This window comes from Eschscholzia californica, unplaced genomic scaffold (assembly GCF_041429995.1).
Source record: "Eschscholzia californica isolate CP2 unplaced genomic scaffold, dmEscCali1.0.p SCAF_2, whole genome shotgun sequence".
Classification (NCBI taxonomy): domain Eukaryota; kingdom Viridiplantae; phylum Streptophyta; class Magnoliopsida; order Ranunculales; family Papaveraceae; genus Eschscholzia; species Eschscholzia californica.
In genome coordinates, this window is record NW_028238309.1 from 17,875,083 (window position 1) to 18,019,261 (window position 144,179).

Genomic DNA, 144,179 nt, shown 5'->3' on the forward strand with positions numbered 1-144,179 from the left:
GTTCATGTGTAGCTTCAGCTCTTTTGCACCTCTCTTGAAGCTCTGAACGGTTTCGAGATAGAAAACTCACTCTCTCGGAAAGGACTTGGATACAACCCCGGAATTCAGCACTAGTTTCATCTTCATTCTCATTAGTAGAGCTGTAATAAGACATTGTAACCTCCTATTAGAAACTCATGACTTCACAGGGAAGAAAACTGAAGGGCATTACTAGAAACCCATGTATTAAAGTCAGATAAGTTGTTATATCTTGGTGAAGCAAATTATTGACTCGAGAGTTGGTTAAAGCTAAGAATATAACAAAAAATCAATGTCGAAAGACATAGATATCTAAGATATCTTAAGTAAATATTCGCAATCAACCTGATTGCTTCAATCAATCAACTTACTTGGCCAAAGAGAATGATAGAGCATGCAAGGAGTCGACAAAACCAGCCATTCCACCCGAGGCATTAACACAGCTCTTAAGTCTCTCAAAAAGGCCTCGCATTTTCATAGCAGAGGCATGGAGTGTGCTATAAGCAGATGCTCTCCTATCAGCAGCAGAGAGATGAGTATGAGCTTCCTCTCTTGCATCGTGTAAGCAATTCTCCAAGTGGGCACAATTCATCTGTTTGTTAGATACAAAAACCCAGATTAAGCACCAAGGGAAATCCACAGTTGGACATAAAATTAACAGTGACAGACCCAGAGTACTGTTACAATAGGATAGTCCTCCAATATGGCATAAAACTTCTCAGTGAATACAATCAATGAATACAATAGAACAACCACTTCATTGTTTGCAGAAACAAGCATTCACATTAAAATAGGACTGTCCTTCAATTAGTAGCAGCAATGACGTTATGTTAACAAATAATACCTAAAAATAAAAAAAATAGATTGCGCTGATGGTGATAAACTACACAGCCGTATCACTAATGACATGCTGGGTATCCTGTGTGATTGGTGCAGGTTTCTTAACCTAAAATTACCCATTTTTGAAGGTAATTAAGAGATTCTAATGGGAGTTCCTTTCTGGCACGAACTAACAGTCAAAGGTTCTTAGAAGTCCACAAAGAAGTTACAGGAAATATGTTAAAATGGTCAAGCAAGAATTCATCCCATGCAAATAAATATAATGGTAAAGTTCAAGTACACACTTTTTCTAAAAGAGGGTGTGGATGATGTGAACCAGCCGAGCCAAGAGCAAACCACAGACTCAGCTCAGCGGTATTAGGATCCAAGCTGCATACTATTTACCTTATCTACATTAATTTCACTTTGTTTTGACTATAACTTTTATTATTTTGCTTATATAAAATATTGCTCAAGTTCCTCGGTAAAACTTATGTAGTTTTCTTTTGCATTAGGTTTATTGGTTAGACTAAGATTTAATTTAGGAAACTTAGTGGGAGACTGTCTTATCTCCCCAACATCTATACAAGTATATGCCAGCCAAGTACCCTACGCAGTTCATTATGTTTTGTTTCATTTTTATTGAAGTAATTCGTAATGAATAAAATATAGCTTAGAGAAGAAACTACGTGTTTGGCGGATACTTCTAGGTTGAAGTTTCTTTTATTTATCGAAGTGTAAACTTAAGTGGAGCCTTCTGCCAACATGTTTACATCAGTTAATCTACATTATACTCATCCTGACACAAATAATTCGACCACCTATTGCCTATATACAGCTGTATATTCCTAGGAAAACGCAAGAATGTTCAAAAGAGTTCGTAATACATTAAGAACTACCTGTGACTCATCGCGGAGCTTTTTGCTGATCTCCAACTCTCTCTTGAGATTGGCAACCTCCTCTAGCAGAGCGTTGAGCTCATTTCCCGTTTTAGTGTACTGGTTTGACTTGTCTGCAAGTGCACTTTGCAGTTCCAACGCAAAAGCTTCGTCCACTTCATTTGCTGAAACTGGTTTAGCCACCGTCTCAGAGGGTAACATATTGTAAGGCTCTGTCATGCTCGCAGCAGTAGAGCCACTCTCTAGTTCAAAAGCCAACTGCTCCGAAACCTTATTCGCAGATTTATCACCTGATTGCAGTTCATCTCGATGAGTCTCTGCCATTGATGAATCTAAATTAGGATTTAAAAAGCCCACAGAATCTGTCATATTCTCATCTACAGCTTCCCGGGTTTTGAAGGATTGTTCATGGGCACCCAAAGACACAGATACACAAGAGATCTCATCCATGGGCTCATTTGATATGTAAGGCATGATGGTCTCTCTATTCCCTGATATTTCAGATCTGCAGTCCTCGGGCTTCATAGTTGAAAGTGCAGAATCAGAAACAACCTTGTTATCTGTAAGCTGATAATATTGATCAGACAATCTTTGTTCCAGCTCTTGGATGCGTTTCTTGTAAGACATGCTCTCCATCTGCTTCACTTTTAGCATTGACTGAAGATGTTTGCCGTATTCATCCTTTAGACGCAATGCTTCGGCAGTTTTTTCAGCTGCACTTTTAAGTTTGTTCTCCATCTTACTGTCATCCAGTGACTCATACTCCATTTCAGGGTTAAATGAACAAATTTGAGCTATTGCAGAAGCAAGATCAGCTTTTAACTTTGCATTCTCAACTTCCATCTTGCTAGTTCCACCGATCACCGACTCACAGCCATCAAGGAACTCCTCAGTATCACATTTATCATCAATAAGGAATGCATTCTCTTCTGCTTTAGCTAACACGGAATCATCTGTAGACATGGAAAGCGAAATCTTCTGAGTTCCATGTTTCTCAGATTTAAACACCATGCTCACCAGATACTCAGGGGCATAACGGTCAAGTTCCGTTATATCAATGTCAAGCAACTTAGAATCGAAAGGAGCTATATTAACATCACATTGACTTGGAGTATCAAACAACCCCATGGAATCTAGTATGTCCCTCGGTATATAAACACTCTGTGCTTTTAAGAACTCCTCCCGTCTCCTGACCTCGATTTCCCTCTTTGTGGCGAGTTTTTCGGCCAACTGTCCAGCCATACCCATGTAGAGCTTCATTGAAGCTTTCCTTCTCACCACTTCAGCCAGGCAGGCCCTATATGCAGGCCCAATTCCGCGTATCAATTTTATATCAGCAAACAGATCATCCTGATGTGCCATCGCCTCCTTAAAAGCTGGAAATTGTAGCCGCAGATCTCTAATGGTGAACTGAACATATGCCACCTTTTGCATGCAGTTATGCACAAACAGGTTCATTTCATCTTTCCTAACCCTGCAGAAGTCTAGTACCTTGGAAATTGAACGATCACAAGCCTGCATCTTAGGTAGGTGACTTTTGTCATGGACGTCATACATAGGTCCCAACGCGGACACAGCATCATGAGGACGAAGCGACGCCGAGAGTTGAGAGCTCAGACAGTCATCGATGAGCTTCTTCACAGTGTCAACATCTTTTCTGCAATGAAATAATTTCAGAAGTTATATGATGGAGAACGTTATGGTTTCACTACATAGGTTTGAAATGGAATCACCATAAACTTATCAAAGAAATAAAGATATTGGCATATTGCCACATTAGAATTAATATACGGAAAGGAAAGGACACAGTTTTAGTAAGGGCTCGTCACAAAAAACACATGACTACTTAGGGTTGGCCATACATTAAAACCAAAGCTTGAACTCCAAAAGACCATGTCTGAATACCGATTCACATTTTAAATAAGTTTTAAGACTTGAAATGGCACAAAAAACATAGAATCAAATCATTCAGGTGGGGTATGCTAACATGAAAGAAAGCTATCCGACAATGCTAGTTCTGACGATACAACAGAGGAAGCACTTATCGAGGAAGCAATGAATATATGGATGATGTCACAACGACATTACATTGGATAATAAGTATGGGCAAATATCACCTCTCTCATCAGCACTGATGATGGCTAAAATTACATAGTGACTATGCCTGCTATTAACATTTACCCATGACTCTTTGAAAGTACTTGAACTTTGGTAAGAATTTGTTCCGAGTTTTTTGTTTGACATTGTTAGAAGTATGTCAAACTGTCAACTTCAAAATCTGTAGTGGTTGCATTTGTACTGTATTCCAAGTGGATCTACCTCATTCTTTTCAGTAATTCTTTAAACAGCAGCAATAGAAACTCAAAACATTTTGAATCACTTAATACATATATTATCTTTGTATTAGTTTTCAACTACTTATGGAGTCTAAGTTGAGGCATCAACTACCAAATTCATGTAACATAGCTTATAATTGGAGATATAACTCTAGCAGAGAAAATTAATCAGCAAACAAGCAAGCAAACTAAATAGTAGAGTAGATTAGAAAAACTGAAAGACTTGAACAACGCAAGCAGAGTAGAACTAAAACGAAGCAAAACCAACCTTAGAGACTGCATTATACTATGTTGCTCATTGGCATGCTTATGGGAATCTCTAATCATCAATTCTACATCTCGAATAGCAGATAAAGCACTGGAAGAGAATAAATCTTCAACCCTCCTTTTCAGTTCATTAAACATCTGCTTTAGTTGTGCAACCTTTACCTCAAATTGCCTATGAGAGCTATTACAATTCTCAACCCACTTCCACAAATTTTCCACTTTCACAAAATTTAGCAAACATTTTCGTGTTTCCGTCCTTAGAGATGGGTGAAGCTTACATGACCTTAATTTCTCAATATCTTTTCCAAAATTAATCAGAAGATCAGAATGATATCGATGTTGCTGAGAAAAACATTTCATGAAATCTGTATACATTTGTTGTATCATTCTATAATAATGATCCATGCTACCTCTTGCAGTTTCCAATGCCCTTTCTTGAACCTTTTGTTCTCTCAAAAGACGTTCGCAATTCTCAATTTTGGCTTTAGAAAGGTTATAAATTGCATGACCATGCTGAAAATGGTATCTAAATTGCCTCTCATATGAAGGTAATGCTTTCAGTGCAGGATCAGAAGCATCATCCAAAGGATGCGAGTTTCTCGAAGATGAAGGTGATGGAGGGTAAGGGGTTTCTGGGAGATTTACTTGTTCTAGTGGCGGTGGAGTGGAATCACTAAGTAACCTCGCTCGATTATAAAGGAAAACCTCACGATCATCCGAAGGGAGTTTGTAAGTTGATAAAGGTCTTTGAGATTCAAGTTTCATATCTAGACAAAGAAGTAGTTGATCATTTATATTAATCCCTGAAACTGACTCCATGAATCTCTGAACAAATTCAACTAGGGTTGATTCATCACAATCAAGCTCAATTGAGTGACCATTTTCAGCAATATGAACCAGCAACTTCCTTCTAGGTACTACACCCTCAGTAATGTTAGAACTCATTTTCTCCTCCAACCCAAATCAAACAAACAGCTAAAGAGAAACCCTAGTTACTCCAATATCTAAAGCCCAGAAATAAACCCCTAATTAAAACAAAAGTCAGTTCTAACAATTCATAATCTCCCCCAAATTACCACCCTTACAACTACCAAATTTGGCAACCCAAATCATGAAAAACACTTAATTTCCTGAAATCAAGATAAAAACATCACCAAACCCCTAATCAACTGTAATTGATTCAACAAAATAAAATTGGGTACTTTTTTTTTTCTTATTACTCTACCAAGATAAGAAAAAAAAAGTCAATATTTCATTAATCTGAATAAGAGAAAATTGAAAGAATGAAGGAAATTTCCTGACCAGATTCACCGACTATGATCAAATATTATAAAGGAGATATCTTCAACGACCCCTTAGGGTTGATAACAAAGATAACCTAAGAAGGATAACAGATTTCGTGTTTGATTGAAACAAATCCTAACTTAAAAGATTAGGGTTATATTTTGTGTTTATCTTGGTAATTCTGAAACAAGAGAGTCCTTTCAGCACAAGTAACCCAAGACTCAAATCCAGTTGGTATCTTCTCAGCACAAGATATCCATTTCTCTCTCTCATAAATGACTAAGCCTTTACAAGTTAATTAATATAGGGAGATATGATTATTGTATGTGGTGATGAGATTTGGTAGATGTACTCCCTCACTTCTCTCTACTGGGCCGTTTTTAAAAACGCCCCCAAAACTTTGCTAAAGGTGCCTCATGTCTCCCTACACCTAGGGCCGGGAAAACGGTCCGGAAATCCGAAATCCGGCCCAAACCGCTCGATCCGAGGTGATCCGAAGACCGAACAAGATCCGCCGCGGGTGTACCCGGCCCAAAATTTCGGGCGGGCACTGGCGGTATTCGGGTAGTGAGGCTTACCCGAGTATCGGCCCATTAAGACCGCCCGAAATTCAATCCCGACCCGCCCGACCAAATCATATCTGAAATCCGCCCGACCGAATCATACCCGCCCGTTACCCACGACCCGCGACCTAATCCTGATCCAATTACTTTATGATCCAACGGCTGAGCATCAACGGCTGAGCATCAACAGCCGTTGGATCATAATATCTGGCCTATAAATAGACCTCAAACACCAGTTACCACCAGAAAACCCTAGAAACTTCTCATCTCCTCTCCTCCTTTCCCTCACGCAGCACGGCCAGGCCTAACCCTAATTTAACTAAACCTAAAAAACTAAAACCTAAATCTTTTCCTTTCCTCATCTCCTCTCCTAAACCGAAATCTAGATCTAGATCCCTTAAAAACATAAATCTAGATCCCTAAAAAAGTAAAACCTAAACCTAAAAACTTCTCATCTCCTCTCCTTCACGGCCACTGTAATTTGTAAACATAAATCTAGATCTTTTTAAAAGACTAAAACCTAAATCTGGACTTTGGATTATTTTGACGCAGACCGGACGGCTCCTTCTCGCAGTGTTATTATAAAATGGTTAGTAAGCCAAACCAAATCTCTTTTTCTTAGATTTATTTATAGATGTGATTCTGTGAATATGAGATGGTTTTTTTAAAACAGATGTGATGTTAGTTAGTTTTAAAAGTTTAAAAAAAAAAAAAATAAGATGGAAATAAATGATCATCCAAACAGATGTGATGTTCCTTATTTTATCGAACTTTTTTTTTTTTAATATGAGATGGAAATAGATCAGAGAGACATGAATCATTCATGTGATAATAATTTTTTATTTTTTTTTTACATATGATCATCGAAACAGATGTGATGTTATTTATTTATAAATTTTTTTTTTTGAATATGAGATGGAATGGAAATAGATCCGAGAGATGTGAATCATTCATGTGATAATAATTTTTTTTTTTACATATGATCATCGAAAGAGATGTGATGTTATTTATTTATAAATTTTTTTTTTTTTTTGAATATGAGATGGAATGGAAATAGATCAGAGAGATCTTAATCATTCATGTGATAATAATTTTTTTTTTTTACATATGATCATCGAAAGAGATGTGAGTTATTTATTTATAAATTTTTTTTTTTTTAATATGAGATGGAAATAGATCAGAGAGATCTGAATCATGTGATAATTTTTTTTTTTTTTTTACATATGATCATCGAAACAGATGTGATTTATTCATTTATAATTTTTTTTTTTTAAAATCTCGGTTTATAGATCTGAGGTTTAAATCAAATGATGATTCAAATTTTTTTTATTACATATGATCTGTGAAACAGAGATGGGATGATACTAAAATATTTTGTTTTTTTTAACACATATGATCTGTGAAACAATGATGTTATAGATCAGGAAAGTCATGATACTAAAATATTTTTTTCATTTTTATTACAAATGATCTGTTTACTCAGAGATGTAATGGTACTAAAATATTTCTTTTTCTTTGTTGGTTCATCGATCGAGAACTCGCCGGACTCATCACTCAGGGTCTCTCTGTCCCCAACCCTCATGGTTAAAGAGATGTACGATGATGATACTGTTCATATGGTTCAAGAGATGGATGATGTTGATATAGTGTATAGTTGGATGATGATGAAAGTTGTAGATTCATCTGTGAAACATATCCATAAGGTTCTGTTTGATCAACCAGATCTTACCTGATGGATCTGCTTGATCAAATAGATATAGGTGTATTTCAAAGATGAATCATGGATTCATTGTTATGTAAATGTGTTTTATTTTTTAGATGGACATTATAAATTATGGACTTTATTTAGACACGGACTTTGGTTTAAATATTATTTATGGACATTCTTTAGACATGATGACTTTATTTAGACATGCACTCTTTGTTTGAAACATAGGTTGATATAACTGACATTCCTGCTGAACAAAATGTTTCTGCTCCGGTGGAAGTGCCGAGTTCTAAGGAGCCTTCTAAAGACAAAAAATCTCCGGTTTGGATAAATTATACATTTGTGTATGTTCCTGATCCTCAAAATCCGAACCTTAAGATTGAAATGGCTAAATGCATATTTTGTGGTGTTATGAAAGTTAATAAAACATCAAATGGCACCACTCATTTTAAGAGGCATACAGAAGTATGTGCAAAGAGGTTAAAGATTGATCTCTCACAATCTAAGTTGACTCAAAACAAAAGACTTGGGAATTTGTCTTCATTTCAGTTCAGTCAAGCAAGAGCAAGAAAGAACACTATTAAACTTTTAATCCTTCGTGAATTGCCTTTGCAATTTGTAGAGGATCCGTTCTTTGAAAATTACATAACAGAATCCTTCCACCCTTGTTTTAAATCGTTTTCACGAGGAACAGCAAGAAATGATGTTTTAAAATGTTTTAAGGAGGAGAAAGATGCTTTAAGAGATTCTCTTTTGAGTGCTCCTGGTGGGATTTCTCTCACTTCTGACATTTGGTCTTCGAATCAAAAATTGAGCTACTTGTCTATTACTGCCCATTTTAATGATAAGAATTGGTGTTTGCAAAAGAGGATTATCTCTTACATTCTCTTAGACAAGTCTCACACTGGTGATCATATTGCAAGTGTCTTGCATGATAAACTTACGAATGATTGGATGATATCTGGAAAAATATTCTCTCTTTCGATGGATAACGCTAGTGCGAATACTGTTTCTGTATCTCGATTGATTCAATTGATGCCTCATTTGCCCTTGAAAGGCGAATTATATCATGTTAGGTGTTGTTGTCATATCTTAAACCTTGTGGTTCAAGATGGTTTGAAAATACCTCAGTTTAAGGAAATGCTTACAAGGTTAAAGGGAAACTTGGAATATGTTATTTCTTCTGAGACTCGAAATGCCCAATTTCGAGCCCATTGCGAGTCGAAAGGGTTTGCTTCTAGGAAATTGCAGTTAGATGTGAAACATAGATGGAATTCGACATATCTTATGTTGAAAAATGCATTGCCATATCAAACTGTGATAAATTCTTTTTTGTCTGATCGATCGCCTCCTTATGTTGTCTCTGATTTTGATTGGTTGCAAGCCGACATGTTATGCAAATTTTTAAAGCCATTCTATGAAGCAACTACTTTCTTTTCCGGGGTTGAATATGTCACTTCGAATTCAGTTCTTGAACATTTGGTTGCTATTGGGATGGTTTTTCATGATAACCGGAGCAATCCACTATTTTCAGAAATTATTTTGTCAATGGAATCGAAATTTATTAAGTATTGGGGAGAGACTCCGGTTTTATTTGGTCTTGCATGTATTCTTGATCCTCGAATAAAGATGGAAGTTGATATAGTTTTTACTCAGCTTGGGAATTTTTTTCAAAGTTCGGCCTTTGCTATTAAATGTTCTTCATCTCAGTCCGCCAACATGGTTAGTAAACTTCGCGAATTGTTCGCTGAGTATTCAATTACTTTTAATATTTCACAGCCGCAAAATTCTTTTACTGTTGGTTCCTCTGAGCCTCCCTATCTTCGAATCGGGGCGCTTTTTGGAAAAATATAAAGCGGGCTCGAAAAGATCCTTTGGCTACTGCTTCTGAAGAGATTTCTCGATATGATTCCGAGCCCGATCCTTTGGTAGATGATCTTGAAAAGTTTGACGTCTTGGGTTGGTGGAGTGAAAATGAAAAATGATACCCGATTTTATCTCGAATTGCCCGTGATGTTCTTGCTGTCCCGGTTTCTACTGTTGCTTCCGAGTCTGCCTTCTCTTTGGGAAAACGAATTTTGGGTGATTATAGAAGTAGTTTAACTCCGGCAATGTTGGAGTGTCTTGTTTGTTTGAAAGATTGGTGGAAACACCAACTTAATGTTAGTATGATGCAATTTGACCCTTTGAACGACGGATTTCTAGAGTCGGCCACCGACAAACCATCGGCTTAAGTTCAATTTGTGTAATTTTTTGTGAAAAAATCTCAACTTTTGATGTAACTTTTTGTGTAGAGATTATATTAATATAATGGATGAAATTTAGTTTAATTTATTGATATTTTTTAATTATGTATTTTTAATATATAAATTTAGTTTAATTTATTAAATTTAGTTTAATTTAATTTAATTTATTGGTAGAAAACCGAAACCCGACCCGCCCGAGTCCGGTAGTGCCCGAACGGGCACTCGGGCATAATCGGGCCGCGGGCTCGACATATGCTCTTGTTTACCCGCCCGATATCCCGATCGGGTAGCTTACTCTCCCGCCCGTGCCCGAAAATGGTGAGCCCGAACCCGCCCGATTCCCACCCCTACGTACACCCCTCTTTTTGTGTGCTTTCATTTATATAATTAGTCGTACTTTAGTTAGCTTATAAGAAATTAAAAATTTAAGTTTTTAATTGCATGATATTTAAAGTGAAGCGGATTACGCAGTTTGATATTTAATGTTTAACTATGTAGAAATTGGGCATTAGTTTCTACTAATATTTAGTTATCAAGAGACAGATAATAGTTGAAGTAGTTGTTAATGTCAAACTTCGTCTTATTGGAATCAGTCAACATAGTGAGACTGTTGTGCCGAATCTCTATCACCCTCTCACAAGTTGGGAGGTGAAATTTGCAAGGAATTCAGAAACTTATTGGATGCTCAAGACAGTCAGATTGCCCTTTCAATTGAATTATTAAGTATTGAGTGAAACTTGGAGACTTACTCGTTTGATTGAGAGAGTTGATTTGCTCGTTAATTTCGTTCATTGTGATTGTTCGAGGCAAGTTGATTACCTTTGATAGGCTACTTTGATCCACTATAGGGAGGCGGTGATGATGGGGAGGGTGAGATCCACAGTGTTGGATTGAAACTGTTATCACTTAGTCTGAAGATATTAAGATTTTTCTTTCGGAATGTCCCGTATCTTGGATATTTAGAAGTTATTTTGTTGAAGGATACTTGATAGATTATGTTTCCGAATATGTAAATTCTTAGGAGTTCCTCCTTGAAAGACTCTTGAAGCCCAAGTTTATTAAATACTTAAGATCCTCACTGACTGTGATATTTGATAGAATTTCGAGATTAAGTCTGTAAATCATTAGCCACGCTTCTACCCCCCCCCCCCCCCACACCACATATTTCAGGATTGAGGTATTGACCCCACTTACGCCGGACCTTCTACTCTTCTCTTAAATCTCAGGGCAGACCTGATTGTATTTGAGTCAAGGCATGGCTCAGGGTGCCTAAGACCTTCTTCGAGTTCGACTTCCCTGTTGACTTGATACAAGTTGACCCGTTGGATTTTGGTCTTTCCTTGACTTATTGCCCTCAACCAACTGATCCAATCTTTGGATCATCAGTATTGATATTAGATTCAAGTATGAATATTATTGGTGAACTCCATCCTAAATTTCAGTTTTTGTTAATTGATAAATTATTGTCTCAAAATTCAATATCATCTTTCCTAGTTTATTTTGTTAGTTTGAAATTTCCATTTAATTTTGATCTAATATTCTTGGGACCAACCTCGTAATATGTTTCAAATCACAATTTTTTATTTTATTTTTGCGAGTCTTTATTTGGTTCAGTAAACAAGTTATTTAGGTACACTAGATTTCCCATGAAAGATATTGTTCTATTGCTTCACAGATAAAGCTCACAGAACAATATATGAAGCCTGTGTCACTCTTGTTGCAAATGAATCCACTAAAAGAGAGATAATAATGTTTTATTGTTCTGGTTTAGGTCTATATTAATATGGCATCATGTTAATTGTGGTGTTTCTATGTGGCCATAGTATGTGATAAGCCTAAACACCACAACCCATTAGACAAATCCATAACGCAGAGGAAAAAGAACGATGACAACAAAAAATTCTTCGAGAAGGCCCACATGTCCAACATCTGAAAAGGAGAGTGGATCACAAAGTAGTCAGGATGCACCCTAGTGTTGAAAGTATCCAAGGTGTGGGAAGTACTCGAGACCCTAGTGTGGCAAGTAGTTAAAACAAAGGTATTGGTGTAAGTTTTTTTTTTTTTTTTTCAGTTCTAACTGTAAACGTATTATTTATAAACCAAAGGTTTACAGCAAGGGAAACACAACTACAACATAGGAGTACAACAAGCAGAAATACAACTTTAAAATCACACTCCAATAAGTGATCTTCGAGGCTGCTTCACAAGTCGTATAGATCTTCTCGGATCTAAAAAGCCTCCTAACAGCGTGCACATATCCTCAACAACGAACGAGAATGTGACCTTACTGGTGTAAGTTCGATGAGGGTACTGATGAAGAAAGTACTTAATGTTAATAAACTGGACAAATTTTAGTTAAAAGGTGCCTGAAGTGGTAGGAGGGGTAAAAGGGTTGCCTAGCAATAAGAGCAACAACCCGATGTGCAACAATAACGAGACTTGATCGGACATCAAGAACTTGATCAACAAAAATAATAAAAAAAGGTTTTCTGACTTTACCCCATCAACAACTGGTGATTAAGTTTAATCCCTCAATAATTGATAATTGAATTTACCCCCTTAGACTTACTATTTTAGACAAGACATTAGGGTCATGTTTGGCGTAAAAGAATAAGAATCATAAGTTGAACAATCTACGGACATATTAAGTTTTTACGAATCATGGACATGATTACATCTAACACTAAAGTAAGACATTACAATTACTAAAATTTCATTACTCGATCATTATTCTTGGTAGTCCTATTCTTTTTCCACACGCTAAATCATTATTCTTAGTGATCCTATATAAGACAACAAATGTACTATAGATACATACGATGTATTGGAATAGGCATAACCAGTGCTTCAGTGCGGACACTTCCGTTGAGCACTTAAGTGTTACAAAGTAGTGGACTTCTCGTTAGCAAAACAAATGACCTTTGCAAATATAGATCTTCTGTTATTACAATTATTAGATCTCCTTTAATAAACACAAATCAAACCAAAATTCTGAGAATGTAAAATTCCAAAATAAAATAATACAATCTAAACATATTAAATTTGTTATAAGTGGTTGCGAAAATTACAGATTTCAGAAAAGTAAATAAATAAAAACTACACGATTTTAACAAAATCATTGTAAGTTACTCTTAACCAGCTTCTTTGAATTCCTTTACACAAACTTCTTTTAACATCTGTAAAATTTTATGCACAAATAAATTATAATATAATTTAAAGAATAAAGTTGATAAAAAAAAGCAAAAATGAGATACTCGATTAACTTCAATTGTCAGACTCAAATATCTACACCTATAGAGAGTACATCTAAGTTGTATTAATTGTTGTAGAAGCGAATGGTGGCTATTCAAACAATTCATACCAATCTCGATTATGAAGAACCAAATAAGTTCGGGCTGTTAAATAAACAAAAAATATCTAAGCTATATTTATTGAGATATGTGGTTCCATCGTGCTTATCAGTTAAAGCGGAAGTAAAAAAATCGACTATAAGAATCAACCAGATCTTATGCATGTTGAACCAAACGCTTGCCCTTATGATGAAATTAAAAAGCTTCCCAATAAGGTTCTCTTGTGGTGTGGTTCTAGAAGCTCTAACCTTCTTAGGCACTTGAACAAGGGTTTTATGCCAACAATATGTTCCCTTCCTGCACCAGGATACATGTTTGGGAGGGCTATAGTATGCTCTGATACTTCAGCAGAGGCTGCCAAATACGGGTTCACGACAGTTGATAGACGAGTAGGTGTAGGCCGAAAGGGTATAGATAGCCTTTTGTTTTCCCTTTCAACATTGTGGTATCAGAGCTCGGGTTCTTGTCGGTTTGGTTAGTGGAAGAAGACACCAAAATAATGGCGGCAAAGTACGGATATAGAAAAATTCAATGGAAATAATTTCTCATTGTGAAAAATGAAGATGAAGACAATTTTGAGAAAAGATAATTGTCTGACGGCAATTGAAGATAGGCGGGTTGATATGCTTGATGACGCTAAGTGGAACGAGATAGATGGCAATGTTATTGCAAATCTACACCTAGCACTAGCCGATAGAGTATTATCAAGTGTAGCTGAGAAGACTCCACACTCTTAAAATGATGGAGTCGACAACAATAACAAACCACATCAACACCCTTAATATTCTATTCTCTCAACTTACATCAATGGGGCATAACATGGACACGGTTGAACGTGGGGAAATTCTACTTCAAAGTCTACCAGATTCATATGATCCACTCATCATCAATATTACCACCAATATTAGAAGTTTTGTCCTTTGATGAAATTGCTGCTGCAGTTCTTAAAGAAGAAAATCGGCGCAAAAATAAAGAAGATAGACAAGAAAGCTCATAACATGCTGAAGCTTTGACGATGATGAGAGGGCGATCAATGGAACGTGGCTCAAGTGGGAGTCAAAAGCAGAGTAGATCAAAATCAAGGATCAAGAAGAATGTGAAGTGTCACTATTGTGAAAAGAAAGGGCATTACAAAAGGGAGTGTTGGAATTTCAAGAAGAAAGAAGGAAAATGTCCTGAGTTGTCAAATGCTCAAGGTTGTGTAGCAGGTTTCTCGGATGAAGGCAAAATTTTATACAGCGAAGCAACAACAATTCATGAAGGCAGAAGAAATTTTGCTAGAGTTTGGCTAATGGACTCAGGAGCCACATGGCACATGACCCCTAAGAGGAAATGGTTCATCAATACGAACCCACCTCTGGAGGATCTGTGTACATGGGAGATGATCATGTTGTGGAGATTGCTGGCATTGGAGCATCAAGTTGAAGATGTTCGATGGTACCGTTCCCACTATCCAGGAGGTACGACATGTTAAAGGTTTAAAGAAAAATCTATAGTCTTTAGGACAATTAGATAGTCTCTGGTGTAAAACCCATATTGAAGGTGGGAATATGAAGGTGGTCAAAGGTGCGCTTGTGATCATGAAAGCGGAAGGTAGCTGTTATAAAAGGAGAGAAATGGTGATGTTCAAAATCATCCCATTCTCATCCCATCCATTCCATCTTCATAAACAAGCCAATGAGAGAAAGTGTGTTAGTATTAGAAAGAGAGTGTAGTTTCTTTAAGTACTTGTCTTTCCTTTTGTAAGAGGGAGTTGATAGTATATCTCCAAGAATAAGAGAGAGGTTGTTCATAATTGTTATCTCCTTATTTAGAGAGAAGAAGGTGTAATTAATTCATCTCTAAGTGTAAATCTATCTACAAAGTTGCTCATCTCGTGTTGTTCGATATTCGGCTTTAGTTGCAATTAAGTGTCCATGACTCACAACCTTTCTAACAATGCAAAAGTAAGCTCTTTCATAATCTGTTGAAGTCTTTTTTGCCAGTACCATTTCCAAGCTCTCCCAATACACTGACTCATTTTCACTTAATTCTGCCAAAAAATCAAACAAAGAAAACTCATGAGATATCTAAAGTGACAAATGTGAAATATTAGGCTCAAATTGGAAAAAAATCAAAGAAATAAAAAAAATCGTTAAGGTGCAAAGAAAAAGAAAAGAATCTTATGGGGAGATGAAGAAACTTGGGAGAAAATATAATGTTAGGCTACTGTCCATGTTTCTTGCATTATGAAACCGAGGTATAAATATGACTATAAAAACATATAAAGATCAAACAATACATTATGTGTTTCACATTAACAATGAAGATATAACAAGATATAATGGTTCATAAAATAAACATTTGTAACAAAATTTTGTTTTGATATTAAGAGAATTTTGATATTTTGCAACGACAATGTTTACAAAATTTAATAAAAACATCATCATCATAAAGCCACTAATGAAACTAAAACCATCTTTCCTGCAGAATCAGATAGTAGAAAATAGCATATGAATAAATGTATTGGGTTTCACAAAAAAAATGATGTAATTTCTAATAAGATATTGACGAAAAAGAAAGATTGGGATAATTTAACAGTTAGCAGTATAGATCATTTTAGAAATTTTTGCAGATCTCAAAAATATGGATCATGTTCGCTATGCCTTTTCAGTTCCACCGTATCAAGATGAAAAGATTAATTAAATACTTTTATTTACTAAATTGATGCCGAAGTAAACGATTTATGAGGAGATAAATTTAATTAGAGAGGGATATGAGATGAATTTTATCCTAATAAACACGTAGGACATTTATTTTGTCATATTCAGCTTGTATTATTTTGTCCAAGTCAACAAAACAAGTTCTGCTTTGTAATCAGGCCCGACCTAGGTCCAAAGCCACCAAAGCAGTGGCTTTGGGCCTCATCTTTCTGTCAAAACTATAAGGGCCCCAAATCTGTTTGTGCCTTTAATAAAAGAATCACACATACTATAACAATTGAGGAAATTGGCTCAATTGGTGAACTGCCTTTACACAACTCAACAGGTCATGAGATCAAACTCACCTTCTTTTTCTTTTTTTATTACATAATATTCATAAGCTTTTAGTCCATTTTAGTTTTATTCAAAACTCTGTTGATCTGCTTTTTTTTTTGTTGAAAAGATACTTTATACTAAGAAATTAAAGCGTTATTACAATACATATTAACTACTAGATAAGGTACATTATTCCATGTCTTCGTTCTATTCATCTTCCTCGCCCATTTCGCTAATTTATCTGCTGAAGAGTTGAATTTTCTGCTAATGTGATTGAATTGAACCTTTTCCAGTCTATTTTTGACTTCATGGATTCTTTGAATGTGGATTCTTGACTGCTATTGAACTCCATGTCTATTGTTTAGTATGTTTTGATGATGTTGATATTGTCGCTTTCGATAATGATTCTGCGATAGTTATGTGATTCGGCCCATAACAGACCGTTGAGGATTGCTAATGCTTCGCTTTCCTCGTTGTTTCTACATCTTGTTGTAGTAGTATGAGCTTCTATGAATTTGGATTCGGTATCATGTATATTTAAGCTGATTCCTGTAATATTTTGAACATTGGTAAATGACACGTCTAAGTTTATTTTCAGGAATAAAGGTTCCGGGGGTTGTCATTTTTCTTGTAAACTTAAAGGTTTGTTTAATTGGATGATTTGCTTCTTCGGGAAAGTTTGAATCATGTTTATTACCATAGCTAGAGTATTAATTTTGTGCTGGAAGCAGTGATCACATCGAGTTTTCCATATTATCCAAAGTATTATAGCGTAATGAATATTATTTGCCGTATTACTGTGATGGGGTTTTTGATCCCAAGAGAAGATCCATTCTGCAACCGAGGTGATTTTTTCAGATATAATGTTAAAGTAGAACCAGATGATTTTTCGCTAAAGGACAGTGCAGCAGCGCGTGGTCAATGGATTCTATTTCATTGCAGTTGAGACAGTTCAGATTGTTATCAATGTATTTACCAATTCTTTCTCTCACAGGGAGAGCTTTGACACAGATTTTCCAAATAAAGAGTTGAATTCTGGGCACAAACGGAATAGGCCAAATGAAGTTCCAGTTGGGGGAGAGAGGGTGAGGGGTATTCATACTCATGCAAAGGTGATGTTACATAGATTTGACTGTGAAGTTGCCCGAATCTGTGAGGGTCCATTTCCTTTGGTCTTCTCCTTCACCATTAATGGGAATCGCCTTGATCAAGTTTCTGATATTAACATTGAAATTATGGTGAGGGCTTCATCATTCCAGTTATTGTTCTCGATAAGCTGTGAAACTGTAGTGAGATTAGAGTTGTGGTTGTTGCTAGGGGGATTGGGAAGCGTGGGAATCCAGTTGTCATTCCAGATGTTGATTTTTTCTCCGTCATGACCTCCCAAGTAGTGAGATTGTCGATTTGGTTGATGTGTTTACTAATTGTCTTCCATTGCCATGAATGGTGAGCCTTGGCCGAGACAGGATAATCTGACTTCAGAAAATACTCGGCTTTTAAAAATTGCACCCAGATGGCATTAGGTTCAGTCTTTAGCCGCCAGGCTAGTTTACTAAGCATTGCTTTATTATCTAGCTCCGGAAGATGAATACCTAGACCACCCATTTCAATGCATATGAAGGACCAAGATTTAGTGCAGACACCTTTGGACTTACCCCACCAGAACGACTTTTGAACAGTCGAAATGCTTTTGCTTGTGCCTTTAGGAATGGAAAAACATTGCATTTGGTATCGAGGTACGACAACAGCTATTGCCGAAATGACAATCGTGCGCCCAGCTTGAGATATGAAAGAGTGATTCCACTTCTCCAGTTTGTTTTTGATCTGTTGGAGAATATCGTTGAAGACCTTCTTCTGTGCCCCAATGAAAAGTTGGGCTCCAAGGTATTTCTCCGATGTGGCCGCGTATTTGACTTTGAGAGTTCGCATGATCATTCGCTTGAATTACAGATGAGAGTTCTTGGAATGGAAGATGTTGGACTTGTTGTAGTTGATCATCCGTCCTGAAGCATTCCAAAAGGTTTTAAGAATAGATTTGAGAATGTGGATATTATCGATGGATTTAAGCCCAAAGATGATGCAGTCATCCGCGAAGAGGAGGTGAGAAATCACAAGGTTAGGATTGTTCGTGGGGAAACCCTTGAATTTACCCGTGTCGCGATGCTCTGCAATAAGACGACTAAGACCTTCCATGGCTATTGTGAAAAGGAACAGGGAGAGCGGATCCCCTTGCCTAATGCCTCTGGAAGGATAGAAAGTGGGGTCGGGACGACCATTGACAAGGAATGACATGGAGGAGGTAGAGATACAGTTGGTAATCATGTTGATCCAGTGCTCCGAGTAACCTAATTTAGCCATAATATCAGTAAGGAAATTCCACTCGATCATGTCAAACGCTTTGGACATATCTAGCTTAAGGCCGAAGTATCCAGTGGCGCCTTTCATCTTTTTGAAAGAGTGAATGATTTCCTGGCCGATGATAATGTTATCTGAGATCTGTCTCCCAGGGATGTAGGCAGCTTGGAAGGAGGTGATGATATGATTTAACGTGTATTTGAATCTGCCCTCCAAAATCTTGGTGATAATCTTGTAGGTAGTGTTAAGAAGGCTGATAGGCCTATAATCTGCCGGGGTTTGAGGAGAGGTAGTTTTAGGTATAAGGCAGATATGAGTATGATTGGCCTCCGGGGGCAGCTCAGCCGAACTAAAAAAAATTCTGAACAAGCCTATAAATGTTCGGACTCACCGTATCCTAATTGGATTGGAAGAAGAAGGGGGGTATCCATCCGGGCCAGGGGCAACATCTTTCTTGAGACCTTTGATAGCCCTATTTATCTCCTCCTGATTAGGGATGGAGGTGAGCTCTTGGTTCTGCGAAGGGGTAAAGGTGTTATGAAAGAGGTTGAGGATATTAGGATCAGATCTAGTGTTAGCCGAGGAACTGATATTGAGAGATGAGAAGTGAAAGTGGATTGAATGTTACTAAGCCCCTCTTGCCAGTCTACATTATTGTCTTTGATCGCCATGATCTTGTTGGTGCGGTTGCGTTGAATGGCTTGAGAATGGAAGTACTTGGTATTTTTGTCGCCTACTGAGAGAAAGTTATTTCTTGATTTCTCTTTCCATTAGCTTTCCTGATGTCTGTACCAATCTTCCAACTGATTGTTCAGACTAATGATATCGTCTCTATTTTTGCTCTTCTATAATTATTCTGCAATTCTATTGATGTTCTTCTCGATGTTGCCAAAGACGCTTTTGTTCCATTTGGTGAGGTGTTGTCTTAGCTTTTTAAGATCTGTCTGGATGTTGCAATTACTAGTCCACTTATCCGCTATGAAGTCGTGGCAATCGGGGTGCGACATCCAAGTACGAAGGAATTTAAAAGGTTTAGGTTTAGTGTGATTATTGTCATTATCCGAAAGCAGGATGGGAAGGTGATCCGAACCCACCGAGTCAAGGTGAGTGATGCAAGAGAATTGGTGATTATTTAAGCAGGAGAGATTGGCTAGGGCTCTATCCAGTCTCTCTTGAATAAGATTATTCCCGAATTGCCTATTGCTCTAAGTGTATGGGTTACCTTGATAACCCATATCCAAAAGCTCGAGATGACTAATGTAGGAAAGAATCTTAGGGATGTGAGAGTTAGTGGCGCTTGATCTTCCTTCTTTGTCCTGCATGTCTAAAATGCTATTAAGGTCACCTATAACTATCCACGGGGTATTTGTGTCCACCTTAAGAGAGTCTAAGATTTTCCAAGCTTTAAGCTTGTTCTTGTGATAAGGGCAACCGTAAAACCCAGTAACTATATTTTGGGTCTTGGTCTGAGAGTTGTGAATATCGACATGGATAATATTTGTGTCAGAATATAAAACTCTAGTGTTAAGGTTATGCTTCCAATACATGACAAGACTACCCGATTTATTGGTTGGTTCCACAAAGTGACTATCATATTGCTTGTTAATTTTGATATGTTTGTTAATGTTAGTCGATTTGTTCTTCGTTTCGGCTAAAAAGATAATGTCCGGGTTATTCTTGGTAATAAGTTTCATAAGATGCTTCTTAGTAATATAAGAGGAAATACCTCTCACGTTCCAACTAAGAATAGAGGGGCCAAGGCTGGGATTACTATTCATAGTGACCTGATCCGAGTATATGGGCACCCACAAGAACAGTCAGAGAAGGAAAGGAAGTGCCCCTATAGAAAGACCAGGCCAAGCTCGGAACTCAGAATCAAAGCAAAAGACTAAACTAAGGACCCGACTGCTGGTAGAGGACGACCCCAAGGGAGGTAGGCTATAACAGGGCTCTAAGACTAGGTTGAACAGGAGAAAAGAGACTAAGAAAATAATAACAGAAGAAAAAGAGAATAAGCAGAAAACACTATAGAAACACTACTAAAGGCAGTAAAAGGAAGAACCAGGAACACATAATGAAACTAAGACAAAATGAAAAGCCTCCAACTAAAACCATCAAGCAACTATCTTATATTAGTTGAAGATAGAAGCATTACAATATAACATTAACTACTAGAAACACTCCTGCGAAAACAGTATATCCAATAAGAAACCACTTAACAATCTATCAGGACACAGGATAAGACGAAACCAAAAAAAGACTTAACTGGATTAAAACTGTAAGGACTGAACTAAAACACAGTAAGAACTAAAGCTATTCATTATTCCCCTCATCTCTGATTTCCAATAATTGGCCTGGGGATTCCAACAGAGAATCAGCAAATATGTGCCTACGACGTTCTTCCAGACTATCAACTGATTCTGGAGGAGGAGTATACCAACTGGAGGGGATGGGAGAGGTGTGATTAATCGACCCTGACGAGTTACCAGAATACCAGCCTCTAGGACTACCCACATGAGAAGAGCTTCTTCCCTGATCTTGATCTTTGGATTTCCTAAAAAAGGCTTGTCTACGAAGATCCTTCTCAATCTTGACCTCAATCAACGCATCTAGGTCCTTTCGCTTTCCTTTCTAATGGAACAGTTGATGAGGAGGGATATGAGAGACCTGAGCAACAGTAGGATTGACCACAGACAGAGCCCAATTCTCAAGAGGATCAAGAGCATTGACATTTATATTCATAAGAGAGATCCCCAGATGAGACTGAGGCTTAATTCATGGAGTAGCCAGATGTTCAACGACTCTACACTTGTGACAAATAGCCTTAGAGAACTTGAAATAGCTAAAATTAACAGGCTTACCACAATTAGTGAATATGGAGTTGAGGGTGGCTAACAAAGGGGTTCACACGTCGTACATGAACTGAATTCTAATACTGGAGTTAGTGACCATGCTGAAATTCTTAGGTTGAATTTAAATGATATAACCCATGCCAGAAAAAATGATATCAAGATCATGCTTGTTTTGTATCGATGAAGGAAGCCCAGTGAAGCTACACCACATAGATTCTTGCATGAGTTCTGGAACCTCCCAATTCATAGGAAAATCAACCTCTTGCATGACGACTAGAAACCCACGAATTATCCAGAAACGACCTTGGTTGATCTCATTCATCACTATCAGGTTTCTAGGTTTGATCAAGAAATGGTTAGGACCAGTAGAAGAAGGGGTGATCTTAAAGAATCTCGACTGAGCAGAAAAGTGTTTGCGAATGAAGCCTATACCGTAGTCATATTGACAACAAAGACGAGCTAGGAAACCAGAGGCTATCTCTTGAAGTTCTCTATTTTCAGATGGCTTAGGGTAGTTGATAGTAAGGTTACCATAATCAGACAGACTGAGGTGAATGGCCATATGGCTAGAGAGCTCGTCAATATTAGCAGAGGGGTTAGTCGATTAGGTGAAAGACAAAAGGTAAAAAAGAGGAGATTGTTCGTCTTAACCAGAGAACCCTCAACTTATAGAGAAGAACAGACCAAAGGAGGGGAAGGAGGTGAAAGTAAATACTTATCTCAGACTCCTCCATTAAATGATAGTACTGACTAGTATACCACGTGGCTAAGAATAGGGAGTAGAACACGCTAAGAATCTAGAGAGAAGTCTCTAACCCTCCACCAATTGTAAAGATAAAGAGAACGAAGCTCTAAGAAAAGGCCGAACGTCTTAAAACCCTTGTAATCCGGCGCATGCGATAAGGTTCTTAATGAATATCCTTCTTGGTTATTGCTTTAGCTATTACACATGTTAATTATCAAATAATATCTCGACAGATGTAAAGAGAGAAGAAGGATTAAAGAGACTTATCTGATTAGTATTGATTGTCTTCTCGTGTGCTTCTTCCCGATGTAATCCACGTCTTCTGCTTTTCCGTCCGTTTCCCTAAGAGAATAATCAGTGTATAGATGAGGATCTGCTTATCTGCCTAATTAAATCTCTTTTATGGTTGCTTTTTCCTAGAAGTGAAAGATTTAGTAGTTGTTGGTTGAGACTTATGGTTGCATGCGTGCTATAATGATGGATTATGATCTCTGTTATGCCACTGGTTGACTCTGGTTAGGGTTTTGTAAGGGAAAAAGGAGGGTGGAGACGATCGCCTTGATGACGTCAAGCTAGCCTCTCTTTCCCTCCTAAAAAAACCCCTATGGGATCGAGACCTGTTTTCTCAATTTCACTTAATTATTAGTACCAACTCTGTTGATCTGCTAATAACATAAAAACGAAGTGCTTTAACAAAAAAAATTAGTTATTGATCATATTTGTTATATGAAATTATTTGCGTCCAAATTGATATGACCATTACTTCTTTCTATGTGATACTTAAACGACCGTGACATTGAAAAACATGATATTCAATATTAGGTTGTCACCGTTTCGCCATCTTTTAAAGTGTCATTTTATAAGCTATATGATTTTGTTCACTTATACCATGTAACTAAATCAACTAAAAAAAATTAAATCAACTAAAAATTATTTGTTTGCACCTAATTTCTCTAGTATAACTGTATTTCCAATAAAAATGTTGTTTATAATAGACCTAGGACCTAAGGTAGGGATATCAGATGACATTTTTTTAGAATTAATAAAAAGGCTTCCAACCCGAAGTATCCTAATCTGACAGAAATTTATCGGTCTATGAACTCGAAGTTAGTCTGAGAACCAATCCAAATAAGCCATAAATAGAGGAAAATAGGCTACCCGAAGTCTGAGACGGGTTCAACCGTCTGCCTAGAAATATTAGATAGACTTACCCCAATATAATGTCGCCCTCTAATAAGTTTCGTTGATTAAAGAGAATATAGAAGGTCTCAAATATATAACCGTTGGGTACTTATAATATAAAAAACTCATGCGTGTGGTTGGCATGAGACCCACTTTACTGATGTTTGACCGAAAAACCGAGACTGAGAGTCAACTACAAAAATATTTCATTTGGGGTGTAGTCCTAAAATTGCTAAACAACTAGGAGTCAATGTCTAATTAAACCGAAACATTATGTGAAGGGTATTTTTGTCATAAGTCATACATGTGGTTGGCACGTGAATCACTTAACTGGTATTTAACGGAAAAATCGAGAACAGAGGTCAACGCCATACACATTTTTATTTTAGGAGTGTAGTCCTAATATCGCTAAATAACTGGGGGGTTTATGTCTAAATAACCCAACCCACAACCTCCAATTTTACAAGGGATGTAAAAGGACAATACACATCCATGTGGAGGACCATAAAATTTAGAATGAGATAATTTTAAAGGAAGATGGATCAAATATAAGAGATCGATATGTTGGGAAACAAACCAATATTTCGGGGTACAAAGTTTTGGGTGGAAATCAAAAAAATTTGTAACTTTTTCGATTTTCTAAACATCACCCACCCTTGAATGATTTTTCATTTTCTTCTTACTCCATTTTCCCTTCCCATCACCACCATCAACTTTGGCGACGTTTCCACCCCTAACTGCGGCCTTCATCATCGTTCCCCTTCTCATTTCTCTCTCCTCTCTTCTCGCTCTCCTCTCTTCTCGCTCTCCTCTCTCTATCTCTCCTTCTTCTCTCATCTATGTTCCGGCGAAGGGGACGGCCCGTTCGTTAGAACCCTCATCTGAAAAACCAAACAAGGTTGGCTGGTTCAAGATGTGAAGAGAAAGAACTCCGACGAGTATTGCTGGTCGGCGATTCAAGGCGGACGACATCAAGAGAATGGTGTGTTTGGGGATGGGGGAAAATCATGTTTTCCTACCCTATGAAATTTTGTATCCGGAAATCTTTTTGGTTTGGGATACATGGATCATACAAAATCCTCCACTAAATGATCACCTTCTTGTCCGTCCAAAAAAATTGTGTCAGTTACTCAGTTCAGTATCACATCTCTTTTTATATAAAATTTAGGCTAAAGTGGGATAAATAGGACCACTCTTCGCAACTTGCTAGACAAAAAAAGGCTTTTTGTCGGAGTTCAATTTCACCCTTGTATGCTGGTGAAGAGCCAACAGATTCCCTTACATATCAATCAATGAGGTACCACTAGCATGAAAAGCTATAATGACACTCAAAATATTCATTCCAAGCTTTGTTTGAGCAATTAGGGTATTGTTTGTTCCAAAAATTTAAGAACATAGATTAACTATCCAATCATGCTACTCATCTCAAAATTACTTCCTCATGATAATAGTAATTTGGGAAATTTATTAGTAATTGTCTTTTTCTTGAGACATGTAATTTGTTGAAAAATCTTTTTCTAGACATGAAATGTAAACGTCATACAACTTAATATGACGTGGATATATCACGAATAAATACATTAATTGAATAAGCCATATAGCTACCATTCTTAAAAATAGATTCTACGTTGTAAATCAAATTTTTGCCCTCCGAAATTTTCGGAGTTAATGCAGAACCAACTGACCAAAGAGATGCTAGCTTATTAATAATTATATGTGTACTATTATCCCTTGCTTATATAAAGGGGCATTCATTGCATGAGTTTTATGTTATAAATGGTTTCCTCAAAGGTGACGTAGACAAATAAGTCTATATTTGATGTTATAAATCTATGACGTGTATGAAAAAAATAGATGTACAATGAAATTCCAACATATATATCCTAATACCGAAGAAACTATCAAGCTTATCTTACCATTCTGATGATAAATAAAATGGTCATTAGTTGACTATCGTCAATAAGTCAAGAAAAGACCAAAAGTCCAACGAGTCGGGTCAACCTGAGCCCAAAGATGTCTGCCATCTAAGCCCAGAATCGGGAGGTCGGCAAGAACATTTACGGAGCTCCAAGTCTGCCCTAAGATTCGCGAGAAGTACAGGGGGTCTATGTAAGTAAGATCGTTGCGTTAAGCCTGAACATGGGAAGGTAGAAGTGCGCCACACGCTTATTGACTCAATCCGGAATCTTATCAAAGATCTCAGTCGGCCAAGATCTCAGTCGGCCAAGATCTCAAAAATTTAAGAAATTTGGGAGTTCAAGAGTCTTGAAAGAAGGAAACATCTCTTAAAGATCTATCAAGGCAGGATATCTAGCAAGAATATATAACATAAGAGATAAACTCCAAAAGGAAACCCTAAATCTCCTAACTACCGAAGAGTAGTCTAAATCCCGTGCAGTGGATCTCAACCGCCTCAATCTCACCGTCTATCACAGTCGATCCAAAACAGCCTACATAAGGCCATAAAATCACCTCGAAGAAGGTATGTTGAATACATTCTAGTATTCTACAAGGATCAATTAATCTCAATACTTTAACTGCAAAGGGCAATCTGACTACTAGAGCAGGAGCGGAAATCAAAGAAGGTGAATCATGCATCCAGATGAGATCCAACATCAAGTCTCTTTTCTCTGATTGATTCCAACGTTGACAAATTTTGACATCAGCATATTCTACGCTCCTCAGAAGGAAATCCACAAAGGGCATACCAGAAGAAACAACATGAATAGAGATATGGTGAATAATGACCAATATCACCTCTTCACCATTCTGGTGGAGACATCATTCCAATGCTTCAGAAGGAAGTGGGAGTTGGTCTATTGGTTCAAGATTTTAATAGTCAATATACCAAAACTAAACAAAAAAGGTTAAAGCTCGTACTAGTGAAGAGGGAGAAGTAAAGGCAATTGAGTTAGCTCTAATTTGGGCAAACAAAAGAACATGACTCATCTGAAGGAAGAAATATCAACCCCTCCCATATTAACGGTCTACCGATAAAAAAAAGAACCAATCAGTTGACAATCCTAGACGGATTTCCATTAAACCATAAAGAACAAATGGAACTTCTGCTTAGATACTTTTAACCACATTCCGCGTAAGAGTAATTGAATAGCTGATAAACTTATACTAGTGGCCCGAAAAAATCATCAAGAAAAAATTAGGGTCGCAATTCCTACTTTTCTTGCCTTTTTTCACTCAAACTTTAATCTTACGTAATGGTAATGTATTCCAATTTCAAAATATATATATGACTCAAACGGGGTTATCATATGCAGATCATGTTTGCAAAGTAAACAAGGCTCTATATGGTTTAAAGCAAACCCCTCGAGCTTGGCATCATCTGTCCAGTTCATACTTCGTTCAGATGGGATTTCGACAAGCTACCTCAAATCCTTTTACATTTTATAATAGAACTTCAGATGGTATAACAATTCCCTTACTATATGTTGATGATATCATTGTAATAGGGTCTCTAGCCAATGGCTTACAGTTTTTAATTGAAAATCACAACCGAAAGTTTGAAATGACAGATGTGTGTCACAATTCCTACTTGGAATAGAGGCATCTCATAATGCTTCATCTCTTACGCTCACCCCATACAAGTATACACTAGATTTACTGAAAAGGTTTAGCATTTTGGAGTCTAAATCAATGTCTGCAACGGTAATCGCCGCTACAAAATTATTAAAAGTTGATGGTGAAACCTTATGAGAACCCCAAACTTTATATTGTCTCGTTGGAGCATTGCTGATGCAAAATGGATCCTCCATTATGAGTTACCAATGGTTTGTGTTATTGGCCACTACTCTTCCATTACTCTCTCTTACTTAGGTTGTGTTTGTTTCTTTAATTTTCAGATCTGAAATCTGAGTTGGGACCAATTCAGGTTCAAGATATTTTATTTTTTATTTAAGAAAATCTGAAATGTTGATTGAATTGAGTCATTGTTTGAATTGACTGAAAAGTAGCACAAAATTTCCAGATTTTAAAACAAGTCTGAAAAGATAGGTCCATTGCTGATAATGTCTTAAATGACATTTATACCCCCATAGATTAGAAATATTCCCAGTCAAATATTTTATATAGCACCAACACCACCAGCCCCCTCCCACACCACCACGACAGGTACATATTCCCACGACCACTAGTACAAAGCCCGCAACTACGGGTACAAATCCCCACCACCGCATGAACCGCCATCACCAATAGAAACTGACCATCATCACCACCACACGAAATACTACCACTAAAGCACAAACCACCAAATTTGGCGAGGGTGATCGTATTTGAACCCTTGGAAGATCTTAATTTTTCCAAGATCAGTCAGAGAGAGAAAGATGGAGAGGAACCTTAGCCGGATTTGGCGGTGGTTTAACTTCGTTGATCTATTAGAGATAGTGAGGAAATGAGAGAGACGAAATCTAACTTTACCAGTCTTCTAGAGAGAGAGAGATGGACTGAGAGAGAGAGAGACAGAATCCTTGCTAGATTTGTCAAGGTTTCACTTCGTCAATCTGTTGGAGATAGAAAAAGGGATTGAGAGAGAGACTGATAGATGGATTGAGAGATAAAAAGGGGGGATTGAGAGAGGAGTCTAAACCTCGCCAGATCTCCATTGCTGGACCTCTATTGTCATACCTCCATGGTCGAATTTTGTTCTGTTAGAGAGAGGGAGATTGTTAGAGAGAGAGAGACGACAAAAAGATGAGAAGGAGAGAATTAAGAGTTTGGGTTTTAGGTTTTCTTTTGATTTTAGAGAAGTGTGGAGTGAGAAATTAGGGTTCATGTTTTTTTTTGACTAAAATATCAAATAGGGGTATATATGTCAAAATTATAATTCAGACCCATTAATTCAAATTTAGAAAACAAACATCTAACTTCTAAAATAATTTAGTCATTTCACATTCAGCCAATTCAGTTCATCCAATTCAGTTCATCCAATTCATGTTCAGCCAGTTTAGATTCAGACACTAAAAAGAAACATAACATTGGATGCTGACTAAGCTAGTGTAATAGAGAAGGGAAGACATCAAAAAATGTAATGTGGTTTCAAGTAAGATTGAAGATGAAGGCACCAGAAATAACTAACTCTTCTGTTGTGAAGATAATGGTCTGAATAGGTTGATTTGGATTATGGGCACTCTCGACGGTCATATACTTCACACGTGTCTATTTAAGTTACTTAGTCCATTGTGAGATTAGTTTGTTTAGTAGTTAGGTAATTGTAACTACTCTTTCTCTCACTAGTTAGTTTGTATTATTGTTCTATATAAGAGAGCAAATTTAATTGAATTTCATTAAGAAGTAAAGTAATATACTTTTACTAACATGGTATCAAAGGCCTAATTTTTTTTCGTTAGAATCAAAATTTAGGAAACCCAGAACTCGGACTAAAATCAAGAAAGGAAAAGAGTTAAATCTTTTGTCATCAAAGTTTCAGAGAATCAATCTCTACACGAAAGGAAAAGAGTTGAATCTTCTGTCATCAAAGAAACAGAGAAGTAATCTCTTCACAAAATGGTGAATCCAGGAGCCATTTTTATGCTCAAACACAAAATACGAACCCTAAATCAGATCCGATTTCTCGTAATTCTAATATTACAAGTCTTATTTTGGCTATATTTGGTTCGAACTTTCTAGAGTGGAAAGATCAAACTGAAAAATGCCTTAATAGGTAATGACCAGTGTGTTACATAAAATGGCACCTCTGAAGAACCCCCCACAACTTACTGTAATTGAAGGAAGAGATGTGGTTAATCCAGCTTATCTTCAATGAAGAAAAAATGATAGTTTTGTAAAAGCATGTATAAAGGCAACAATAATCCATTTGATAGCTTCAGATATACTGGGATTGAAAACAACCAGAGATATCTGGAATTATCTTGAACTAATCTATCTTCAAGAATTTGAAGCCAAGAAATCTTCATTAAGGAATAAGTTTTAAAACATCAAGAAAGGGGTTGTCGCAATTTCAAAAATATTTGAGCAAGATAAAGAACCTAGCTGACTCTCTTGTGGTAGCCAATGATAGAGTTGGTGTTTCTGAATTGTCAAGAATAGCTCTTCAAGGTCTTGGTACGGAGTACTTACAATTTGTTGTAGCTATACAAAATAGAGAAGGAATCATAACTTTTGCAGAACTTAGAAGTAGGCTAACTCGTCCTGAGCATTGGCTAAAGGATCAGGAAACTAATGATGAAAATGTGTCCTATGTATGAAGAAGTTTCAAAATAAGGGTGTCGCAAGATCACCGTTTCAGAATCAGAGATCACCAAGTTAAAATCGGTATCTTGATTTCGGATAAAAAAATGCAAACAAGACAAAATCTTTCTCATAGAAATAACCTCTTTGATTACACCACAGTACCTTGTGCGATTTTTACAAATGGGGTCACACTGCAAGACAATGTCGAATGAGGTTTAAAGACTTCTCAAAACCTTCACCTTCTTCAAACAAGTCTTCTCACAGAAACTTTGCAAACTTGCATTTACAAGTGATTCAAGAAGAAAAAAAATAAGAAGATGTTGATTTTGTTGAACTACAAGAAGTGGCAGAGGAACAAGCATACTATGGTGTTATAGTGTCAAAACCCACCTATGAAAGCAATTTTCTTCAAGAGGCACAATTAACCCGTCATACTGAAAAAGACAAGAAATGGTCTGCTGACGCAAGGGCTACAAGTTACATGACTCACACTAAAGATAACGGACATGATAATACTCCCTGTAAAGGTGAAAATGGAGTTATGATAAGAAATAAAAAGTGTTTGGACATTGATAATACATGTAATGCTACTATTATAGCAGGTGCACACTCCTTTCAACTCAAAAAGGTGTTACATGTAACGAATATTCAAAAGAATTTATTGTCCATTTCCAAGTTTACTAAGGAGAATTTTTAAAGTAGTGACTGATCAAGAGGTTCTTTCTTCACCTTCTCAGTCATTTTCATCTCCACCCTTTTTACCTTCTGATCAGTGCTCTTAATCTGGTGAAGAGGTTCCTTGTTCCTCGTCTCCTCACCCATCAGGAACAAATGTCCATGCTATGCTCACAAGGTCGAAAAATGGCATCACTGTACCAAAAATATCCCTGATCATGTGGCTCTCTTCACAAACCCACATGCTTTGCACTCATCTTTTCTTCTTGGTCAACATACAATATTTGAGCCTAAATCCTATAAAGAAGCTGCCAAATATGACCATTGGTGTCAAGCTAATATTTGAGCCTAAATCCTATAAAGAAGCTGCCAAATATGACCATTGGTGTCAAGCTATGCTGGCTTAATACCAAGCTCCCATTCAAAATAATACTTGGGCCTTAACACGAAAGTTGCCCTCCATAAATTTACTTTGAAGTAAATGGGTGTTTAAGCTAAAATACAGGTCTGATGGCTCTTTGGTGTCAATAGGAAGGTATAGATAGACTATTAAGAGAGTTTCAGTCCTGTGGTTAAGATTCAAACAGTGAGAGTGGTTCTCTCCTTAGCCGTTACAAATAAGTGGCTTATACATCAATTAGTTGTGTCAAATGTCTACCACTGGTCATGTGTTTTTCCAAATCCCATTGCACAGGTTTCCAAAACGCCACCCACCCTTGTACACTCATCCTTTGAAGCTGAATTTAGGGATGTGGCCTACTGAGTGTTAAAAATTAGGAAAATTATATGGCTCAAAAACTTACTTTTGAGTTAATAATTTTACTTTAACTTCTTTTATTGAATAATATAAACACCACATTCCTAGTTGTCGATAAATGTCTTTGTTCTCGGATAATGCATGTTGCGACAGATTTTCACTTTGTCGGAGAGAAAGTTATCTCGGGCAACCTCCAAATTCCTTACTTACCTAGCGACTCCCAACTTGTCAATATATTCACTAAGGGGCTCTCTTGGTTCAACGAAACATGGTTCAAGCTCTCACTTATTAACTGTCTCACTTATTAACGGTCTCACTTATTAATGATTGTTCGGCTTCGGATCGGGGTGTTAATACAAAATGTATATTTGTATCTAGTTATTCTTTACAAAGACGTTATTTTAGTGTAAGCACATTTGCTTTTTTTACATATATAACTCTATCCGGTACATTTAGGGTATCTTCAATTAGTGACATTTTACCGGTCTCAATATTTTCTAACATATGTCTTAATGCCAAGCCCTAACAATCCGATGCAAATTCGTCGCAACTCCATTGTAACGTCACTGTAAGTCTTTGCAAACGCCACAAGGAGTTGGAGTTGCAAAAGAATTGATAGATATTTTTTACTAAAAAAGTGTAGGTTTAGGGTGTTTTGACAAAATTTCATGATATGTGCTTAACAAAACCAACTTGCATGACCCATCTTATTCAGGCGTGCTCATAAAGAACAAAATAATTAATATCATAGTTAATCTTAACTAATCAAATCACATTCTCCACTACTAACAATCACATTAATTAATAAGTGAGATTAGTTAGGCAGTAAACCCACCAGTACATGATGATAAGAAGGCAGAAAGAAGGTAGGCTTGAATCTGGATGATGACATGGACACCACTATACATTGAATCAACTCATCCTGGTACCAACCGGAGTTGACCGATTCACCAACTCGTTCTGACGTGTCACATAGTGATTCATTCACATCTTCAGGTCAGAGAACTAGGGCGCCAAATTGAAATAGTAGTTAGGCAGAAAGGAAAAAAGAGTTCACATTAAAGGAAGTCATATATAGTTAACTGTACTCCTTTCATATCCATTTATCTTCTTCTATCTCCTATTTCATTTTTTTTAATTGATTTTTTAGCTCTTCTTCAAAATTTTAGTTAGAAGAAAGACTAGATTCTTGTCCAATTCTATAACCAAGATCATAATTAAAAATGGGTTTCTGTAAATTCATGATTTTTAATTCTTTAAGTTTGGTAATTTTGTCTCTAATTGTTAGTGCAAAGGATGAAGTTCGACTTTCCAATGATCGATTTTCGCTTCTCAAGTTCATGTCAGAAATTGTTTTAGACCCTTCGAATGTTCTTGAAAGCTGGAATGCTTCAAAACAAGTATGTGAGTGGACAGGAGTCGGGTGCAACGAGAGGTTAAACCGGGTTGTTCAGCTTGATCTTAGTGGGAAATTACTTCGAGGAACGATTTCTGCAGTCATCTCGAATCTTACGTTCTTGTCGGTGTTAGATTTATCGGGTAATTACTTTAGTGGTCGAATACCACCTGAGTTGGGAAGACTAGTTTGGCTTAAACAACTTAGTTTGTCTTCTAATCTTCTTGAAGGTGAAATTCCAGCTGAATTAGGTTACCTTACTAAGTTGGTTTATCTTGATTTAGGAACCAACAATCTTAAAGGGCAGATTCCGGTCTCACTTTTATGCAATGGGTCATCGATCATAGAGTATATTGATCTTTCAAATAATTCTCTTAATGGTGAGATCCCTTTGTTAAATCATTGTGAGTTAAGTGAGCTAAAGTTCCTATTACTTTGGTCTAACAAGTTGGTTGGCAATATTCCTTCATCTCTTTCGAAGTCATCGAAGCTACAATGGGTTGATATGGAATCAAATTCTCTTACCGGGGAGTTACCGACCGATATTGTACATAAAATGACAGAACTACAGTTCCTTTACTTATCCTATAATGGTTTCGTTAGTCACGATCATAACACGAATCTCGAACCTTTCTTTGCTTCTCTTGGTAATTGTCCTAATCTACAAGAACTTGAATTAGCGGGAAACCATCTCGGTGGAGAAATACCTTCAAATATTGGAAATCTTTCTAGTAATCTTTTACAGCTTCATTTGGGAGAGAATCATATTTTTGGTTCAATTCCTCCTACCATTTCAAATCTTTTTAACCTAACTCTCTTAAACTTATCTAGTAACTTTTTGAATGGTTTGATACCGATTGAATTATGTCGAATGAAGAAGCTAGAGAGGGTCTTTCTGTCAAATAACTCCTTCACTGGTGAGATTCCTTCAGCTTTTGGTAATATTCCTCACTTGGGTCTTCTTGATTTGTCCGTAAACAAGTTATCTGGTTCGATTCCTGGAACTCTGTCCAATCTTACTCAATTAAGAAGGCTTTTGCTTTACCAAAACCAGTTATCAGGAACTATACCTTCAAGTTTAGGCAAATGTACAAACTTAGAAATCTTAGATCTTTCTCGTAATCGAATTTCGGGTTCAATTCCTAATGAAGTTGCTGGTTTGAGAAGCTTGAAATTGTACTTGAACTTGTCTAGCAATTTCTTACAAGGGTCTATACCTTTAGAACTAAGTAAGATGGACATGGTTTTAGCTATAGATATTTCTTCGAACAAACTAACGGGCGAAATACCAGCGCAACTTGGAAGCTGCATTGCCCTAGAATATCTTAACTTGTCGTCAAATCTTCTACGAAGTCCTCTTCCTATTCAAATAGGAACCTTGCCTTATCTTCAAGTGCTTGATGTGTCTTCGAACCATCTCTTCGGGGAACTATCTCAGTTTTTAGAGGAGTCCTCAACTATTAAAAGTTTGAACTTATCTTTCAACAACTTTTCCGGAATCATTCCACAAGACGGTATGTCGTTAACAATAGAATCTCTTCAAGGAAATCCTAATCTATGTGGGTTCATATCTGGTATACCAAATTGTCATAAAAAACGTGATAAGAAATCGGTTATTCTTCCCGTTATCCTCACTTTATCTTCTATTCCTATACTATGTCTCTTAGTGTTGATCCTATCCAGAATCAAAATAAGGCCATTGTTCTTCAATGAGGGTGTTTCGAACGAAGATGAACAAGAAAATAACCAGCTCAACTACCCGAAAATATCGTACCGTCAACTTTTTGAAGCCACAAATGGGTTTAATGCATTAAACCTAATTGGCTCGGGTAGATTTGGACGTGTTTACGAAGGAGTTCTTGGAGATAATACAACAATTGCTGTCAAAGTATTGGATTCCAAGATTAGTTTAGAGAATTCAAGGGGTTTCAAAAGAGAATGTCAAGTACTAAAGAGGACTAGACATAGAAATTTGATAAAAATCATAACCACTTGCAGTAAACCAGATTTTAAAGCACTGGTATTTCCATTGATGACTAAAGGAAGCTTAGAAAATCATCTATATCCTGGAAACGGCAACGGTTTGAGTGATTGTTGCAATTTGAGTTTAGCTCAATTGGTAAGCATTTGCAGTGATGTAGCTGAGGGAATAGCTTACTTACATCACCATTCACCAGTTAAAGTTGTACACTGTGATCTTAAGCCTAGTAATATACTACTTGATGACGATATGACGGCTTTGGTGACGGATTTTGGCATTTCAAGGCTGATTAGGGACGGTGGTAATGATGGTAGCTATGAAAATGATGCAGCTTTTGATACGTCGATGACTACGTCTTACGAATCTACGACAGGATTGTTATGTGGGTCAGTGGGATATATCGCACCCGGTATGTATATTGATCTCTCTTACCTTCATTCTTATTTACTTATAGTTACTTACACTTTAGCCTTTCCATTAAGATTTAACAACAGTTATTGAACAGAGAAAGGAGTTGTTGATTGCATTCTTTTCTTGACCTCAATATGACATAATCAAAGAGTTATACATAATTTAGGTTAGATGAATATGGGCCACCAGGGTTACCAATACTATAAGGCAAAAAGTAAAATGCAAAAAAGTATGGTTATAATAATCTATTAGCCATTGCTAACCCGAATTGTTCAGGAGACCCAAAGCGGAGTAAAAAAAGTAGACCTTTTGTGTATTCCGTTAAAAAGAAAATCAATTTTTTTACGTAACTACGACAATGTTACTAGAAATATTATAAAACAAGTTCGTAAAACAGTTAATAACAAAAGTATTCGTTCAAAGCGGTTAGCTTTATACTTTGAAAAAGTTAAATGTGCAAGCAAATTAATGTCAAAACATATGCAATAAAACATACATATATTCGAAAGGAATGTGTAACGAATATTGGAGTCATCTGAAAATAGCAAAACACCAATGTGATAATGTAATAATGTAAAAAATATGAAATAGAAAAATCCAATTTAACGACAAAATGATTATATTATTAATTTATTGCAAAAAGAATTAATTGGGAAGATAGAAAAAAACATAATAAGTAAAAAAAAATCTAAACTGATTAACGAACAGAAAATTAACAAATCAATAGAGAAAAAGATGACAGGAGGGATTGAAAGAGATAACTGGAGGAGATAGAGAAAAAACAGAGAGTGAGAGAAAGAGACAGATTGAGAAGTAAGACAATACGCAATGAGAAATTGAGAAAACAAATAATAAGCGTACGACATAGAATAGCGTGGCTTGGTGTTTTAGGTTGTGTTTGTTTTTTACTTTTTTCAGACACAATTCAAATTTCATATGTTTATTTTTAAATTTAAGGAAATCTGAAAATGTAGCTGAATTGGGTTGTGATCTGAATGGGCTGAAAAATAACCCACATATTTCAGACTTCAAACACAAAACTGAAAAAAATAACTCAAATTCTGAAATAGGTCAAATGACGGTTATAACCCTGTTATTTAGAAAAAAAATTCACGTCCTAAAAACCCTAGAGAGACAAAAAGAATTAGGTCTTTCATTTTTAAGTTTTTTCTGATTATTATTAATCAAGGTATAATTGCCAAAAATTAATTTCAGACCTAATAATCCAGACTAAAAAACAAACATGTTAACTTGAAAAACTATTCAACCACTTCTATTCAGTCAATTCAGATTCAGACACTAACAAAACAAACACGATCTTAGTTCAATATATTGGTAGTCCTGGGGCCTGGGCTTACTTTTAACCCAAATAAAAGTGATAAAATACCTAAAGAAAAATAGTTAAAAAATTGTTTAAAAATTTAAATAATTTTTTTTCTCTGTTATTTTTCTTCATGTAATAAAAGGCAAGGGTTGGGACCACATGGGATAAAATTAATAATATCTTTTGGTCAAGTGGGTGCGACCCTGACTAGCTTAACACTTATAGAGTACTCCATTAATCCTATAGACTACAGTTGATTTTTTATTATCATTTTCCAAATTAAGACAGGTATGGCAATAAAGGTAGCCAGCAACCCCGCCCACAAATAATGGCATTTCTAAAACATTTATGTGGCCTTTCACATGCATATTGAGATCATGCATTATTAAATGAAAGAGGGAGAAGACAACCCTAGGTACTAAATATCAATGGAGTTGAGGCCCATTTCATCTCACATCATAGGTATACACAAGACTAAACACTAAGTTATCACAATGTACAAATACAAAAGAAATAAAAAATCAATCATTGAAGATAAATCCAAACCGTTGAATTTGTCTGTCATTCTATCACCGTTGTTTGGAGTTTTAACTTTCTAGATGGAGAAAAAACTATCTTCATTCAATAAATCAATGTCTCCGAAAAATGAAACTTCGATTATTTCATTTTAAAGACCATCTTGATATATTTTTCCACGACGAAGGCTAAAACAAGTCTTATATTTGTGATGCAGAATATGGGTTGGGGAAAAACGTAGCAACTGAAGGAGATGTATATAGTTTTGGAGTCTTAATTCTCGAGATCCTCACTGGGAAACGACCTACAGACGTGTTATTTCACCATGGTTCGACTTTGCATGAATGGGTAAAGAGCCATTATCCATACAAGCTTGAAATAGTAGTTAAACCGTCTTTGCTTAGACCTAATTCTTCGTTGTGCACGTCGGCAACAATTAAAGTACGGGAAAATGTTATATTTGAGATGATTGAGTTAGCCATAATGTGCACACAATATTCTCCTTCACTCAGGCCAAATATGATAAATGTTGCCCAAGAGATAAACTGGTTGAAAGAAAACTTAGCAGATCTTTCTATTACGGAAGCAGAAGAAGAACAAAAGTATATAATGGAGATGATGAATAATGAAGAAAATGTAGTTTGATTTTTTTTCGTTTTGTAAGTATAATGTTATCAAAATTGTAGTTTTTGAATGGATCGAAGAGAAAAGTCATGCAAGGGCCTTAAATAAAAGGCGGTTGTTAAATTGTTACATAAACAAATTCAGCCAAATTCTAATCTCATTAATCATTTTCCATGAAATATCTCCCTAAAGATGATTTGTTCACGGAGCTCTCTATATAGATAACTTCATCAGAAAGACTTTAAACTTAAAACTTGCTTTCAAGATACCTAGCCAATACAATCTTCATGGATATTCTAGTTGAAATCAATCCTTAGCTTTTAATAATGGGTCCACGGGTTTTAGACCCAAAATAAAATTCAAAAAAGGATTAAGGTCCAGTCTTCTCAGAAAAAAAAGATTTAGTCCTTTTCCTTTTCAGAAGAAGCATTGTTGACATAAAGTGTTATGTATGACACATAAAAAAATGAAATAAAGTATGAAACTTTAACAATAAATAACACGTTACTTATGAAACAAAACAAGAATCAATAAACAGAAGAACACTGTAGCTTTGACATCTAGACATACTTTAACTATACTAAATGTGTTTTGTTGTAGAAATATACGTATTTGATACTAAGTAACATTTATATTGTGAAACAAATAGTAAGTTTGAAATCAATCGAAAAAATCGGGTTATTTCCCTAATAACCCCCAACTTTGTGACCGGTTTCCTGCCTAGCCCCCCACTTTATCAAAAATACCCAGATGGCCCCCTTTTTTAGATTCCGTTATAACACCGTTACCTAGTCATCATTTCTCTCTCATCCATCTCATTACCTCTCTCTGCCACCTCACCTTATTGCCACCTCATCATCTTCACCGACGACCTTCATTAAAAAAAAAAGATTTCTTCTCTCCTCTCTTTCTCAAAAAAAAAAAAAAATTTCTCTCTCTAGATCTGGTTCATATGAACCAGATCTAGAAGGTCAGCAACAGGACATGGTGATGATGACAAAGGGGGTTATGTTTCCCTTGGTTGTCTTCTTGTCTTGACAACTTTTCTGGAAAGGGGTACCTAGTAATTTCTCAGTTTTTCCTTCTGGTTGCATCATGGGCTTATTCCTTTGCTCTTTTAGTGCTTCTTATCGTCAACTTCTTTTCGTCTCACCTTGAGCAATTTCTTCTGTAAAAAGTTTAGCTGAGTAATTGAATAAAATCACCTGTTAGAGCTCTCCCCTTACTGTTTATTGTTTTCCTGATATTGACCGCCCTCTTATGAAAGAGCGATGATTTATCTTCAATACTGACTGTTCGGTTCTTTTTTCCCTGACTGATCCGTCTGTTCGTTTCATCTTCCCTTGACCTAGGCCTATAAATATGACTCGAATGGGTAGACAATTCCATCCATTTCCTTCATGGCCAGTTTGTTCATCGAGAGGCTTCTTCCCCGAGATAACCTTGGGATTAGTCTGACGCTTCTGGCTGAAGGTTTTTACGTTCGCCATTATCACATAAATGTTGAAGGTGAAGGTCCGATCAGGGTCTTTCGGTTTATCGGCTTGTCCGTTTTTGAGAATTTAGAAGCGATTCTGTTTGGTGAACCCTTCTGTCCCTTGCAACTCTCCCAGAGAGGGGTATAAGATGACGGCCGGCTAGTGACTTTTGAAATAACGGGATATTTAGTTCGTTTGTAAGACGGTAGTCTCGTGGCAGTGATTATACGAGAACTAATTCCTTCTGATGTAATCTCTCTGTCTGCCTCCTCTCTTGTTTCTTCTTCTTCGTCTAACCTGTCAATAGTTGATGACGGGCGTTTCTTGATGATCTTCTTTTTTGACTCAGTTTTTATCTGCAAATACTTAAATGTGGAATGGTTATTTACCTAAAACCCTAATCTTACTAATGCATTCCTAAACTTACTACGCATGCTCTAAATGATCGCTTCTGCAAAATTTAAAGAAAGTTAGGCTTAATCTATCATACCCTAATCTTACTATTTCCTTCAGCAAAATAGAACCCAAATTAGCACAACTCCGTAAATCATAACTATTTCCAGCCCTACTTTCGCCCATGATCATGGTTATTTCTCTCAGGGCTTTCTTTTATTAGTCTGATTTTGAACCGTTTAGCTAGAATTTCTCCTTGGACCCCTGGTCGTTGCTTTCGCTACCAGGGCTGGATTCGTTGGCTTGAGCACAACTAGTTTAGCTAGGACTTCTCCTTAGACCCATGGTCGTTGCTTTCGCTACCACGGCTGGTTTCGTTGGCTTGAGCACAACTAGTTTAGCTAGGACTTCTCCTTAGACCCCTGATCGTTGCTTTCGCTACCAGGGCTGGTTTCGTTGGCTTGAGCACAACTAGTTTAGCTAGGACTTCTCCTTAGACCCTGTAGACGGTGAGAAGTCTACGGGTCGGAAGTCAGAAGGTCGGAAGAGTGAACGTCTTCTGGAATTCCAAACGTCGAATTCTTGATTGATGGGCTCCAACAACGTCTAAAAGAAACCTGCAAAAGAAAGTGAACAAACACGAACAAAGCTGTGAAGACTTGGGGGACACCGGGATGGTGCCTGCCAAGGGCCCTCCGACGGTCAAGTCAGCAAAGTATTACAATGAATAATAAATGAAAAGCCGAGTGTATAGCCGTTGATGTATAATCGGAGAGTGGCTAGGCTCATAGAATGACCGGAGTTCGAATCTATGGGAGTGAAATTATCAGAAGTATGAGAGTAGATGTTACCAGTAGCGTCGAGCAAGAAGAAGGTTGTGATCTCCTCGAAGACGTCTGGAAGCGTCGAGCAGGAAGCGTCGAGTCGGAAGCGTCGAACAGGAAGCGTCGAGCAGGAAGCGTCGAGCAGGAAGCGTCGAACAGGAAGCGTCGAGCAAGGATAAGCTTTAACACCCTTGAGGCGTCTAGTAGTGTCGACGACCAGAACCAGGTGAACTTGTATGCAAAATGTCTCAAGGACAGTCGAAGAATCGAGAGCGAGTGGAGAAGAAGAAGTAGTATGAGTTGGTTTGCTCTGCTTTCGATGCCCTGAGAAATGAAAGTGCTCCTCTTTATATAGGCTTAAGGAGTGATCCGTTGGGGGGAGTAAAGGCTTGACCGTTACAGAGTAAATGCATGGCAAGATACCTGGGATGTGGTGACGTGTGCACGAGTTGTACATGCACAACAGTTGTGCATGTTCTCTGGTAATGACTCTCAGTGTGCATGTACATGGTCTCATATTTATGTGAGACGTTACCATGTTATGCCTTTCATCAATGGGGGGATATTCGTTGCTGGAGTTACGTTGACCAAGTCTGAGATCTTTGTCATTATGGATATATTTGACATGTAGAGGATCTCTTCATTAAGTAATCTCTTACACGTGGTGCGTGGAGATATAGACGTGTCGAGCGCCAGACGTGTGGAGATTCGGGCGTGTGGAGCATGTGGAAACTCTTTGCACGTGATTGGGCTTTGACACTAGTTTTAGGGTCTAGTCGACGAGGGCCCATTAAGAGACTTCTGGGCTGGGCCCAAACAAGGACAAGCGAGCCGAGTTGGGCTTGACGTCTTCATGGACATTTTATCGTCGAGGGCCCAGGTGTAGTTTTTGGTCAACACAGTTTGTCCCCCACTCTTTAAGTAAATGGTCTATTTCCTTGGAGAGTAGATGGGGAAGAGGGAATGAGAGCGGTCTCGTTGGTCAGATAATTTTTGTGTTAGGTGTGTAAACCAAGATAACAATGTTGCAGCCCTGTTTGGGAGGAGAAGTCCGGGAGACCTACCCCGTCGTCGGGCAGGTTCCGAGATGTCCCTCGCGTTGTCGGACAACGTTGAAGGTTCGTTTGAATCGAGGCGACTCGAGGGTCGTCCCCACGCTGCCTGGGCAGCGTGGAGACCCTTTTTACGCTACCTGGGCAGCGTGGAGACCCCTTTCACGCTGCCTGGGCAGTGCGGGGATTCATTCCACGAAGCCTTTCCTGCGCCGTCCGATGGCGTGGGGGTTTGACACCCTGTGTCTTGTGGACAGGTAATGCGTGGAGAGTCCGCTCTTGTCGAGCTCCGACGCCGGAAGCTCTTTTTCGGGGTGACCGAATTTGGTGACTTGGCAGAGTTGTGCCATGTGGACGCCCAGGTGGCGTTTATGTCATGGATCATCAGGATCTTGCCATGTGGCGATGTGACCTGTGAGTCAACGTGGCCCTTTGATCAGGGGTTGGGAGCCCTATAAAAGGGGTCCTTAGGCCTTTGAAGTTCATTCCTGTGAGATTTTAGAGCTCTGGATTTCTAGAAGCGGTTTTCACCTGTTCTTCGCGTTCTTCGTGATCTTCATACCAATTCTCAACAAGTAAGTCATTTTTCCATTTTTTGAAATTTCGATCCTTCGATCAGTTTTCGACGTATGGAACTTGCTATTTTACGTTTGTCACCGATCAGCATGTTCTTCCATATTAGTGCTTGTACGTAACTTCCCGTATGCATGTGAACTTGTAGTAGACGTATGCACCCACTCGTAGTTGTTGTAGAGATACACGGGAACCGGTAGCCGTTGTGGAGAACGTGTAAACTAGGAGTAGTTGTAGATGTGCACGCAAACTGGTAGCAGTTGTAGTACAAGTAAACTTGTAATTCGTATTGGCGCACGAGTGAACCGGTGAAGCATGTAGGAGTACACGTAAATTAGTAGCACGTGTGGGTGTACATGTAAAGCTTGTAGTACGCGTAGTTGTACACGTAAACTTGTGAGGTGGAGGTGTGTACACGTACTCATGAGGAGGATGCGTGTATAATCTCTGACGTGTATCTGTGCACAAGAGAAAAAAAAAATTGTTCAATCCTGTAAGTAGTACAGAAAATACCTCAATTTAACGTGACTCGTCTATACGCGTTCTTGATTCGTAAGTGTCTTTATTTTGTACATGCCTCCATTTTGCACGCGATTTTCAGTTAGCCTGTTTTGTACTCGTGTGAGGCATTCCTGAGAATGTTTTCCCTTTGATACGTAGGATGGCCAGGACTTTCCCATACAACCGTGAACAAAGTAGCGCTGAGCTTTCTCCGCATTTAGGTGGAGAGCCTCATGTTGACTCGTCTTCTGATGACGAGATCGATGTGGAACAACAACTCTCGGTGCTGACTGAGGAGTGCGTAGAAAACCTCAGGATGAGGTATCAAATTCCAGCAACTCTAAAGATGAGAGCGCCTGGACCCGATGAAACTGTAGTCGAGTCGCGTCGACCTGGATATTATGCCCTTTATGAGAACTTTCTGGAAGCGGGCATACGATTCCCCATTTCTTGTCTGGTGAGGGATGTGTTGGTCAGGTTTGGGATAGCCCCTACTCAACTCATGCCGAACGCGTGGAGGTTGTTGATGGCTTTGGAGAAGCTTGGGGAAAATCTGAACGAGCTTTTAACCGCGCAAGATGTAACCGCCCAGTATTTCATGAAAACAAATGATCATGGATCAAGGCAGTACCAACTCAAAGTCCGTCCAAGGATGCAACAAATTATAGTTTGCCACGTTCTGAAAAGAAGTGGCAGCGTCGGTTCTTCTTTGTTAAGAGGGACGACGGCGTGTTTGCCCCACGCGAGTATGGGAATGTCTCGTTCAAATGGAGAGATGCTCGTGAGTGTTGTCCATATTGTCGATTTCGCTTTCACATTCTTCGTTTTCGTGTGTTTGGTTTTCACATATTTTGTTTTCACACGTTTTGTTTCACATGTTTTGTTTCACATGTTTTGTTCTGTCCACATTGTCGATTTCGCTTTCACATGCTTTGTTTTCGCATGTTTGGTTTTCACATGTTTTGTTTTCACATGTTTTGTTTCACATGTTTTACTCTGACATTGCTCTGTGTAATGTAGAATTGGCAGACGGGAACTTGCACGGACTTTCTCGTGAAGATCAGATAGCCAAGTTCCGGAATTTTTGGACGGAGCCCGTATTGAGGAGGAGTTGGAGAAGGTTGGTTTTCGGAGAGACTGAGTCTGTAGCTCTTAGACGCGCATCAGCTTTCTTCAGCCGTTTGACTTTTACCTGTTTCCTTCGCGCGCGTAGATGTTTTCTTCAGCTGTTTCCTTTGTTTTTTACAGGTGGAAATATGGCTCCAAGAAAGAGTTTAAAGGTACCATCAGCTAAGGAGGTGGCCTCGAAGAAGAAAATTCCAACGAAGAAGTCGAGGGTCGAATCGTCTCCCGAGCGTGTGCTCGTTCATCCCCCTACTTCTGGTGTTGGGCCCTCTTCCTCGAGAGTTAATACGCATGAGGCAGACTCTGAAGCGATGCATGTGGATTTTTCCTCCTCGATGTCGGTGTTCGAAGATCCATCCCCCCTTCGACGTGTTTCGAGCTCCTTAACTTCTGAGAGTGATAAAGCCTATCTTAAGAAGATAGGTGTTCAGAAAGCGTTGGAGCAGACGGCGCTTAGTGGCTACCAGGTTTGTAGTTCAAAAAGCGTTGGAGCAGACGTCTGCTACATCATCGGCTTCGCTACTTGTATGTGTTAACATCCGTATTCTTTGTTGTAGGCGATGATGAGTGCGAACTACGCCCAGGAACATATTAGTTCTTTGAACGCGCAGATCGAAGCGGAGAGTAGTCGCCACGCAGAGTCGGTGAGAGCCATGCAAGGGGCGCTATGAGGAGTTAGAGGCCAAGTACTCCAAGCTGAAAATCTCGCATAAGAAGTGTGCGGGAGTCCTTAAAGAGATTAGTTACAATACCCTGGCAGTAGCTCGAGGGGAGGTGATGAAGGAGTATGTCGCGAAGGAGCACACGGAGTGGGACTTGGAGGGGGAGATTGCGCGTCATGAGGCCCTGAAGGATATTGATTACTTCATAGATTCTTGCTCTGACTAGAGATGTCTTTTGAGTCGTGGACTCTATTTCTTTCTTTGCTCGTTTGTTTTTGTTTCAGTACTAGTTGATGGATTTCGTGAATGGGTGAGTTTTTGCCCCATTCTTGATTTTAAGTATTTTGACTTGAACTTGGTGAGACGTTGATTCTCACTTGCTATATTCTGAATGAAGTATTTCGTTTACGCTTATATTGTGTACACAAGTTGTGAATGTGTTCTTTGTATGAGCAATCGGGTTGCCTTTTATAAGTCGTGTTGACTTATGTTTTGTAGACTATATTGAACTTGTGTACGTATAAAGACGAGTAGAAGTAAGAAACTTAGACTTTGGAATCCACACATAAATGAAATAATACCTCGAGAAATCCTTTATTGAGACAAGTAGTACGAGTACAAGACAATCAGGTTGTCACCTGTAAGCCTTTTTACAAGAAGAGAGGCAATCGGGTTGCTGAGTACATGTAAAACAGATGAGCAATCGGGTTGCTGAGTACATGTAAAACAGATGAGCAATCGGGTTGCTAAGTATATGTATAGAAAATGAGCAATCGGGTTGCCACTTTGTCGATGCTTGCGAATGTAGACAGACAAACAGATTGTCTTGTAGTTGAGTTTGTTGTACATTCACACCTGGTTTATGTTATCTTTTCATGCGTTTTTATTGCTTCTTCATCTGTTGCTTCTTCATATGTCTTTACGTGCATTTCGTTGTTTCTTTGTTCATGCTTGCTTTTTCCCACATCTGTTTGTCCTGTGAAAATACATCATGAGTGTGTTCCCCCCAGCCTAAGTGTAGTACTGAACTTTGTGCTGGACTTAGGCTGTGTTATCCTTCGGCAAGAGGTGTCCTTGATTTCCTATGGGGGAAGAAACAAGTGGTCAATGGCATAGCCATTGACCCTCCGACGCTCAAGTTAGTCAAGTACTAAAAGAGAAGCGAAAGATGAAATATTTGGGTTTAGAGTGCGGAAACTACTTCCCATTTCCTATCGACATGTTCTTGGGAGCGTGAAACGTGTACTGGTGTGAAGATGTTTCTACCTGCACAATTTCCGTTGAGGGGCTATAATTGGTGGAAATCCCACCAACTCTCCGATGCCTAAGTCAGTACATGTACAAGCAGGAGAGAAAACAAAGAAGTAACAATAGAGTTTAGAAATGATACAGTTTGAGATGCACGACATTCCAACTGTTGTTTATGTCACGTCCATCTTGTGCTTGAATTTTATACGCGCCTTGTCCTACCACTTTTATGATCTGATACGGGCCTTCCCAAGTGGGTGCAAGTTTTCCAGCACCGCTTTCTTTGGTGTTCTGGAACACTTTTCGAAGTACCCAATCTCCTACCTTAAACATTCGAGTTCGTATGTTTTTGTTGTAATGACGTGCCACTTTCTGCTGGTAAGCTGCATTTCTAATGGCTGCCATATCACGAATTTCATCGAGCATGTCAAGATTATGGTTGAGTTGTTGCCAATTGCTTTCTTCTTCCGTCCATTGGTAAACGAGTACACGGAAGACCTGCTTTTGCTGGTATGACGGTTTCTGAGCCGTAAGCGGGAGAGAAAGGAGTTTCTCCTGTTGGAGTTCGCATAGTTGTTCTGTATGCCCATAGGACTCCAGGTAGTTCATCTGCCCAGGCCCCTTTGGCCTTCTTCAGTCTTTTCTTTATTGTATTCATGATTGTTTTGTTTGAAGATTCGGTTTGTCCATTAGCTTGGGGGTATCTCGAAGTTGAGAAGTTTAGTTTGATCCCCCATTCTTTGCAAAAATCTTGAAAATCGAAACTAATGAATTGCGAACCGTTGTCGGTCACAATTTCTTTTGCAACGCCAAACCTGCAAATGACATTCTTCCAAATAAAACTTTTTACCTCTATCTCGAACTTGGTGGAATGCTTCTGCTTCAATCCATTTGGTGAAGTAGTCCGTCACAGCTAACATGTACACCCGTTGTCCAGGTGCTGTAGGAAGTTTTCCTACTATGTACATCCCCCATTTCATGAATGGCCAAGGAGATAGTATTGAGTTGAGACGTTCTGGGGGGAGATGAGATGTGGGTGCGAAGCGCTGACAACTATCACACTTCTTTACGAAGTCAATGCAATCTGACCTCATAGTTGGCCAATAGTACCCGGCAGTGAGTACTCTAGTTGTTAGACTGCGTCCTCCGGAATGATTCCCACATTCTCCTGCATGTAATTCAGTGAGGACGTACCTGGCTTCCTGTGGGGTGATACACTTGAGATAAGGTTCTGAGTATGACCTCTTGAGTAGTTGTCCATCTAGAATGGTGTATCGGGTAGCTTTAGCACGAATCTTTCTCGCTTCTCCTTTGTCTTCTGGTAATTCATCATTTTCCAAGTATCGAATCAAGGGATTCATCCAGCTATCGATTTGATCCGTAGCGGCTACCTCTGAAGTAGGATTTTTCCATACTGCTGGCCACTTGAGCAAAACTAGAGGAATATTTTGAGTTACCTTTGTTTGAATTGAAGAATCGAGGTTAGCGAGCGCATCAGCGTGTCCATTCTCTAGACGAGGTATCTGTGTTATGTTCATTTCTTTGAAGGACGTTTGTAACTCTTTTACGCGAGCAAGGTATGCAGTCATCTTGACGTCACGTGCTTGATAAGTTCCCTGTAACTGGTTGACAATGAGTTGGGAGTCTGACTTAACGTCTAATCTCTGGATTCCCATTTCTTTTGCAAGTGTAAGCCCAGCTATAAGTGCCTCGTATTCAGCTTCATTGTTCGTTGCTTTGAATGCACAACGGATAGCTCGTTGTATTAGATCTCCTTCGGGAGAAGTCAGAGCTATCCCCAACCCTACACCGTTTATGTTGCTTGAACCATCTACTGATAGGTTCCACTTCTGTTAGCTTTTGTCGATTAAGCACAACAACTCTTTCTCTGCCTGTATTAGTATGTTAGGTGAAAAATCAACAAGGAAATCAGCTAATACCTGTGATTTGATGGCTGTCCTTGGTTGGCTCCACTGCCCACTTGGTGAGACGTCCAGAAAGTTCAGGTTTGTGGAGAACACTATTGAGTGACACTGAAAATAAGGTTTGAGTTTACGAGCAGCAGTAACCAGTGCAAAGGGCAAGCTTTTCTAACCGGCTGTATCGGGTCTCTGCGTCTAGAAGTGATTTGCTCACGTAGTAGACTGGAAGTTGTTTTTTATCTTCTTCTCGTACCAGCACAGCGCTTACTGCTGTCTCCGCAACTGCCAAATAAATGTAAAGTTTCTCACCTTCTTTGGGTTTTGAGAGTAGAGGTGGTGAGGTCAGGTACGCTTTGAGTTGTTGAAGTGCATCTTCGCATGCTGGCGTCCACTCAAAGTTTTTTGACTTGCGTAGGGTGGCGAAGAAAAGGTAGCACTTTTAAGAAGATTTCGATATTAAGCGACTGAGTGCGGCGACTCTCCCTGCTAACTTCTGCACGTCTTTTATGCAAGTGGGAGATGGAATGTTCATGACTGCTTGTATCTGTTCTGGGTTGGCTTCGATTCCTCTTTGTGTCACCATGTAACCTAAGAATTTTCCTGAGGAAACACCAAATGAACATTTAGCAGGGTTTAGTTTCATGTTATACCTTTTGAGGACGTCGAAGGCTTGGCGAAGGTGATCGAGATGTTGTTCCGCTTCCAATGACTTAACCAACATGTTGTCTATATACACTTCCATCGTATCCCCTATCATTTCAGCGAACATTCGGTTGACGAGCCTCTGGTAAGTGGCTCCTGCGTTCTTTAAGCCGAAGGGCATTACTTTGTAGCAAAAGATGCCTCTTTCTGTCACAAAGGCAGTTTTCTCTTGATCATCAGGATGCATCAAGATCTGATTGTACCCGGAGAAGGCATCCATGAAACTGAGGAGTTCGTGTCCAGATGTAGCGTCGACTAGCATGTCAATATGTGGTAATGGAAAGGAGTCTTTTGGGCACGCCTTGTTGAGGTTGGTAAAATCGATACACACTCTCCACTTGCCATTCTTCTTTTTTACCACTACTACATTAGCAAGCCAGTCGGGATAGTGGACCTCACGAACTGAGCCGATGTCGATCAACTTTTGAACTTCTTCGTTGATTACTTTGTTCCTTTCTGGAGCAAACTTTCTCCTCTTTTGCTTGACCGAAGGGAAGCTCGGATCAACCTGTAATTTATGAACGATAACTTGCGGATCAATACCTGACATGTCGGCGTGTGACCATGCGAAGCAGTCATGGTGAAGCGTGAGGAATTTTACTAGCTTTTCTCTGAGCGTAAGATTCAGTCTTGAACCGATCTGTATTTTATGATCTGTTAGCTCTGAGTGAATCTGTACTTCATCCAACTCCTCCATAGTTGGCTTGTCTGGGTCACTATGGAGTAGTTGTTCTGTCTGTAATTGTTATAAGGGAGCTTTGGGCGTCTTCAAGGTGTTTTTGTAGCAGTTTCGAGACGTGCTCTGTTCGCCTTTGACTTCACGTACCCCCCACGGAGTAGGGAACCTTATAACTTGGTGGAAGGTTGATGGGACCGCCCTCATGTTGTGGATCCAAGGACGTCCAAGTATGATGTTGTAGGCAGAGGGACTGTCGAGTACTACGAAGGTTGTACTCATGTTGATTCCACCTGCAAAAACAGGTAAAGAAATTTCGCCGAGCGTGTACTTTTGCTCGCCACTGAAACCGATGACAATGGTGGGTCGGCGACATATACTCGTTTCTTCCAGTCCCATTCCTCGCAATGCATGTAAAAACAACACGTTAGTAGATGAACCATTATCAACAAGTATTCTTTTAACAAAGACGTTCGAGATAGTGAGTGAGATAACGAGAGCGTCACGATGAGGGTTGACGAGCCCTGATGCTTCATTGTCAGGGAAGCAAAGAACTTGATCAGTGAAGGCACATGAAGAGGCTTTAGGTGAGTGAGCAGCTGGGTTGGCAGCGATACGAGCACTTCTTTTGGCGGCTGAATGACTGACTCCGCTTACTTCTGATCCTCCTGTGATAACCAAACATGTTTTTGTTGGAGTTGGTTCCTCTGGTTCCTTTGGATGAACATCTCTTTGGGCTATAGTTTTTCCCTTTATCTGTCAATAGGTCAGTGAGGTGACCTCTCTTCAAGAGTTCAGCTACTTCTAGTCGAAGGGCTATGCAATCAGCGGTCATGTGCCCGTGGTCCGCGTGGAACTCACACCACTTGGTATTGTCTCTCTTATCACTAGATGTTTTTGTCTTGGCGGGCCATCTTACTACATTACCCATTCCTTTCATTATAGCGATTACTTCGACAGGTTCAATGTTGAGATTGTATTCTGGAATTTTGGAGCGAACATGCACTTGATTTTTATCACTTGGACATCCAGAGGGGGTGCTGAATGGTTTCCTGTTCTCCCGGGACAAGGGTCCTCTGGATGTTGGATATGGTTCTGCATGTCGACGATCGGTCCTTTTGTCGGACTGTCTAGAGCGTCGATCACTGTTTCTTCCTTCATACGAGTATGACCTGTTTCGGTGGGCTTCGTCTTCCTCCCAACGAATTTCTACCCACGCCCTTGCTAATACGTCTTCCATTGTAGTGCAGTTGAACTTTGTGAGTTCTTTGTAAAGCTCTCCATCTGGTAGAAGACCTTTTCTGAAGGCGTCTACAGCAGTTTCCTGGTTACAATAAGGGATGGATACTTTCTCCCTGTTAAATCTTCCCACGTAGTCACGTAGTGGTTCTCCTCTTCTTTGGTGGACTCGGTACAAGTCACCAGAAAGTTTTTCCAACTTTTTGCTGCTGGCGAATTGTTCGACAAAGGTGTCCGTCAACTGGGCAAATGATGCAATCGAGTTATTTGGGAGGTTTGTGTACCACTGCAATGCTGGTCCGATGAGACTAGACCCAAAACTTTTGCACACGCAGGCTTCACGCAGGTCTCTTGGAATAGCTGCTGTGAACATCCTCTGTTTGTAAGAGGCAATGTGGTCATCTGGGTCAGATGTACCATCATACATCTTCATGTTCGGGAAAGAAAACTTCTTTGGCATCTCCATCAACGCGATAGCGTCGACAAAGGGCGAGTCAGCGTAGTTGTGAGGAAGGCTCTTTTTTAAAGGAGTGGGCATTCCTGGAATACGTGTAATCAATGCTTCCATCTCTGCCAATTTCTTTGCCATTGTCTAATCTAGAGGAGTACCTGTAAACGTAAACGGAAGCGAATCAGAAGATACATTAACTTGAGTTGATCCATTTGTCATAGGATACATAGTAGGTAAAGTATATGAGAGAGAAGAGTAAAACAGTGTAGTAGTTGGAAGAGTTTGATGCGTGTGCGGGGAGACACGTAATGGTGTGATAGGAGTAGTGGTAGGGATTGGAGTTGACCCTCCAACCGTTACAGGAATTTCTTGACTCGAGGGGCCTGTTCCTTCTGTACTTGTAGGAACTGGTCTGACATTTCTCGAGGTATGAATTCTGGAACCTCCTGGAGTCGTCATAGAAAGTTCAGTAATTTTTTCCAGGAGTAACTGGTTCTCTGCTCTAACCAACAGGTTCTCTTCTTCCAACGCTTTGAAGCGTTTAGAGTTTTCTCGTACTTGAGCGGTAAGTGCAGCAAGTTTAGCAGAAACGTCAAGAGGAGCAGATGTCATGTTCTCTTCCATTTGGCTGATTGTCTTCGTTGTTAGTTGTTGAGGCCCCATGGTGGGTGCCAAACTGTAGACGGTGAGAAGTCTACGGGTCGGAAGTCAGAAGGTCGGAAGCGTGAACGTCTTCTGGAATTCCAAACGTCGAATTCTTGATTGATGGGCACCAACAACGTCTAGAAGAAACCTGCAAAAGAAAGTGAACAAACACGAACAAACCCGTGAAGACTTGGGGGACACCGGGATGGTGCCTGCCAAGGGCCCTCCGACGGTCAAGTCAGCAAAGTATTACAATGAATAATAAATGAAAAGCCGAGGGTATAACCGTTGATGTACAATCGGAGAGTGGCTAGGCTCATAGAATGACCGGAGTTCGAATCTACGGGAGTGAAATGATCAGAAGTATGAGAGTAGATGTTACCAGTAGCGTCGAGCAAGAAGAAGGTTGTGATCTCCTCGAAGACGTCTGGAAGCGTCGAGCAGGAAGCGTCGAGCAGGAAGCGTCGAACAGGAAGCGTCGAGCAAGGATAAGCTTTAACACCCTTGAGGCGTCTAGTAGTGTCGACGACCAGAACCAGGTGAACCTGTATACAAAATGTCTCAAGGACAATCGAAGAACAGAGAGCGAGTGGAGAAGAAGAAGTAGTATGAGTTGCTTTGCTCTGCTTTCGATGCCCTAAGAAATGAAAGTGTTCCTCTTTATATAGGCTTGAGGAGTGATCCGTTGGGGGGAGTAAAGGCTTGACCGTTACAGAGTAAATGCATGGCAAGATACCTGGGATGTGGTGACGTGTGCACGAGTTGTACATGCACAACGGTTGTGCATGTTCTCTGGTAATGACTCTCAGTGTGCATGTACATGGTCTCATATTTATGTGAGACGTTACCATGTTATGCCTTTCATCAATGGGGGGATATTCGTTGCTGGAGTTACGGTGACCAAGTCTGAGATCTTTGTCATTATAGATATATTTGACATGTAGAGGGTCTCTTCATTAAGTAATCTCTTACACGTGGTGCGTGGAGATATAGACGTGTCGAGCGCCAGACGTGTGGAGATTCGGGCGTGTGGAGTTTTGTGCATGTGGAAACTCTTTGCACGTGATTGGGCTTTGACACGAGTTTTAGGGTCTAGTCGACCAGGGCCCATTAAGAGACTTCTGGGCTGGGCCCAAACAAGGACAAGCGAGCCGAGTTGGGCTTGACGTCTCAATGGACATTTTATCGTCGAGGGCCCAGGTGTAGTTTTTGGTCAACACAGACCCCTGGTCATTGCTTTCGCTACCAGGGCTGGTTTCGTTGGCTTGAGCACAACTAGTTTAGCTAGGACTTCTCCTTAGACCCCTGGTCGTTGCTTGCGCTACCAGGGCTGGTTTCGTTGGCTTGAGCACAATTAGTTTTCGCCGAGACTCCTCCTGTACCTCTGGTCGTAGCTTGGGCTACCAGAGCTGTTTTGTCTGCTTTTGCCTGACAAGCTGCACAAGGACTTCTCCTTTTCCCCCCGATCACCTTCGCCAGGGCTGTAGTTTAACTAGAACTTCTCTTTGGGATCCTCAGCGGGGACCACGTTTTACTCGAGTAAAGATTTTAAGTTTAACTAGGACTTCTCCTTGCGATGCCTCGGGTCGCAGCCGTGGCTACCTCATTTTCCGGCTTGAGCCGATCAGTTTGATTAGGACTTCTCCTTGAGACCTTAGTGAAGGGTCAGTTTTACTCGAGTAAAGTTTCAGTTTAACTAGGACTGCTCCTTAGGGCCCTCAGTCGTTGCCATAGCTATCGAGGCTGTCCTGTCCCTGGTCGTGGCTTTCGCTTGCAGGACTGTTTTTAAATTAGGGCCCTTGGTCGCTGTTTTCGCTACTAAGGCTACCTTTTGGGTCCCCTGGTCGTAGCTTTCGCTATCAGGGATACCTTCTCAATTAGAGCGAGTTTAACTAGGACTCCTCTTTTTATAGCGTCTTTTGCTAAAATATTTTATATTATTAGATAAAATATGTAGCTAATAGCACTACTTCTTTTGCCTAATGGCTTTATTTAAAAGAGGAAATAGATTAGGGGTAGTGATGACCTGATTTTCTCAGCTCTGCATGTCCGTTGTGGGGTCACCGTAAAACACTTTGTCTCCTCCAACGGTGATCGGGTTGATCGCTTCTTCCTCGCAGCCCTGGGCAGAAACGAGGTAGCATTCCTTGGCTACCTTTTGGTCTCCTCTGACCGTCCCTATGAGATTCTTTCCCGGAATTAGGAATTTCATCATGAGGTGGTTCATGGAAACTATTGCTCCTGACTCCCTCAGGAAGTTCCTGCCTAGTATGATATTATAGGCGTACATCTTGTCGACAATGGCGAAGTTTAGTATTATTGCTTTCTTTGATTCTCCTTCGCCGATCAGTACGGGTAGGGTTGCTATTCCGTCTGTTTCGACCTGGTTGTCGTCGAACCCTGTCAAGCAAGACTTATAAGATTTGGGGTAGTGCTGACTTACCCCGAGTTTTTGGAAGCATGTCCGACTCATGACTTCCGTCGAGCTTCCTGTATCGACCAGGATGCGTCCTACCCTCCAATAGGCCACCACAGCTGTTATTACCAACGGATCCGCGTGTGCAGTTATTACCCCAACTAGATCATCAGTAAAAATGATGGGTGGTGTTTCTATGGTAGGTTTGATTAGCAGGACTGACGGGTTCTTTGCCTTGTTGGCATATCTACGTTGTTCTCCCTTGGTTGCTCCGCCGAGGGTTGGTCCTCCTGCTACAGTATTGATATTTCCCATCACTCCGGCGGGATCCTCAAAGCCCTTGCTTGCTTTTTTGAAAGTCGGGCCCTGCTCGTTAGTTTCTGGTTCCGATCCGATTCCTGCACTGTTTATTAGCCTCTTGTTCCGGTGTTCGTAGGGTCGCTGTTCTTTTGCGGATGTATTTGTCCAGCTTACCCTTTCTCACCATTTCTTCGATAAGATTTTTGAGGTGCCGACAGTTGTCGGTCTTGTGGCCGTAGCCTCTGTGGAAGGCGCACCACGCAGTCATGTCTCTGAGCCCGAACTCCTCTATGTCATCATTGGGTTTGGGTAACTCAGCCTTTCCTTTCGCTATCAATACCTGCAAGATTTCCTCCCTCCCATTCATCAGTGGGGTGTAGGTGGCGAAATCAGGTCTGCGCCTCCTGCCTCGCTCTCGATCCCTGGGCGGCCTGGCTTCGTCCCATTCCTTCTTTCGGGGAAGTTCACTCTCGTATGGGATGTTGGCCGCTTCATTCATTCGTAGATAATTTTCCTCTCTTCTAATAAACTTTTGCAGCCTCTCTATCAGTTCTGCGAGAGTGTCTGGTTTCCTCCCCGAGATATCTCTAATTATGTCGTCCTGTCTGAGGCCTCTCTTTAAGGCGACAAAGGCGACATTTGGTTGTAGGTCGGGGACCTGTACCATAAGGTTGCGAAATCTCTGCCGGTAGCTTGCCAGAGCCTCGCTTTTTCTTTGTACCACATTGAACAGCTCTTCGGTTCCTCTTTTGATGGTGGTGCTTCCCCGGAAGGCTTCGCAGAAGGCCTGGGCGAGCTGATCAAAGGACTTGATCGATCCCGGGGCTAGCGCTTGGTATCATGCCTGAGCTGGTCCTTTCAGGATAGTGAGGAAGACCACGCACCATATGTTTCGGTTAGTCGTGCAAAAGCTCATCATCGCGTAGTTGTTGATGAATACCCCTGGATCTTCTAGACCGTGATAATGATCCAGCGTGGGACATTTGAAGTTTTTCAGTTTTTCGGACTCCACTATTTCCCGGCAGAGGGGTGGATGTCGAATCACCGTCCTCCCCCAGAGCTTATCCTTGTCTCTTTCTTTTGTCAATTCCGCTACCTGATGTAAGAGTACGTCGCAAATAGTAGGGTCGTCCATGCATGCTTCGCCTACCCCGCCTTCTTAGGGGCGTAAGGTCAGTTCGGGTCCAGCACGCCTTGTTCATCCAAGATGCCTTCCAGGTGCATCTGGTCGCCTGACTATAGAGTTAGGGTTCCGGAAGTGTAGGCGTCAACGGGCGAGAAGAGCTTTCTCACGTACGATCTGATAACTTCTTTCCTTTCCTCGGGTGCGGCAAAATTCCTGGCTGTCTCGGCTTTGCAGAGCCTTTCCTCCAATCGTTTTGCCTCCTGATCCCTTCGGACGTATTCAGCCTTGAGATGTTCTAGTTCGGCCATAAGCTCGACCGAGTCGGGAAGCCTGTGGGGTGTCCCACGTGGAGTGTGTTCTTCCTACGACATGTCTGCTTAGGGAACTTAGGGGAAATAGTTAGTTCTAAAAAAGGTATTGAATGAGGTTCGGGTTACCGAATCTGATGATTTGCTGGAGAGATACCCTCCTTCTAGCGCCAAATGCTGATGTCGAAAATTGGCCTCCCGTTAAATCAGCATGAAAAAGGGAGTTGATGCATGACAGCCCCTGTTATGATGGTATATTCTATTACGAGAGGAGAGATTCCTCTGTTCAGCGTTGGTTCCCTGCTCTGCTTCTCTGTTCCAGCTCCTCGCTCCTTTCTCCTGTTCGCCTGTTCCCGAAGGGAGGAAAAACCTGCAAAGGGTTCGAAAACCGCTCCGACGCTCAAGACAGTCAGGGTGCTCTTTGCAGTAAAAAAAAAGAATATTGATCGATCCTTTTGGGGGGCGAGTTATGGGAACTCTGAGTATTGGGTGATCTTTTCGGGGTGAAGAGATCGTGTCCTGAGAAGGACGATGTGGGGGGCCTTTTATAGGCGAAGTTAGGCCGACTGTAATTAGTGGCGGTGGCGAGGCGGTTGCCGTCAAACCGTAAGTGAAGTTTTTTTCTTTAGCGTATCTAGGGTTTCTCTTTGAGTCTATCCCGGATCTTTGATAAGCGAAAGTTCCTAAGTTCAAGGATACTTTGTATGTATCTTGCCGGAGTGATAGACTCTAAAGGAGAAGTTTCCTCCTTTAGATACGTGGAGTTCAATCGGGCTTAAACACTTCAAGATATGTGGCCGACTGAGAACTTTCTAAAAAGTTCGGGATTAAGTCTTTAGGTCGCACAACGCTGATATCTCCGCAGTTCTGGGCGTAAGATATGGGCCGAATCTGTGGAGACCCTTTTTTTCCTTTTGAGACCCCAGGGCTGATCTATCCATGTCAAGGGCGTTTTGTGCAGAGCTGGTTTCTTCCAGCCGACCTCCCAGTTAGGGGAAGATGTGGTGGACCGTTAGGTATTTAGCTGTCCTGCTGTCTTAAGCCGAGTCGATCCAAGAGACTTCAGGTCTGATCTTGACTCTTCAGACGTTAGTCAACGTCTGGACATTTTGTGCATCATCAACTTGGACTCATGAATCCGCAGATTCATAATTCCGTCATCCAAACACACCATGAGATTGTTTGAGAAATGAGATCTATAAACAGGGTAAGAAATTGAGAAGATGAGGAGGTGTGTAGATACTTTCCCACCCTTGGGATTTTTTGTGTATTTTCAAATCATGCTAGTAGAGAGAGAGAGAGAGAGAGAGAGGAGAAAATGAGAAAAAAAAATGGTGCTGATGGTGGACGGTTGTCGAAAGTGGTGGTGGTGGTGGATGTGTGATGAAGATGAAGATTAGGGACCAAAATACAATCACGTTTATTTTTTGATTGAAAATAAAAATTCTCCCTAAGTCAATCTTGATCGACCAAGTCTCTAATATCCTGAGAACTAGGTTGTATGAAGTCTGGTTATTTGATTCCAGTCAAACCCTAACTCAACATTGAGAAAGAAAATTAAAAGGGCATACCAGTATCTTACTTTAGGGTTTTGGCAGTTGTATATTTCTCACATTGTTATCTTCTTACTTATTGTTCTACAGAGAAATAATTCGAACAAAATAACATATTTATAGACCCACCATAACCTATCTCCCCAAATAAATACCAAGGACATATCAAAATCTCCTTAAATAAAAAAATGTGTACTCGAAGAATTATATGTAAACACTTGGCTTATTTTAGTGACAATTGGTCATGCATATTTCTTTGCTAGTATAACAACCAGTTTTTTTAGTGGTGCAACACCAGCACTGGGATTCCCCTGGACAACAATTACAAACAATGCATAGTGGCTGCATATTTTTATCATCTCCACTTTTTATATGTGATACTTGGGAAGCATCAACTACTTTCACATTCTCTTTGTTATATTTGCTGTCGGTAGAAACTATTTTACCTGATTCAGTAAAAAAGAATAAAGAATTAGTATCAGCTAATCAGCTAATATTTTCACGTCGACTCTCAATAAAGATCGCTAAATACATCGGTACTCCGAAAACAACAGAAAATGAATTTTTGTAATTCATATGTTTTAGTTTTGGATTTTTCTCTCGACCATTAAAACCAATTGCCTCAACAATAAAAAATTTCATAAATAAACTATTTTATTTGTAATAAAATTTTTAGGGGAATCTAAACTATGACTAATTGACCATCTCAAAATTTGACAAAGACTAGTTGTTAGTTTGTGGGACTCTGTAGACGTTTAAAGCGAGGATGATCCCTAATCCAAATGGATTTATGGATTATAAAATCATTTTAAGAACAATACAACAAAGCCGTATACCACTAAAAATCATTTGAAGAACAAATACAATTTCAACAAAAAAGAAATACAATTTCAACAAAAAAGAAATACAATTTAGCCTTATACCACTAAACTTTTTATTTTGTAAGTATGAAACATTTTTCACAAACAAGCTTAAAATTACTTACATTCATGAAGAGAGGGCAGATTTACCATGACAAGTAAAATTAGAAGAGCCAAACTAGAGACCACACATTTTGTTGTTGCCATCATCAAAAGAGAATTTAGTTGGAGGGAGAATCGCCTATCAAGTGATGATAATTGCTGATGTGCATGAGGTATTTATGACTCCTTTCGGCCATGGATATTTTCAGTAAATTAGAAAATCTGGAAAGATTTACTAAATCCATATATTGATGAGCATTACTAATTGATTAAAAAAAGTGACGGATTTTCATTACTTGTACAAAAGGAAACAAAAAGTATACTTAGCCCGCCTCCAGAGACTTCCATTTGAATCGCATGTGAGAAACCTTTGTTTCTCTCTTCACGTGACTAAACATGTGAGATGAGAGAGACTCTTGTTTCTCTCACATGCGGTTCAAGTGAAAGTCCCTAGAGATGGGTTGTGTAGACTTGTTGAAAAGGAAATCTTGGAGAAGACAAATTATCAAAATAACTTAAGATTACTTAGATTGAATAAAAGGGATGTAAATAGTTTACAATACTTAGATTAAAGATATGGTAGATTACAATACTTTTCTTAAGATTTGGACAAAATATTCTACACTTTGAGAATGTCCAAAGTTTTTCTTTTTTCTTGAAATTACGAGTTAAATCACGTCGCTCTTCTGGTTTAGGAATTTGTCCTAAATAAATAAGAAAGCCGTAAGTTACCCAAGTAATTATTAAAGATCTCATTATCATTTAATAATTACTTTTACGGTCTCTACCTATAAATATTAGGGTTATTTCTCAAATGGCCCCCAACTTTGTGACCAGCTTCCTGCCTGGCCCCCTAGATTAGCAAAAATACCCATATGGCTCCCTTTTCCGTTATCTTTAACTGTCCGTTACTCTCACTCCTCCACCTCATCTCCTCTCTCTGCCAAGTCACCTAAAATGCCACATCATCATCTTCTCTGACAGGGGTCGCCGGCCGGCCAAATTTCCGGCCGACGACCTTCAAACATAAAAAAAAAATTCTCTCTCCTCTCTCTCTCTAATTTTTTTTCTTTCCCCTCTCTCTCTAGATCTAGAGAGAGAGGAAGGATCCGTTCAAGGTCTGAACAGACCTTGAATGGATCTGTTCATGGTCGTTTAGACCTTGAACGAACTTGTTCAAGGTCTGGACAGACCTTGAACGGATCCTTCCTCTCCCTCTCTAGATCTAGAGAGAGGGGAAAGAAAAAAAAAAAAATTTAGAGAGAGAGAGAGAGAGGAGAGAGAATTTTTTTTTTATGTTTGAAGGTCGCCGACCGGAAATTTGGCCGGTCGGCGACCCCTGCCGAGAAAGATGATGATGTGGCGTTTTAGGTGACTTGGCATAGAGAGGAGATGAGGTGGAGGAGTGAGAGTAACGGACAGTTAAAGATAACGGAAAAAGGGGACCATATGGGTATTTTTGCTAATCTAGGGGGTCAGGCAGGAAGCTGGTCACAAAGTTGGGGGCCATTTTGGAAATAACCCTAAATATTAATACTAATATGCTCCCAAACATAAATTGATATTTTTTAAGGGGGATGGGTTGTAGGTCCAAAATCGCAGGGTCAATGGGTTTAGAGTCCAAAAATATTATTAAATAGAAAATAACTCCATTAGGAGTAATTTACATGTCTAACCTATCTTTCTCTACTACTACCTAACCTATCACAGGTTAAATATTACCGATATTAGAAGACACAAATAGTCTTTTCAGTTTCAAGAAAATAATTCCTCAATAAGAAGTTTTTATATCTACAAAAATTTGTCTTTTCAGTTTAAATGAATGTTTCCCTAATCTTTTGACCAAAAGAAAATCGATCATAACTCTTTCTTCTTTAGTTCACCGAAAGAAAACCAAGAGAAAATACATCTAAGATTTTTAGTCTTCACACGGAGAAAACCTAGAAAAACATGATGCTCAATGGATTAAATTTCTTCTTTTACCATATACTCATTTTTTTTCAACGATAGATTGTCGCATCGTGCATGGTTTTGTTGTTCTTATTCTTAAAGCTAGGGCATCAATCTTTTTCTTAAAAAAGATCCTTCAGATCTTGTCTCACTGTTTCCCTCCTATAATCTTGTTTTCTCCAAAATAATTGCATGAATAGTAATTATATGTTTTGCAAACTTTTTGTACATTCTTATAGCATTTTATTGATTCTGACAGCATATTTATGTATGGGCCAAAATACGTCACCAGGGACACCCCCAGAATTCCATGATTGATGGGCCTACGCGGTGACCAAGTCCATGAATTAGTGACCAATGGGTCCGACCCATTTATCTTGCAGTAACGTCAAAATACGGAAATACGTCCAGCTCTGGATAAAGAGGTCCATCCTCACCAGCAGGCATAAGTACGGGAGTGCACCCAGCTCTGGATAAAGAGGTCCGTCCTCACTCCATCAGCAGACCAAAATACGGATATATATCCAGTTCTGGATAAAAGAGGTCCGTCCTCTCCTCCTCAGCCGACCTCTCTTCGTATACCCATTAGGGAGGTGTTACCATCATTAAGATGACAATATTCCCAATATATCCGTTGGATGGGAGTTACGATATCGCCATTCATGGTAATAATTCTGTGCGTTACCATATACAAGGCAACAACTCATCACCAGGTGACGATTCACCAAAACAGACAGTTGACCACAAAACTCTATATATAGATCAACTGGTAGTCGACAAGGGATCCAATCCAACTACGGATAACAACATCCGACTTCCAAATTAACTCGTAATCAACTAACCACTTATTTTCTCTCTCATATCGATCATCCAAACCACTGGCACTCAACCATCATCTACTCAAGGAAGACGAACGATCATTCCCCCTCCCAACCATCATCTTCCATGGAAGACGAGTGACCATTCTCTCTCCAAATGATCACCTTCTTAAGGAAGACGAGTTATCCTTCTCTGCCCAAACGACCTGACAACCAAGGAAGGACGACCAGACGACCGTTCATTTCTCTCTCCACTCGACGACCAGAGAACTAAGGCAGGCATACACTTGGTTGTATCGCCTTTTCTCCCAACGACCGACTCGCTCAAGCAACATACTTAATTCCATAGCTCAAACTCTAGTTTATAATTCCTATTTATTATTTGCCAAGTTTACTAACTTGTTTACTAACTTGACCGTCGGAGTCCCCTTAGGCCGGCACCATCCCGGTGTCCCCTAAGATCTTACTGTCACGTATGTTATTGTCTCTTTTATCACAAGTTAAGCCCAAAAACGTCGTCAGTGCCCGTAAAGTTATTAACAAGTGGAGGTTCGACTTCCGGTCAACGACCCGGTCCAGCTGACTTCGTGACCCACGATTTCTTACCCTCACAATTTACGTTTTATAATTTTCTAACTTACCTAGAAAATCATGTACGTTTTGTAATTTTAAATAAACGAGTTTGTTTTTCAGTCCGCAACGCCCTCAAATTTCTTGTAGTACTTCTTTGATTTTGCATAAGTTCTGGAAATTTTTACCAACATTTTCTAAACTTGGACAAAAAATAACATATTTTACAAACATAACAGCGTTACTCTCAAAATGACTATATTGGCAGTAGAACAGTACATATTTTTCGTAAAGTTTTACATTTCGATTCTTTTTTACGTTTTCATATTTTATCATTCCATGAATCAAACACTTGTTTAAACACTAATATATTTTACAAATTCACAGACGAGATTGTGGTTGTATATATGTGATTTTGCACGTGGATGAACTTTTGGTCGAATATAACTATAAGCATTTTTCGTACAGGATGTTAGCGAAAGATTTATCAATACAACCGCAAAAGAAGAGGATTGAATTAACTTGGTGGTTACTGGATGAATTGAAGGATAAATGGCAAAAAAAATCTTTGAGTTATTAGTTCTTGTACTGGATAATGTTGTAATAGATTTCTCTTAATTTTAATTAAGGTTATTTCCCTAATAGCCCCCAACTTTGTGACCGGTTTCCTGCGTAGCCCCTTACTTTGTCAAAACTACCTAGATGACCCCCCTTTTCAGATTCCGTTATAACACCATTAACTAGTCATCACCTCTCTCTCATCCAACTCATCGCCTCTCTCTGCCACCTCATCATCTTCCCCGGCGACCTTCAAACATTAAAAAAAAATTTATTATAAAACTCTACTCTCTCTCTCTAAAAAAAAAAATTAAACCCTCCCCTCTCTAGATCCGGTGAACCAATAAAATGCTAAAAAAAATATTGAAAGGACACCCATCTCCATTGTAGCCAACAGTCACCCAGTATCGATAATTCTTTATAAATCTTTAGCTTTTTTTCTTACTGATAGAGTAATGACCGTGAGCATCTCGGAAGACTTGAATCGCACCATCACACTATTGACCGACGTGGACGAACATCGGACCCCATGCATCTGTATTAGTTATTTTCCATTTAATTTAACAATCATTAGAATTTGCATTACTGAAATCCAGTCAATGATTGAATAACTGTTCATAAAAATGTAAAAACATTGTGTAATAAGAATAAAGAAAATTCCAGAAAAATGTTTCAAATGTTTTCTCATAATTTAAGTAATACAGGATAATCAAGAAAATGCTATAGAAATGTTAAAATTTTGGGTAACATAATGTAAGTCAGTCAGAAAATATATGATATATTATTATGTTGTTGTTACGTCGATTCATCACCTAAGTTGTTTTAAAACCTAAGAAGTATTTTTGAGTGGAAGCATATAATTGTGTTTTTAAAATCAATAAAATGCTAGATTTTTTTTTTTAAATTTTGTTATATCTAAGAATGTTGTTACAATCAATAAGATGCTAGATAAATAATCAAACTTTAATTCACATACTTTAACTAATTCAGAATATATGTTACGCATATTATGCTAATAGAATCAATAAAACGTTATAAAAATACTGAAAAGGCCAGCAAAATACATATCTGTTTATATTATGTTTTTTTTATGAAAAGAAGACTGCAATGATCGTAAATTCAACCTTTTTTCTTACGGAAAAAAGTGATAAAATGTGTTACATTTAAGTATGTTGTTTAAATAAATGTTATCAGAAGATTCAAAGTATAATCAATATATATAATTTTGATAATGATTTTCAAGACAAAATATTTTGTAGAGATAAAATTATTGTAAGAACAAAAAGAGATAGAGCGAGAGAGAGAGAGAGAGAGAGAGAGAGAGAGGAAAATCTCATTTTTATGACAAGGAAGACCTATTTGGTATGTTGGTCTTGGCAACTATAAACTTTGGGAATATATATTGAGAATAAAATTTGACTATAAATTTTTTCTCTTAAAATTTATTGAAAGAATATATTTATTAACTCAACCACAAGATTTGATTTACTATAGGTTAAAATATATTTAAAAAGGTTAAAATATATTAAAAAATGACAATAATGGGAGAAAATAAATGGCTTGAAGCGTGGGGCCCACAAAAAATAACACTTGTGGACTTATTTTCCAGTTCATTTTTATTTTGGTCTTATAGTGTTTATTGATTTAGGAGTGCGATATATGGCTAATTACTCCCCTTATTTTTGGACTTTAGACTCAAAGATTCATTTTTGTATTGTGTATTATTTATAAATTGATTAGACCACTTTAATGACCCTTAATTGTAATAACTTATGTTAAATAATCAATACATATTAGTCCACATTAATCATTAGTATTAAAAGTACCGATAATCTCCCACTTGGACTTTACGTGTTTCCTGAATTATATAATACGGGAACCTAAGTGTGTAAAAAAAATGCGATTTCACGATTTCAAATATCACATATAATCCGGTTCATTAATCACAATAATAAAAGATCAAAACGGCTTTGTCGTATTTATTAACGGTTAAACCTTCAAGTCTCGTGATACTGATGTAATCAACAATATGGATCAAGTGTGGATGTGTAGCGTGGAAATTTCATGTCATCGAATCTAAACACGCTTATCTCTAACTAATCCAGTGACTCCACAAAGTTCAACTTTCTCGTAATGGTGTCTTTCATAGAAAGTTGATATGCTTATGTTCAGAGGATTAAAAAAATAAATATACAAGTGAAACTATGAAAGAACAATCATGTCCAGAGAGCAAAAGCAAAAGGATCCAACAAAATAAGACAACAACACTTTCACTAATCACTCGGGTCATAGAATCCCCATATAAACCACATACTCAAGGAACTTTATGCAGTAAACCTTTAGTGAGCGGGCCCACCACATCGGAATATGTGTCGATTTGCTCAATTGACACTAGAAGACTCTGAACTTTATCCTTTACCACAAGGTACTTGATGACAAAGCAGTTCGACCTCGAAAATAAACATGTATAGATCATGAGTATAGTGATTGAAAACTACAAACTTTGATGTAGACTTTCCAATAAAATTGTTCATCAATCCATGTGAAACAACCTTAGAGATTCACAAAATACTGAAAATAGATCTTCGTATGAAGGAATATCAAATCATAAGAATTTTTCTTTATTCAGTCCGTCTTCTTTGATGAACTTTCCAATATATGGATAAAATCCGAAAAACAACAATATTACGAAAACAATAAAAACCTATTGTTACGTCTCCACATCAAAGTGAAATATAGTACCAATTGGGCTAAGTTTTGACTTCCACAGTTTCTCACCTTCCATTGATTCAACTTCCCGAACAACTTTCTTTAGCTCAATTTTGGAACAACTTGTTCAGAAACAAATCCCTCATCGTGTAAACTGATATCAGGAGACTTATCCGTGAACAGAATAACGTCATATTTTGCTTCATAAAAAATATTATTTGAATTATCTATGCTCAGAATTCGTGGTTATTCAACATTGTCTAGAGAAGCTCCTTTTACTTTTTCGTATTAAAGCGAGGTTTTTCTTCCCTCGGAAATTCAGAATTTCTGTAGTCCTCCTCTCAAGCTTCAACTTTTAAGTTCAAGTTGTATACGTATAAAATAGTCCATATTGTAACTAACCCCACCTTTTCTCTCAAACTATATCTCAAGCTAAATTTTAATCCGTTCAGAAATCGATATATTAGAACATTATCAGGTTCTGTAATGTTTCCCATATTGTTTCTTTGAGTGATTGAGTCAACTTTAAGAACTCCTCGTAATATTCACCCACTGAACGCAAGCCTTGTCTACAGTTCTGGTATATCCTGAACAAGTGTTGTTGATCTTCAGGAGCTAAGAACCTCTCCCTCGGGTTCTCTTTCATAGACGACCAACTCTAGATTGATACCTTTCATTTTCTCATCCTTAGACGTTTTAATCTATTCTACCAATCCATGGCATACCCCTTAAGTCTACAAGCAATGATTTCAACTATCTACCAATTTAGAATAATAGCCGACCTATTGACTTGTCGTTCTATCTTATCTAGCCAATCAAATAACTCTTCTCGATGCCTTCATTTTGTACTCATCATAATCTCTATGCGGGTGCACTTGAATCGAAAATTGTTATCATTGTAATATTTCTGCATGTTGATTGATAATAAAATTGGTAATGTAAAAAATAATTATTTTTTTAAACCAACTATAGATGCATGTTTGGCAAATCCATTGATGTGTTGTAAAGTGATATTCGCATAGATGATATCGAAACAGGCAAATCCGCGGTCTTCAATTAATTCTTCCATTACTCTCCTCATTAATCCCTTCATTATATGTTATTATAGGTTAAACTCAAAGCATCTTCATTTTCTTAGTTCATCCTTATTCAATCTGCATTGGTAAGTTGATTTGCCTTTGATATACTCCTCGAAAGTGATATTGGTTTTCTAATGTTTTTATTACAATTGAATGAGGAGAGAAAAGTATAGAAAAATGAGGGTTCCTTCTTTAGAATTTATATTTAGTCTTATTTTATTAAATGGAACAGTAAAATGAGTTTCACATGTGAATACAGGTTGCTTGATATATTCACTCGAAGCATCCAACAAGTTATGTACCAAAAAAAATGGTATGCTTGTACTCTTGATTCAATTATATGAATTCCTACTTTTTTGGAATAAACATAGGTATTATTGAATTTTTCAATACATTATATCCCTACCCTTGAAGTTAAATTTGTCGCAATTCAGTATGGAACTAGAGCAATTTCGGGTTTCCTTAGTGAAGACCATGTCAAAATTTAATGGCATATTTGAACTTTGTTTTTTTGTTGAAAACCATACTGTTGGCAACCTAAAGCCAAAAAGCTGCAAATATAACATGGTAAAGAAGTGACTTGTTAAGAACCCTATTTTTTTCATTTGGGTTCAACCAGAAAGAAGAAGAAAAAGGGATGGGTGAAATTGGTATGGGAGGAACGGATCCTTAACATCACAAAGGTCAACACACTTATGTTCCTGTAACTTAGAAAGGCTATTGGTAGGTGGGCAGTGGTGTATCCACTACTTACCTTCAAGAGGAGCTAAAAAATTCCTACGTCCACCCTGAAATTAGAACTATACAAACATAAGCAAATAATAAACTAGTAGTTTCAGGATATTTGTAGGACATCATCAATGAAATCAATAAGGCAATTGGCAATGTCGCGGTCATTAACAAAGAATGCGAAACTGTAGTTTCACGTCACAATGAAATGATTTTGGAATTTTTAATAGGTTAGGAAGTGAGACAATATACTAGCTATCTTTCTTTTGGTTGGAAAAGCTTGTGTATGTGCTGGATTTTAACTAAACTAGGGTATATCCCGTGCCCTAGGGCACGGTCACTTAGAGCAACTCCAATGTGTGGGGGGTTGGGATTCCCAAATTCAAAAAATATAAATTGTTTTAAATTTGTTTTTCCAATCATTTCTCGTGTCCGCACACATACATTACACACGTACATAATTTAGATTTGGGAGCTCCTGTTAGGAGTCCGACATTGGAATTGAAAAAAGCGCGGGGCCCCTAAAAATCAAGGGCTCCCAAAATTGGGTGCCCGAGCCCCACATTGGACTTGCCCTTATATCAATCAAATGTTACAAAATTTATTTTATATTTTACTCAGAGAGGGAGATTTTTGTTAGTTACTATTTGTTGGTATTATTTTTTTGTTCTTTTCTCTTAAATTAGTTATTGTTTTATTGAGAGAGAGAGAGAGATTTTAATTTCTTTCTTTAACCCTTGAAATTTATTTTGTTTCTTTTTTTTCTTAAATTAGTTATTTTATTTCTAAGAAGGAAAGAATTATTGTTTTTTTAAATAGGTAACTTTATTTCTACGAAGGATTATATTATAAATTTTCAGAAGGGCTTCTAGACAATATGCATAATTAAATAAGGATGTTTGTCCCAGTCATCGTTTCCCTTCTGTTTTATATAATAGATGGTCTGTGAGCGTTCCTAATAGCATTGATTTATTTGTTTTTTTCCAATTGATGCTCAACCAAAGAAAATATGCTCCAAATTGACCTATGTACCATTGATGAAACACATGGTTTCAAGGGAAGGGTGAACCCTTTATTTTGTTATTAAAAGTTTGACATTAGAATGGTGAGGATGAGTTGTTCTTGTGACTTGTGAGGATAACCACACATGGATAAAGTAAAGTCTCCTGACCAAGAATAAAATGTTTAGGGCATTTTCAATCATTGCTAAACCTAATTTGTTTTTATAAAAATCCTTCGACAGATATCTTTACACGATTTTGGGCTCAAACTCACATGAATCAGATATATTTTAACAACAAACCAATGCTTAAGTAGTTTCATTTCAAATATCATAATTTATCGGTATACAATGAAGTGCAGGATTCTGCGAGACGTCTTCATAGGTTCATACCACACGGTATTTGACTGTAATAATAAAGGATTGGATTCGCAGAAGCAGTACAAATGATTCCGCAGAAGCAGTACAAATGATTCCGCAGAACTTGTCCCTTCCCATCTTTCTTAACTTGGCCTAAAATGGTTAATGCAATTATTTCAATCTGGTTACGCTTTTAAACCGGTTGGCCTTTTAAGTATAGTAGTCGTTATTGTTGAAAATGGTGATGAGGAGTAAAGTTATTTAGTTTGAAGCTTGAGGTGGCCTTAACAAGCTCTTGGTGTCAACTATTATGTGAGGTGTCAAACAACATGAAACACCTATTGTAAATGAGACATCTCACCTTGGTGATAAGTCTCCTACCATTTGAAGTGGCCATCTATCAAGAAGACACCATGAGCTTGTGAGACACCTCATTTGTTGAGGTGTCCACACCATGTTTCTCCCCCAATACTATAAAAGGAGATGAAGAACTTCAATTCAAAATCATCCCATTCTCATCCCATCCATTCCATCTTCATAAACAAGCCAAGAAGAGAAAGTGAGTTAGTATTAGATTGAGTATAGTTTCTCCTGGATACTTGTCTTTCCTTTTGTAAGAGAGAGTTGATAGCATTTCTCCTATAATAAGAGAGAGGTTGTTCATAATTGTTATCTCCTTATTTAGAGAGAAATTTTAATTAATTCATCTCTAAGTGTAAATCTATCTACAAAGTTGCTCATCTTCGTGGTGTTTGACATTCGACTTTAGTTGCAAATCGAGTGTCTAAGACTCACAACCTTTCTAACAGTGGTATAGAGCCAGGTTCTTGTCGTTCAGTTAGTGGAAGAAGACACTGAAATAATGGCGGAAAAGTACGATATAGAAAAGTTCGATGGGAATAATTTCTCATTGTGAAAAATGAAGATGAAGGCAATTTTGAGAAAAGATAATTGTCTGGCGGCAATTGAAGATAAGCTGGCTGATATGCTTGATGAGGCTAAGTCGAACGAGATAGATGGAAATGTTATTGCAAATCTACACCTAGCACTAACCGATGGAGAATTATCAAGTGTAGCTGAGAAGACGTCAGCAAAAGAAATATGGGATACTTTAACAAAGTTGTACGAGACCAAATCACTACACAACAAAATCTTCTTGAAGAGGAGACTCTACACTCTTAGACTGATGGAGTCGACAATGGTAACAAACCACATCAACACCCTCAATCCTCTATTATCTCAACTTACATCAATGGGGCATAACATAGACAAAGTTAAACGTGGGAAAATTCTACTTCAAAGTCTACTTATTCATATGATCAACTCATCATCAATATTACCACCAATATAGAAGTTATTTCCTTTGATGATATTGTTGTTGCGGTTCTGGAAGAAGAAAATAGATGCAAGAACAAAGAAGATAGACAAGAAAGCTCACAACATGTTGAAGCTTTGACGATGATGGAGGACGATTAATGGAACGTTGCTCAAGTGGGAGTCAGAAGCAAAGTAGATCAAAATCAAGGAGTAAGAAGAATTTGAAGTGTCACTATTGTGGAAAGAAAGGGCATTACAAAAGGGAGTGTTGAATTCTAAGTTGTCAAACGCTCAGGGTTGTGTAGCAGGTACCTCGGATGAAGGCGAAATTTTATACAGCGAGGCTACAACAGTTCTTGAAGGCAGAAGAAATTTTGCTGAAGTTTGGCTAATGGATTCAGGAGCCACCTGGCATATGACCCCTCAGAGAGAATGGTTCCATCAATACGAACCCACCTCTGGAGGATCTGTGTACATGGGAGATGATCATATTGTGGAGATTGCTGGTATTGGGAGCATCAAACTGAAGACGTATGATGGTACTGTTCGCATTATCCAGGAGGTACGACATGTTAAAGGTCTGAAGAAAAATCTATTGTCTTTAGGACAATTAGATAGTCTCGGGTGTAAAACCCATATTGAAGATGGGAAAACGAAGGTGGGCAATGGTGCGCTTCTGATCATGAAAGCGGAAAAGATAGCTGTTAGTATGTACATGCTTCAAGGAGAAACATAACAAGAGGGAGAAGTTTCAGTTGCATCAACAAGTTCGATAGAAGAGTCAACAAATCTTTGGCACCAAAAACTCGGTCACATGTCGGAAAGGTATGAAGATTCTCGTCGAAGAAAACCTTCTTCAGGGACTCAAAAAGGTTTCCTTACCATTTTGTGGGCATTGTGTTACTAGTAAGCATCACAGATTGAAGTTCAGGAGTTCAAATGCTAGAAGCAAGACTACCTTAGAACTTGTTCACTTTGATGTATGGTAATCACCGGTTATATCCCTAGGAGGTGCAAGATACTTTGTATCATTTATTGATGATTACTCCAGAAGATGATGGGTGTTTCCAATAAAGAGGAAGGCAGATGTATTTCTAGTTTTCAAAAAATTTCAAAGCGCAAATAGAGCTTGAATCTCAGAAGAAGATCAAATGTCTAAGGTCAGACAATGGAGGAGAATATACTGGTATTGAGTTTGATACTTTTTGTCAAGGAGAAGGCATCAAAAGGCAGTTCACATTGGCGTACTCTCCACAACAAAATGGAGTTACAGAGCGGATGAACAGAACCTTGTTGGAAAGAACAAGAGCAATGTTGAGAGCTGCGGGAATGGCCAAATCTTTGTGGGCGGAAGCAATCAAGACCGCGTGTTATGAGATCAATCGGTCGCCATCAACTGCAATTGATCTAAAGACGCCAACGCAAATGTGGACAGGTAAACCAGCTGATTATTCCCGCTTACATATGTTTGAAAGTCTGGTGTATGTAATGTACAACACCCAAGAAACATCAAAGCTAGATTCGAAATCTAGAAGATGGATTTTCTTAGGGTATGCTGATGGTGTGAAGGGGTACCGCCTGTGGGATACTACTACGCACAAGGTGATAATCAGCAGGGACGTGATATTTATAAAAGAAAAAGTACGTGCAATTGATAGCACTTCAAAGGAGAAACCAGAGGCTAGTACAATTCATGTTAGAAATGAACAAGAAGATCAAGATTCTTCTGAAGCGGAACGAGAGCACGAAGAACAAGAAGAAGCCGAGACTAAAACTCCACTAATTCGACAGTCAAATCAGAAGCGAAAAGAGCCAGCTTGGCACTCAAATTATTTTATGGAAGGGAATATTGCATATTGTCTGCTTATAGAAGACGAAGAACCTTCAACTTATCATGAGGCTATAAAAGGTCAAGAAGCTTCTCTATAGATGGCGACAATGCAAGAAGAAATAGAAGCTCTCTATAAAAATAATACATGAGATCTTGTTCATCTACCACATGGAAGGAAAGTTATCGAAAACAAATGGGTCTTCAAGATCAAACGAGATAGCAATGATCAAGTGGAGCGCTATCGTGCTAGATTAGTAATGAAAGGGTTCGCTCAGAAAGAAGGTATCGACTTCAACGAGATATTCTCACTTATTGTACGACTTACAACAGTTCGGGTAGCCCTGGCGATGTGTGTTACATATGACTTGTACTTTGAGCAGTTAAATGTGAAAACTGCGTTTCTTCATGGAGAACTTGATGAAAAAATTTATATGCTCCAACCAGAAGGTTTTGAAGAAAAAGAGAACTTGGTTTGTAGGTTGAACAAATCTCTATACGATCTCAAACAGGCGCCGAGATGTCGGTATAAGAGATTTGATTCCTTCATTACGAGCCTAGGATACAACAAACTTAATGCAGATCTTCGTACTTACAACAAGAGATTTGATGATGTTGATTTCATAGTTTTGCTGTTGTATGTTGACGACATGTTGGTTGTAGGCCCCAACAAAGATCGTATTGAAAATTTGAAGACTCAAATGGCTAGGGAGTTTGAAATGAAGGACTTGGGACTAGCAAACAAGATTCTAGGGATCCAAATTCACCGAGACAGAAGTAATAGGAAGATTTGGCTTTCTCAAGAAAACTACTTGAAGAAAATCTTGCGACGCTTCAATATGGAAGATAGTAAGTCAATCTTTACCCCTCTTCCTATTAATTTCAAGTTATCTTCTAGTATGAGCCCTAGCAGTGAAGGAGAGAAGATGGTGATGTCTTGAATACCGTATGCATCAACAGTGGGTTGCCTAATGTTTGTTATGGTATGTACAAGACCAGACATTGCACAAGCAGTGCGAGCGGTTAGTCGGTACATGGCAAATCCTGGTAGAGAGCATTAGAATACGGCGAAGAGGATCCTGAGATATCTCAAGGGTACCTCAAATGTTGCATTATGTTATGGAGGACCAGACTTTCTTGTTAGAGGCCGATTCGGATTATGCAGGTGATCTTGATAAAAGTAAATCCACCACAGGGTATGTCTTTACTCTTGCTAGAGGAGCAGTAAGTTGGGTTTCGAAACTGCAGTGTATCGTGGCTACTTCTACGACGGAGGCAGAATACGTGGCAGCTACACAATCTAGCAAAGAGGCAATCTGGTTGCAAATGTTATTGGAAGATCTTCGTCACAAACAAGAGAAGGTAACTTTGTTTTGTGATAGTCAGAGCGCTTTGCACTTGGCAAAGAATTCAACATTTCACTCGAGGAAGAAACACATACGAGTTCAATATCACTTTGTTCGTGAGAAGGTGGAATAAGGAAGCATTAGTATGGAGAAAATTCATACAAAATAGAACCTAGCAGACATATTGACAAAGCCAGTAGACAACAACAAGTTTATATGGTGTCAATCCTCCATCGGCCTAGCAAAAAACGTAAGCAACATAGAGCAAAGTAGATAGGATGAAGAAGTTACAAACAAAAGTAACTTTAAGTGGGAGAATGTTGAAAATGGTGATGAGGAGTAAAGTTATTTAGTTTGAAGCTTGAGGTGGCATTAACAAGATCTTGGTGTCAACTACTATATGAGGTGTCAAACAGCATGAAACACTTATTGTGAATGAGACATCTCACCTTGGTGATAAGTCTCCTACCATTTGAAGTGGCCATCTATCAAGAAGACACCATGAGCTTGTGAGACACCTCATTTGTTGAGGTGTCCACACCATGTTTCTCCTCCAACATTATAAAAGGAGATGAAGAACTTCAATTCAAAATCATTCCATTTCATCTTCATAAACAAGCCAAGAAGAGAAAGTGAGTTAGTATTAGAGAGAGAGAGTATAGTTTCTTCTAAATATTTTTCTTTCCTTTTGTAAGAGAGAGAGTTGATAGCATTTCTCCTAGAATAAGAGAGAGATTGTTCATAATTGTTATCTCCTTATTTAGAGAGAAGAAGTTGTATTTAATTCATCTCTAAGTGTAGATCTATCTACAAAGTCAGGCCCGTGGATGGGCCAGTGCGGGCAGGGCGCCCGCACTGGGCTTCCCACCACGAGGGGCCCATTTCATAAAAAACAGACTGAAGTACACGTGCATATAGGTAGCAAGTATTAAATAAACATAATACCTCTACCAGATCGGATGGTAGGCCTTGTATGCGTCCATGCAAGTGCCCGAGGTTTGAATCACACTATCTTCATATCTCATTTTTCTTTTTTTGGTTTAGTAAATAGAGTACAATTGTAAGTAAAACTTTATTTCTGTTCAATAACACTTATTCCTAGCTATTTTGTTATGTTGGATGCATTCTTTGAACTTTTGAAGTGCTTTGAAAATAGAAATCTAAACAATATGTAAATATATATGCAAAAATCATTATACAAAAGACATCATATTCAACAAAAATTACTTACATTTTAACCATACGTTGTAAAAGAATGATTTCTTTCAATCATTTTAAGCTAGTCATGCTCGCTAAAAGTCTCCGTTCTGCTCCTGGTCATGTTTGATAAGTAGCAAACTGAACCATCTATACGATATTATTAAGATTCAAACGTTTCATGAAAGTTTAATATTTCATTAGAATAAAGCAAAAATTTTGTTCAAGTTATTGTGGATACTAAGACTAGATTTTCTTATAAAATTAAATTTTAAAGTGGAAAAACTTTCATACGACTATTTTTTTTTTCAAAATACATTTGGACTCATCTATACTATTACTAGCAGATTATCTTGCATTTTGTTCAGTTCGCTTCTAATTTTTTATTGTAAGAGAGGCCCACAAAAAAATTTCGCACAGGGCCCCCAAATTCTCAGCCACGGCCCTGTACAAAGTTGCTTATCTTCGTGGTGCTTGATATTCGGCTTTAGTTGCAAATCGATTGTCTAAGACTCACAACCTTTCTAACAGTTATACATGTAATAATATGTTTAGTTACACAGTGATAAAAAGATTCCCATGGTTAAAAGATTTCTTTCATTGGTGTAACTTGTAAGTTCAGTTTTATAAGGTCAATAATATGTTCTTCATCTCTGTCGTTCACAATTTGGAAGTGGTATGTTCTTCATCTCTGTCGTTCACAATTTGGAAGTGGTTTCTTACTTGCACGAAGCAAAGCTTCTATTTTAAACAATATAAACACCACTTAAATGTAAATATACCATAGAATCTCAATCTAAAATGCCATTTGTTTTCTATTCAAATCTAAATCTGGAAACATAATTAGTTTTATGTATAATTTTAGTTGTTTTGTATGCTTTTATCTTAAAACTTTGAAACAAGTATTTGAATCCATTGCATGTATTTCAGCTTATAAAACCGATAAAGAAGAGTTGTTTTAAAGTCTGAATTTATTTAGGAGGTAAACATATGCAACTACTCAAATGGTATGGACGAATCTATTGCTTCATCCAAATGTGTAAAACACTTTAGCCGCACTTAAAAGACGAGTACTCTATTGTTTGGTCTTTTTCGATGAATTTTCCAATCTATGGATAAAATCTGAAAAACAACAATATTTGTACCGGACTGGGTTACGCGAGGGCTTCCCCAACTCCCTATCCGTGTAAATTACAAATAGGTTGGTTCAGATTTTAGATTCGGACTTAGGTAAGACAAACAACACCTAACATGACTTTTGGCCCAGTAAAAAAGAATTTTTACCCTCCACATATATGTTTGAATTGGCACCATATACTTGTTCTCTCCTCACTTTCCTCTACCCTTCATGTAGTTATAACATTTTATAGATTTATTTAAATGACTATATATATAAGACTTTCTTCTCATGTAGCTCTAATGTTCAGAGGCACGGGCAATACCCTATTATATACATGTGTTTATTTGAGAAACGAACTCTTCAAGGTTGTTAAGTTAGGATAAAAGGTTTATAAAATGAACTAAAATTTGAGTACAGTTTTAAATTTCTAGATCTCAGATTAGAGCTAACATGAAAGTGAATGGTAATACTAATACAATATTAATGTCATAAAATTAGCTTTATGTAAGTATTTCATTTACAGTATGCAACCAACTTGTGTAATCTATTGTTTTTTATTACTTACAAAAAGAAAATCCAATCGATAACAATGGGCACCTTTATGTCTCCCTCCTTACAGTACAAACACTATAAAACTTGTCGAACACCAAACCTTGCAAATAGCTCACGGGTTTTCGCTGATATAATAGCGAATCGAACTCAACTATATTGAAAATGACAGCATTGCCTGTATACAACATATCTCAGTCTCAGCTATACCACACAATCAAATCATTAACTATAAAAACTAGTAAGGAGTTCAAAAAATAGGTGTAGAAATACTTCGACGAATTAAAACTAAGAAACAGAATATATAACACATAATGTGTATAGAAATTACCTCAGCAAGCGAAGCTAGTGATGGTTCATGTCGAGGTTGTGGATGACTTATCTTAGCTTTTATACTTATTATTTCAGACTGTACCATATCGAGCTTCTCGCTTATCTCCTTCAATAACCTTAATTCGTCGTTCCGTTTGTCAAAAGCATCATGATTGTATAACTTTCTTTGACCCTCTAGTTGTTCCATTCGTTTATTGAGTTGTTGAACCTCAGCTTGAGCGTGAGCTAAACCAATTTCCGGGTCTATGCCACCTGAATTACGACGAACGATGGAAGTATTTTCTCTTGGCTTAGAAGATTTGCTCTTTGGAATTGGACAAATAATCGCTTTATTTACTGGCTCGATTTCTTGTTTGAATTGGTAATCTGAAGTTTCTTTTGAAATCGAAGCTGTTCTAGTCTCTTCTTTCAAGATCAATCTCTTTTCTTCTTTCGTATTTGACTTGCGTATTTTATGAACTTTCAGATTTTGTGGTACTTCAAATACATCATGAACACCAACTGAATCGGGTAGATATCGATTATCTTCAGTTTCATGGTACAAAACAGAACCGTCATCAAGGGACTGTGAAGAAAAGGCTCTACTTTCAGAATTGAAATAGTCTTTATTCACTAATGGTTCTAAAGAACAAGACCTTGATCTAGTCTCTAAGCTTGCAGAGTAGACGGAAATAGTAGATCGGTGGCCTTGATTTTGTGATAAATCATTGATTCGTTCGTCTAAATGTTTGATTTGCTCCCAATACGTATTAATCTCCTCTGTTCGAATCTCAACTTCTTGGTGTCCATCCTTTTTGTTCAGATACAAGTCTTCTAGAGGAATTTGAGATTCTTCTATTTCGATATTAGCCTTATAAGAAGAAGAATCAATAAATGTATTTGTAGGAAGAGATTTATTCCTTCTTACAGATTCAAGATGAAATTCCGAATCCCCACCAAATCGAACTTCATTTTGTTGCAAATATCGATGTTCTCCGAATCTCATTTCTGCAATAACTAAATCACTAAATCCCATACTCAACATTTTGTATCTATAAGCCTTAACTTGAAATTCAAGACCAGCAATCTCCATTTCTTTATGATACATAAGCTCTTTAACAAACAACAACGATCGCTCGATATGGTGCATTTTCTCTTCTGCCATTCTCTTATACTGAGTTGCTTCCATTTTCTCAGCGGCCTTTTCTTCTTGTAGACGTAAAATCATCGATAAAGCTTCACTAGCTGCCGAAGACGAAGCTTCTCTCTCCTCTTCTAACTCATTATAAAGCTTTTGAAGAAGTTTTTGTTGAGAAAGAAGGGTTTCTCTTAGCGAAACGATCTCACTTTGATCCGAACTACTTGAACAAACACTACTACTTTCGGCCATCGAAATTCAAAGAATTCTTGACCTAATGTTTTATCTGATTAAAACCCTATTCATGAAATCAATTAGGTATTAGAAAGTTACAAGTAAACACAAAAAGAACAAACCATTTATCTTTGAAATCAGAAAAAAGAAATCATATATAATTCCCAAGTTAAATGAACCTAGCTAAAACATTATTGATCCTCTATAAAACAATAATTAGGGAAAAGAAAAGATTACCTGATAGTGCTTTAGCCGACGATAATATCCTGAATTATACTGAGATTAACCCTTTTAGAACAAGACTTAGAAGTTTCTTCTGGTCCAGAGAATGAGAAGCAAAAAAAAAAAACCCAAACTTTAAGCGGAAGCAAATTTGAGATCAATATCAAAACAAAGATATTTCAACAAATACAATATCACAAAAAGAGAAAGGTTAATTAATGACAATTAAAGCATTTAAATGACAACCCACTTTTCAATTTTATATAAAAAGAAGAAAAAATTCTACTTGATTAAAGAGAAAAAGTATAAATGGAATTCCAAATAAACAATTTTTTCCTAAAATATGAATAAAGATAAGAACAAATAAACCAAATTCTTCCAAACAAATCAAAACCCAAAATTCACTATGGGTTTTGATTCTGTTTTGGATTAGGAATCTAGTTAATTATCTTCTTAATTTGAAACCAAAAAGAAAAACAAAAAAAATATAAGGGGTTAAAAACAAGAACAAAAACACTCTGTTTCTTATCAACACAAATTTCGAGGAATGATCTATAGGGTTAAAAATGGATATTGATGAGGTCGCTTTTTTTGGGTTCCCATGTTTCACGACTTGTTTTTAGGTATTCATGTAATCCGTTAAATTGATCTTATGCTTTTAATTTTTAAAAAGTCGTTACTTTGTAATAATATCTTAAACGGCTATAACGTTTACTTTTTCTTTTCTTTACTATTAGTTCAGCTGTCCAGGTGTGGTGCTAAAACCGGGCAAGGGCTTTTATTTGACACGTGTCAGTACTTTATTGGTGGAATGAGGAATTATTTTGTCGGTTGAAATAATGAAAGAACAATTAAATGATATCATGGGACAGGAAGAGGTTCAAGTTGACTTGGCTATTCAATCTGCATAATCTCACTACTAGCTAATGAAAGCATTTTATATACCATAATAATACATAATCCTTATGCAAAAACAAAAATTAATAAATAGTCATTACAAGGGGTGCTTCTTCCCGTCAAAAGCGTTAATCGACAACGCCAAACACATGTAACATTCTTCGATAGGGGTGCTTTTTAGTTTCTATAGGCGCCCCATTTCTTTTTAGCCTGGCTCTATATAGGTGCTCTTCGTTGATCTCGGTCTAACCAGTCTAAGGCTCATGGCAGAAGCTGTCTGAGGACATTCAGACGGGCTTAATTCGTGTTGCTCAAATCCAACACGAATTTGACCCGGTCGTAGTACCTTCGGGCAGCCCAAATCTATAGAGACGCTAATAGTCAGGGCGGGCAAGAGTGAAAGAGGTCTAGAAACTCATTATATGTCTGCACAAATGCATGCCATTTGCCCCAAAAGAATTGTGCTTAGGTTCTTTATGTGGAATTTACATGGCTTCGAAAAATGATCCTACGTCCCTTCAAACCTTCCACAAATTTCAACAAAATGATCACTAAGCTTTCTCTATTATGATCATGAAAGAAATCCGGGTTGTTGTTGGTTCAATAATAGGTTCTTTTCATTTACAAATCATATGAAGCGACAAAATTAAGCAAGAAATTAAGAAGAAGATGACGAGCTAATCAAATTAAACCTCTTTTTTAAAACAATCAGACATCTCATGTAGTATTGAACCATTGTCTATCAAGAAACAACGATCTTACCTTTCGTTAGAACTCCGTGACGCAATAGTCTTAGGAAGTAGATGAGCTCGTTAAGTAGAACAAATTTGTTCCTGAGTGGATCTGATTTATATGCCTTTGAACTCTTTGAGTAGTTAAGACTTCCCCGATGCTAAGTGAATGAGCAAAATAGAGATGAAATGGGGTATTTAAAGGAATTGAAGTGGGTAATCCGAGAGTATACATCAAGTCGTAAGTTTTTTTTATTTTTAACTAGTCAATGTTCAATTACCTTTTTAATTGAACGCGCTACAATAACTTGGTTAAAAAAGAAATAACTTAAGTGTACAGGCAGGGCAATTTTTCCACTTCCAAATTTGTACGTTTTCTAACTCTTTGACTATATATTTCTTTATTATCAACTTCATTAGTTCAACAAAAAAAAAATCAACTGCATTGAGCAAATGCACATGAAATGGGGGATAGAAATTTAAGTGGGGTTTGTATGTTAATTCATGACAAGAAAATAAAAGAATAATACACTCTTAACAAGTCAATTAACAATTACCCTCTGTAATAATTAAGTTCAAAAAGTGTATATTCTTGTTTTATGTCCTAAATCGGGAATATACACGACGTCAATTATTTGGAAAATGAAAAATGATATAAAGTCTTAGGCTATATATAAAAAGTCATATGTTTGGAAAGTGGAAAATTATCTCGCAAAGGAAAGGGAAAATCTAAGCAGATTTGGTAGGGAATTTCAAATCCACCATTAGGGTTGATTTAATTTATCAACTTTCTTTTGATTTATACCTTAAATAAAGAAGATGACTTATACCTTAAATAAAGAAGAAATTCCGGTCATTGATCAAATCTGTCTCGCTTTCCCTTTGCTCTATCACTACCATTGAAAATTTCTTTGTGAAACTTACTTATATTTCTTCCCACTCTTAGACTATTTAAGTCTGTTGGGTCAACGCCATTTGAATGAGCAAATTAGGTAGTAAAAATTTTCCATTTTTAACAAGTCAAAATTAAATATTGGTTTCATTTTTAAAAAGTGTTTCTTCTTTTCTTCATCTTCTTCTTCAAAGCATTGTTTTTTCTAACCACTAAACCTTAAAAACATGAAAACCAAATATGTTTAGAAGTGATGAAAAATATGTTTTAGGGCCCAAAATTAACTGATTTCTAGGGTTTACAATGTGTTTACCTCTCTTGGGAGGATTAATGGATGAAGAAACTTGTTTCGGACGTCCCATTAAAGATGTATTAATAACTTCAAGAGATTTTGTTTCATGAATTCTAGGATTTAGAAAAAAAATTTCTCTTAATCTCACTAACTTTGTTTCTGATTTTAGAGAAGTAAGGGTAGTAGGGGTTTGAGATTTGGGGAAGGTAAGTAAGAGAAGTGATAGAGAAGAAAGAACAAAAAGTTTGGCTAGAAGTTATGGAGGAGATGAGATGGATGAGTTTTTCTCTATAAAAGAAGAAAGAAGAGGGGGAGAAGAAATAGGGGGGAAAGGATTTGAAATAATTTTTTTGCTTAAAGTTAATTTTGTAAATTTTTTTTTTTGTATTACCTATAGGAAAATATGTCTTCGAGATTTTACAAAGAAACATGGATTCCCCAGAGAATTTATTCTCCGTAGATTTTTCTTTATTCCCCAAATCCGCGGCCAATTAAATGTGTGAAGTGTTAGGACGAATGCGAGTTATATGACATATTCGCTCTTTGACTTGGTCCAAAGACTTTGATTTGGTCTTTTATAAGAACACAACAATGGTTGGAGATTGGCGGTTGTTCTTCAAAGATTAAAAAAAAAGATAGTTGAACAAAGGAAGAGAGAAAAAGAATGACAGAGATAGATGTATCATGAGTGCATTAGGGTTGGATAATAGGGTAGAAGGCAGTCAGATGGTTATAGAAATAGAGAGTGAACAAGTTACAAAAGGTTCCACCTATTGGACATACCAATGTGGTTGAAGGAGATGTTCTTTTATCCAGATGACAATTCAATCAAATAGTCAGAAAGAATTAACTGAAGAAGATTAATTGATGAAGATCATCGAGTTCAGTCACTTTAGGGGTCGTAGTATTTAGCTAGAAATTCACTACAATCGGTATGTCAAATAGTTAATTTGTGACTAACGATGACTGAATCTTCCAACTGGCTACACACTTAGAGCATCAGACTTAATCAACAGACATGTCTAGAAAGAAGAACGTGAGTCTCATCTCAAGTGATTAAGGGATCGAGTCTTAGTCTAAAGTAGCTGAGACATCAAGGCCCGTGCATATTACTAGACAAGGGAGGAACTAGGACTGGCAAAGCGCCGTGCCTGAGCACGGGTGTCATGACCAAGTAGGACGTCGAGGCCATGAAGCGTCGTGTAGGCACATGCCCTATGTGTCGCCCCAAGCCCAACAGTTACCGATATTGTCCTCCCTTTCGCCACCATCCTCGCACGGATGGTAGGAGGTTTTGTTTGTGGCAAGAGCACTCCCAGCTCCCCCAAAAGGCCTCAGCACTTACCAAGCTTGAGCGTACATCTATAGCCCAGACTTCGGACACTCTCGTGAGCGACGTGGGACTATCACAATCCCCCACCCTCAGCGAAGAGCCGTCCTCGACTTTGATACCACTTGTGACGCCCCAAGCCCAACAGTTACCGATATTTTCCTCCCTTTCGCCACCACCCTCGCACGAATTGTAGGAGGTTTTGTTCGTGGCGAGAGCACTCCCAGCTCCCCCAAAAGGCCTCGGCACTTACCAAGCTTGAGCGTACACCTGTAGCCCAGGCTCCAGACACTCTCGTGAGCGATGTGGGACTATCACACCCTAGTTGCACCAGCTGCCGGCCCAAGTCGGGCCATGGAGGTTGTCCCAGTCTCCATATGATCAGAACCGTCGAAATAAAGATTATCTTTATCCAACCGCCTCATCAAATCGCGTAAAAGGCACCGCCTCTTTCCACAACATCCCTCTGTTGCCTAAGGCTTCGTGTTTATGTTATAAATATAGCTTAGACATAGAAGCCAAAATAAAAAAAATGAAGGGAACTCAGTTCAAGTTTTTATTGAAAAGTAATTTTATATTCTTTTCTAGCCAAGTAGAAGAAAATGAGATTTTCTCGTCCTTCCAACAAGGAGATAGAAAGTTATAATCGATTCAAGTCTAAATCTTTGCCATCACAAGAAGAAAAACAAGAAGGTCTTTGCTTGTTGTTTCTAGCTAACCTCTGGTAGCAATCAATATGTCGTCCACGTGTGTCTAAAGTAGAGGATTCTCCTTTAGAGGATTCTCAATTGAAGTTCTAGATCTTCGTACGGAAAAAAAAACATGTTATTATTATTATTATTCTAATCAAAGAAAGCGAAAGTAAGGTATATGTTTCTATAACCTCCAGTTAATTTTGTAAGATTTGTGCATGCGATACTAAGTAGTTAGTGCTAAATGATAGACTCGACATATGAAATTCCGCTAATAGCCTACATCAATACCCAATAATGGTGTCAGAGTCCCTTGTGTTGGGTTATGGTGGTGTCTACTAATGTCGTATAAGCTGAATCTCAAACATCTAATGTCTTGACATTAGTATTTGTCCCATGATCATCATGCATAAACTAGCAATTAAACTAATAGGAGATAGTAGATTACCTTAATCGCTATTTCCCTCGAACTATTTCAATAGATTAAAGAAGACCAAGAGCTCCAATCATCGTTCCTCTACTTGGGACACCGAACGGTGTATTTAATCTCCCTCCTTGAAATCTTGCTAGCACTCCAATGGTGGTTTGATGATAAGAAGACCTTCTTCTTGCTTGACTAGAAGATAGTTTGAGAATTAGCTCACTTTCTCCTCTCTACTTGATGTGGTAGAGTAAGAAAGCTTAAGGAGAAATTCCACACCTTATTCTCTGCCCTAAGAGTGTTTATATAGAACCCTAATAAAAATCCACCTCCTTTTAGGTTTCCTAAAACACCCTTTAGAATAAGATTTAGGGAAATTATCGAAAATAGCAACTAGTTGATATTTTCTCAATTCCATAAGGAGATGACGTCCAAATACAGCCAAAATTGGCAGATTTAAAGTTAATAACATAAGGAAATGTCCCTCCAAAAATCAGCCCAATCCGAGCCCTAAAAGTGCCCGAATCGGTTTAGGCCCAGAACCCCGTTTTGGGTTTTTTGTGCTATCTTTGCCTAATTTCTCTTTAGGCCTGTGGGATATGTTTATGGGACACTCCCATGGTTATATCACACTCTCACTAGTCATATCATCCGATTAAATACCCATTCTATGTGTAACCCGATCTAGGATCCGATCGAAGTTAGCCGCGAATTACTTCGTAATTCGACGATCGTAGTTGGTTCCTAGCATAAACTCTACGATCCCTAAATCAATCGGACTTGATGATCTTCTTCATCAATTTTCCTAGCCGACAAATTGCTCGCATTGCAATCTTGGTCGAAGGACATCTCCTTCAACTCCTTCACCTTGCACAAGTTATATTTTATTAGCTTAAAAAACATACATTTTTTATGGATTGAAGTAAGTGTAAAAAAATATAAGACATTAGAGAATGGTCGAGAGGCTCTCAGCCATGGCAAGACCGAATCTGCCTCGAACAAAAATGTCTATGAGATCTCGTATAGACTTCAAGACATCCCGGGCTTCTCGTTAGCATTGGAGTGTCAGGCTGAGTACGAGATGTCCCGAAATCCAGTTTGAGAACGTCTCGAATTGTGACTCTTGAGTTGTCCTGCCACTTGAGGTTCCACCTTTATGTTTCTGAACCAGAAAGAGGCTTCACCTCTATCTTTCCAACTCAAATTAGATTTCACCTTATGAAAGTATGTTTCATCTCTAGATCAATAAATAAATACTCCGAGACAGTTCGGAACTAGGAAACTAGATTCATGCATAGTGCCAACACTTGTCCGAAGTCGAAGGTCAAACCCAAAACTTAATGTAAGTCCATCATTAAAAATAATGGAGCAAGCCCAAACATAGTTGTAAAATTTGACAATTTGAAGATAAAATCTATCCTGACATTCTTGTGGGGAAAATTGGGTTTAGGTCCAAATATTGACCCCTTAATACGACCCGCCCCAGCATGGTGAGGAAATAAGGCGCAAGTCCTTTTGTCGGGAAAAGTACTTTTCAACTATACTTTTACTTTTACTTTTTTCTTTTTTCTTCTTCTTCCTCTACCCTTGCATTGTACACGAATCATTAATCCTTCAATTTTCAGACTAAGAGGACGTTTACCATATAACTTTCATCTCTTATTTTTCTCTCTATATTTTCTTCACAATCTCTATCTCTCTCTCTCTTCCTAAAATTTGCAAAACTTTTTATTTCCTCTCCCTCAAAAATGTATTCTATAAATCAATGAAGCAAGGATTAATGGGGTTTAAGAACATATTTGAAGGATTCAACATCAAAATTCATAAAGTATTTATTTTAGGATATTTCGGTTTTAGGAGATTTTTCATCATATCTTTTTATGATATGGGAAGATCGATCTAATAAATTTTAGATTTGAAAGCTTGAAAATGAAATTATCTTTTTCTCTTTTTGGTTGTATGAGGAAGATGATGATGATATTTGAAAGGATGGTGTTTTTTGTTGTTTTGGTGTGTAAGATGTTGATGATGATGATCGATAAAGGGGGATTGCTTTGTAATTCATTAGTTGATGTTAATAAATTTGAATGTTAATCTTGTTAAAATCTGTAAGAAATCAGATAAGTGTGTAGGACATATTGATATGTATAGTACAAGACATTTGATTATGTACTGTACACAACAAATGTCTTGTACTTTCTCTCCAGAAAGCGTCAGAAATTTTGAAAGTGTATAGGACATAATTAGATGTTTATTACAGGGCATTTGATTATGTATTATACATAACATCAATAAATTTGAAAAATATGTAGGACACAACCATACGTACATTACATTTAATTATGTACAATACATAACAAAATGTCTTATGCTTTCTTCCTAGAAAGTGTAAGAAATTTGGAAAGTGTATAGGACAAACTCATATATACAATCCAAGGCCTTAGTCTTCTCTTCCCTGAACCATGATGGATGGCAATTCTCGCGTCATGCGGAAGCAGTCTTAGGTGATATTGCAACCGAGGCTCGAATGGTAGAGGTGGACCAATCAATTGTTGATTAGGTAGTTTGGAGTTCTAATCTCACCGCAAAATTCTTAGAGACACGCCACACCGGCCTAAACCTATGTGGGCTAGTCTGGTTTGTTTTTGGGAGGTGTCCTGAGATACTGTTTCATCACATAGCTAGCACTCCGTAGAAGACTCAAAACGAAAGTGTGCTTACTCGGCTGGGGCTTTGAAGTGGATCCCAAATGTGCGTTCCGTGGAGAGGATGATGAAACTGATTATCACCTTATTTTTGGCTCCCCGAATACCAAAATCATTTGGGCAGAGTTATTATACTTTGCGGGGATTTCGAAAAGGAAGTCTCACGTTGTGGGAACAAAAACTGGAGTGGTTGTGCAGCATTTTGGAGTTACCTCAGTCGGGGTCCTAATAGGGCGTCTAATGCTTAATTCCTATGTCTATTTTGTGTGGCAGGAACGAAACAATCGCATCTTCTGAAATAAATCTCACCCACTCACAGTGATTATTCAGACTATAACAGAAGTGGTGCATCTTAAAATGAGCTCAAGAAACCAGCGAATCGAAGACACGACTGAGAATAAGAAAGTGTTGGATCGGTGGAACTTGAACCTCACTCTAAGCAGACCAGCCTATATGATGGAAAAAGCCGGACGACTGGAGGGTCATGATCAATACCGATTGAACGCTTAGCATGGACAGTGCGGGTTTTGGCGCTATCATCAGAAACCAGAGAGGAGATTTTCTAGTTGCAGCCACAACACAAGTTGAGCCTCAGACTATCTTTATCCATGAGCTACAAGGAGTGGATTTGGGACTACGACTGGTAGTCAGTTTAGGTATGTGTTACCTTGACATTGGGCTTGACTCAATGAATATCACCACCTTACTCACTAAGTCAGGACACATACCATGGATAGTGATGTTGGGTATTGATGGTGTCTACTAATGTTGTTAGCGGAATCTCATACATCTCATGTCTAACATTAGTATGGTCCCAAGATCATCATGCATAAACTAATAATCAACTAAGAGTTAGAGATTACCTTAATCACTAGTTTTCCCCCGAACCTTTCCAATCGCATTGAGAAGACCAAGAGCTCCAATTGTAGCTCCTCTATCTGGGACACCGAATGGTCTACTTAATCTCCCACCTTGTAAGCTAGCTAGAACTCCAATGGTGGTTTGATAATAAGAAGAACTATTTCTTCTTTGTTTAACTAGTTGATAGCTTTTGGGAATCAACTCACTTTCTCTTCTCTACTTAATGTTGTAGAGTAAGAAAGCTCTTAGTCAAAAATTAAGGAAATAGTCGAAAATTTTCTCAATTCCTTGATGAGGGGACGTCCAAACCAGGCCAAAATTGGTAGATCTAACCTTTCTATTAGGGGAACCGTCCCTCCAATTTTCAGCCCAAACCGAACCCCAAAAGTCTCGTTTTTGTCTCTGGCCGAAAACCCCTCTTTTGGTCCTTTTGTGTTATCCCCTAAACTTATTTTAGGCCTATGAGATATATTTATAGGACACTCCTATGATTATATATCTCAATCCCACTAGTCATATCATTCGACTAAATAGTCATTCTTATGTGTAACCCGTTGTAGGATCCGGTCGAAGTTAGTCGCGAATTACTTCGTAATTCGACGATCGTAGTTGGTTTCTAGCTAAACACTACTACCCCTAAATCAACCGGACTTGATGATCTTTTTCATCAATTGTCTTATCCGACAAATTGCTCGTATTGCATCTTTGGTTGAAGGACATCTCCTTCAGACTCCCACTTGTACTTAAAACAAGTGCAATGCTTGATTCTCGTGTCAATTTGTATCTCATTTGATACATCACGTCATTCAGACTTTCTTGATATCGAGTACAACTGTCAAAGACAAACGAATAACTATTAATCTGTTTGAGCGCGGTCACACATTTTCAGTTGCTACTCATCAATCGGCATTGAGACACTTTTACCTAATGTAATTAATTAGGATGACACAATCCATTCTTGCACTCCGACTCAACTATACATGTCTATCATGTCCTTCCCAGTATCCGCCTTTATAACCTCCTTTTACGGCGCGGCGTTTAACGGAATCAAAGTTGGACATTCCTTACATAAGATGAGTAGAGCACTCATGTTTTAAGGAATCTCTCTACTTTTTTCTTATGAGAAGCGTTTGACGTTCATCACTAGTGATGTACTTCTCATTTGAGGGTTATCCAGTGTATAATCCCTATTACACACTCACGTAGTCGAGTCGAATACTCCTATTCCTATAGCCCATGAAACTGTGTTATCTCATCGACCTCACGTGTTAGTACTCTGTAGTCGACTAGGGAGATGATAATAAATATTCAAAGTTCACTTAATAGGGTTTCATTCGTCGAATCACGTATCTGACAAACTTATTCAGAATGTTTTATTATCCGTGGACTTAGGGGAACTTAAGGTCCATTAGTGGGCTGGCCATGCCTTGGTCGGCAACACTAATAGGGCCGACCAGATCTGCCCACTTAGGGCTTAGTCTGGTCGGCCATAAGAGAAAGGGAAGAAAAATAGAAACTACTTTCTATTTTGGTGAAAATCCTAAATCTTGTCCAAAGGCACTTTAGGAAACTTAATTAGGGTCGGACTCTAGCTTTGGGATTCTATATAAGGGTCTCATTAGAACAAGAATAGGGGTGGAGAATTCTCAAGGTGATTTTATCTCTACAACATCACGTAGAGAGAGAAATAGATAATTAATCACAACTATCTATCTAGTCTAAGAAGGTGTTCTTTGTCTAACCACCATTGGAGTTCTAGCTAAACTTAAAGGTGGGAGATCAAGTTGATTACTCGGTATCTCAAGTAGAGGAGCTACAATTGGAACTCTTGGACTTCTTATATTCAACTGTTTAAGTCCGTGGGAATATCAATTAAGGTAACAATCTCTATTTACGTTAGATGTCTGAGATTCTACTTTGAGCACTAGGAGACACCATAACCCAACAGAGGGTTTCCGTGAAAACCTTCCTCTAGGTCAGGTTTCGGCGAAGGGAGCCTTCTCTTTGCCGGAACTATTGAGAGAAAGAGACGCTGAGAAAGTGTGGGTGTGTGTGTGTGTGTGTGTGTGTGTGTGTGTGTGTGTGTGTGTGTGTGTGTGTGTGTGTGTGTGTGTGTGTGTGTGTGTGTGATATAGAGAAATAGCGAGAGATGGAGAAGGAGAGAGAGATACCATGAAAGAGAGAATGTGAGGGAGAAACAACAAAGAGAGAAGAAGATAGAAGGAGAGAAGAAAAGAAATGAGGAAACGAAGATTAGGAGCAAAAGATAACAAAGTCAATTTCTTGACCCAAAATGAAGATGCGTCCCTAAGTCAAATATTCTTATTATGTTTTTATATCCAAGGAATTTTTGTTATTTCCCCAAAATCTCGACTTCGTTTTTCAATTTTCTTTTAGGGAGATTTTATAGTCAATGCCAAAAGTTGTTAAAAGCAATTCCAATCAGAGGCAGACCCACGTAGGGGCCCGTGGGGTCACGGGCCCCCACGGTCCAAAGCGAGTTTTCAATTAAATGAGGCAAAAATAGTCCAAGTAACACTTTTTATGCAAGGATTAGGTCTTAGCCCAGCTGAGTGAGAGAGAGTTGCACGCGTGAGAGGCAGTGGTTCGACTCCCTCCACCCCCGTCTTTATTGTTTTTTTGGCTAAATTTGTTTGTGACCCCTATCATTCAATGTATTATCAGTGATCGTTATCATTTAGTCCTTGTATTTCTCCCTTATGACTCCATACTTTCAAATAAGTTTATGTTTGGGTCTTTTTTTCCTTTTCTTTTTCTTTATTGAAGGGTCTTTTTTTTTCTTTTTTATCTATATATATATATATATATATATATATTATATATTATATTTGGGGCTATTTTTAGTATAATTCGAATGTATATGAAAATATTTGTTTTTATTGAGACAAAAGCAAGGATTAATGGGGTTTAAGAACATATTTGAAGGATTCAACATCAAAATTCATAAAGTATTTATTTTAGGATATTTCGGTTTTAGGAGATTTTTCATCATATCTTTTTATGATATGGGAAGATCGATCTAATAAATTTTAGATTTGAAAGCTTGAAAATGAAATTATCTTTTTCTCTTTTTGGTTGTATGAGGAAGATGATGATGATATTTGAAAGGATGGTGTTTTTTGTTGTTTTGGTGTGTAAGATGTTGATGATGATGATCGATAAAGGGGGATTGCTTTGTAATTCATTAGTTGATGTTAATAAATTTGAATGTTAATCTTGTTAAAATCTGTAAGAAATCAGATAAGTGTGTAGGACATATTGATATGTATAGTACAAGACATTTGATTATGTACTGTACACAACAAATGTCTTGTACTTTCTCTCCAGAAAGCGTCAGAAATTTTGAAAGTGTATAGGACATAATTAGATGTTTATTACAGGGCATTTGATTATGTATTATACATAACATCAATAAATTTGAAAAATATGTAGGACACAACCATACGTACATTACATTTAATTATGTACAATACATAACAAAATGTCTTATGCTTTCTTCCTAGAAAGTGTAAGAAATTTGGAAAGTGTATAGGACAAACTCATATATACAATCCAAGGCCTTAGTCTTCTCTTCCCTGAACCATGATGGATGGCAATTCTCGCGTCATGCGGAAGCAGTCTTAGGTGATATTGCAACCGAGGCTCGAATGGTAGAGGTGGACCAATCAATTGTTGATTAGGTAGTTTGGAGTTCTAATCTCACCGCAAAATTCTTAGAGACACGCCACACCGGCCTAAACCTATGTGGGCTAGTCTGGTTTGTTTTTGGGAGGTGTCCTGAGATACTGTTTCATCACATAGCTAGCACTCCGTAGAAGACTCAAAACGAAAGTGTGCTTACTCGGCTGGGGCTTTGAAGTGGATCCCAAATGTGCGTTCCGTGGAGAGGATGATGAAACTGATTATCACCTTATTTTTGGCTCCCCGAATACCAAAATCATTTGGGCAGAGTTATTATACTTTGCGGGGATTTCGAAAAGGAAGTCTCACGTTGTGGGAACAAAAACTGGAGTGGTTGTGCAGCATTTTGGAGTTACCTCAGTCGGGGTCCTAATAGGGCGTCTAATGCTTAATTCCTATGTCTATTTTGTGTGGCAGGAACGAAACAATCGCATCTTCTGAAATAAATCTCACCCACTCACAGTGATTATTCAGACTATAACAGAAGTGGTGCATCTTAAAATGAGCTCAAGAAACCAGCGAATCGAAGACACGACTGAGAATAAGAAAGTGTTGGATCGGTGGAACTTGAACCTCACTCTAAGCAGACCAGCCTATATGATGGAAAAAGCCGGACGACTGGAGGGTCATGATCAATACCGATTGAACGCTTAGCATGGACAGTGCGGGTTTTGGCGCTATCATCAGAAACCAGAGAGGAGATTTTCTAGTTGCAGCCACAACACAAGTTGAGCCTCAGACTATCTTTATCCATGAGCTACAAGGAGTGGATTTGGGACTACGACTGGTAGTCAGTTTAGGTATGTGTTACCTTGACATTGGGCTTGACTCAATGAATATCACCACCTTACTCACTAAGTCAGGACACATACCATGGATAGTGATGTTGGGTATTGATGGTGTCTACTAATGTTGTTAGCGGAATCTCATACATCTCATGTCTAACATTAGTATGGTCCCAAGATCATCATGCATAAACTAATAATCAACTAAGAGTTAGAGATTACCTTAATCACTAGTTTTCCCCCGAACCTTTCCAATCGCATTGAGAAGACCAAGAGCTCCAATTGTAGCTCCTCTATCTGGGACACCGAATGGTCTACTTAATCTCCCACCTTGTAAGCTAGCTAGAACTCCAATGGTGGTTTGATAATAAGAAGAACTATTTCTTCTTTGTTTAACTAGTTGATAGCTTTTGGGAATCAACTCACTTTCTCTTCTCTACTTAATGTTGTAGAGTAAGAAAGCTCTTAGTCAAAAATTAAGGAAATAGTCGAAAATTTTCTCAATTCCTTGATGAGGGGACGTCCAAACCAGGCCAAAATTGGTAGATCTAACCTTTCTATTAGGGGAACCGTCCCTCCAATTTTCAGCCCAAACCGAACCCCAAAAGTCTCGTTTTTGTCTCTGGCCGAAAACCCCTCTTTTGGTCCTTTTGTGTTATCCCCTAAACTTATTTTAGGCCTATGAGATATATTTATAGGACACTCCTATGATTATATATCTCAATCCCACTAGTCATATCATTCGACTAAATAGTCATTCTTATGTGTAACCCGTTGTAGGATCCGGTCGAAGTTAGTCGCGAATTACTTCGTAATTCGACGATCGTAGTTGGTTTCTAGCTAAACACTACTACCCCTAAATCAACCGGACTTGATGATCTTTTTCATCAATTGTCTTATCCGACAAATTGCTCGTATTGCATCTTTGGTTGAAGGACATCTCCTTCAGACTCCCACTTGTACTTAAAACAAGTGCAATGCTTGATTCTCGTGTCAATTTGTATCTCATTTGATACATCACGTCATTCAGACTTTCTTGATATCGAGTACAACTGTCAAAGACAAACGAATAACTATTAATCTGTTTGAGCGCGGTCACACATTTTCAGTTGCTACTCATCAATCGGCATTGAGACACTTTTACCTAATGTAATTAATTAGGATGACACAATCCATTCTTGCACTCCGACTCAACTATACATGTCTATCATGTCCTTCCCAGTATCCGCCTTTATAACCTCCTTTTACGGCGCGGCGTTTAACGGAATCAAAGTTGGACATTCCTTACATAAGATGAGTAGAGCACTCATGTTTTAAGGAATCTCTCTACTTTTTTCTTATGAGAAGCGTTTGACGTTCATCACTAGTGATGTACTTCTCATTTGAGGGTTATCCAGTGTATAATCCCTATTACACACTCACGTAGTCGAGTCGAATACTCCTATTCCTATAGCCCATGAAACTGTGTTATCTCATCGACCTCACGTGTTAGTACTCTGTAGTCGACTAGGGAGATGATAATAAATATTCAAAGTTCACTTAATAGGGTTTCATTCGTCGAATCACGTATCTGACAAACTTATTCAGAATGTTTTATTATCCGTGGACTTAGGGGAACTTAAGGTCCATTAGTGGGCTGGCCATGCCTTGGTCGGCAACACTAATAGGGCCGACCAGATCTGCCCACTTAGGGCTTAGTCTGGTCGGCCATAAGAGAAAGGGAAGAAAAATAGAAACTACTTTCTATTTTGGTGAAAATCCTAAATCTTGTCCAAAGGCACTTTAGGAAACTTAATTAGGGTCGGACTCTAGCTTTGGGATTCTATATAAGGGTCTCATTAGAACAAGAATAGGGGTGGAGAATTCTCAAGGTGATTTTATCTCTACAACATCACGTAGAGAGAGAAATAGATAATTAATCACAACTATCTATCTAGTCTAAGAAGGTGTTCTTTGTCTAACCACCATTGGAGTTCTAGCTAAACTTAAAGGTGGGAGATCAAGTTGATTACTCGGTATCTCAAGTAGAGGAGCTACAATTGGAACTCTTGGACTTCTTATATTCAACTGTTTAAGTCCGTGGGAATATCAATTAAGGTAACAATCTCTATTTACGTTAGATGTCTGAGATTCTACTTTGAGCACTAGGAGACACCATAACCCAACAGAGGGTTTCCGTGAAAACCTTCCTCTAGGTCAGGTTTCGGCGAAGGGAGCCTTCTCTTTGCCGGAACTATTGAGAGAAAGAGACGCTGAGAAAGTGTGGGTGTGTGTGTGTGTGTGTGTGTGTGTGTGTGTGTGTGTGTGTGTGTGTGTGTGTGTGTGTGTGTGTGTGTGATATAGAGAAATAGCGAGAGATGGAGAAGGAGAGAGAGATACCATGAAAGAGAGAATGTGAGGGAGAAACAACAAAGAGAGAAGAAGATAGAAGGAGAGAAGAAAAGAAATGAGGAAACGAAGATTAGGAGCAAAAGATAACAAAGTCAATTTCTTGACCCAAAATGAAGATGCGTCCCTAAGTCAAATATTCTTATTATGTTTTTATATCCAAGGAATTTTTGTTATTTCCCCAAAATCTCGACTTCGTTTTTCAATTTTCTTTTAGGGAGATTTTATAGTCAATGCCAAAAGTTGTTAAAAGCAATTCCAATCAGAGGCAGACCCACGTAGGGGCCCGTGGGGTCACGGGCCCCCACGGTCCAAAGCGAGTTTTCAATTAAATGAGGCAAAAATAGTCCAAGTAACACTTTTTATGCAAGGATTAGGTCTTAGCCCAGCTGAGTGAGAGAGAGTTGCACGCGTGAGAGGCAGTGGTTCGACTCCCTCCACCCCCGTCTTTATTGTTTTTTTGGCTAAATTTGTTTGTGACCCCTATCATTCAATGTATTATCAGTGATCGTTATCATTTAGTCCTTGTATTTCTCCCTTATGACTCCATACTTTCAAATAAGTTTATGTTTGGGTCTTTTTTTTCCTTTTCTTTTTCTTTATTGAAGGGTCTTTTTTTTTCTTTTTTATCTATATATATATATATATATATATATTATATATTATATTTGGGGCTATTTTTAGTATAATTCGAATGTATATGAAAATATTTGTTTTTATTGAGACAAAAGTCAATGCAACTCACATGTTAGCAATAGTCGAATGAGTTGAGAGTGTAGGTATAAGAGACATAAATCAATCGCTTGAACGCCACATCGAAATTTTTGCACAATTAATTTTTTTTTTTATAATCAAAAGTGTCCCACAACATAAAATTCCTGGGTCCGCCACCGATTCCAATTTCGGTTAAAGGCAATGCGTCAACTCCTGTTTGACCTAACGACGTCCATGCCGTTAAGTCTTCGTTAGGCGACGACTTTAATGATTTTTTTCTCTCTTCTTCTTCCTTATCTTCTTCCTTCTTCCTTCTTTTTTCCTTCTCTCTCTCTTTAAGTTCTCCTTCGCCAATTGGAACCCCTGCAAAGGGGAATACATCCATGAAGAAGGGTTTCCAGATTGAAAAGCCTTCGTGAAGGAGGGTTTTCTGACTTGGAAACCCTTAGCCTTCATGGAGGTCTTCCAAATTCAGAAGCCCTTCGTCAAGGAGGGTTTCCGATCTAGACACCCTTGTTGTGCTCTCGGCAAAGGGGATTTTAGAGAGGGAGAGAGGGGATAAGAGAAGGAGAAGAAAGAAGAAGAATGAGAAGAAAGATGACGAAGAAGAAAGAGAAAAATAGTTAAGCTCGTCGGCTCGATATTGCGGGTCGGAGAATTTTGGCCCGACGGAGAGAAAAGAAAAAGCGAGTGATAAACACACTCAAATTTGAGTATTGCCTCTAACCATAGTTGGTCAACCTATTTTGAACAAGTCTTAGATCTAAAAATACATTGCCTTTAACATGTTTGCCTGTAATAACTGATCAAGGAGATAGAAAGCATAATATATGGGGGTAATACACTTATCTTCTTTGGTTCTGGTGGAGAGCAAGGAACGATCTACACTTTAGTGGTACTTCCATCAATACTAGGAACATTTTACACCAAGCAACTTCGACAACAAGGTACTCCTCTGAACTTAGCTTATCAATAACTTCTTTTCTGTGTGAACAGGTAGTACACTGCAACCCTCCACCTTAAGGAACAGGAAAGATCTTTCACGACGACCAACGTTTCCACCGGAGTTATCGCTCGATCATCACAAGGTATCTGGACGTAGAGTATTCACTATGATTTCCTCTCTCCACAGTGAGTTACATGCGTTCATTTTGGGAGTTGATCTTGCTGAAGAATTAGGGTTGCACCACTATATAATAGAAGGAGACTCGTCTTTGATCGTCAGATACTTATCGGGCGATGTAGATTCATCCCCGTGGCGGATGTTGGACCCTCTGATGGAGCTCCGCGATTGGTTAAGACTTCATCATACGTCTGTTGGCTTTTGTAGAAGGACAGCCAACATGTTAGCTCATGAGCTAGCCTCTCCTTCCACGTCTATCTGAAGCATTTCCAGTTTTAACCTTGCAGGTAATTTGTTTACTTTTTAGTCTACTTAACTACTCTAGTCGTTATTGTTGGACTAAGTTGTAACTTCCTTTATCAATGTATGACTTTCTCAAAAATGAAAAAACATGTTTGCCCGTAAAACTTCCCTTCCTTTTAGGCCATGTTTGGCGCGCGTGAATCGCGTGGGAATGGAATGTGATTCCTGGGAATCACATTTCCGATTACTGTTTGGCTCGCGGAAATGCAGGGGGAATCCTATTCTTGGAGGAATGGGATTCCCCCCAAATGGGGTAATTGAAAACCCAGGGAGGGGTATGGGTTTGTGATTCCCATTCCCGGGAATGATTTGATTTAATATTTCTAGACAAAATAATTTTTGATAAAATATTAGAATGACTAATATCAAAATCGTCATTCTCATAATATTTTAACTAAAAAATTAAAAACTTAGGGTTTCAACCACCACCGTAGCAACACCCTCTCTCTCGCTCGAACGTGACTCTCCCTCTCTCCCCATATCTCTATTTTTTTTCTTCTCTCTCGCTCTTTGTTCATTAAAATCGATTTCATAACGTTTAAAAAAATTAGTCGAGACCTTATTTATTTTAAATCAATCTTTAAATACAACTTAAATTATTGTATTATGTTAATATTTCATATCTATAAATTTGAATAGATAATACTAATTAAAATATATATAACGAAGTTGACATATAATTTGTGTAGTTTAAGTAAAAAGATATAACAGGACTTTCGGAAAATTTACATTTCTATTCGTATACAAACCAAACAACAAGTTAGGAATCTATCGGGAATGGAATTCCTATTCTTGGTCGAAATAAACGTTAAAACAGAATAATCTGATTCCCGGAAATGACATTTCATTCCCGCTCGCCAAACATGGCCTTAATGTTAGAGAGAGAAAGAGATAAGGATAAATTGGGTTGATTTCTGCTGTTGAGAAGAGACACTACTCTGAGGCTTATCTCTCGTTCTCTAACTGGTTAGCGTTTTCTATTCCGACCCCCGTCTTCTTCATCTCTTATCTTTACATTTTGTTTCAGATTGTCTTCTAATTGATGATTCTTTCTTTTGCAATCATGGATTCCTCAGATTGTCTTAATTTTCTTTATATTGTGTTGGATGATAATTTTCAAATAGCAGAACAATAATGTCAAAACATACTGACTTAAAAAATAAGATGTACTCCACCAAATAGTATTTGTTTTATCTTGTTAGTAAGTTAACAATTTGTGGATCTTCTTAGAAAATAAAAATAAATTAACATTTGATTTCATCCTCTCAGGCAGTACAAGCAGTGAAAATCTTGGGTTTTTTGTTTTAGTTAGATTATATTGTATAAGAGTGATGCTAGTGATAATTTGTTGTTCAGCGTATGAGAATCACTAGAAGCACAAATTACAATAAACCCATAAGATTTCTGTCCAGAGTCTGTCTGATATGTGAAACTGTGAAATCTCCCCAGAGGTTGGACTAAGCCATTATGTAATAGTCCTTAGATGGCCCATTAACTGATACATGATTTTAAGTGTCATATACTCATATTAAACATATCGTGTACTCAAGGAACTTGCATAAAATTGAAAATTTCTTTTTATCGTAGTTCTCAAGATGTTAGTAATGAATCTAATGATCTTTCCGGACCTTGTTTCACATTTTTTTTTTTACAGTTTTCAATTTCTAACAAGTCAAGCTACAGGGAGCTTGAATGAAGGCGAAAAGAGAGGAAGAATTGATAGAATGCCCTGTTTGTTGGGAACCATTTAACCTTGTGGAGAATATACCTTACATTCTTTGGTGTGGGCACACACTATGCAAAACTTGTATCGTTTCTTTACAATGCGCAACTGTCAAATTTCCAACCTTGCCGGTTCAGCTTCCACTCTTTGTATCATGTCCTTGGTGCCAACTATTATCCTTCAGGTTTATATGGAAAGGTAATGATCTAGTTACAAAATTTTACATTCATCGTCACTATAAACTTTTATATCAAATTGCAAGTATATGTTGTACTAAATAACAATTGATTTCACCATGTTAGGTAAGCTCTGTTTTCCTCGTAAGAACTTCTTTGTCTTGTGGTTGGTAGAAAGTGCTAATGGGAACCATATAAGATTTTGCCAACCCTCTCGCAACGATCATAAGTTTTCTTACTCATCGTCAAGTAACGCGTCTGTTTCTGACACCTACCCGTCATCAATGGAAAACCAGCATCAACCTCGTAATGGGTCTTCTTCTGGTATTAGAGAAGGTACAAATGGTTTCTATCACAGTTGGGGAGTTTGTGCACCGATTCGGAAGTCATTGGCATTGTTGTTGCATTTAAGTGCTAAGTTCCCTGTGGTTGCAACATTCATGGTAATAGTTTTGTATGTGGTTCCATCTAGTGCTGCTATATTAGTTGCTCACTTATTAATGACATTTTTGTTTGCTTTGCCATCATTTCTAGTCCTGTATTTTTCATACCCCATTCTCAACTGGTTAGTCAGAGAAATAATTGCTTCATGATATTTTTCAATTAATTAAGCCAAATCCACTCTCTGTTTTCTTGATTCTTATTTTTGGAAGCCAAATGTGCAACTTGCTGGTATAGTTGATGAGTTCTGTCGCCGAAATTTGTTTAATTGAACCTTGCATATAAGGGAAATATTCATCCAAGGCATTTCTAAAGGCTTGAGCTAAGGTGTTTGCCTAATATATTATTAACTTACAAGTTCCTTTCATTCAACTTGCTCCTTTGAACTTCCTTCTTAGTTTTTTTTTTGTTGAATGAACTTCCTTCTTAGTTAATAATGTATTTTTTGACTTGTATAGGAAGAGCTCTTTTATACATTTATGCCTCTAGTAAAATCTTCAAACCAAGTCCTCCTAAATTTATATATTTATAAAAAAAGATTTGTTTAAAGAGCTAACTCTGTTAAAGAAGTAAACGTATAAAATAATTAAATACGAATTCTAGGTGTGCAAAATAATTATAGCTTCTAGGGTTGATTTTTTTTTCTACTATCATGTAGACCTCCCATCCCTATTAGGCATATCAAGAAAAGGAGCTTGTTTTTGCTATTGTGAAATAAATATATGATAGAAGAGGCTTTAAAGTACACTTGCTCCAGACTAAACAGGAATCAACTGTCGATCGGGAGTGAAAAAATCAATAAAGAGAGAGAAAGAGAATTGACTAGAAAATGGAAACTGTTCACTTCGTGTAGGTCAAGAGTAGGTTTTGTCTCGTAACCTCTTCTAATGTTACTCATGGTGCCAACAACCCTTGTTTGGAGTGGTAAGAGGTATAATCTTCCACCTAGAGGTCAAGGGTTCGAGGCACACGTTGAACAGTTCAAAAAAAAATGTTACTCATGGTGAAAGGCCCAAATTCAATTGACCTTGGGTGGTTGTGTATTATGTCACTTTATTCACCCTATTTTTAGGAACACAAGAGAAATATATAGAGTTCTAAAGAGGAGAGAAGAATTAGATTTGTAGAGAGAAAAGAGACATTAAAGCTCAGAAAACTTTAGAATAAGTTTAGGAAGGAAGTTTAAAGATAACAAGACTGGAAAATGCCCAACTTGAGAACCACCCAAGGAAGGTCACATGAGATGAAAAGAGCCCTAGAACTAGAAGGAATTAGAGCTTTAGCGAACACATCAAAGGAGTAAAATCTCAAGAGCTCGCTTCTATTGCAAAGAGAGGTCATGAGATTAGCAATAGGAATGAATCTAGAGGGGACAGATTAGGTGGGGAGACATATCTAAGCATAATTTTGACATTCTTAACCAAAATAATCCAACTGAATGGAGGGAGGGCACAAATAATCCATTTAATTTATCTTTTTCTGAATTCATTCCTATTGCTATCCCATATGCTTTCTCTGCAAATCTCATACACAACATCTATGGACTGGGAGTTCTCTTATTGAAGCTCTTGATGTAACAATCATCTCACTACGTCATCTTGATTTAGGTGTCATTGACGCTCACTACGCCGGATTCACATGGTAGTATGGTACAGGTTTTGTCTTTCGCATAGATTGACAATAGACGAGCACATGCTTCGGCATATGAGAAGCTTGGGTACCAAGCCAATAAAAAAACCTACCGAATAGTCTATCTCATGTCCGGAAAGTCTTCCTAAACAATGTTGAGTAAAAACAAAGTACATGAGCCTTCTATGTCGTCGCTTCACCTCTTCAATCTAGAAGTTATGGAAAAAATAATGCAGCGTAGCGGATTAAAGAAAAACGATGAATAAAACTGTAAACTAATAATGCTACCAGGTCTTTACTAATAATAGATAATCGGTAAAACAAGAGAAAAAAGACCCTTACATAGGATCAGCTAGGGTATATCCCATCATAACTACTAGGGTACCTAAATTGAGATAACTTGTGAAAATACCTCCCTTGAGGGTCGGCTACCCTATTGGGCATCTTGTTCCATCTAGTAAATGGACTCCATCAAAAAAGACGTTTTCAGTCTGTTCCATACGAATGATAAGTTGATAACGCACAGTAGCGAAAAGCGAGAATTCGTGAGAACTACGCAAGGGTTTAATGCACTAAAATGTAGAAATTTTCAGGTTTCACTGATAAAACTTCCAGTAGTGGTTTTTTTGTCCTACCAATTAGCATTTACAACAGTTCTTGTTAATATCTAAAACCTCTTGTACCCATTATAGAAACCCTAATTTACAAAACTCTAAGAAATAGAGATATCAAAATTGAACAAGATGAGGAACTGTATGATGGTACTAACCGTAGCAGGTCTTCAAATCAATAATCGATATTTCAGTATTTCACGAATCCGGTGTTCTTCTGAGCCTTTCCTAACGCTGATTCTATGTCATCATGGTAGAGACCTATGTTTTTTGCCACAGCAAAACCAGCATATAAGCCATCCACAGCAGCACTTACAATCCCACCAGCATAACCTGCTCCTTCTCCGACAGGGTATAGCCCTTTTAGAGATGTGCTCTCATAAGTATTATTATCACGGGAAATCTGAACAGGGGAACTTGTTCTCGTCTGAAAAAACCCAAGAATAAAACTGTTAATACCCAACCAAGAATGAAACAAGGGGTATAATAGGGAGGGGGTGTCTAATACTCTGATAAACAATTAGATTGAAAGAATTATTTTTTCTGAATCAAGAGAGAAGTATTACAGAATCATGTGACAGGATAAGCATTATTCTATCAAATCCCCATCCAAAACTTAAGGGAAAGGATCTGTTCCAAGTTAATTTATCATGTCGCAAAATATTGATATCATAAAACAATCTCACATTATATATCATTAACAAATTACACTTTGCAAACATATATTCTTTTCTTATGGTGACTAGCAAATATATACCGAGTAGTTGGGTTCATGACGCGGACTCGTTTTGGTTGGAGAGAGCCTGACAAGAGGGAGTCACTGGGAAGAAACATGTAAGATTCTTAATCTCCTTCACCTCACAGTTTTCACTCTTTCTTACTCTATACACCTTGATCATAGGGAAAGAAATAAAAAATGTCAAACAAAGGGGTGCGCTTGAGCCGAGTTCCCCGCTTGGCCTATTGGTAAGGTTGTATATATTTATATAACAAAACTGTGTTAATGATCATATATTAGTGCACTAAGTTTACATGGTCTTAGACTCTTAAATATTTATTAGAAGGAAGTAATTAACATGAAAAATGTATAAAAATTGACAAGTAAATGTTTTGGTGCATTACCTCGACTCCGTGAAGTAGCCCATCACTTGAAATAAAGCCGGGCAGCTTAAAGTTATAAGAGAATTTCAGCAAAAAGTTAGATCACGCAAGTATATAAAAATTGTATCCAAATTTTGAAATGCAACTGAACAGGAAGATTAAACAAAGAATAGAAAAGACACCTCATTGTCAAACATTGCGATAGCATGTTGTAAAGCCTCTGTTAGTTTAACTGGAAATAATTCATGGAGGGTTGCTGCCTTGACCCCCAACCGATAACTTGAAGGTGGTAATGAGGTATCTGAGGAGATGCCATAGTCAGATAAAGTTTGAAACTAGGTAGTATAATGAATTTAATGAAGGAACTATACCTGATAGCTTGTTATTAAGAAAATCTGTAACTCTCTGTACAGGCACAACAAAATTCCCCCCTCCCATTATGGCTGCTCTTCTCTCAAATTCCCTCTACAAAATGAGAATCGAAAAAATTAGAAAGATGACTCTATATTGTAAAACAACCTACATTTCAGAATGCCAAGAATTTGGAGTTATCAACGCGTCATTGGCGAGTGAATCTGTTCCAGCACTTGTTCAAAAAAATAACACAAAATATGTGGAGTGGAGTTTTACGAGGAAGTCAATCCCCATAATCCTTTGACAGCATGACACCAATGGCCAGGATTGAGTGGTTTTGGCTCAGATACCATACAAGGGGGAGAAAAATAAACAGTCCTCACTCCTCACTAAAGTTGGGTCCTTTTTTTTTTGAAAACTTTGAATTAATATTGAGAGGGGAAAAAGAATACAACTGTACAGGGGAAAGGGGATATCACGATTACAATTACATGCTAATGATAACCCCCCAATTCGACACAAAGTCTAAGAAAGAATATGCCCTAGCCCAGCCCAGGGACCTACTCCAATGGAATAGGACCCCCAAAACATCCTCCTCCTCCACCTTGAAGGCATTGGAGGAGTCCTTAAAGGTGCCTTCGTTCCTAGCCTTCCATATACACCAACAAACTGCTAATGGGATCATAACCCAAAGGCTACGCTTTGATTTCTTCATGGGAATCTTCTTCCATTGAGCTAAGAGCTGAACTAGAGATTCTGGAAGGCTCCAGCTGACTCCGACCGACCCAATAAAGAACTGCCACAGTTTATTGGCCTCCTGACAATGAATGAACAAATGGGACACTGATTCTTCCTCCTGATTGCACCTTCCGCATCTATTAGGCATTATCCAACCTCTTCTTTTTAAATTATCCATCGTAGGAAGCTTGCCTATAGCTGCTGCCCAGACCAAAAAGCTTACCCTAGGAGGGATGCTACTGGCCCAAAGGGACCTATAATCAAACAGATCCATCGACTGAAGGGGAGGCTGTTTAAGCCTAGCATAGCAGTTTCTGACCGAGAAATTATCCTCTTCATCCTGGACCCAGACCCTCACATCTTCTTTTCCTATTACCGGCTCAAGTTGGTCCAACAAGCTCAGCAGGTCTGCAAATATTGGGATCTCCCAATCATTCAGCCTCCTTCTTGTACGAATATCCCAAGACCCTAAGGCTCGGTTGTAGTGGCTCTTAACCGATTTCTGATGGGATGTTGATATAGAGTAAATAGCTGGGTACCTCTCCTTGAGAGGAATAAGAGAGCACCAAGCGTCCTCCCAGAAATTAATGTACTCCCCATCTCCCAACACCCACTTAGTAAGGCTTAGAAAGGTTTTCTCTTTGGCCGAAATCCCCTTCCATAACCCACAACCGAATGGAGACTTTATGGTTTCCTGCCTCCATCCCCCACTAGAGCTCCCGAACTTTTCAAAAACAATGGTCCTCCATAAAGCTTCCTTCTCTATCGCAAATCTCCACAACCATTTTGTTAGAAGAGCATCATTCATCTTCTTCAGCTCCTTGATGCCCAATCCCCCTGCCTCCATTTCCTTACACACCGACTCCCAAGCAACCCAATGGATCCTCTTAGAGTTCCCCTTATCATGCCAAAGGAACTCACACATCTTTCTGTCTATCTCCTTAAGGACTGAAGATGGCATGCTAAAGAGAGACAGGTAGTAGATAGGAAGGGCTGAGAGAACTGACTTGATAAGAGTAAGCTTCCCTCCTCTCGAGAGGGTCTTTGCTTTCCACGAAGATAATCTCTTATTTACCCTCTCAATTACCGGATCCCAAATAGTCTTGCATTTGTATGACTGACCTAATGGAAGTCCAAGGTAGTTCGAAGGTAAGGATCCCACCACACACCCTAAGGCACTGACCTGAGCCTTCATGGGAGCACTCTGAATAGCCGGCATAATGACTGATTTCGAATAATTAACTTTCAAGCCAGAGGATATCTCAAACCAAATCAGGATGTCCTTAAGCTTAGCTACCTGAGCCGTCGAATCCTCAAGGAAGAAGAGAGTGTCATCTGCAAATTGAAGGTGATTGACTGCTGTCCCATGCTCTTTCACCTTGAATCCCTCCACCCACTGTTTACTCTCTGCCTCACGAAGGCAGTGACTTAAGGCCTCAGCCACCAACAAAAACAATAGAGGGGATAGGGGATCCCCCTGTCTCAATCCTCTAGAACTTTGGAATGGCCTGGTGGGGATGCCATTGAGAAGGATCGAGAAGGAGGCCGAGCTCACACACCCGAACACCCAAGATCTCCACTTATAACCAAACCCCATTCTTTCCATCACCTGGTATAAAAAGTCCCAAGCCACTCTGTCATAAGCTTTTTCCAAGTCAATTTTGATTACCAACCCCTGATCCCCTTGTTTCCTTCTTGAGTCTATGAGTTCATTGGCTATCAAAATGCCATCCAAGATCTGTCTACCAGCCACGAAGGCTCCTTGAAATGGGGAGATTAAGGTATCCATCACCACTTTCAACCTAGTAGCCATCACCTTTGAAACAATCTTATAAATGCCACTGACCAGACTAATAGGTCTAAAGTCCGAGAATGACTTAACCTCCTCCTTTTTGGGAATCAATACTATAAAAGTGTGGTTCAGCCTCCAATCAACTCTAGCCGACTCCGAGAACTCTGTCACCATATCCATAACTTCCTGCTTAATGATGTCCCAGCACCTTATATAAAAGCTAAGGGGGAACCCATCGGGGCCAGGAGCTTTATCCTTAGCTAGCTCCTTCATTGCTGATTTGACCTCCTCTTCATTAAAATCCGCTTCAAGAAAGGAACCATGCTCTGGACTTATCTTAGGCAACTCCATATGATCAATGGATGGTCTCCAGAATCTGTTCTCGGACATCAATCACCACAAATGTCCTCAATCACCACAAATGTCCTGATTGGATGATAAACCATGGAACTTTCTTCCCGTGAATAAATGAATCTTCGATCATAATTGTATATATATGGTCTTCTTGGTTGTATATAGTTTTCTATATTTTCATATATAACGCATTGGACAACTAACAGGCAGTGGAAGAACCAGAGAAATCGCATACAGATAGAACGGAAAGTACCTGTAACTCAACTCCAGCGAGAGGTCCATGAAACTGAAAAGCATCAAAATCCTTTGATGTTACAGTGACAACAAGAGCTGCATTTGCCCATCTGGATGCTCGTCGAGAAAATGACATACCATTGATACAGAGCTCAGACGGATTTGTACTCGTAAGAACAACCTGAAAGCACTTCACTCAGAAATTGACCGAACTGCACAATAGTAATTCTTTATTATCTCCTACATATAAACAAGGAATCAAATTTCGACCGAAAGTTTTTGGTTTCTCAAAAGAGGGAAACGAAAACATACTTACAAACTTTTCGTGCAAGATTTCAATCAGTTCGAAATATTCGTAAACAACTTACTAGGCTGCATCTAATTGAAAAAAAAATGAACTTACCTTCATCATTTCCTGTGATCAATTTAATGTTTCTTAATTTTGAAAAGTTGGGTGTAACACTAAAGGCCTGTATAGATGTAAAGGTGGCTATTTAAATACAACCTAGCTGTCAAATTGGTACAGCTGGTTATATGGTGAATGAACAAACACGGATATCTTCTAACTTACGAAGTTCATTTTTGGTGGTTCCAAGTATTTCCATAAACTGTAATGTAGCTGGAAAGCCCGAACTAGTAGTATCAATAGGATAACATCAAGATTCAAGACACATATCATGGGTCCCTGACACCATGCAACACCATCAAAGATGAACTTTGTAAATCAGAAAATAGCCGTGTTTGTTAGTTTGTTACACCATATAACTAACTATGTTCTTAAGATTTCAATAAAATGAAATCTAGCTTCAAAGCCCAAACTTGTAGCATTGATAGGGTAACATCAAGATACATATCATGGGTCCATGACATCATGCAACCTTTGGTGCCTTGATAGGATGAAGAACAATGATATTAATGCTTTACTGAGCTCAGTCTGGTAAACTATGCATATTGACAGATAAAAATGCGAGAACTTGCAATTTCTACTGGTGTGGTTGAAGTTTCAGAACATATGGAAAAAACACATATAGAAATTCCTAGTAAAGTATTACCCACTTTTAGCGCAATTGCAAATTCCACTAAATATTTACTATTAGGTGCCTTCATCGATCACCTAAAACACATAACAAAATTGGAGCTTTTGCAATTCTGACTATTCACAACGAAAAATTAAAAGATGTTCTCCTTTCAAGCGTAAAATAGAATATTACAATAAAAAGATGGCATTCTTTAAGGTCGGAAAGAAGAGTACCTGGCCTCCTGGGCACATGCAGAAGGAATAACAGCTTCGACTTGTTTCCCTTGATGTAGTGATTTTCCCCTTGTCCACTTCATCCACATACTTGACAACCTTGTAATCTGCAACCGGTACTTTTCCCCGTCCATTGCGAACTTCAGCAGCCAATTCCGCGTACTGCATTTTATATCAGTAGGTGTACTTAGACAAATATTTACAGTAGCTTCAAATGGTTATAATCAGTAGGAGCACATACAATAAGATTATCAGTAGATGTAACTTCAGCAGCCAATTTCGAGTACTTGTGTGATTAGCCGAGTGTTGTTTCCACCCCGGCCTAGTGTGTAAGAAAGCACCCACTTTCTACTTCTTTATTAATTATACCTAAGTTTTAGTTTCCTTGTATGGTTCCTACTAGAGATAAAAGATTCAATTATGAAGTTAACTTGGGATTAGAATTAGAAAGCCTAAAGAGATAAGGATACATTAGCCAAAGCCTATGAGGCATCCAAGGATAATATTCTGGTTTTGAGTTTTATTTGAGGTTACATTTCTTTAAATCTATCGGTAGAAATCAATATGCCAGATTCCCTTCACCGTCAATATTGTGGGTATTATATGGTTGAACTAAAACTTATATCTTAATAAATATGGTCTCTTCAAGAGTAGTCAGTATATAGCTTTTTTTAAGGCCTTGGGTCAAATTATATGTTTTATCTATGAGAAACTATTGTGAGGTATAACTTCGAGGGATGGCCTAAGTAAGACGAAGAATATCAACCTTTAAGCTTGAGTACTTTTACTTGAATGGTTTTTTGCTTTGAAGTGCCCTTCTTGAAAACACTTCTTAATAAAGATTAAAGAATAAGTAGCTTAGAGCCATTGTTACTGGACGGAAAGTAATCCAATTTTACCAAGGAGTTTAAACTATTACAGATAACAATGAGTCTGATTTGAAGAGTCCACGTCCTCTTGGACTAGCCTACTAACTAGACCTAAAAGCCTAGCCCAGTACATCCTAATGCACTCCTAGGTTATTGCTTATCTCGTCTTTTGATCAATGAATAAGCAAGTCACTGAACTATCCTTTTTTATGTTTCATTTTTCATGCTTTCTCGGTCTACTCTACTTCCTTATCACAAATGGAAGTGCTTTTAATGAGTAGCTGCAGAGAAGCTTAGGTGTTTTTAAAATTTGAAGAAACTAAATATGTGATTCCCGCTTTGCTAGTTATTTACTTGACTTTGGGATTGCTTTTATGATGTAAGAGAGTACTTTTTATAAATATATTCTGAAGTTTTTAACTAAATAATAAGAAGTGATTTTCTCACAAGCAACTGTTCCTCAAAGCAGCTTTAAGGAAGCTTAATAAAGGTTGTCTCCAAAGTCTGCTTCATTTCAGAACTGATTCTCTAAAACAAAGTTGAAAGTAGTCCGTAGTATCTCGAAGAAATACCGAAGTAACTAATTCATAGTTATACCATGTAACCCTCACAAAAGAACTTACCTGGATGCTGTTTATTAGCTCTTGAGGATGCTCAACACGTAATCCGACCTGTTTCGACATTGAAAACATAAAAAAAAAAATATGACTACAAACCAACAGAAACTAAGGAATCATACTTTTGGAACTGAAATGTTGTAACTTTTTATGAAGAAAGCAAGAAAAAGAAAGAACTGTTTTGTTGGATTTTGAAGACTTCTAGTATCAAATCTACTAACACCCTATTATTTTGACTGTTGACCATAAACCTTAAGCGTATTTGGTGATATATGCGAAAGGTTGTGGTTAGAGTTACTCTATCTGGTTCTGCGTGTAGCATGCCTGAAAGATTAAAAAGAGAACTTTTTCCAAAATAATATGCGAAGATAATCTTACATTTATCCTTTTACACATTAATTTTTTACCAAAAAGAGCTTGCCATGAAATTGAGCCATCTAATATATGAACTGCATATGGTTGAACGCATTGATAATTACATGTCAACAAACTGCATATGGTTGAAATCATTGATTTCAATACATATGAAAGAAATAACCCTTTCAGGTCTACTTGGGTTTCCATGACAAAATTGGTACACAGCATAAAATTTGAAATTACTAGAACTCACGGCAAAATCTTTGGGAACCATGTCAACATTATGAGAAAGAAGCATTTCGTAAATATCACGAGCAGAGTGCCCAACAGCTAAAACAATTGCATCATATCTATGCTTCTCTCCATCAGAAAGCGATTCATTTCTGGCATCAGAAACTGTGACTCCTACAACCTCCCCGTTCTCTACAAGTAGATCATTGACTCTCGTCCCGAACTTTATCTTAACCTATATATAATCAAGAAAAGACACATGAAAGCATCAATATCAGCTGAACAAAATAAAAAATGAGCTTATTCATTAAGGTAAGATGATGCGACTCACACCCAGCTGTTGCAGATGTTGTCTGAAATTGCGTAATAACGGAATCAACCTATCTGTCCCCAAGTGAGGCTTTCCATCAACTAAAATATTAGCTGGAGCTCCGAAGTGAACTAGAGTTTTCATAACCTAAAACAAAGGTAAAAGAAATCCATTCGGTCAAAGGGTAGAAATGGACATCAGTACCAGATAAATTCATCAATATGAAAAGCTGTTTTTAGTAAACATTTCCATCCATCGAAATAGAAGAATGGTATAATGAACTGATGATAGAGCATGGTATAATTTGAACCCGAAACATAAGAAAAGTTAAAAGTAACTAGAGTGGGACCCTGAGTTTTTGACACTTACTGCCATAACACTGTCACTATTCCTTCCTATTCTGGTCACCAATTTTCCATCACTCCAGGTACCTGCACCACCCTGCCATTCCATAAGTCCATAATAAATGACTTGGGCAAACTAAATGAAAAAGATCCTAAATAATTTGAAATATCAACAACTCGGTTATCGAATAAGTATATATGCCACACAACAAGAGCTCATACGATCACAAAACTAAAAGAACTCAACGGAACAGATGAAAATCTAGATTATGCATTCTTCAGATATGAACATCAATATCAAGCTAATACGGAATTACCACTAAAATGTGTAATACATATGGCCTTTGATTTAGAATAAGATTAACTAGACTAGACTTACATTTTCCATTTCTCTCTTAGGAAAAAAAACTAGCTTATCAAGATAGACAAAATAAACTACTGCCTGGGGCTTGAGCATCTGAGTTACTAGATAGTAGGTTTTCTGTAACTTACGTCATTAATCCTACAGGCATTCCAAAAGATCAATACATTGTAGAATGTTGAAGGTTAAAACAGTAATTTACTAGAAATGGAGATACACTAGAGTTTAAGCATACTTGAATCAGGATCATTATGATGCAACAATATGAACATATTGAGATTCTAAAGCAAACTTCGATGGATTTGCTAAATGATTCAAAATATGACCTCCCCAAAGCAAAAGTTGCTATCTGATTGTAAAATCCGTCGAACTACTAGAGCACCAATGTCTCGCCCTCGTTGTTCAACAGGCTGACCCCTTTCTATTAAGGTAACATCTGCACCTAGTTCTGCAAGCACAAGGGCAGCAAACAAGCCTGACGGTCCGCTACCAACCACAGCTACTTTTTGTTTTGATTTGGTTAGAGGGTTATTTAACCCCTCTGAGCCAGTATTATTTCCACCTTCTCCAATGCCCAGACCTTCATGGATCTTTGTAGAACCTCGAATAACACTCATTAAATCACCAGAATCTTTTTCATGAACCATATGCTCTATAAGGCCAAGTTTTGGCTCGAGCCGAGTAATGAAGTCCCATGTACGAGGCAGCAAATCCAATAGCTTTTGGACATCCATGTCCACAGTATATACAAATTTCGGCTCTTTCAACAACTGAACAGAAACAGAAGTCAGGAAGTAATTAAACTAATGTAAATTGAAGTCTAGCCAATAAATGCAAATTGAGATGAGGTTTTGCAGGACAAACCTTCCTTGCATCAAAAGACTTTCGAACCACGGTGAAAGCTTCTGGTGGCAACATGGAAGCAACCTGAGTCGAAAATGATCAATCACAAACCCAACCAGAACATTATATATATACAACATGGACCTAATGAAATATAAAAAATTTAAAACAAATACTGTTAAGTATAAGAAACATAACTCAGAAAAAATGTAACAAAACCCAATTAATAACTTGAATTTACTCAGGCACCCTAATTTGTAATTCAGAGGAAAAATTTCTTACTGGGAATTCAAGAACTTTGCCAATGGCTTCAAGAAGGCCATCAGAGATTCCAAGAAAATCTTTTCCCGGGTCTTTGTGAACAGGAACTCCAAGTTTAGAGAACCTCCAAAAACCTTCATCTTTATTCTCAATTTTAGCTGGGATAATATTTTTCTTTATTCTTCTGAGCTTTTTCTTCTCAGATGGGTATCTTTGTTTTCCTGTCCGCTTTGATGATTTATTGAGGCACTGAATTTTAAGGGTTTCTGAAGTATGGGGTGGAAGAGAAAATGAGGGTTTAAGGCCTGGGAATGTATAACGAGAGATATTGGAGCTTGAAGATAAGAATTGTAGGGTTACAACCTTGGCTGCCATGGCTATTGACATGAGTTGCAGAGGTTTACTGATTGGAGTTTAGAGGGAAAATAAAGGTTGGGATAAGATTTTTGAAATAAATACATGAAATGACTTTAATTTGCTATATCCTTGGTTAGCGCCCTGAGAGCTGATTTTTGGACAAAAAAAAATTGGGAAAATAGAATTCCAAACAAAAAAGAATTGGGAAAATAGGTCCCTCTACTAGTTTTTCATTTTTGTTTTTTTTTTTTTTTTGGGAGAATTTGACATACACCCCCACTATTATATGAATATTAGGACTACACCCCCACTTTTTGAAAACTTTTGATATACACCCCCACTTGGACGGAAACCGTCAACTCAGAGTTAAGTTGGGTGTGTGCGAAACACACGCGCCAACCATGACGATTTTACCCTTTTATAGTTGTTGAAATATTTTGAGCGATTTTGACATACACCCCCACTATTATATAAATTTTTGGACTACACCCCCATTTCTTGAAAAAAACAAAATTTTTCAATTTGCCCTCCAACGATCATCTTTTACCTTTTGTCTTATAAATTTATTTATTTTAGACAAGCTAAAAAGTCAAAGCGAAAGAACTATTTGAGATATCAAACTATAGAAAAGATGGGAGGAACTATTTGGGATATCAAGCGAAAGAATTTATTTATCTTATATGGGAGGAACTTATTATCTTATTTGACATATAAGATAAATAAGTTCTTTCGCTTTGATCTTTTAGCTTGTCTAAGATAAATAAGTTTATAAGAAAAAAGGTAAAAGATGATCGTTGGAGGGCAAATTGAAAAATTTTGTTTTTTCAAAAAATGGGGGTGTAGTCCAAAAATTCATATAATAGTGGGGGTGTATGTCAAAATCGCTCAAAATATTTCAACATCTACAAAAGGGTAAAATCGTCATGGTTGGCGCGTGTGTTTCACACACACCCAACTTAACTCTGAGTTGACGGTTTCCGTCCAGATGAGGGTGTATATCAAAAGTTTTCAAAAAGTGGGGGTGTAGTCCTAATATTCATATAATAGTGGGGGTGTATGTCAAATTCTCCCTTTTTTTTTTGATGAGATATATAAAACTAAAAACGAAGTTCTTACATGGATAGATCCTTAATTTAAAGCAGAAATAAAAGGTGGGATTACATTCCATATATTTTTCTGACGATGTTGCCTTCCCCATTTAGCTAGAGCATCCGCTTTAGAGTTGCATTCTCTGGGAGCGAAGGAGAATTTGATATCTATGAGCTGTTGCTTGAGTTTGAGAATCTCAGAGATGTACTGTTTAGACTGCCAGTGAATTCCCTTGTCTTGCCTGTTAATGTAGTTGATGATATTTTGATTGTCGCTTTCGATGTGAATGTGCTGTATTTTGAGTTCAATAGCCCATAATATGCCGTAGTATATCGCTAGGCACTCGCATTCTTCAGCATTTTGTCCTCTAACTGTGTCTGCAACAGCTATGATAAAATGTGCTTCTTCATCATGGATAATACAGCCTATACCTGCCAGTTCCGTGAGTTTCGTAAAAGAAGCGTCTACGTTGATCTTAAGATATGGTGTCAATGGAGGGCTCCATTGTTGTTTCCGTGGTTTTTCCTTGTTTTTGTCGGTTAGTATGGATCCGATTTTGAGTGGTGTGGTAGTCGTTGTGTTGATTCGGTTGATCATCTGTATGGGAGTTTGTTTTTGAGTGGTGAAGCAATTTTCGCACCTAGCTTTCCATATAAACCATAAAATTTTAGCATATAAAGTAGTTAGACTGTCGTCCAGTTCTTTCCATTGATGTATCCATTGCCTTACCGTGGTTAAATGTTCTGTTCTAATCTGAAAGTGAAACCAAATAGCTCTGGCGTAGTTGCAGTGTAACATAACATGGTCTAAAGTTTCAGTATTATCACAGTTAATGCATGTATAGATATTACCAATATAGCTACCAATTTTGTCCCTAACTGGTAGACTGTTCGTACAACATTTCCATAAAAATAGTTTTATCCGAGGTATGGTATTCAGATTCCATATAAAAAACCAATCAGTGTGGTCGTTCATAGGCCCATTGCTTCCTGTTCTTAGATAATTATACATTGATTTGATCGAAAAGTTACCTGATTTAGTAAGGGTCCATTTTGCAGAATCGTCCTGATCATTCTTCAAGTTAATGCTTAAAATCGCACTACAAATATCACTATCAAAACAATTATTAATTAACTCAATATTCCAAGCGTTATTAGTAATGAGCTGGGCCACCCAGTTAAGACTAGAGTTGTTCTGATTAGTTAAAGGGGGGGGATGATTAGGAATCCAAAAATCATGCCAGATATTGATTTGGGATCCTTTGTTGATGTCCCAAAAGACTAGACTGTCAACTTGACTAAACTGTTTGCTGATTGCTTTCCAAGGCCAAGAATGATTTGCTTTAGGGGTTGGAGGCTTTGTTGTTTTCGGAAAATATTTGGCTTTGAGCACTTGAACCCATATAGACTGTGGATTACTTATAAGCCGCCAATTTAGCTTATTGAGGAAAGCTTGATTGTCAAGATGAGGGAGGCGGAAACCTAGCCCTCCTACTTTGCGTGGCCGACAAATGGAGGACCAGTTGATGGTATGGAAGGTTTTGGATTTTCCCCACCAGAAAGTCCTTTGTAGGGACTCGATGCTGTGACAAATGCCTTTGGGAATGGCAAAACACTGCATTTGGTATCGGGGAACGGCTGCTGCAATAGTGGAGATCACTATTGAGCGACCAGCTTGTGAGAGAAGATTAGCTTGCCACTTGGAGAGTTTGTTTTGAATTTGAGTGAGAAGAGAATTGAACGCCTGTTTTTTGTTTCTCTCAATGAACATATTAGTACCGAGGTACTTGTCTCCGGACGAAGATTGATGCACTTTGAGATTGCGGATGATCATCCTCTTAAATTTGGGATGAGAGTTTTTGGAAAAAAAGATGTTGGATTTAGCGTAGTTGATCACTTGGCCAGAGGCCTCACTGAATTCTTTCAGAATTTGTTTGAGATTATGCACATTTTCGAGGGTATTTTGACCAAAAATAATGCAATCGTCCGCAAAAAGAAGGTGTTTAATAGAAATACTGGAGTTTGGAATGGGGAAGCCGACGAAAGAGTTCGTATTATTGCTGCTTTCTAGCATACGACTGAGGCCTTCCATCGCGATGGCGAATAAGAAGGGAGAGAGAGGATCGCCTTGCCTGATTCCTCTGCTAACCTCGAAAGCCGGACCAGGGCGTCCATTGATAAGGACCGCCATGGTGCTAGAATTGAGACAAGCCTTGATAAGATTGATCCAGTGATTAGAGAATCCCATTGCTATCATAATTTTCTCCAAGTAGCTCCACTCGATACGATCAAAAGCTTTAGACATATCAAGTTTTAGACCAAAATAACTTTTTGATCCTCGGATTTTTTTGAAGGAATGAACAAGCTCTTGGCTGATAAGGATGTTATCCGTGATTTGCCTTCCTGGAACATAAGCTGCCTGAAAAGGAGAAATGAGATCAGGCAGGATAATTTTAAGACGATTTGCCATGATTTTAGTGATAATTTTGTACGTCGTGTTGAGAAGACTGATCGGTCTGTAGTCAGCCGGGGTTTGAGGGGTTTTGGTTTTAGAAATGAGGCAAATGTGAGTATGATTGGATTGAGGAGGGAGTGAGGCATTATTAAAGAATTGGGTGACCATATCTTTTATGTCCTCCTGAACCGTGTCCCAATTGGACTGGTAGAAGAAAGGTGGGTACCCATCAGGGCCTGGGGCAGCTTCCGGTTTGAGAGAGAAAATCACCTTTCTGATTTCATCCATCATAGGGATGGAGATAAGGGAATCATTTTGAAGGGGTCTAATTTGGTGGGAGAAGCACTCTAAGAGGTTAGACGATAGGGTGGACCCTTCCGAGGTGGAAATGTTCAATAAATGCGCCGAAAAGATGGAAGAGATTTCCGCCTCATCATTGGTCCACGAGTTGTCAGCTTTCTTAATGGAATGGATTTGATTTTTACGATTACGAGTAACTGCTTTGGCATGAAAATACTTGGTATTTCTATCTCCCAGGTTTATGTTGGCGATCCTCGATTTTTCTTTCCAAAGACTTTCTTGTTGAAGAAGGAGAGTTTCGATATGGATAAACGTGTCTTGAAAGAGAGAAGGGTCTTGAATGTTTTGGATTTTATCGGTGAGTTTCTTAATGTTGCTGTCCAGATGACCGAAGACTTCTTTGTTCCACTTCGCCAAGCGAATGGCGAGAGAGTTGAGTTTGGATTGAATTTGATTAGGGAGAGAAGTCCAATTGGTTTTTATAAATTGGGCGCAATTAGGATGAGACATCCAAGTACGAATGAATTTGAAGGGTTTGCGGCCAAGAGAGGAGTTGGGTTTGGTGGTGAGAAGGATGGGATTGTGATCAGAGCCAAGAGTGGGAAGGTGGGTAAGCTTAGAGTGGGGAAAAGTGGAAAGCCAACTGTGGTTAGTAAGAGCTCTGTCGAGCCTTTCCTGGATGAGGTTGCCCTTGAATTGTTTATTAGACCAAGTGAAGGGAGGTCCCGAGTAACCAATGTCTTGGAGGCCCAGATGATTAATGGCTTGTTTACATTTGAACATGGTAGAGCACTCGGCCACATTCCCTCCTTGTTTTTCAGACGGGTGTAAAATACAATTGAGGTCGCCTATCACTATCCAAGGGGTCTGGGTGTCAGGTGTGTGGTTAGCTAGGGTCTCCCAAGGCTTCATCTTATTTTTGCTATAGGGGCATCCGTAGAAACCAGTGACGTAGAAGTGATAATTATCGTCTGTTTGGGAGCCTTTAGCGTGAATCATGTTTTGGTCCGCATAAATAATGTCAAGGGAGTAAGCAGGAGACCAATACAGAGCTAGACCCCCGGTTTTTCATTTTTGTTGAAAATACTAAATACATTATCTAATAAAGTGTAAGATTACAGTACATATGAAGAAGAAAATGGGGAACACAATCCAAAGCTACATTTTTGTTTTTGTTTTTTTGATGAAAGAATCCAAAGCTACATTGCTATTATGTAATCTTGTCCACTTCGCCAAATTGTCTACTTGAGCCTTGCTTTTGCGAAGGATCTGCGAGAGCGAAATTTTGGGAGTATATCTTTTATCTCCTTAATGCGAATCCTTGATTGCTACAGGTATGCAAGGGATTGACAATTGCCAGATTGTCAGTTAAGTGAATAAATTTGAAGTCACGTTGTTCGGTCCACTAAAGGCTTGAAAAGATAGCCAGATTTTCACTTTCTTCTGCGTTTCTAGCTCAGACAATAGTTAATTTAGCGACGATAGATTTTGCTTTGTGATCATGAATGATGCAGCTAATTCCAACAGGAGAGTTAATGCTAGTGAAATACGAATTAGTGTTGATCTTAATATGAGGATTCGAAGGAGCCAACCATTTGGAAATGTTAGAGTTACTCCTATTTGTGATACCAATAACATATAACTTTGTACGATATCAATATTTGAGTGATGACCTGATTGGGATTATTAATAGTACGTAAAGCACATATCACAACGAGCTTTTCATATGAACCAAAGAATAGTACTAAGAATCAAAATTTATATCGTGGTATACCTTCCAAAAGCTAATCCAATCTGAAATAGAGATAATGTCTGTGGATGTAATATTAAAGTTGAATTAAATGTTTCTACCAAAATTACATTGCAGTAAGGCATGTTCAGGTGTCTCATCGAGATCATAATGGGGGCACTTTGTATTGTTTCCTATGAATCTGTCAATCTTGTTACAAATTAAAAGGCTCTCGTTACAACATCTCCAAAAGAAAAGAGAGAATTGCGGGATTGTTTTTATGTGGCAGACATAGTTCCAGATTGTGTTTGTATAGGGATCGTGGTTTGCCTTTGCATCGAGTTGGTGATACAAAGTGCCAACTGTGAATTTGCTTGATTTTGTTAAGGTTCATTTGATGTTATCATTTTCCACGGCATGAAGTGGGATTGTTCTAATTATGTTGCAGATATTAGCATAAAAAGTGTTAGAAATGATGTTTTCATTCCAGTTATTATTATGGATAAGTTCAGAGACTAGGGTAAGAGGTGAGTTTAGATTATTTAAAATTTGAGGAGTGTGATTTGTGATCCAGTAGTCATTTCAGATGTCTATTTGGGCGTCGTTGTGGACTTCACATATAGTGAGGGACTTGATTTTGTCAATATGCTTGCAAATGGCTTCCAAGTCCAAGAGTTAGAAGGTTTGGCAGGCCCGGGGAGGGGACTTCTAGGGAAGTATTTGATTTAAGAAGTTTGATCCAAACAGAATTATCCTCCGTTCTGAGGCTCCAAGGCATCTTCCCTAAGAATGCTTGGTATCCTCCGTTCTGAGGCTCCAAGGCATCTTCCCTAAGAATGCTTGGTTTCCCAAGTGAGGGTCCTGGATACCAAAACCACCAATCTTTTTGGGCAGGTATATAGATGACGATTCTTTGGCACATACGGCTTTAGTTTACCCCACCAGAAAGGCATATGAGCCTTGATGCGATGGCAAACGCTTTTTGGGATAACGAAACATTGCATTTGGTATCGGATAACGGTCATCGCTATTGCTGAGACAACAATGATACAAGCAGCTTAAGACAGGAAGTTATTCTGCCAGCGAAAAAACTTAAACTGGATCTGATCAACCAAATTGTTAAAAACTTGCGAAGTTCGGCCTATAAGTATCCATTAGAAAGTGAATCTTGCATCACTTTAAGATTGCGAATAATCATACCCCTGGACTTTGCATGAGATTTTTAGAGAAAAAAATATTAGATTTGGTGTAATTAATCATTTGACTAGAAGATGTACATAACATGGAGAGGATATGCTTGAGATTATGAATGTTCTCCAGAGAGTTGAGCCAAAATCTAATGCAATTGTCAACAAATAGGAGATGTTTGATGACAAGATATGGGTTAGCGTCCGAAAGCTAGCGAAAGGGTGGGCTCTAGTAGCCAATTCTAGGCATCGGTTGAGGCCCTCCATAGCTGTGGTGAAAAGGAATGGGGATAAAGGGTCACCTTGACAAATACCTTTTTCTAGAGAGAAAAAGGGACCATAACGCTCATTGACGAGAACAAACATAGAGGCGGTAGATATGCACGCCATGATCAGATGAATCCAATGCCTAGAATGCCAAGCTTGGTCATGATATCCGAAAGGAGAGACCATTTTATACGATGAAAACCTTTTGAAATGACTAATTTAAGACCGAAATAGCCTTTGGAACCTCTGATTTTCTTGTAGGAGTGTATGAGTTCCTGTGCAATAATATATTATCTGTTATTTGTCTATCCGGGACACATGTCGATGGGAAAGGAGAAATAAAGGAGTTAAGCAGAGGTTTCATTCTATCTGCCATGAGTCTAGTAATAATTTGTAGGTGGTATTGAGGAGGTTGATGGGTCTATAGTCAGCTGGGGATTGAGGGGTGTTTGTTTTGGGAATCACACGGATAAAATTGTAGTTTGTAGCAAATGGCATGATGGCAAATTTAAAGAAATCCTTAACCATCTGTACTACATCCTCATGTATTGTATCCTAGTTCTTGTGGAAGGAAGGCGGGGGGGGGGGGGGGGGGGGTAACCGTTAGGTCCTGAAGCCGCTTCCTCTGATGCTCTTGATAGTTGTTTCGATTTCTCCTGACGTGGAGATAGCGGTCAGTAGGGTATTTAGAGCATCCGTAATAGTAGGGTGAAAAAGTTTAGGATTTCTTCAGAAGTAGGTTTGTTGTTCGAGGTGTAGATTTCTCGAAGATACGAGGTAAAAACCTGCCTGATTGTGGGATCATCAAATGTCCAATCACTCTCTTTATTCTTGATAGAGACAATCTTCATATGCTTTGAGATTTTGAGATTTTTCTCTTCATATGCTTTCCTGCAGACGATAAAGTTCTTCTAGTTGGCTACTAAGGACAATGAAACCCGATTTTTCCATGAGGTTATGAAGGGAATTAGAAATATTTTGGATTTAATTGTCAATAATGCCAAAGACTGATCTGTTCCACTTTGCCAGCTCTTTGCCTATGAGTTTTAGGTTACATTGGAGGTTGAGAGGAGTGTCCATATCGGTGTGTTGAGACCATTATATTCAATAAATTGATAGCACTCAGGGTGAAACATCTAAGTTCTGAGGAATTTAAAGAGTTGGATTTAGAACTCCTAGCTTGGGTCGTAGTGAGCAGAATGGGGGATATGGTCTGATTTATTCCCTCTTTGTGCTTCTCAAATTGGATACTCAATACAACACTATTAAAATTTATTTTCCTAAGTGATTCTAAACTTTTCTTTTATCCGATTAAAGATTTATAAGATAACTGTGTAACACCCACACCACTTTTAAGTTTAATAAGAAATAAAATAGTGAAAAAGTTTCTATTGATTTAAATTTTAAAGTTTGATGAGGTTGCAGTTAGAAAAATTCAAAAAGACATTTTTATTTTAGTAAATCTCTCTTCAGAGTCTCAAAAAGAGGATGTTGTTATTAAAAACTTTATTTTTGTTCAATGAAGTTGTTAAACAAAAACAACTAACTAAAGCATGTCTTAAACCAAAATGTCACTTATAACAAAAATAATAAAATGTATAATTTTTTGGTTTGTAATCCAAAAACCCACTTTTAGTTCACCCTAACCCTAATATAGAATATCAAACCAAAATATTAATTTAAATGAAAATCTAGCCCAAATGGTTGTATCTCTATAGAAAACACAAATCACTAGGTTTCATATATAATCATAATACCCATAATGACCTTATATATAAGACAATGCCCTATTTTGAATATCAATCCCCAAAATTCTATTTCATTTTATAACTCCCATTTTCTCTCTCCAATCTCCTCACAATAACAGAAACTCTTTATTTTCTCTCCCTAAAACCGAAACCCTTCTTCATGACGTCAGAAACCATTATTCCTTCTCCATTTCTGAAGATCTGGATCTTCTTCCAATCTATTTCATCAACTGAAACCACCATCTTTTATCCATAGTTGGAAGTCCATCATCAAATCGTCAGGTTCGTTTTCATTAGAAGAACACCAGCTGCTTGTAATGGTTAAATCTTAAGATTTTTTTTTGTTTATTGTTCTTCGTCATAATCTCATGATTTTCATTGTAATCGGTTTCATCAACTTCGTGTTAACTTTTTAATTAGCTCCATCTTTAAACATCTTCATGATTTCATTATTATAAGTTTTCTTTCTCTAAGATTCATCATCCAACGAGCTAAACATGGTCAAATCTGTGGTTACTTTCATTATCTTCGATTACGTTTTCATTATATCCATGTATTTTGTTAATTTTCATTAGTGTTAGGGTTTAGATTTTGATTGATTAAACGTCTGTTTTCATCATTTCGATCTAAATTTTCTGATCTAGATGAAGATTTTCGTACCATTCAATTACAACAGATTATAGATTATAAATCATTTAAGAAACATTATGTGTATTTTATTGAGCATAACTCATATTATATGACATAATACAAAGCATTTTATTAAACATAACTCATTTTTTTTTAAAACACGATGAAATTTACTGAACATTATACATACTTTACCATATTTTTATTGTGTTTATTCCAAAGTGATACATAATGTTGACTATTATTTACATTTTTATTTTTGTAGTTTAGCTTTGAGTGATAGAATTTCCTACAAAATCATCCTACGTAGGGAAGAAGATCATAGATAAAACTATACTAAAGTTGGGCAGTTGTTTCCTGGTGGTGCTAAATCATTTTGATTCATCATTCGTCAAAATAGTATAAGTACAGGTCACGATTTCGATTCGACAATTACCCAAATGATAGAGATGAGTGGGTAAAAAGTTGTCAATTTCTTTCAATCCCTCGACCGAACATCATAGGCAGACTCATTCTTCCCCAATTAAAGATAATCAAATCTCAACAATTTTCATATTTCAGCATATAATTATCGTTCTTACATTTACAAAACAAAACATGTTTTCCAATTATAGAGAAATGTTCATAAATTATACATTATTTATGAATAAGAAAATATTATTTCTAGTCGATATATCATAATTTATCTACCTGTACACATTTAAGATAAATACTAAACAAGTTATTAATCTATTATTGTTACATATGTACACTGTTATATCTTCACAACTATCAGAGTCATTCAACAACCAGGTCCGACATGCTAGGGTACTTCCAGTTGCAACGATGTTGGATGCAATTTGTATTCATATAATGGAGACGATGAACTTTAATTGCTAGTTAAATCAAGAACCACCTACTTCAACAAATTTATTTCTTGTTCACTTTCTTCATTAGCAACTCTATCGCTTACCTGTATAAAATGAATAACATTAGTGAATATATTATGTGTAAGATCTAAAATATCTAATAAATAACATATTTTTTCTATACTGTTTTAAAACAAAAACATTACCATAATATATTTTATGTCAATCAATATACATTATTTACAATGGACTATATATTTAGGTGAAAATTTTCAATCAATATGTGTTATTTCTAATAAAAATCATGTACTGATTCCATCAATATAAACATTTTCTGGTTCAAGACCAGTTAGATCTTTCTCGATTCTATCAATCTCCTGCACATACATAAACAAGTTAACTTGTTTTACATTATTCGAAATTCTATATAAATTACTAGTATTTCAATATTAAATACACTATATGAAAATCAGAAACTCATTTTTTCTCTATAAAATTTCATTCTTACAAACAACATACGAAAAATAAGAACAAAAAAACTAAATCTGAAAACCTCTAAAAAATTCCATTATACATAACACGTTTTTGTTTACAAAAAACACAAAATTTAAAAGAACATAAACCCTAAACCAAAAAAAAAACCCAAAAGAACTTTGAAAATCTTGAACAAACTCACTGATTTGTAGGGTTTTTAGGGTTTTGAAATTTTGAACAGTTCTTGTTAAGAGAGCGAGGTGGCTAATCGATTTGCAGAGTTTTTAGGGTTTCAGTCGATCGATTTTTCGAAGAGTAAGAAAGATAGATTTTGTTTCTGGTTTTTAAAGTTAGAGAGAGAAAGTAAAAGGATGTTTTCCTTTTTCGTAGCCTGAATCACCGTTTATAATGTGTTGTTTGGATTTGATTCCGGGTCCCACGAATATTGGACGGGAATTGTTGTGGGATGGAATTTGTTTTATCTAAAAGAGGGCATTAGAGTAAATCTTTTTTTATGGGAAGATTGAACCCTAATCCTTTTCGAACTTTATTTTGGGCCTAAAACCCATGGACCCTAAAATGTAAACCATTTGAGAGAGAAAAATACTCCCTTATTCTTAAATAAAAGATAAAATAATGTATCTCTCGTTTGTGGAGATAAGAGAGAATTTTTTACTTATCGTAACAAGACTTTCAATAAAAAATATTTCATTTTGAACACAATTACTAATATACTTCATAGAAAATGTGGTTTTTTACTGTCATGTGAATAATTATATTTTAATATTACATTGATTAGCAGCACTTCAAAAAATAAGACATGTTTTTTGAGCTATTTGACCAAAAGAAGAAAGTGTTACCGCGTAAATAGCTTTACTGTCATGTGAATAATTATATTTCAATATTACATTGATTATGTAGTTTTTTAACACAAACTCTACAAAACGATAGTAGCACTCTACCTTTAGGGTTTGAGCGCCCATTAAAGATGTTACATCTTTTTTTGACATGTTATGCCTTTGGTCCTCCAAAAAAAAAAACCTATATATTAGAACAACTTAGTCGATTATTTGAGATATAAGTCTAGTCGTCCATTTTTTTTATTTAGAGTTTGTTGAAGATCAAGTCTTCGTCATTTTCAGTAGCGTGTGGTGGGGGTACAGGGTGTGCCTCCGCACAGGGCCCCCACCACATTAGGCCCCCAAGCAAAACTTCTTTGATACAGTCTATAGTTCGGTTTATAAGTTGGGGGCTCACTGTTACCCTACTTAATATTTTTTTTTCCTTTTTTTGAACAGAAAAAATCTAACAAATAACAACAATTACAATTGATCCTACTTCCTTCATAGTTGACCGACTCATTAGCCATTACTTCCCAATATAATTAGAGTTATAGCCTTATAGGTTAGGGCCCACTTTTACCCTACTTTCCCTATAGTTTGACCGACTTATTACTTCCCAATATAATTAGGGTTGTAGGTTAGAGAATTCGGAAATTGCATTACCCTACTTTCCAAAATCTCTCCTCTCTCTTTTTAGGTTATTTTCTCCCTTATTTAATTAGTTCTTCCCTGACTTCTCTCTAGCCAATAATCAGGAAGGAATCGCACTTATCTTGTTCTAGGAAGGAACCCCACTTACCTTGTTTCTCCATCTAACCGTATTGGAGCTAACGTAAGTATTGTTTAACTACAACTTATTAGTTTTTTTTTTAAAATTGGTCAATTTCTAAGTTTATTATTAGGTCTTGATTGTTTATTGTTCATCATTTTTTTAATATGGAAATAACGCATTGTTCTTTGTTCTTAGTTTCAAAATTTTATTGTATTTAGAATTTAATCTTCATGGTCTAATTTTTCTTTTGATATTATATTTTTATTAAGTGTAATTAGATTCAACAATTATTTTTGCTCTTGTAAATTTTTCGTGGTTACAGTGTATGACACCAAGAAAATATAAATCTGAAAATTTCAAGAGACAGAAGAAAAGAACAGGAGAACAATTTATTGAATCGCAAAGAGGAGCTCTTGATAGATTCATCACCAGAGAGCAACAAACATCGACCGAAAATTTGGTACATGAACAAGAGAATGCAGAATCACTCGAACTTCATACACAAACTGATAACAATGATCATCATCGTGACGTAGACAATGGTGGGAATTCTGAAAATGCTTCTATTGACAAAGAGTCGGATGAAGATAATTCTAATGATGATCTTCGTGTCTGTATTGAAAAATCGAGTGATCAAATTCCTGATAATATCTACCATCCCAGTACTTGGGATAGTTTAGATGGAAAATGGAAAGATCTATTAGCTGAAAAAGGTCCAGTTAGAGATCTATCTATAAAGAAGGGTCTGAAAGATGGAAACAATAGGCGTTTTTCTTCAGAATTTTACACAAGATACTTATCGAATGGTGAGAAACATGATAGAATTTGACTTGTGTACTCTAAAAATGTTGACCAAGTGTTCTGCTTTTGTTGTAAATTGTTCAAGAAAGGGCCGTCAAAAAATCAACTAGTAAATGATGGTTATGGAGATTGGAGACATCTTAGTGCGAGGCTTAAAGAGCATGAACTTAGCAGTGACCACATAGCTAACATGGCCAACTGGATTGACTTAAAACGTAGATTACAAAAAAGTCAAACAATTGATCAAGCTGTGCAAGATAGTATTCAAAAAGAGAAAGAACACTGGAGATTTTTGCTAAGAATGTTGATTTCAATTGTAAAATATCTTGCCAAGTATACTCTTGTGTTTCGTGGAAGAAACCATAAGATTGGTCAAGAAGGAAGCGATAATTTTATTGGTCTGGTTGAGATGTTAGCAGAACATGCCCCTTTGATGAAAGACCATTTACGTCGGATCCAAAACAATGAAATCGACATCATTATCTTAGTAATATCATTCAGAATGGATTGATACAAATGTTATCTTCTGAAGTTAGAGGTGCAATCATTAAAAAGTGAAAGATGCTAAGTATTTTTTTGTTATAATTGATTGTACTCCTGATATCAGTCACCAAGAACAAATGACGTTGATTTTGACATGTGTTGATATGACAGCTAGTCCGGTAAAAGTGGAAGAATATTTTGTTGAATTTTTGGTTGTGAATGACACGTCTGCGCTTGGACTTTTAGATGAGTTACTGTCAGCCTTAAAGAGTTTTGGTCTTGAGGTTGATGATGTGAGAGGTCAAGGATATGATAACGGATCGAATATGAAAGGGTGCAAGCGAGGTGTACAAAAAAGACTTCTAAATATAAATCGTCGAGCTTTCTATACAGCATGTGATTGTCATAGCTTGAACCTAACTCTTTGTGATATACCAAATTGTTACGGTAAAGCTAAGGATTTATTTGGAGTAGTACAATCATTTATTCTTTATTTGCAAATATTCTACAAAACGTTGGCAAATTTTAAAGGATAATTTGAAAGGGATTACTTTGAAATCATTGTCAACCACGCGTAGGGAAAGCCGTGTTGAAAGTGTTAAGGAAATCATATCGCAACCTTCTAGAAATCTGAGAAGCTCTACCCAATTAGCAAAAATTGATAATGACACAAAAATAAGAAGTGAAGCACAATCAATAGCGAGGTATGAGCTTGGAAATTTTGAATTTTTACCGGGAATCACTATTTGGTACAAGCTACTAGTATCTGTTAACCGAGTTAGCAAACGTTTGCAATCAAACGATATTCATATCGATGTTGCGATTGAACTAGTTAAAGGGTTGATACAGTTTTTAAGAACATATAGAGAAAATGGGTTTGAAGAGGCTTTGATAGATGCTAAGAGAATGGCGAATGAAATGCAAGTTGAACCAGTTTTTCCAGAGAAACGTGAAATTCGTCGAAAGAAACGCTTTGATGAAATTGGTGAAACGTCATCACAATTAACTACTCAATCAGGTGAGGAACATTTTAGAGTTCACTATTTTATTTTATTAGTTGACCAAGCTATTGGTTCATTAGAAAGAAGATTTGAACAATATGTGGAATATGAGAGAAATTTTGGATTTTTGCTGAGTCCGAAAAAGTTAAGCAAATACAAGGACGATGAGTTAAAAGCATGTTGTGACAATCTCTCGAATAGTTTGAGAAAAGACGAAAAATCTGATGTTGAAGGAGACCAGTTATTTGTAGAGTTGAAACTCTTACAAAATATTTTGCCAGATGAGATCGGGGATGCCATTGATGTATTGAATTTCTTGAAGATGATGAATTGTTTTCCAGCTACTAGCATTACGTATAGAGTTCTATTGACTATAGCCGTCTGATGTGACACGAAAATGTCACATTGGGAGAGCCTAACTAAGCTAAATTAGTTCGTTTCGAGTATTATAAATAATATTTTATGTGTTTTTCATGTTAGGTACCTATTTTGGAGTTAAGTGTGTTATTCGGAATAAAACGAAGCATTAATCGCTATCATTTCATGTGCCCAAAACGAGAGAAAAATACTTCAAGCAAATCAAATGACAAGTGGAGTTAATGACGAGTCTGACGGTGAAAATGGAATTCAATTCGGAGCTCGGACAGGGAAGATATGGAAGAAAGAAGCCGAAGTATTTATTTGAAGGCACTCTCCTTTGTTTCTAATTTGAAATCAAAGTCAAGCCCAAAGACAAGCCAAAAGCCCACAAAGAAAAAGAAGAAGAAAGAAAGGAGTAGAGATTTTAGAGGCACCTCTTTATGGGTCAAGTCAAAATGGTCTAAAGACTTAGTCAAGTTTGACTAAGTGTAGGGTTTTGAGTAGTCAAAAGAGTAGCTACTATACACCATCTTCTTCAGTAAGCAACAAGAGAGAGAAAGAAGGAGGCTAGGGTTCTTAGAGTTCTAGGGTTTTTGTTCTTCAAGTTGGAAAGCTAGAGGGAGAAAGAAGGAAGAGGAGGTAGCCTGCCAAGCTTGACCGGCCAAGCAAGGCCGGCACAAGAAGGGTGAGACCGAGTTGTTGTCCTCACAGCAGCTCGTGAAGACAGTTACTCGTGAAGAACAGCAGCCCGAGCAGCTGCTCACGGGAACAACAACAACAGGCCAATAATGCAGCTCGGGTTGCTCTTCAATGCAGCTCGGGCTGCTCTTCAATGGAGCTCGGGTACACCAACGATGCGTCCTTCAGCAGCTTGGGTCTGCAACAGGCCGACACGGGATGCACATACACTGCTCGGGACAACCGACCATTAGCTCGGGACGTGCGCAGCAAGCTACTTCACACGGGACAACACCCATCTTGGCTGGAATCTAAGTTTTTCTTGGTCGGAATGTGCTTACTTTTAGCCGGATTTTCATTTTGGGCTAAAATTCCTAGAGAGAGAAAGCTAGGGTTAAACTTTAATGGAGGTTGATTCTAAATGGAGAAGATGATGATGGTCGCTATGGGGAACTCATAATTTTACTAAGGGGAAATCGGCAGCACCTTAACTACTCATATTTTCCTACGATCTTAGCCTCGAACCACATCGAAAAAGGGGGATTCTCTCATCATTTTCTTTCCATTCATATTCAATCACCATGTTTAGCTAACTTTAGTGTATCGATTATATGAGATGAAATGTGATGAATTCGTAATTATGTTTAATATGATTTGATGTTTTGATTATAAATTGATGCTCATTTATTTCGATTATCGTTTCGATCGTATTTTCATGTGTCTTGTCAAGCACTTCGCATAGTTAATAGACGAAACAAATTATTCGATATCGATCGTAGTCTAAGTCATAATTTTATATGTCTTGTCATGCACTTCACATAGTTAGGCGACTAGACAATACTTTCGATGAATCGGGATTAACTGATTTATACGTTTGTTTGACTAAGTATGATCTCCGAATATACGTAGTACTTAGAGACATCTACTTTAGGAGTCGAACATCGATTTTATTTGGAACGTTAGATCAGACTACACATAATCGTAGGTTTATCATTATGGATTCCCGGACTTCGACACCTCTCTCACTTATTTGTTTCCCGATTCTTGTTCCTCCGACTCTTCTCTTGAATCTCTCTCGCCCGTTTTACTTATATTGTTTAGTTAGTTTTGCTTGCTTTCTTGTTTTGTTACTAATTCAATCTAAAACCTCCCATTTCCCTTTGTTCCTCTTCCATTTTAGTCTAAGTTAGCTTGAAATGTCTAGACCGGTGGATATGACCGTCCGATATCCGAATTACCCTCCTATCCTTGGATCGACTCCGGTTTTACCGGTTACTATCAACTATATAAACTGAAAACTTATAGATATTTTTGTAATTTGTCTTTCTTAGAAATCATCGCACCACTTTTCACCTTGGAATAAGTCTAATAAACCGAACCAAGCAAATCTCTCCTGTTTCTATGGGATTGTTTACTTTCTTCACCGTTTTTCTTGATTATTTTTTTTTTATCATAAGAGAGTACATTTTCATGTAATACCCAACCAAGACTAATAATGTGAGATTTAAACCCACCTAATTAAAACCTTTACAACCAAGATTTGAAAGTAAACTAAACTTCCACGTGGGTATACGGCCTCCACTCCTAATCCTGTTATTTCTGGAAAACACAGATGCTTGCCCAACAAACAGGCGACCTAACTATTCTAAAAGGCAGGCACCACTTATTTTCTATTCCACTCCATTTATAAGTAAAAGCTCAATCTACTAGAACTGAACCCAAATCACTAAAATAATGGCTACTATGGCTTTCTCTACCAATTTTTCATCTTCAATACCTTCTCATTGTTTCAATGTTAAAAATTCTTCTCCTTCAATGGGTTGTCTCAATATTTCCACAAAATTATCATTTGGGTCTTCAAAATCTACCTTTGTTCACCATGGGTTCTCTCTCTTATCTTCCCAATTCCCCAGTTTTCAATCAAAATCTCTTAAAACTACTGGTGGTGTTTATGCCAGAGCAGCAACTGAGAAGAGTGTTCATGATTTCACTGTTAAGGTATAATTTTCCCTCTCTTTCTCTTAGAATTTGATAATTGCAGGAACCCTCATTTACTTTCTCCATGGGTACTCTTGGATGCAAGATGTTTATGAATAATTTGAAGTACTAGAAATGCTCTTATATTTGCTAGATTAGAACAATTTTATTGATTAACTTGCTTAACTTTTCTTGATTACAACTTCATTTTTTTTTCTTCTACTTAGATTGCTTAACAAAACTTATTGCATACACCTCTAATTATAGTATTATACTAGAGGGTTCTAGACTTCTAGCTAATCTAGGAAGACCTAGATAATTCTTTTTGGAACTTGCAAACACATTTCTTCGACTGAACCACGTTAAATTATCGTGTCCACTATTTCAATTTATCTATCCAATTATCACATAATCGTGAATTTAACATTTTTATTTGACTTTTTCTAGACTTATCTCTTAGTCAATTCAAACCATAATCTTGAAAAATCTTCTTAATTAAAGAGCTATCTAGGAAAATTGCAAATTAGTTATTTTCAGTAGTTACTAGATAGAATCTTTTACTTTAAAAAAGGATGTAAGTAAGGAAAATGTCGCAGTTTGTTGATCTCTAGATTGGGTAAGGTTTACATAAAATATAATTGGTAAGAACACATCTTTGTTGTTAACTATTGTATGAAATTTCTAGTTCTAGCACTTAATTTTGGAAGAAATAGTGCAAAAGTACAAGCATCTCTCTCTCTCTCTCTCTCTCTCTCTCTCTCTCTCTCTCTCTCTCTCTCTCGCACTTTTAGATTCTTTCATTATGTTAAATTGTCACTTGAAGGATTGAACTAAAAGAAAGTGATACAGATTCTTTGATGGATTTATTTGGTGCAGGATATTGAAGGAAAGGATGTTCCTTTGAGCAACTTCAAAGGGAAGGTTCTCTTGATTGTTAATGTTGCGTCTAAATGGTAAACCTTGTCTTTCAAAATGTTATTGAGATATGTTACTTTATTTTGCTTAGGCGGATATTATCCATCTTTTTCTCAAATACAAAATAGAATTGTATTCTGAGCACCTATACTTTACTGTTCTTGCCTTATAAGATTTTTTTGTGCTGAATGTCAGTGGTTTGACTACATCTAACTACACAGAACTCTCCCACGTCTACGAAAAGTACAAACCTCAAGGTGTGTATGGTAACTTATCGTTGATTTCTTGTAATCTTTGTGTGTAGTTGGTGATTCGAACTTGTATGACATCTTGCATTGTGTTTAGTCTACTAGTTTATATTTGTTAACGGTTACTCATGTAATGTTTACTTTAGTACCACATCTACCAAAAAGTAGTTTACAACTTTCATAATCTGGTTTGACTACATCTAACTACACACAAAGATTAGTGGTACTCATGGAAACCGAACTTGTATGACATCTTTTTCTCATTTATACCCAGTATAATAGTTTACAACTTTCATTATCTGGCCCATGCTAGTACTCATTGGTGGTTTGCAGACCTACTTAAGATATGGGTCATTTCTGTTGAAGATAAGTGGAACCACTTACAACAGAATAAAAAATGACGAAGCAGTTGAAAAAATGCTTCAAACATGAATCGGGTTTTAAATCGTTACATAATCATTACATTTTTCACTTCATCCCTATTGATATGCATCAGCAAAGATTAAACAATAAGTTAAATAACATTACGTTGCCATATCTGTCACTACTTACATTTGGCATGTTGGAAGCGGACCCTTAGCTGGGTTCTTTTTCCTCTTTTTTAAGGGACCTAAAGACGTCGAAATCAGGAGTTCTCCGGTTCGCTGGATGGTTCTTGAATTTAGACTCAGGGTTCGCGTAATTCGGTTTCCAACTGAATGAGTAATGAGGTTTAAAATTGGGTATAAATGTAAAACTAGCTCCAACTGAAGTTGTGAGCTTTACTTTAGTACCACATCTACCAAAAAGTAGAAAAAGGATTCCCATATGAACCAGTCACCTATTGTTAAGGTAGTGACTAAGGTAACGATAAAGTGCTTTGCGCGGTTTGTAAAATGCAAACCACGAGCTTGGGTGTTTAGGGCGCATTGGGGCACTTTAGTGGCTCACTTCTCATGCGCGATTGGAGCCTTACTGTTGTGTAGATCTAGAGTGATTGGAGCTTTACTGTTTTGCAACTAGTTAAGCGATGGTTAGTTGTGCCTAAGCAATTGGAAAGGTTTATCACCTCACTTAGCTCTTCGGATTACACAGTTCTGAACATCTATTCTGTTTTTAGTACCGGGACCATCTCATTATAATTTGATTATGTCCTATGCGCTCATATAGCACAAACATTTTCAACACGGGCAATTCGCCTTCTTCTTGCAGGAGTTGGAGCTGTAACATGAAGACAAATTTCGAAATACTATAAGATCATAGTTACTGAAAAGGGTGTCAAACGTGAACTATTACCCAAAACCCAGATGGAACCAAGACCCTCATTTTCAAATCTGTTATATTGTATCCGTGGCATTTATACCATGTCCGGAATTTTCTTTCGCTAGGGTTTAAGTCAGGTTGACCCTACCAATCGAGTACTCATATAATAAATATATATCTTGTGTTAAAATGCAGAGAATGGGTTTCACTGAGAAGTGATGACATTTGTGTTGAGACTTGAGACTTGATAGGCTGCAGTTGGCAAAAAGAATTGATAACCCCAAGTGAAACGAGTGAACGAATCGAAAAAGTTATTTAGATTCTTAAATCTTGTACCTTGGACCTGTGGGGTATTCTGGTTCCCGAAACATAATTCGTTTAATTGTTGAATACCTAATAGAGTCGATTACGTATTTGGATTTGTTGGTGATCGAATTAAAATCTACTCACAGACCTAGGTGTATTAGGTAGAATGTTGAAGTAATTTTTGTGTTGTTAAGCTCATAAAATACAATCGTAAGACCTGAAACCTGAAATTCCTTATGTCGAATCTCATATGCAGGATTTGAGATTCTAGCTTTCCCTTGCAACCAGTTTGGAGGGCAAGAACCAGGATCAAATCCAGAGATTAAGCAATTTGCATGTACAAGGTTCAAAGCAGAATTCCCAATATTTGACAAGGTAAGAAATTCAGTTACCTATTCTTACCTATGTTCATGACATACACACATCATTTCTTCATACTAAATGTTGCTCGCACAATAGGTTGACGTGAATGGGCCAACTACGGCTCCAGTTTACCAGTTTCTCAAGTCAAGTGCAGGAGGTTTTTTGGGTGATCTAATCAAGTGGAACTTTGAGAAGTTCTTGATTGACAAAAACGGAAAAGTTGTTGAGAGATACCCACCTACAACTTCCCCATTCCAGATTGAGGTACGCGTCTTTAAGAACTTCAGATGTTACTCAACTGTTGGGTCATGAAAGTTAAAACTTCCAAATATTTTCAAGGATTAGAATGACCTTGATACCTTAGCAATAATTGGCAACTAAGAAACATCAAAGTAGGTCTTCATGCTTGAAATTTTGCAAATATTGGCTGCCCAAGTTGCGCTTTGTTTATGCTTTTTGTGTAATAAATTTAGGTGCGACCATACGAAACAATTTGGTACTAAGCCTAGTTGAATTTGCCAACAAATTATTTTTGTGGTAGTATACGCTTATACAACATAAAGAACTAATTACTAACGTGGGCTGTGAATGTTCGTGAAGTTTGTTGCAAGCGGAGCACACAACAAATGTCACAAAAATTAAGAAAAATCAGGAAAATAAGCTAAGACGTTAAGAACTCGATTAGTTTATTTACTCAATAGTCCCTATTCTTCAAAAAATAGAAAATCTCATGGACCCGGGTCAATCTATCAGGGAGTTCATCAACACGACTACAATACTCATCTTGTCCTGAAAAATCTAATTCATCAAGAAATATGATAGTAATAATGCAGTATGCCCACACTTGGATGCATTTTATTGGCATTTTTGTTGCATAGCTAACCATCTTGAGATGTGTAATTGCGGCGTTCTAAATTACACGGTTGGGTAGTTTCTCTGTACGATGAGGGAACATCGTGTTCCCACGTTACTTGTTCCTTATTCAAACTCTACTTATCCTCTAGACCAGCTTCCACAAGCCTCTTTTCTTTTTCAGTAGAGAGGGTGTAGAATCTCAGTCAATGTTGCTAATATTTAAATTTACTCGTATTCCTCACTCTATGTTTTCTTTTATTGCAGAAGGATATCAAGAAGCTCCTTGCAGTTTGAGTTCGCTCCACAGACGAATATTAATTGTTCCTAAAAAGTGTTATACTTGATTTTATTGTGTTATACTTGTATGAAGTGTTGTTATATGTAAAACTCATAAATTTTAGTCGTACTTCGTGGTCAACCGTTCTATTAGTAGTCTCTTAATTCCATCTGATATGAGTTCTTTTGTGGGCCGTTCATTTGTTATAGACCGATTGAGCAACTATTTGGTGATTCTTTTGATTAGTTGTTCCACAAATAATGAACGATCCATTCAGGCTCTATTGAAGTGAAACATGAGTTGTTTAGGTTCTTTTTGTTAAATATTATGTAAAACAATTGTAGAATGAGAAACTCTATTGAAACTTTCCTTCCCCTTCCTTAAATCTTGAAATACTTCCGTCTCAAGTTGTTCGTTTTTCTCTCTGAACAATGAAGTTCGGACACCATATTAAATCACATATAATTTATTTAAAAATTTCCAACATCAAAAGAAATCAAAGTCCATTCATCAAATTAGGGCATTTGGGAGGGGTTAGTTTCAATCGAGAGAGGGGACCAGAACAGAAGAGTAGTTAAGAAAAAAAGAGAACTGTTTGCTGAGAGTGAAGTGGAGCACAGAAAAAAGTTATCGCAGTTAGAAGATGGGATTTACCATTTCTTTTTTGTGATAAATAAAGTTATGCTTTTTGTTTTCCGCACATTTTTTTCCACTTGATTTTTAGGAAAATTGATTTTCCTTACCTACTTTTTCTAGGTGACAAACAAACAGTGGCCTGGCTGAATATTTGGAGGCCCGGTGCGAAGTTTTAATCGGGGCCCTTTATATCGCAATAAGCCAATAAAAAATAGCATACACCCAAAACTATAAACATTAATATAAATGCATCCATACAACAAACTAAACATATAATTACAGAATTTTCATCAAAAATAGGCATTAATTATTTTTGTTTAAAGATTAATATAAAAACAAAAGAAAACAACATTAATTTTGTAAAGAAAATTTTGAACCTGTTAAATTAAAGGAGGAGTAAAAGAGAAAGAAAGATTAGAGAATGGAGAGGAAGAAGAATTGAAACGTCAAATGTTTGATTTTGTTCTTTTATATTTAGCTTCATATTTGACTTATGAGATAACAAAAATAAGTCATCCAGAGTACTTACTAACTATTTAGAAGTTATTGGTTGGGGGCTACGAAACAATATCAAATAATATCGTTGCCTTAAAACATCATAGAAATGAACTCCTCCTTGCCTCCTCGTAAAAGAAAAGAAAAAAAGGGGCTTAGAGGTCTCGAACACGCGACCTGTATGGTCCTACACAAGGAATGAACCAACTGAGCCAAATCAATTTGATGTCACTTATACGTTGTTTCTTCTTAAACATACTGCGATGTATAAACTTTTCAGAATATGGGGCCCCTTGGGTGAGGGAGGCCCGGTGCGACCGCACCTCCCGCACCCCCTCACCCACGCCCCTGCAAACAAACCCTCAATGGAATAGTAATGTAGAAAACATATGGACCACCCAATGGATATAATTGATGGTACCTTTTTTTTTGTTGAACTAATTGATGGTACCTTACTTTATCACTTTACAACTCTCCACTAAATACAACTACACCAATGGAAGAAGCACCAAACCTCTAAATGGAAGACATTCACCACCTTCTTCAACCTCTCATCACCACTCCCTCCTCCACCACCACCATCACCTCCTCATCCAAGGACGGAGACTGTAATTCAACCATTAAAAGCATCATAATCCGCTTCACATTTGTCATCTTCATTGCCATTATCTCATTATGGGGAAATCATGAAGCATCAAAAGGGTTTGAGATATCCATCATCAATGATGCTTCCGAAACTCTAGAGGGTCGGCAGTTTAACCTCTTGTACATGTCAAACGATAAAATAACAAGAATTGTTATTCAAACAAGTGAATTCGCCGAAAATATTCTCTACCCTATTAGTAGTAGTGAATCTCATCGTCGGAACAAACGAATAGGCCATGTTACTATTAAGCTCTCCGGCAGGAATCAGACAGACCGGGTGGTTGTCGAATCCGTTAGCGATGAAGAATTTGTGATTCATATTAGTCATGTTTTGATGGGAGATAGAGATGTAGATAGGGCAATTGTATCGGCAGTGCAGAGAGGTATTGTACGTGTATGGCTTTGGAATGATGAGGAGTATGGGGTACCTCAAAATCTTATGAATGGTATAGAAGAATATGTTTGTGTCTCTGCAGGAATTATTGACTCAGAGTCAGATTCCGGCAAGGATTTGTCACCGGAATTATCTGACTGTACATGTTGGACAGATAAGAATCCAGTGGATGTAGCAAGAATATTGAGTTATTGTGAGAGAATAAACAGTGGGTTTATAGGACGGTTGAATCATGCCATCATGGACTATCAATGGCTCGATTTGTGTAAATGAACGGTGGATGTAGCAAGAATCTTTTTATGTATATTGATTGATTACTAGGACTGTAAACGGTAGTTTATCAGATCGAATATAGGCATATCCGTATCCGATAAGCTATTCGACATCAGATAATTATCCGACGGTTATTATATATCAATATCTGAATCCGACTTCGATAATATTGACGGATATATATCCGAAATAAAAAAGAAAATTTATATTTTGAGTTTATATTTTTAACCGTTAAATCTAAATAACAAATCTCAACCATCTATTTTATATGTTAATAGGGTATAGCCCGTGCGCTAGGGCACAGACTGTTGTATCAATCATATTTAATTAAATTGTAGGTGAAATCAAGCAAATTGTGATAAACTTATCTTATCAAGAAATGTAATACTTTTTTTTTTGTTGAACTAAGAAATGTAATACTCGGTACAAAATATTAATATAAAGATAAACCAATAATCTTGTAATAAAGTCTTTTACATTAAGAAATAATATATAAGTTGAGATTTAGATAAATCAAACGTAATACATTAATCATGGTACAGTAAGAAAATAAGAAAAACTTATACAGTTTCAGTTCTTTTACATAACTTTTTCAATATGAGAGAAAGGGTGATTTTTTTTTTGTCTCCGTAACACTCATAAACTTGATCTCCAAAATACTCCATTTGCATTTCCCGTAGAAGCAACAAACAACATTTCAATTACCATGAAAGAAATGTAGGTATAACAGAACTGTAGAGATTAAAGTTTCATTTTTTTTCTTAATCACTTCCAGACTTCACTAACATTGACGAATCAAAACCATAACTTCTTCTTGTATCTCCCCCTGGGACTTGGGTGAATGACCAACAAAACATAAGATATCAAAAATATAAACTAAACGGAACGGAAATTATGGTAAAACCCGTTTACTAAATATCGGATTTTACCATAACTGTTTTGAGTTAATTCCTATATGGCCCCCTACTTTGTGACCAGCTTCCTTTATGGCCCCTTTTTTTTTCGTAAATTCAAATATGGCCCCATTTTCTTAACACCGTCAGTCAACTTTTATGGTTAATCTTTTTGTTTACATATTTACCCTTCTTATAAGAATGATTTCAAAATTCAAAATTGACCCCCTTTTAAATTTGGGTCAATTTCCAAAAACTTATAGCTACTTTAGAAAAAACTAGGGGGCCATAATAGAATACATATAAATTTTTTTTAAAAACACCTCATCTCTCCCTCTCTTTCCTCCATCTCATCGCCTCTCTCCTCCACATCATGTATTTCGCCACCTCATCATCTTCTCCGATGAAGGTCGCCGGCCGACCAAATTTTCCAGCGACTTTCAAATTTATTTATTTTTTTATCTTTCTCTAACTAATCTTTCTCTCCCATCTCTCTTTCTCTCATTTTTTTTTCTCTCTCTCTCTCTCATTTCTTTCTCTCATCTCTCTATAATTGCGGCGATCGCTGGAATAACCAGACCGAGATCTGGCTTCAACCAGACCGGGATCTGGTTTTAACCAGCCAAATCGAGATTGAAGGTCTGGTTATTCCGGCGAAGGGGCTCCTCCCCTTCGCCGGAATTATAGTGAGATGAGAGAGAGAGAGAAATTAGAGAGAGAAAGAGAGAAATTAAAGAGAGAGAGAGAGAGAAATGAGAGAGAGATTAGTTAGAGAAAGATAAAAAAAATAAAAATTTTTGAAGGTCGCCGGAAAATTTGGCCGGCCGGCGACCTTCATCGGAGAAGATGATGAGGTGGCGAGATACACGATGTGGAGGAGAGAGAGGGAGAGATGAGGTGTTTTTAATTTTTTTTTATATGCATTCTATTTTGGCCCCCTAGTTTTTTCTAAAGTAGCTATAAGTTTTTGGAAATTGACCCAAATTTAAAAGGGGGTCAATTTTGAATTTTGAAATCATTCTTATAAGAAGGGTAAATATGGAAACAAAAAGATTAACCATAAAAGTTGACTGACGGTGTTAAGAAAAGGGGGCCATATTTGAATTTACGAAAAAAAGGAGGCCATAAAGGAAGCTGGTCACAAAGTAAGGGGCCATATAGGAATTAACTCAACTGTTTTTGATACTTTTCTTTTTGGAGTTGGACTATGGAGTAGCCAAAACCTTAATTGGATAATCCATTAACACAACTCTGGAGTCCCTAGCGGCGATACACAATGTCTACCAACGCCTGCACGAAAAGTAATAATAGCAGGAATTATAGATGCACATTGGCTCCTCTTTATCTGCAACAAAAGTTCAGAAACATGTCGGCAGAGGAAAGTTTTACCAGAACTCAGAAAGAAGCTTCACCCTCCATTTATAATTCTGCATGATGGGTTGAACCTTTTTTGCTGTGTTATTGTGATCTTCTTTGCTTCATCTTCTCCAAACTTTTTAAGAACTTTAACTTCCCAGACTTTGTTAAGATAACCAAGATCCAGATGAAAACAAAAAATAATCATCCAATCCTATAACCAATTTATTGTAAAATCTACACTTTTTTCATTGTCAAAGATGACATTATGGTTATCCATGACACAATGGACAACCATAGAATACAGTTTATCACACACCAGTACATTATTTAGTAAGGAACCACAAATTTTTGAAGAAAAAGGAGTGAACTTTTCTAGATAGATCTATAATTTATTGAAGGCATTCATGAATAAAACAAATTCATGAATTGTCACTTACCTAATTGAAGGAAAATACTAAATAAATAGGTAGTACCTAAAATATATGAAAACAACAAAAGCTAGGTTGTACATAAGCAAGAAACTTGAAAAATCAAATCCTAACTTCTAGCTAGATGGAGAAACACCTGATGCCTGTTAAAACGATTCAATAGACTAAATCACATCATTCAATCTCTTATAGAAATATATGGTGGATTAAGAAAGAAACTAAGAAATTCAAAAGAAACCAAATCCCCTGACCATATTGCTTCAATTGTGGATAATATCTTTTCTCAATGTGGTGCAAATAGTTCCAAACTGCTTTGTTGTAATTGAAACATCCACTCCTACATATAGATTTTTTATAGATATATGTAAATCAATAATACAACACGTATTATATTGGTACAAATCTTACTTAAGCATAATAAAGTATTCATAGTTCTAACCATATATATATATATATATATATATATATGTATATGTATACATATACTTAATAACAATAGCAATTGCCAAAATATCTAACATCATGGAATATCATCATGATATGTGGATGGGGATATAACTGCATCATTAATAAATGTAGTAACTGAACGTATGAATGCACAATTCCGAAATAACGTAAATCAAATCATAAAAGTTCGAAAAGCAGACTTCAAATTTATCTTGGGAACACAGAAGCTGAAAAATATCTTCTTTACATTCAATCATGCTCTACTACTATTACATACTCTAGCCACCAAAATTATGAATATTCAGAGAAGCAAACAAAGGGCTATGAAATTCAAATCTAACGGAGTAAATCAAGAGAGAGGAAGAGGCTAAATATTAGTTATATCTAGATGGAACCCCTTTTATGTTTGAAGCAATAGAAATACCTCTTTCGGTGATTGAATCTCCAATGGTATATGAACTTAATAAGTAATGGTACAGTAAAATATCATCCATATTCCCTCTCTTCATAAACGTACACACTTATAATGGATACTACTTACAAAGAGTTCATAACTTGAAAGGAACCAATATGTTTGAGCTTCCACGATGTTGGAGTCAATATCTAACATGAGTATTATTACCTGAGACAGTAAAATATTAAAAAGGAGTTTGACCATTACGTTGACTAGTACTATATCATAAACAAATTTGCAAGCATGTGAATTATCAGGTCTATGGCGGTAGAGAGTGACTTGATTGTGGAACAAATTATCAAAAAGGTTAACCACACTTATTTCTAGTGGTCTACTACCGTATTTGATTCAATACAATCCTATTCATTGTTCTCATAGGCATTTCTTTAAACATTTTCATGAATAACCAAGCTGTTAGAAGAACCCAATTCCGTTATTATTCTAAAAAATGGTCTATTGCCCTATTTGATTCTATACAACCCTATTCAAACACCTAAAATTTTTTATCAACGAATCAGTAAATTGTAGATACACTTCAGAACATCATTCACAACTGAAAACCCTAATTCAGAACATTATAAACAACGAATCAGGAAATTTATTTTAAGACTATAGTAAGAATAATTTGATTGAAGACTAACAACAATTTGATTTAAGACTAACAATTATTTGGTTTAAGACTAACAATTATTTGGTTTAAGACTAACAATCAGTAAGAATAATTTCATGATCAACTTAAAGAAAAAATTAAGAACAATAATTTGAAGATAGGGTTGGGCATGAAAGATTTAGGTTTTGGATGAGGAAAACCATATATCTCCATGTTTATTTATACTAGAAGAGAATTACAATGGATGGAAATAAATAACGTAAATATAGAAATAATCCTAATTCTAGTGCATTCATATCTTGGAGATATATATGAGAATATTTCCTTTGAATTTCTTGGGGTAGGAATATTTGACTTGAAACCTCTTTTACGCTTATTACCCTCCGCAAATTGAACGGAGGATCAAACCAAAAGTTCAATTTGAGAAATAACTTCATGGGGAGAAACTTCATGATACGATTCTTTGGCATATCCTTCATTGTAATTTAGGACAGTGGTAACGAGCAAACATGACATAATCACAACAGATTTAGAGGTCATTTAATAAAAAGGTTGCACTTAGTGAACATAACCACTCTAGGTTCAGAGGCCCATGTCAACAAATTGCACTTAGTGAACATAATCACAATGGATTCAGAGGTTTATAGTAAAAATAATCAGCGTCAAAACTGAGGTAATAATTGACGTCTGAGAAGATTTCCCAATTGGGAAGAAACAAAATAACTGCTCCTGCCAGAACTGCCCCTTTTTACGATTATTTTATGATACCGATTTTCCACCATTACATAACTAACTTGAATAATAACCATTAACATGAATTGAGTAACACAGTGATGATCATCCTGAATATCTTTCCTTAGATTGATTATGATCTATTTACTAGCAACTACTCCCATATAATTATCATCCAAACTACGATTTGTTGAATCAAATATAATGAGAAAAAAAATTAGGATATTGACCTAATTTAATTGAAATTGGTAAAGAAAAACAAAATTTAATGATTCTGGCGGATGGTAGTCATTAAAGTGGCTACCGCCACCGGTTAAGTGGAAACAAAATATGATCGAAACTACACTCTTTTAAGTTTTCTAGGCTCAGATACCATTTAGGTTTTGCATGAGGAAAACCATATACCTCCATGTTTATTTATACTACAAGAGAATTACAATAGATGAAAATAAATAACGTAAATATAGAAATAATCCTAATTCTAATGCATTCATATCTTGGAGATATATATGAGAATATTTTCTTTGAATTTCTTTGTAGGAGTATTTGACTTGAATACCTCTTTTACCCTTATTAGAGCACTAACTAGAAACCTTAGTGGAATTGAAGTTCAATGAAAAGAAAGTGAAGAACTCCAATTGAAATCTAAGTAGAACTCCTCTTATTTTCACCATAAATACTTGAAATTTGAGTAGAAAAATAGAGAAGTTTCTCAAATTAGAACCCTTGCTCTCCAAGTCAAATCTGAATAGAAGCTTTTCACAAAAAATTCTTCTTATTTATCTTGCCCTAAATGAATCTTAGAGAGAGACATTTCAGTTTCTTTTTTCTTGCCCTAAACGAATCTAGGGAGAGATGAAATTTAGAAATGACCTCAATTGAGACAAATTGAGTATCGTTAGATTATGATCTGTAAACACCATTAGAAAATTTATTTTTTCTTGCCCTAAACGAATCTAGAGAGAGATGAAATTTAGAAATTACGTCAATAGATTTCAAAATCAAAACACCAAAACACCAAAACGAATTGATAGGGACGAAATGAGTTTCTTATAGATTATCATCCGTAAACACCATTAGAAAATTTCTTTCTTGCCCTAAACGTATCTAGAGAGAGAGATGAAATTTAGAAATTACCTCAAAACGAATTGCGAGAGGCGAATTGAGTTTCTGTAAAATTTTGGTTTATGAAGTGGCATAAATGAACAACTAGATAGAAAAAAGAAAGGAAGATTATATATGGAACTTCATACAAATTTCATTTGTTGAGTAAAAATTCTTTAACTTTTTTCTAATGTTATTTCCAAGTAGGGTCTCCATGGATTATTCAAACTAACAACACCAAATTTATTGGAGGTTCAATTTTCGGAGTTCTTTTGATAGAAAACAAGATGTAATTTATTGGAGGTTCAAGCTAACAACACCAAATTCAATAACCATGGATTCCACCACCTCTAGGAATCGAGCCTAGAATCTCTAGGGTTTTGGAGTTTATGTCTACACAATCAACCACTTGGGCAACCAAGTGTTGGCTCATACTCAAATTATAAAATGGGTCAAATATCCAATTACTAAACTATTTGATGATTCTTTCGATTAGTCGTTCGAGAAATAATGAACGATCCATTCAAGCTTCATTGAGGCGAAAAACGAGTTGTTTAGGTTCTTTTTGTTAAATATTTTGTAAAACAATTCTAAAATGAGAAACTCTATTGAAACTTTCCTTCTCGCCCTTCTCAAATCTTGAAATATCTTCAGTCCCATATTGTTCGTTTTGCTCTCTGAACCATAAAGCCTAGACACCATATACAAATCACATAAAATTAGTTCAAAATTTCCAACGTTAGAAGAAATCAAAGTCCATTCACCAAATTTGGCCATTGTATGGGCCGAACTCGCCGGTCAAGAAGTCAATTGGACCGTGCTGTTGACCGGAAATCAGACCTTCACCTGGTAATATTTTTACGGGCACCGACGACGTCTTTGGGCTAACCTGTGATAAGAGACAGAACACACGTGACCGTGAGGCCTTTGGGGGACACTGGAATGGTGTCTGCCAAAGGGACTCTGCCGGTCAAGTCTGTAAGCTTGCAAGAGAAGTAATAGATACGTGAATGATATCCCTGGCATGTTACTGTTGGTGGGATTCTACATTGGAGAGTCGCCCTCAACCAAGCCTGCAGGTTGTCGATTCAACCTCATCTCCGAAGATCTTGCCACGTGCCACTTGATTAGGTCGGTCAAAGACCCCACGTCACCTCAAATATCTCGAAGTCATCTGTGACTACGAAGAGTCTAAAGTCGAGTCGGCGTAATTGTACGGTCAAGTTACTCTAGGCAACAGATCGACGGCTAGAACGAGTCTCCCTTAGGGTTCGAAGTAACCCTCGACCCCAAGTATTTCAGATTTGATAGACTCCACGAGTTCACCAGTCGGCTATAAATAAAAGGAGACTCAGGCTCAAAAGGGCATCAAATATCAGCTAGAACCCTACTGAACAGTCTTCTCTTTCCCACTTGTTATCTTCTAATCAGTACTCTAGACCATGATAACCTACCTTCGAACTCCAGTAAACTTGAAGCTCTTCTAGAATCGCCCATCCGATTCACTTCTCCATTAGCCAGAATCTCCTATCGAGTCTACTGAACTTATTTCCTCTCTTGAACTTATCATCTTCTAGTAAATCATTCCAGACGATAATATTCTGTCTTTAAGCTTCAACACACTTGAAGCTCTGTTAGCACCTCTGATCGAGTCTACCTCTAGACCTGCTCCAGGAGACCAACTTGACCAACTATCCCGTAGAGTCGAACTTCTGGCCACTCTACGAGCTGAGCCACCCTCCGACGATACAACACGGTGACATCCTCAACATTCCATTTATTTACTCTATTTATAGTTTGCTGACTTGACCATCGGAGACCCCTTGGCCGGCACCATCCCTGTGTCCCCAAGACTTCACAGTTTCTACTTGTTTTTTATCTGTCTACAGGTCCAACCAGAATTTCGTCCATCTCAAGGTCTAAAGCCTAAGTTGTCGGTGGCCCAACAATCGACCTTTTGTTAATTGTGTGATTTTCTACCGCCCACAGTTTGGCACCCACCGTGGTGCCCCTTCAACTAACATCTCGAACGACCTCATAAATGGAAGAAGACATGATAGCCTCACCAAACGATGTCTCGACCCAAATCGCTGAACTCACAACTCAAATGCGAGAAAACTCCCAAAAGTTTAAAGGCTGGGAGAAAGACAATGCTCTGATTCGAGCAGAGAACCACTTACTCAGAGAAAAAGTCTCTAAACTCACCATGACGGTTCCAACAGGACCTAGGTTCCGAACTCCAGTTTACTCGATGCGACCTTTGGCGACCCATGAAGCAGGAAACTCCTCTAGCCAACCAACCACCCAGTCTGGCACCATTGATGGCTCGATTTCGAGTCAATGGCTAATATTACGGTTCCAACAACGACGTATCTGAAGAAGATGTCCTTCGACCAAGGATGCAAAGCGAGCAATTTGTCGATAGGATAATTGATGAGAACATCATCAAGTCCGGATGATTTAGGAATTGTAATGTTTAGCTAGACACCAACTACGATCGTCGAATCGCGAAGCGATTCGCGGCTAACTTCGTCCGGATCCTACAACAGGTTACACAAAGAGTGTCAAATTGATCGGAATATATGACTAGAGGGATGAGACATATACATTGGGAAACCCATAAGATATGTTCAAAAGGCCTAAAAGAAGTTTAGGCAAAGATAGTACAAAAGGCCCGAAAGGAGGGATTTTGGGTCGGGGCACCAAAGGGATGTTTTGGGCCCAAGAGGAGGGCCGAACATACATAATAGGGTGCCCATAAGGGTCCGGCCAGATCTGTGTGGGATCCCTACGACCACAACAAGGAAAGAGATAAAAATAGAAAGTAGTTTCTATTTTGGACTATTTTCTTAATCTTATTCAAAGGGACTTTTTAAGAATCTAATTAAGGTTGGATTCTAAGTTAGAACTCTATATAAGGTCTCTTAGGGACTTGAATAAGGTGTGGAATTTCTCAAGAAGCTTTCTTACTCTACAACAACAAGTAGAGAAGAGAAAGTGAGCTAATTCCCAACTATCTATCTATTCAAAGAAGAAGGTGTTCTTCATCTAACCACCATTGCTGTTCTAGCTAGCAACAAGGTGGGAGATCAAGGTGATTGCTTGGTGTCCCAAGTAGAGGAGCTACAATTGGAGCGCTTGGTCTTCTCAATAGCAATCGGAAATTAAGGTTCGAGGGAAAACTAGCGATAAAGGTATTTATACAACTAGTTTTCTTAGTTCATCATTATTAGCTTATGCATGAGATCCTGGGAATACTAGTGTTAGACATGAGATGTCTGAGATTCCGCTTTAGAACACTAGTAGATACCATAACCCGACAGTGGCGTCAGAGCCTCTCACACAAAGCTAATTTTGGCTAAGTTTCAGACCAATCTATGCTAGTTTAGATAGATAGTTATGTCTAAAAGTGTTCTGGGCATGCCAATTTGATAATTTTGAATGTGAATTAAAGATTAATCAAATTGATTTTCGAAATTGTTCATTGGAAAAGTTTCAGAAACATCACTTTTGATCCAAATTGGTTTTGATTAAGAGTTGTTTTTCAAGTTTTAAAAGTTTTGAAAAACAAAATTTGGTTTTTTAGAAAGAGTTCTAAAGGTGGGAGTAGCAACTTCTAAGTTGCAAAAAGAAAAAAAAAGGAGCAGCTAGGCTGGGGAGTTTTTTGAAACTCCTAAAACCGACCAGGAAAGCTATTGGAAGCTTCATGGCTGGACCGACCTAGAGGACGCGTCTCAGTCTGGGAGACCGAGAGCGCCTAGGTTGCGTCTAGAAAGCTCCTGGACGCGTCCAGAGAGTCCGAATAGGTCTCGGTCTTAGAGACCGAGACTCCAAAAACACGGACTCCACCAGACGCGTCTAGGACGTGGATGGGATAATTCTGGAGCGTCTCGGTTTTACTCGAGACATCCAGAACAGGTCTGGTCTTGGCCAAACGCGTCTAGGACGCGTCTGGGCCATTAGACTCGCATCCTGGCCTAGGGCCAGGACGCGTCCTAGCCGAGACAAGCATGGACCAAGACATGTCGGCCTATGGATGTGCCATGTTCTGTCCATGCTAGGGGCCATCTATTGGTCTAGGCCGGGACCAAGTCTTGGGCTTTTGTCAAGACTTGTCCCAGGTCATTTCAAGCTATTTCATGGACCTTGATTCTAGTGAGAGTTTTATCCGATTTTCTCCCGATTCCAACCAAATATTTCCGAAATCGACCCGGGCCGTTCATGAGCCCAAACGAAATATCTCTTAAAATTGATTTTAGAAATCATAAAAGTCAAAACCAAGAGGGACCATTAATCGAATTCTTCAAATAAAGACTTAAGGTTCGTATGTGCATTAGAGATGTCGACAAAA

At 37.7% G+C, this 144,179-nt stretch overlaps 8 protein-coding genes across 10 annotated transcripts in view; 4 read left to right on the top strand and 4 right to left on the bottom strand.

The window, feature by feature from the left end:
• LOC147556622 (autophagy-related protein 11-like) overlaps nt 1-5,896 on the bottom strand; it is a 7,871-nt gene extending 1,975 nt beyond the window's left edge. The window contains exons 1-5 of the mRNA XM_086657543.1: nt 5,642-5,896; nt 4,341-5,469; nt 1,737-3,393; nt 390-610; nt 1-140 (exon numbers count right to left, since the gene is read on the bottom strand). The exon at nt 1-140 is cut by the window's left edge and continues 74 nt beyond it. Coding sequence (XP_086513669.1) covers nt 1-140; nt 390-610; nt 1,737-3,393; nt 4,341-5,284 — 2,962 coding nt within the window. The 5' untranslated portion in view covers nt 5,285-5,469; nt 5,642-5,896. The remainder of the gene's footprint in view (nt 141-389; nt 611-1,736; nt 3,394-4,340; nt 5,470-5,641) is intronic.
• A 26,430-nt stretch (nt 5,897-32,326) lies between these two features.
• On the top strand, nt 32,327-37,678 carry LOC147556623 (Leucine-rich receptor-like protein kinase family protein). 2 transcript variants are annotated; one of them, XM_086657544.1, is made up of 2 exons: nt 32,327-35,063; nt 37,123-37,678. In XM_086657544.1, the coding sequence occupies exons 1-2, from the start codon at nt 32,501-32,503 to the stop codon at nt 37,548-37,550; spliced, it is 2,991 nt and encodes a 996-aa protein (XP_086513670.1). In that variant the 5' UTR covers nt 32,327-32,500; the 3' UTR covers nt 37,551-37,678. The 2 variants fall into 2 exon arrangements, 1 of the variants encoding a protein (XP_086513670.1); XR_015233493.1 differs by lacking the exon at nt 37,123-37,678 and adding an exon at nt 35,859-36,027 and having other exon boundaries at nt 32,445-35,519.
• Nucleotides 37,679-45,334: 7,656 nt separating this feature from the next.
• On the bottom strand, nt 45,335-46,043 carry LOC147556624 (uncharacterized). Its single transcript, XM_086658667.1, has 3 exons — nt 45,884-46,043; nt 45,608-45,783; nt 45,335-45,403 (listed from the first exon to the last, which is right to left on the bottom strand). Exons 1-3 carry the CDS (start codon nt 46,041-46,043, stop codon nt 45,335-45,337), a joined length of 405 nt encoding a protein of 134 aa, XP_086514793.1.
• Nucleotides 46,044-74,736: 28,693 nt separating this feature from the next.
• On the bottom strand, nt 74,737-77,420 carry LOC147556625 (uncharacterized). The gene is made up of 3 exons (XM_086657545.1): nt 76,737-77,420; nt 75,147-76,563; nt 74,737-74,993 (listed from the first exon to the last, which is right to left on the bottom strand). Exons 2-3 carry the CDS (start codon nt 76,515-76,517, stop codon nt 74,970-74,972), a joined length of 1,395 nt encoding a protein of 464 aa, XP_086513671.1. The 5' UTR covers nt 76,518-76,563; nt 76,737-77,420; the 3' UTR covers nt 74,737-74,969.
• An 18,020-nt stretch (nt 77,421-95,440) lies between these two features.
• LOC147556626 (uncharacterized) lies at nt 95,441-97,055 on the top strand. The gene is made up of 3 exons (XM_086657548.1): nt 95,441-95,523; nt 96,212-96,478; nt 96,583-97,055. Exons 2-3 carry the CDS (start codon nt 96,250-96,252, stop codon nt 97,047-97,049), a joined length of 696 nt encoding a protein of 231 aa, XP_086513674.1. The 5' UTR covers nt 95,441-95,523; nt 96,212-96,249; the 3' UTR covers nt 97,050-97,055.
• A 2,034-nt stretch (nt 97,056-99,089) lies between these two features.
• PDE327 (FAD/NAD(P)-binding oxidoreductase family protein) lies at nt 99,090-114,893 on the bottom strand. Of its 2 annotated transcripts, XM_086657546.1 has the most exons (14): nt 114,414-114,893; nt 109,177-109,734; nt 108,916-108,978; nt 108,378-108,821; nt 107,716-107,787; nt 107,368-107,493; nt 107,059-107,271; nt 106,455-106,502; nt 104,963-105,124; nt 103,730-103,891; nt 100,610-100,703; nt 100,421-100,539; nt 100,260-100,304; nt 99,090-99,564 (listed from the first exon to the last, which is right to left on the bottom strand). In XM_086657546.1, the coding sequence occupies exons 2-14, from the start codon at nt 109,540-109,542 to the stop codon at nt 99,328-99,330; spliced, it is 2,151 nt and encodes a 716-aa protein (XP_086513672.1). In that variant the 5' UTR covers nt 109,543-109,734; nt 114,414-114,893; the 3' UTR covers nt 99,090-99,327. The 2 variants fall into 2 exon arrangements, with proteins under 2 accessions (XP_086513672.1, XP_086513673.1); XM_086657547.1 differs by lacking the exon at nt 114,414-114,893 and having other exon boundaries at nt 109,177-109,755.
• Nucleotides 114,894-126,687: 11,794 nt separating this feature from the next.
• On the top strand, nt 126,688-131,632 carry LOC147556628 (putative phospholipid hydroperoxide glutathione peroxidase). The gene is made up of 6 exons (XM_086657552.1): nt 126,688-127,173; nt 128,029-128,105; nt 128,263-128,324; nt 130,120-130,238; nt 130,323-130,490; nt 131,346-131,632. The coding sequence occupies exons 1-6, from the start codon at nt 126,910-126,912 to the stop codon at nt 131,373-131,375; spliced, it is 720 nt and encodes a 239-aa protein (XP_086513678.1). The 5' UTR covers nt 126,688-126,909; the 3' UTR covers nt 131,376-131,632.
• Nucleotides 131,633-132,933: 1,301 nt separating this feature from the next.
• LOC147556629 (Plant basic secretory protein (BSP) family protein) lies at nt 132,934-134,020 on the top strand. The gene has a single exon (XM_086657550.1). The coding sequence runs from the start codon at nt 133,010-133,012 to the stop codon at nt 133,799-133,801; it is 792 nt and encodes a 263-aa protein (XP_086513676.1). The 5' UTR covers nt 132,934-133,009; the 3' UTR covers nt 133,802-134,020.
• The last annotated feature ends 10,159 nt before the right edge of the window (nt 134,021-144,179 follow it).

Coding starts and splice junctions, on each gene's coding strand:
- LOC147556623 (XM_086657544.1), top strand. CDS start 32,501: ATGGGTTTCTGTAAATTCATGATTTTTAATTCTTTAAGTTTGGTAATT. Junction 35,064..37,122: donor AGTGGGATATATCGCACCCG/GTATGTATATTG, acceptor TTTGTGATGCAG/AATATGGGTTGGGGAAAAAC.
- LOC147556624 (XM_086658667.1), bottom strand. CDS start 46,043: ATGAATACAATAAAGAAAAGACTGAAGAAGGCCAAAGGGGCCTGGGCA. Junction 45,784..45,883: donor CGTCATACCAGCAAAAGCAG/GTCTTCCGTGTA, acceptor GTGATATGGCAG/CCATTAGAAATGCAGCTTAC. Junction 45,404..45,607: donor CGTATCAGATCATAAAAGTG/GTAGGACAAGGC, acceptor GAAATTGTGCAG/GTAGAAACATCTTCACACCA.
- LOC147556625 (XM_086657545.1), bottom strand. CDS start 76,517: ATGGCCGAAAGTAGTAGTGTTTGTTCAAGTAGTTCGGATCAAAGTGAG. Junction 74,994..75,146: donor CACTAGCTTCGCTTGCTGAG/GTAATTTCTATA, acceptor TGTTGTATACAG/GCAATGCTGTCATTTTCAAT.
- LOC147556626 (XM_086657548.1), top strand. CDS start 96,250: ATGAAGGCGAAAAGAGAGGAAGAATTGATAGAATGCCCTGTTTGTTGG. Junction 96,479..96,582: donor CTTCAGGTTTATATGGAAAG/GTAATGATCTAG, acceptor TCACCATGTTAG/GTAAGCTCTGTTTTCCTCGT.
- PDE327 (XM_086657546.1), bottom strand. CDS start 109,542: ATGTCAATAGCCATGGCAGCCAAGGTTGTAACCCTACAATTCTTATCT. Junction 103,892..104,962: donor GCATGTGCCCAGGAGGCCAG/GTACTCTTCTTT, acceptor AAGTGCTTTCAG/GTTGTTCTTACGAGTACAAA. Junction 99,565..100,259: donor GGCTACTTCACGGAGTCGAG/GTAATGCACCAA, acceptor GGGTTTTTTCAG/ACGAGAACAAGTTCCCCTGT.
- LOC147556628 (XM_086657552.1), top strand. CDS start 126,910: ATGGCTACTATGGCTTTCTCTACCAATTTTTCATCTTCAATACCTTCT. Junction 128,325..130,119: donor CGAAAAGTACAAACCTCAAG/GTGTGTATGGTA, acceptor TCTCATATGCAG/GATTTGAGATTCTAGCTTTC. Junction 130,239..130,322: donor AATTCCCAATATTTGACAAG/GTAAGAAATTCA, acceptor CTCGCACAATAG/GTTGACGTGAATGGGCCAAC.
- LOC147556629 (XM_086657550.1), top strand. CDS start 133,010: ATGGAAGACATTCACCACCTTCTTCAACCTCTCATCACCACTCCCTCC.